This window comes from Pelodiscus sinensis, unplaced genomic scaffold, assembly GCF_049634645.1.
Source record: "Pelodiscus sinensis isolate JC-2024 unplaced genomic scaffold, ASM4963464v1 ctg49, whole genome shotgun sequence".
Lineage (NCBI taxonomy): Eukaryota > Metazoa > Chordata > Testudines > Trionychidae > Pelodiscus > Pelodiscus sinensis.
Genome location: NW_027465953.1, coordinates 432,864 through 577,042, shown reverse-complemented (window position 1 = coordinate 577,042; position 144,179 = coordinate 432,864). Strand labels below are relative to the sequence as shown.

The 144,179-nt window shown below is 46.5% G+C and overlaps 1 protein-coding gene across 1 annotated transcript; it reads right to left on the bottom strand.

Annotated features, from left to right (window-relative positions):
- Positions 1–56,410: 56,410 nt before the first annotated feature.
- LOC142825339 (maestro heat-like repeat-containing protein family member 2B) lies at positions 56,411–101,074 on the bottom strand. The gene is made up of 27 exons (XM_075917295.1): positions 100,949–101,074; positions 97,895–98,037; positions 94,443–94,565; positions 93,447–93,609; positions 92,848–92,946; positions 91,194–91,345; positions 90,117–90,260; positions 84,668–84,760; positions 83,907–83,976; positions 83,679–83,792; positions 82,360–82,433; positions 81,519–81,641; positions 79,938–80,061; positions 78,586–78,695; positions 76,338–76,490; positions 74,401–74,555; positions 72,720–72,882; positions 72,080–72,276; positions 70,650–70,787; positions 70,330–70,441; positions 65,707–65,853; positions 64,515–64,697; positions 63,476–63,631; positions 62,309–62,443; positions 59,991–60,093; positions 58,953–59,018; positions 56,411–57,032 (listed from the first exon to the last, which is right to left on the bottom strand). Exons 1-27 carry the CDS (start codon positions 100,986–100,988, stop codon positions 56,959–56,961), a joined length of 3,354 nt encoding a protein of 1,117 aa, XP_075773410.1. The 5' UTR covers positions 100,989–101,074; the 3' UTR covers positions 56,411–56,958.
- Between the last annotated feature and the right edge of the window lie 43,105 nt (positions 101,075–144,179).

Here is a 144,179-nt window from a genome sequence, read left to right as displayed (position 1 = left end):
TACAAAGTTCTTGGTTTTCAACACAAAACTGGTATCTGTACTGATACCAAGGAAGGGGGGAAGGGAAAGATTGTTGTGGGAAAGGCAGAGAGGGGCAAGGCACAGGCCTCTAGTGGGGGGGGGGGGTCATGGGGAGAGTTGGTGGGGTCTTTCAAAGAAACTCTCCCTCAGAGCTTCCCAGATGTGCACCCTCATTTGATGGGCCTGGTGGATGGCAGCTGTGCACGGCGCATTCCACGTGGATACAGGCCCTGTTTAGCTGGGTATTAAATTGGTCCCTGCTGAGGTCCAGGTGGCAGGTGTATAGCTTCATCAGCCATGGCATGAGGAGTAGGCCACATCCCCCATGATGCACAGTGGCATCTATGTTATACCAAATAAAAGCAAGCAGGATCTTATGAGGGGGATAAGGCAAAAAGCCACGTTTATTGTAAAGATAATAATAAAAAATAAAGATGTTGTTTAACTACTTAACCCTTATACATATAAACATTCATTCATCCATTTATTCAGGTTCTGTGTATTTGTTATAGTTACCAGCCTGGAAGTTGCTTGTGACAGAAAAATGGCCAGGTATTCTGTACACAAGTGATGGTAGTGGGGAGCGAAGTCCTGATCAGATGTGCATCTGAAGCTCCTGGTAGGCTGGCAGCAGAACCTTGGACTCTGATTCCATAGTTTTTTAGTCCAGTTCTTATAGGAATTTTTTCCTATGCCAGTCTATGGAAATTGCTGCATCATGCTGATGTCTTCAGGGTGACTGCCAGGTGCTTGACAGTGATCTCATCGGGTGGACCTTCAGTATTTGACACCTTTTGGTTGCACTGGCACCTGACGCCTTTTTCAGCCCTTTGTTGCTGTATTCTCAGGCTGGCACCTCTCAGAACCATTCACTCATCATCCAAGCACTCTCTCTCTTACATACATTCCTTAATTAATGTTTCCCATACAATATTTTTGTATAATAATAACTTTACATATCTCAGAGTTGTAGTTACAAAAAGTTTCTGGATGGTATTGCTTAAAACAGTCTCTGAGTGCTGAATAAAGTTACAATGTTTTAAAGAGAACAGGCGTTAAGTAAGTAATAATGCCCTTAGTCAATTACAGGGCTTGGCTCCCATAGCAGAGTTAGTGGATTGACAGTGCATTGTTACAATGTATCTCTGCAATGTCAATTTCAAGCAGCCCCTTGCACAAGCTTGAGCATGCCCTGGAGCACAGAGGGGGGGCTGTTTCTGGCTACATAGGATTATATTCTTAACAGTTCTAAATTACATAACCTAATACATTATATTCTAAAGGGGCAATAATAATGATAAATCTAAACATTTAACAATCTTAACAAATAATAATAATAATAATAAGAAGAAGAATTAATAATAAATCTAAACACTTTAAGTTGTGGGGAACAAATTATGGGGAGTCACTTTCATTTGGGGGAATCATTTTCAATATATTAATATGTTATCCCTACATCTGCACATCCCCAATCTGACAGTCACGCTGGGGGAAGAATGTGCCAACCTCCAGCTAGTTGTAGGGGCTGGAATTCCTGAAAATGTGTGCATCGTGAGCTCTGCCCAACCACCCAACAAAAATGTCCATGAACTGTCCATGGTGGTAGACCAGGGCCTGCAGCACCATGCAGAAATAGCCCTTGCAGTTGACGTATTGGGCGGCTCGATGCTGTGGTGCATGCATGGGAATATGGGTTCCATCTATGGCCCCACCGCAGGTGGGGAAGCCCAGGGTGGCAAATCTGGCCATGATGGGGTCCAGGTCTCCCAAGCAGATGACCCTGTATAGCAGGATGGAGTTAGGCCTTCACCACCTGCAGAAGGAGACAAAGAAATACAGAAAACAGAGAATGAGAGGGGGTGCCTGAGCCCTTGGGAGGTTCCGGAGTCCCTCTTCCTCCTTTCCCCCTCAAACACCGCAGGAGCCACCCCCTATGAGTCGTCCCCCACCCCCTGCAGGACTGTGTGAGGGCGGGATGGCACATCCCCCCCAGGGATGGGACTTTCCCTCCACTCCCAGCCCACCCCCCACAGCCTCGCACCCCTTTCCCTAGGGTCCCCCTTTTCCAAGACTTCCCCCCCCCCAGAGATTCTGAGAACACCTTACTTCCATGAGGAGGGCCCGGACAGTGGACTTTCCCATGCCAAACTACTTGCCCATAGACCACTAACTGTCTGGGTGGCGAGCTTCCAGACAGCGATGGTGACCCACTTGTCCAGGGGGATGGCGGGTCGTATCTGGGTATCCCGTCAATGGAGGACAGGGGCAAGCCAGGCACACAGCTCCATGAAGGTGGCCTTCTTCATACGAAAGTTATGGAGCCATTGCTGGTTGTCCCACCACTCCATGACCAGCTGGTCGCACCAGTCGGAACTGGTGTCCAGCCTCCAAAACCGTCTCTTCACTGTGGGATACAGTTGCCAGGGCCTTGCTCCGCACACAGGGAGAGGGTCTCAATGATGAGCTCGGTGTCGAGCTCGTGCAGGGCCAGGAAGCAGCCTGCACAAACAGAAGCTGCAGCAGTGTGGGGCCATCGCATGCCCACAGGCAGCTTCGGCTCCATGGCAAAGAGTATGCTGTGGTGTCCAAAAGCCGGGCAACCAGAGCACACACTGCAAAAGCTTTGCTGTCCCTCGGAGAGGTAGGCAAGCAAGCAGCGGGGTCCCTTTAAGCACATGTCTCAGCTAGCCTTAGGCAACAGCACCCAGAAGCAACTCCTGGTAAACCTCATTGCAGGAGGAATAACAGCTAATTCAATTTAGGGCTTTAATTTGGAATCCCGTTTCACTGCCACGTGTAGACGCGGGCAGTTACTTCGGCCTAGTCAATTTCTAAAATGGCGACTGGACGGGAACATGCTAATGAAACGCGGGATATTTAAATCCTGCGCTTCATTTGCAATTTCGGTCACCCTCATTAGCCTCCCTAGATCGAACTAGGGGGCTAGTGTAGACATACCCTTCCAGAAAAGCTTATTCCAAAAGAAGCTTGCAGTCTAGACGTAGCCCTAAAGTCCATTGCTTTCAATGGATGTTAGAAGGCTAAATACCTTTATGGATCTGGGCCCTACTCCTACAAAATGATCCACACAGATGGATCTGTGTGTCTGCATTCATGTCAATGGTACTCTACACAGACACAATGAAAGATTAAGGAGAAAAGGATATTTATTTGTGATATATCTCTTCAGACACGCACATACATGCCTGCATACACAGTAGCCCAACAGTTAGTTTGTTCTTTTAAAGAAATGATGTGACACACATAAGGCTGACTCAAAGGCAGGGACTCATAAAAACGTGTAGTGATATATGCCTGTCAACTTGTACAACTATAATCATTAGGAAATACAACTTAAACCCGTTTTATTTCCTAACATGCAGAGCACATGTAGGCAGGGAATAGCAAGCACTTTGAAATGTATCCACACACTTGCTGAGCTGTATATGGAGAGCGACAGTCTACATCCATAAACTCCAAGGCTGGCATGTCGGATCCAAAGCAATGAGCAAAAGTCTTAGTGTCATCAACTTCCACAGATGTCAGTGGGAGCTGCAGATACTGAGAGCTTCTCAGCACAATATGATTATCTATGTGTGTGGCCAACTTTAGCAGGATTTTGTTTTGTTTAGTTTTGTTTTTCCTCCAAGCCCTAGCTCTTGGATTCATGATTATGTACAACTCAGTTTTTGCCTTCAAAAAGTAAGTTTCTATCCGTCATGATTACAGAGAAGTTTAAAATATGACATGAATTCACCAAAATGACTCAGAATTCAGAAAACAGTCCAAAAATAATATTTTTTTAAATATCTCATGATTTTTAAGCCAAATGAATGACTTTTTTCAGGCCTGACCTGAGATATTTGTTATGCTTGGGTTTAGAAATATTAATAACATGTTAGAAGTAATTTATATGCTGGGCTCTTGCAGTGCATTAGAAAGCCTGATGAGTGCTATCCCACGAGAAGTACTGTTTTCCAACTGAACAGGGGAGAGGATCTGTGGGATCACGTGAGGATTACTTGTATTCCCTCCCTCTGGGGTATCTGGTGTTGGCCACTGTTGGCAGACAAGATACTGGGTTAGATGCACCTTTGCTCTGACCCAGTCTGGCCATTCTTATGTTCGTATCAAGCACCCATGCTGAGTGAGAATGTGAATGGAGCAGACAGGGTATGTCTACTAGGGATGTTAAAAGTTGATTAAATAGGTAACTATGTGATCACTGAAAATCTCATGGGCAACATGCTGCATGCTCTTAAATAAGCATTATATTGCTGAGCCCACAGCGATGCCTCCCTAAGAGCAGGCCTGTCAACCCCTGCTGGCCTGGCTCCCAGGGAAGTGGTTTCCCTGCCACAGTGAAGCTACATCCCTGGGAACTGCCTAAGTTTAACCGACAAGCATCAACTTATCCGTTAAACAGTTAGCTGGTTCCAATCTAACATCCCTAATGTCTTCACCAGTGGCCTCCAACCTTTTTATGCACAAGAACATTTTTTAAGTATTAGGGCAACTCAGGATTTACCCACCCTACCCCTGAGGCTTCACAGACTTCATTCCCTGCTCTCTCCATCACTTGCTCTCCCCACACACACACTTTCATTAGGCTGGGATAGGGGGTGCAGGCTCCAGGCTGGAACCAAGAGTTCTGGGGGCAGGAGGGGGTAAGAGATGCAAGCTCTGGGAGGGAAACTGGGTGCAGGAAAGGGGCGCTAGGCTGGAGTACAGTGTTAGGGTGCAGGTGAGGTATAGGGTACTGAGCAAACACCCAGGCCAAGGAGAAAGTCTCGGAGGGTATGTCTACACTACAATGTACAGTACGGACGTTAGTTCGAACTAACATTCATAGCCGCTACACTAGCGCTCCACTAGTTTGAATTTGAATCGAACTAGCGGAGCGCTTAGTTCGAACTAGGAAAACCTCATTTTACGAGGATTGAGCCTAGTTCGAACTTACTAGTTCGAATTAAGGGGTGTGTAGCCCCTTAATTCGAACTAGTGGGAGGCTAGCCCTCCCCAGCTTTCCCTGGTGGCCACTCTGGCCAACACCAGGGTAACTCTATGCCCCCCTCCCGGGCCCGGACCCCTTAAAGGGGCACGGGCTGGCTACGGTGCCCGTGCCAGGTGCAAGCCTGCCAGCACCCAGCCAGCAGACCCTGCACCTGGCACGGCACAGAACCACCCACCCAATGTCCCCCAGCCCACCCCCTCTTCCCGGGACCAGGCTGGCAGCTCCCGGGAGCTTGCCCTGGACCGCAAGAGGCGGGCACCTTCCTGGGTTAGTGCGGACATCATGGACCTCGTCCACGATCTCCTCGACCTCGTCCACGATCTCCGCACTAGACACAGGAAAGTGGCCGTCTAGGGCAGGAGAGCTTCCAGCCTGGCTACCCAGGAGCAGGTGTGCATGAAAATGAAGGTGGTCCACTGAGACCCCCGACCCTGAGCCCTGAGCTTACAATGGCCGTCCTGGGTCAGAGCAAAGGTCCATCTAGCCCAGTAGCCTGTCTGTCGACAGCGGCAAACCCTAGGGACCCTGGAGGGGATGGACCGAAGACAGTGACCAAGCCATTTGTCTCGTGCCATCCCTCTCCAGCCTGTCACAAACTTTGGGCAGGGACACCACTCCTACCCCCTAGCTAAGACTACTCCATGGACCCAACCTCCATGACTTGAACTCACTTCCCTTTAAACTCTGTTCTAGTTGTAGCCTTCACAGCCTCCTGCAGCAAGGAGTTCCATAGGTTAACTATTTGCTTTGTCAAGAACAACTTTCTCTTACTAGTTTCAAGCCTGCTACCCATTCCTTTCCTTTGGTGTCCTCTAGTCCTTCTTTTTGGGAACTCATGAAGAACTTTTCTGAATGCACCCTCTCCACCCAACCTCTGCTTTTAGAGACCTCTATCCTGTCCCCGCTCCATCTCCTCTTTTCTAAGCTGAACAGTCCCAGTCTCTGTAGCCTCTCTTCATCTGGGACCTGTTCCCAACCCCTGATCATGTTAGTTGCCCTCCTCTCTCCCAGCCTTTCTCTTCCCCTCTCCCACCTCCTTTTCCCAGTCTCCCCCAGTTTTGTTCAATAAAGATAGATTCCATTTTTGAACACAATTGTCCTTTATTTTGTACATCAAGAAAAGGGGCTAGGGAAGGGTAAGTGGAAGGAGTTGAGGGAGGAATGGGGTATGCGCCCCCGATGGGGAGGACTGGGCTGGCTCTGCGGGCTTCTGGGGGTGGAACCTCTCCTGCAGCCCCCCAATTGACACCTCTCCCCAGATGGCAGCCTGCGGCAAGTGCAGCCGGGCTGATGGCCGAGTGCTGTGATGTGCCGAGTGTGGGCACTCCAAGCCAGGACTGCTTTGCAAGCGGGGCACCCCTTAGAACTGTCTGTCCGGGGTGGGGGTCGGGACCCTTTAAGCGCAGCCCTCGGCTAGCCTGAGACAGCATCTCCACGCTCTAAGTCCTCCTCTGATGCCCTGCCGGCACTGCTTCCGGCCATCCTTAAGCCCTGTTCAGGGTCCACTCAATGTGGACTTGCTAGTTCGAATTAGCAAAACGCTAATTCGAACTAGTTTTTAGTTCTAGACGCGTTAGTTCGAATTAGCTTAGTTCAAATTAACTAATTCGAGGTAAGTTAGTTCGAATTAGCGCTGTAGTGTAGACATACCCTGAATGCTTATGGGAAGCAAGGCTTTGCATTTCCCCCCTCAGTGACCCCTAGCATGCAGGACAGCTGCCTCCCAGGCTGGAGGCCCAAGGAAAAAGCCTGTGTGGGTGGGCGCACAACAGGGCTTGGTGCAGTAATTTGCTTGACCACAAGCCCTCTAATGGGGTGGTCTCGGCTACTGCCTAACTCCATCTGCACTGCTAGCCAAGGCAGCACCTTCTCCTCAGTGCTCACAGGCTCCAGCCTCAACTCCCCTGGGCAGCTGGATAGCCAATCTGTTATAATCTCCACTCCCTCCCCATCCTATCATTCCAGACTCCCTGCTGAATGCACAGGGGCAATCCCATCCCCTGAGTCTGTGGGGGCCGTTCTCAGACAAACACCTTCCTGCTGGCCAGATCCACCATATGCCACAGCAGCTGGATCAGCTCTTATCAGATCCCAATCTAGACCCCCCAGCATCAGCAGTCTTCCTGGACAAGATCACAGAGTAGTTAGGAGGGGAGGAGGGAGAAGCCTGTGGTAATAGCAGCAGCAGAAGGCAGCAAATTGACGGTGGAGACAGCTAAAAGTGGGAGAAAGCACCAGCAAATGGGTGAAAGGGCAGGAGCAGAGGTGGCAGCAGCAGGAAGGATGAAAATTAGATGGGTCCCAAGAGAAGGGGGAGGAAAGAAATAGCAAAAGAGAGGGATAAATGGATGAGAGGCAGCAGGAGACAGAGGAGCCAATAGCATGGGCAAGGGCCAGCAGTACTGGGTAGGAGAAGGCACTTCTAGCAAATGGCAAAGTTGTTTATGAGATGAACATGTCCCAAAGGAGCTCAGCTGAGACCTGGCCATCCAGGCTCTCGCTCTGCATGGTCATTGCAAATGGCCCTTCTCCCTGCTGGAGAAATGTGAACAGCTCTGACACCGCTGTGTGATCATTAAATACTGCCAATGCTGTTCTCTCCTGGGACTCTAGGGGTATGTCTACACTAACCTCCTAGTTCGAACTAGGAGGGTAATGTAGGCATACCGCACTTGCAAATGAAGCCCGGGATTTGAATTTCCCGGGCTTCATTTGCATAAGCCGGGCGCCGCCATTTTAAAATCCCGGCTCGTTTGAACCCCGTGCCGCGCGGCACGGACTAGGTAGTTCGGACTAGGCTTTCTAGTCCGAATTACCGTTACTCCTCGTGGCCACAACTTCACAGAGTGAGGGAAAGTGAAGGGGGAAACTGAGGTTCCAGGCTTCCCATAGACCAGACTTATTTTTCTGGAGTTCTGGAGTTAGTGGATTAGACTCTGGCGTAGGGATAAAAATAAGGCTTCAGAGGTAGGTACCTTTTCCACTGTGACACTGAAGGAGCCCTCCAACCTCCCTACCTTCAGGGCCCCCTTTATCCTTCCTGTGTTCAAGGGTGCCAGGTTCGTTCTCTGTGACACTGGTGGTGGCTGTCCCCAAGGGGACAGTGTGTGAGACAAGACTCCCAGCAAGTAGGATAGGGACAGGGTGCAGGATCTGGGAAGCAGTTGGGGTGCAGAAGCAGGCTGGGAGTAGGGTTTCTGGCCAGTTGGAGGGAGCAAGAATGAGGGAGGGTGCAGTGTGTGGCCAGGAGAGAGGGTTAAAGAACAAAGGAGGGTGTCGGAGTAAGCTGGGGATGCTGGGTGTTGGTGGGGAGGTAAATGGGTGTAAGTGAGGGGGTCTGGACATGAGGGGGAACCTTACCTGGCTTCGTGCTCCCTTGCAGCAATGGCTGCAGCCACGCTGTCCTTGCTGCCCCAGAGGGAGGCCCTGCTTCTGCGGGCCACGTGGTTCCGAAGGCCAGAGACACTGCGGCTGTGGCCATGCGATCCAGGGCTGACCCCGAGGCACTGCAGCCACAGGCCACCCCAGAGGCTGGAGGTGCCACTGCCGCAGCCACGCGGCCGGACCCCAGGTACCACCTGCCACAGAGGCACCATGGCCTGGGGCTGGCCCAGGAGGTTCCACTGTCATGGCTACACAACAGGCCCTACAGGCTGCCCCAGAGGCACTGCAGTCACATGGCCCGGGGCCAGCCCCAGAGGTGCCACTACTGCGGATACATGGCCTGGGGCTCGCCCTGGAGTCACTGCTACCACAATTATGTGACCCAGGGCTGGCCCTGAAGGTGCTGCTACCGTGTCTTAGGGCTGGCCTGGAGGCACCACTACTGCAGCCAGGCCGTCCGGGTCCAGCCCTGGAGGTGCCGTGGTATCAGCGTCTCCATCCTCCGGAGCCAACCCCAGACTGTGTGGCCGCAGAAGCAGTGTCTCCTGGGCTGGCCCCTGGCTGCCTGGCTGTGGTAGCAATGCTTCCAGGCTGGCCCTATAGAGGTGCTTGAGTCCTGGCGCTGCCTCCTCTCCAGTGGCAGTGTGGGGCATGTAGGGGCTCAGCTGAGCTCCTCCCCATCATGAGTCCTCTAATTAGGAGGAGGGGTCTGTAATTGCCTCGCGGGCCGGATCAAAGCCCAAAGTGGGCTGGATCCAGCCCGCTGAGAGACTTTTGTCCACCCCCAATCTAAAGAATAGCCACATCTCCTGAATAGGAGTGAAACCCTTTTGAATTTGTAGACAAAAGACATTTTCTGTGAAAAATCACTTTTTGTGAAAAATGTGATGTAATTGAGAGTCCAGCTTTCCATTAATAATTAGATTAGAGAGAAGTTTTTGACCTGCCCTAGTGAAAATGAATAGCCATTCAACATTTGAGGGAACATGTAGGCTGTGTCTGCATTGGCACGATCTTGCGCCAAAGTGGCCGCTTTTGCGCAAAAACGTGCTGCCTGTCTACACTGGAGGGGAGTTCTTGCGCAAGAACACTGACGTTCTAATGTGTGAAATCAGTGCTTCTTGTGCAAGAACTGTGATGCTCCTGCTCAGGAATAAGCCCTCTTGCGCAACTGTTCTTGCGCAAGAGGCCAGTGTAGACAGGCAACATGAATTTCTTGCGCAAGAAAGCCTGATGGCTAAAATGGCCATCAGAGCTTTCTTGCACAATAGAACGTCTACACTGGCACGGATGCTCTTGTGCAAAGGCACATGCCAGTGTAGATGCTCTCTTGCGTAAATACTTTAACGCAAGAACTCTTGCGTTAAAGAGTATTTGCGTAAGATCATGCCAATGTAGACATAGCCGTACTTTTTTTGCAGTATTCCACCAACTCTGCTTATACACAGAAAACATGTAGGAATTACTGTGCTAAATCAATGTAGTGATTCATGGAATCTAGTACATGGTCTCGTTTAAGGAATAAGTTGCACATAAATGAATTTCTTCCTAACCTCAGGCAGTTAGGGCACATCTCTACGTACCAGAAGATCAAGGCTCCGGAGGTCAGTCTTCATAGAATCGTGGAATCCTAGAGTTGGAAAAGAGCTCAGGAGGTCATCAAGTCCAATCCCCTGCTAAAAGCAGGACCAATCTCAACTAAATCATCCAAATCAGGGCTTTACCAGAGCAGGACTAAAAAATCTCTAGGGAGGAAGTCTTCCACCACCTCCCTAGGTAACTGATTCCCATGCTTCACTGCCCTCCTAGGCCACGTGTAGACAGTGACATTATTTCGGGATACTGGAAGTATCCCAAAATAGTTATTCCGTGTCTTTAAATGTGCCTGTTATTTCAAAATGTATTTTGAAATAATGGGTGTGATTTCCCAGTGTCCCTGTAGCCCTCATTCCTCAAGAGTTAAGGTACTTGTCAGAATAGCACTTTATTTCAAAATTTGCTGGAGTGTAGACAGAGCCAAATTTGGAAATAAACTATTTCAGAATTGTCTCAAAATAAGCTCCGCAATTTGTACTACACAAATTGCACAGCTTATTTTGAGGGTAGGGTGCAGTGTAAATGCACCTCTAGTGAAATAGTATTTTCTAATATCCAACCTAGACAGTCCCCACTGCAACTTGAGACCATTGCTCCTCATTCTGTCATCTGTCACCATTGAGAACGGACACATTCCATCCTCTTTCGAATCCTCCTTCAGGTATTTGAAGGCTGCTATCAAATTCCTCCCTACCCCCCCATTCTTCTGTAGACTAAATAAAGCCAAATTCCTCAGCCTCTCCTCCTAAGTCATAAGTCATTTTGTTGCCATTTGATGGACTTTATCAATTGCATGTAAATCCTGTCTGTAATGGTGGGCCCAGAATTGGACACAATTCTCCAGATGTGGCCTCACCAGTGCTGAATAAAGGGGAAGAAACACTTCCCTAGATCTACTGGAAATGCTCCTCCTAATGCATCCCAATTATCCTGCTTGGCACCATGGGCACATTCTTGACTAGTATCAGTTTCTTATCTACTGTAATCCTAAGGTATTTCCCTGCATAACTTCTGCTTAGCCAGTTGGTTTCCAACTTAGGGAATGTCTACATTGCATTCCTCTTTCGAGAGAGGAATGCAAATGCAGACTAATGAAATTGCAAATGAAGCACGTATTTGAATTTCCTGCGCTTCATTTGCATAATCGCACCTGGCTGCTTTTTCAAAATACCCTATTTCGAAAAAAGAAATGCTGTCTAAACGTGGTTATTTTGAAAGAAAACCCTTCTTTCGAAATAATCCTTACGCCTAAAAAAATGAGGTTTAACAGTTATTTTGAAAGAAGGGTTTTCTTTTGAAATAACCGTTTCTAGACAGCGTTTCTTTTTTTGAAATAGGGTATTTCGAAAAAGTGGCCAGATGCAATTATGCAAATGAAATGAGGGAAATTCAAATCCACACTTCATTTGCAATTTTGTTCATCTGCAGTTGCATTCCTTTCTAGAAAGAGGAATGCAATGTAAACATACCCTTACAGAGTCTATGGGATTCTTACATCCCAAGTACAGAACTCTGCATTTGCCCTTATCAGATTTCTTCTGGACAATCATCCAATTCATCTGAATACAGTCGCCATTTTAACGTTTTTTGTTATAAATTCGTATCCATCAGTCTCACATTTGTTCAAACGCTGTTGGAACTGCTTTTTCTCCAGCTCCAGTTTCTGCCTTCTCTTTACCATTTCAGTCATGTCCAGACATTAATAAAATAATGCCCATTCAGTGACCACATCCTTTGCACTACCTCATGGCTTAATGGTTGTGCAATATTGTTCAAACCTCAGACTTGTTTCAAGCAGGCGATTCTCACCCTCAAAGCATCCTCTTTCCCAAGGGCATTTCCCCTTCTTCATTACCCATCTCTCTAATCTGTTGGTTTTCTTCTGTCTCAGGTGATCAAAGGGTTTTTCTCGGACATCTCTCCTTCCCTTATTTCATTTGTAATCTTTACTCACAGATACAATATAGCTTTAAAAAGTTTACTTTCAAGGAACAATATTTAACTTCTTATTGCACAGGTCAACAATAATTACAAGCAAACTTCTTAATGTAAACATTACAGAACTTTACCAAATATTCTGTGAGAAAGATAAAGGGACCTCACTAAAGGAGCTTGGACTACAAAAAAAAAAAAAAAAAAAAAGGACAATAGAAAATGTTCACAGGTTTGTGCCTCAATTTCCACACTCTGTGGCAACTACTCAACAAGTACCCCATAATAAGGATCATGTGTTGCCCACATTTTCCACCAATTTGTTAAAAGATTTGCCTATTACATTTGGGTATACTCATTTATTAGGGTTACTCTTATGGGGGAGGTTAATAATTCTATCAGGGTCCATCTACACTGCAGGCTAAAGTCAATTAAGATAAGCAACGTCAGCTACATTAATTACATAGCTGAAGTTGAGCTACCTTAACTCGACTTTTGGCTCCATCTATACAGCAGGAAGTTGAAGGAAGACTCTTGCTTCGACTTCCCTTACTCCTCATGAAATGAGGGTTACAGAAGTACAATCCTATATCTTGTTATTACACACAGTCATGCTTTACCAACATAGACAATAACAAAGTCATCTTCCTGGATAACACTGAAGGAATAAAAGCTTTCTTTGTGTGGGAGAATTAAATCAGGAGTTGAGAGATACAGAATGATTTAAACCCAGGCAGGACTACCATGCCTACAGGAAATTTGGGGCATGGAAGTGGCCTAAACCAAGAAAAGATTGGAAGTAAGAAAAGGGGAAAAAGTTAATCTAGTTGCGATCAGGGTATTTTCTTTATTTTGTGGTTTGATTTGAACTATTCTGTGTGGATCTATGCCTCCCCTCCCCATATACCATCTAAGCATTGTTTCCATAGATTTTCTCTGATTTTTTGTATTTGTTTTCCTTAGTTGCTCTGTAACATCTAGCAGCCAAGCATGCTTTATGAAGTATGTCTTTTGTTTTGTAATAAAAATCACTTTGTAAGGTGATTATTTGATTCGTGAGTCCTGGAAGGCAGAGGAGGTCTGTGTGTGTCTGTGTCTGTGTCTGTGTGTCCGCATGTCTCAGTCTGAGGGGTCATCTACTAGCCACTGCAGCTTGTTTTTCTCTTTCCTTTTTTTAAAGCTCTCTTGTGGCAAAAGAGCTTGGGGTACCCTGGGGGTGGGTTCAAGTGTTTGCCCCCAGTTTTGGAGATAAAAATCACTTGATGGAGGCAGTGACCCCTCCAAAATCTGTATATTGTGATTCTGGGGGAAGTTTTTGTAAACAGTGCTTGTAGTGGCAAGGTACATTTAAAGTCTTTGCGGGCGCCCTTCTTCTGCACTTGGAGTGCTGGAGTGTGGAACGGCCCTGAAAGGGACTCATTCCTCACTGAGGCAGTGGACCAAAGTGGGGTTTCCTTCATTAAGTGTGTTCTCTGCTGATCTGACAAAGTATTAATCAGCTGAGGGGCTGACGATCATATTTCCTCATACTATCCCCTAACCTCACCAGCTCCTTCCAAATCATGTTCCTAAGGCTGTCCTTGGATCGGCACTACCCATGGTTGTGAGACTTAGAGAGACTATAATTAGGAGAGTAACTGGCAGAATGAGAGCCATTATTTGCAAATGTAATCAACTATACTGGCTTTGCTGATTTGTCGGTTTCAGACACCCATCTTGTTTTACAAATCCCCTGCCTGTTTGATTTTTGCCACTAGTCCATTCCAGATGAGGTGCTTTATATCCACAGACCCTATGGTCATTTGTGTCTGAGAATTTAGCCCTGCATAAATGCCCCATACTAATGGGCCACTGACATGTCCCTGATACTGGAAAGTGATAATCCCATTCTCTTCTCTCTGGGGTAATGAATCAGCGAGAGCTGCAAGCATCTTTTTTCAAATTAGGTAAGCTTCATGGGTCTCTTCTGGTTTCTGTTCTTCCATGATATAGATATATATGAGTGAAGAAGCAGGGAGTAATGTTTTGAGAGCACTTATCATCCGTTCCTGGGGACCAGGGCAGTCCGCTCCCAAGAACTTATGCTTATGACCAGAGCACCTGCATCACAAAGAGAGGCACATAACTGAGCCAGTTGGGTTAGGTCCATGCCATCAGCAGAGTGCTACATTTGCCAACTGCAAGCCAGCCATATCACAACTCAGTGGACCCAATCTCTCAGCAATAGCCGTGGCCTGACTAGGAGACCATCTTATTACAGCTGTGATCAGCTCTGCTGAGAGAAGATTAGCTCCTGAAACTATGTGTTTAACCTCCCTTTTGGTAACAAGGGCAACATTATGCACGTGTGGCCAATTGGGGTTAATTGAGGCTTGGGGTTCAGCATCGAGGAATATTTCTATTTTTGCAGGGGGCTTGCAATCACAATTCTCTCTTAACCTTACAGTCACTACCATCTGCTTATGGGCACTAAGTTGGGCATGCAATTTACTGATCTCTGCCTCACACTTCTGAGGGTCAGCTGCTCTCTTGGCTGCCTTATTTGCATCTGCCAGGAAGCAAGTTGCTGCTGTGCTTCCTCTAACAAAATGTTTGTGAGAGATAACTCTTTCCTTCTTCTTTCCTTCTCCTTTCTACCAATTCCCTCCCAATGGAGCTCTCCTGTAGGAACTATGTTCCCCAGAAACGGGTTCTTTTCACACTAGAATCAGATGAACACAGACACTCACATCCACTAACAGAGTACGTCTGAGAGGACCAGTTAATCAACACTCACAAGAGGAACCCTCTTTGTCCCTAGAGTCAGTAGGATGGGTTGCATAGCAATGCCAAACTGTGGCCTTCATGTGATGCCACTTTAAGCTACCATCCTCATATGCCCCCAGGTTCGGTACCCTTCCCTTTCCCACTTTCACACAGCAACCTTTCTGCTAGTGTCCCACTTGATGAACAAACCCCACAAGATTTTTGGGTGCTCCAGGGATCGTTAGCTTAGGTACAAGGAGCTTTGCTGCAGAGTGAATGCGGAAGCCAACTCTCAAGGGGCAGAGAAAGACAGAGGAAAAGAGAAAAAAAGCAACCCTTTTAACCATGAAAGTTATTTATTTCTAGATAGTAACCATACAAAGGGGGCCAAACAAATACAAGAGTTACAATAGTAAATCTAACTAAAATCCGATTACAAATCCTGGGGAGGGGAGATCCACAAAATCCATAAATCCCAGAAGAATAAATCTGGCTTATGGGAAGCCCTGAACCTCAGGCCTCCCTGTCCCTGTCCCTGTCCCTCACCCCATGGGTCTGGCATGTCAGAGGAGTTGGGATTAGTCCTGCCTTGGGCAGGGAGCTGGATCTGATGACCTCCTGAAATCTCTTCCAGCTCTATGATTCTATGATTCTAGGAGTAAGGTGTCTCAGTTGGGAGCCACATAAGTGAGGGTTGGGAGTTTTGGAAGAGTTTTTTGCTTCTGACTTGTGTGGTCCCCAACTTATTTTTCTGTGGGTTTGTAGCCCACAACCCCAAAAAAGCTCCTTACCTCTGCCATAAATAAAGAAAACATTGAAACCTTTTGTGTTGCACATAAATTAATAGTTTACTTTATTTAAAATGCTGGTTGATAAACTAACATAAGAAAGTTAAAATGCTTAATTTGCTTAATAATTTAAATTAAACCTTTCTCCCTACCTGCAGCTCTAGCAAAATGGCTCAGGGATAATTATGTAATGAATGGTGACTGGTGATCCATGGAAAGTTTTGCATTGAGCCAGGTAGGCCACGGCCAAAAAGTTTGAGAACCACTGCTCTAGCTCAATAAGAAGTTATGTGATTGGTGCAGGAATCACTGGGGGAAACTCTATGGCCTGTGTTCTGCAGGAGGTTGGACTAGATGACCACAATGGTCCCCTCTGGCCTTAAAATGTATTAATCTGATAAACCCTATAATTTGTCAGTAGAAAGCACAGATGAAGAAACAGATCCTCGGTGAATAGTGAAAGACTTTTTCTTATGAACAAAGCTATCTTCAAGAGCAACTGTTCAGAGTTTCAAGACTCTCAGGTTGGAAGGTACTGACCTTATGCAGCGGACCCCCAAACTGAATGTGGGTCTGTACACCCAGTAATAATAATAGAGCAGGTTTTCACACTGTGACTGAGTAACAACATAAACTGGTCTGCAAACAATGTTGTACAATGAAACTGCCATTGTGGCCGTCATCAGCCGATTTCTCCGGATGCTGGCTAAAAAGGAAGCAACAAACATGAAAACAAGTGTTTCTTCAGAGTGACACAGTCAGACAGAGGATATTTGTCACAAGTCGTTTTGCAAATGATGAGCACTGTAATGTCCGTGGCTCTGCAGCTCCTGGGAAGTGCTGAACCTCTTCAACTCCCAGGGACACCAGTGGGACTGGGAGGAGGTTAGCCCCTTCCCAGTTCAAGGAATCTAATTTGTTACAGCGTGTGTGGTCCCTGAAGCTTCCCTTATTCTAATGACCCAAAGATTAATGTGGCCTGCGGTTAATGTGGTAAAAATAATGACATAAGCTGCAAAACCATTTTGATTAAAAAAGATAACCAGACAGACATACACACTGCTCAGATGAGACCCAGTCTATGGTGCTGAGCAATGTTTTTTCATTGTTTCCTTGCACTCTCTCATCTTTCTGTTTTATTAAACTGTTGTCTCTGGTCTTATACTTAGATTGTAAGCTTCTTGGGGCCAGGAGTATCTTTTTGTTGTGCATTTGTACAGCACCTAGCACAGCAGGTGTTGTACCAAATAAAAGCAAGCAGGATTTTATGAGGGGGATAAGGCAAAAAGCCACTTAACCCTTATACATATAAACATTCATTCATCCATTCATTCAGGTTCTGTGTATTTGTTATAGTTACCAGCCTGGAAGTTGCTTGTGACAGAATACTGGCCAGGTATTCTGTACACAAGTGATGGTAGTGGGGAGCGAAGTCCTGATCAGATGCGCATCTGAAGCTCCTGGTAGGCTGGCAGCAGAACCTTGGACTCTGATTCCATAATTTTTTAGTCCAGTTCTTATAGGAATTTCTTCCCATGCCAGTCTATGGAAATTGCTGCATCATGCTGATGTCTCCAGGGTGGCTGCCAGGTGCTCATCAGTGATCTCATCGGGTGGACCTCCAGTACTTGGTTTTCTCCTCTTGACACCTTTTGGTTGCACTGGCACCTGACGCCTTCTTCAGCTCTTTGTTGCTGTATTCTCAGGCTGGCACCTCTCAGAACCATTCATTCATCGTCCAAGCACTCTCTCATACATTCATACAGTATTTTGTATAATAATAAAAGTTGTAGTTACAAAAGTTTTTGGGTGGTATTGCTTAAAACATTCTTTGAGTGCTAAGTAAAGTTACAATGTTTTAAAGAGACCAGGCATCAATTATGTAACAATGCCCTTAGTCAATTACAGGGCTTGGCTCCCATAGCAGAGTTAGTGCCTTGACAATGCATTGTTACAATGTATCTCTGCAATGTCATTTTCAAGCAGCCCCTTGCACAAGCTTGAGCATGCCCTGGGGTAGGGCGGGGGGGGCTGTTTCTGGCTATGTAACCCTTCTGCCAGGCGGAGTAAATAGCAGCAAGGGCGGGTTCAGTATGTAGGGGTCTCCTCCCAACACCGGCTCGAGCCCCCACCCAGTGACCTGGGAAATCTTACATACACCTCTGGGTGCCTCAAAAGAGGCAATTCTTCCCCTCTCGCAAGCACAGAGCCTCAGTATAGTAGCAAACCTTTAATAACATGAGGTAACCGACATTTGCATTAAATTGGGGAAACACCACAGATTTACCGATCAAACAATGAGCAAAGGCCCTCCCCCCAGCCACAAATCTCCCCAACGTCCCAAAAGTCCAACACCCCAAAGTCTTGGCCCTGGGTCAGTGCCACCCCAGGGTTCAAAAGTCCAGTCCCCTGGAGGGGTGGGGGAATCTTACGTGGTCCGGTGGTGGCTCCGCCAATGGCCCCACCTCTCTGTGGGGTTCTGCCGCTGTCTACGCAAGTCACTCCGCCACTTGTCGTCAGGTGAGCCGCCTCCACTGTCCGGCTCCGCAAATCCGCCAACTGTCTTGGTCCACACTCCGGGCTGCCAGCTGGTGGCCCCCGTCAGCCGCTCCGCTGTCTGCCCTCTGGGCTGCCAGCTGGTGGCCCCCATCAGCCGCTCCGCTGTCTGCCCTCTGGGCTGCCAGCTGGTGGCCCCCGTCAGCCGCTCCGCTGTCTGCCCGCACTCAAAGGTCGCCCCGCCAGCTGCTTCTACTGTCCTGCTTCTACTGTCCGCTTATGCTTTTTGCTGGTTGTCCCTTGCAAACTGCTCTGCTAGTAGCCCAGCAGCACAGCGCCAGGCTCCCCTCAGCAACAGTGACTTCATCAGCAGCACAGCACACAGTGATTTCAGCTCTCATTCACAGCACAGCACACAGTGATTTCAGCTCATAACAGAGGAGCCTTAGTGCTAGTCCTACACTGGCCCACAGTGAAGTTAATGCTACAGCTCACAACTAGACTCCTAATGGAATCTAAATTAACGCTGATATTCCACAGTGGAGAGAAGAGGGAGTGCAACCAACGTTGTTTTGGCCCTCAAACAGGGCTGCCCCACCACCAGGTACAAAAACCTGCTCCCAACCTCTCTCAATTTGACTGGGTTTGGAACCCATGCCCCTTGTTTAGCGAGTGCTACTTAGTTTATGGCGAATCCCTCTGTCATAAACAGTTCCACCATTCCATTGTCCTTGATTCGCATAATCAGGGTAACAACACTTTTATCCCCCCTGCCTCAATAACAGAGAGACTGGGGCTCCCACAGTGGTCAAAGTGATGCTTTGGGCTGCTGTGAGCACATACTAGACAGGGTGGGTGTGTCTATGCAAATTGGGCTCAGCCCCTGAAGTCTCTTTGCACCACTTGCCACAGTTCGCCACTAGATGTCAGGATAGAGTTTACCCTGACCCTGCTTACAGCTACATAGGATTATAGTCTTAACAGTTCTAAGTTACATGACCTAATACATTATATTCTAAAGGGGCATTAATAATAATAAATCTAAACATTTAACAATCTTAACAAATAATAATAATAATAATAAGAAGAATTAATAATAAATCTAAACACTTTAAGTTGTGGGGAACAAATTATGGGGAGTCACTTCCATTTGGAGGAATCGTTTTCAATACATTAATATGTTATCCCTACACAGGCTCCCTGGCTAATGCTCCTAGACACTACAATAAGTGGGCAATGGAGGCTGATATAACTAGCCTATCAGAGGGTGGTCTATTGACTTGTGTAATAACAAAAGCAAGATGATAGCTAGAGAGACAAGGTGGGTGAGGCAATATCTTTTATTGGAGCAACCTCTGTTGGTGAGAGAAACAAGTTTTTGAGTTCCACAGAGCTCTTCTTCAGCTCAGATGATGGATAGGGTAAGGCTTGACTGTGGAGGACTTGAAAGCGAATGCAGGCTGCTTGTGTTTGATATGATAGAGAAGGGGGAGTCAGTGAAAGGATTCAAAGAGAGGGCTGATATGGCTATACCAGTGGGCTGGGAAAATCATTTTTGAGGCAGCATTCTAAGAACATAGGACATAAGAACATAAGAACGGCCGTACTGGGTCAGACCAAAGGTCCATCTAGCCCAGTATCCTGTCTGCCGACAGTGGCCAGCTAAAGGAAGGTGTAAATTTGACTCTGACCCATAGAAGAAAATGTGGTATTAATCAGTTCCTCCGGAGGAGGTCCTTTCACAGGCCTTCTCAGCCCCTTTTGGTCAAGTAGTTTCTTAGCCCCACTTATTATTTTTTCTAGTGTGCCTTTGTTCAAATGTTTCATATGTATAATTATTCTTCACAGTCCAGCTCACAGCACTATATGGAACGTTTTACTGCAATCTACATACTGTGATACATTAGCAGCATTCCAGTTCACCACTCAGGGCAAGATTGTACCTACTCCAACAGAGCTGCATAGGGGAAAGGTAAAGATTTCTGCACGCTCACTAAGGGTACGTCTAGACTACATGCCTCTGGCGACACTGGGGCTCCACCTCTGGCCCTGTGGACCCCCTGTATTTGTCCATCGCCCCCCCATGCACCTCTCTCAAACACTGGGGTACCAGAGCCCTATACTTACCTGCTCCTCACCATCTCTCCCAGCACTTTTGGCCTGTGTGTAGACTGGCATGATTTTGCGCAAAATCTTGCCGCCTCTCTACACTGGCCACGAGTATTTGCGCAAGAACACTGACTTTGTAATGTACAAAATCAGTGGTTCTTGTGCAAATACTCTGATGCTCCCACTCAGGAATAAGCCCTCTTGTGGAAGTATTCTTGCACAAGAGGGCCAGTGTAGACAGGTAACATCAATTTCTTGCATAAGACAGCCCGATGGCTAAAATGGCCATCTGAGCTTTCTTGTGCAAGAGAGCGTCTACACTGGCACGGATGCTTTTGCACAAAAGCAAATCTTTTGCGCAAAGGCACATGCCAGTATAGACGCTTTCTTGCACAAATATTTTTAATGGAAAAACTTTTCTGTTGAAAGTATTGTGCAAAATCATACCAGTCTAGACGCAGCCTTGGAGTATGCAAACTGCCTGATTCGTGCTTCATCCCCTCGCCTACTCCCCCCCATTATCCAGAACTAGAATGCTGTGAACAGCTGATTCGTGATATTCCATATCTGGGAGAGAGGGGTAGGAGCGGGGATGGAACATGAATCAGATGATTCACATGCTCCAAAAGTGCTGGGAAGGAAGTGCAGGGCTCTGGTGCCCTGGTGCATCAGAGGTATGTAGAGAAGGGCGGGGTGGGGGGAGGGGCAGCCAGGAGGTTTGTGGGCTGCATGTGGAGCCCAGTAGGTCCACTGTGTTAGAGTTACTAGAGTCTTAGTCCCAACTGCTGAGGGAAGCTCAAGAATTGCACTCCAGATGTTTTCCAATAGATACTTCAGTTAGAAAAAGGCAGGAACTGGGCAAAGTTTTAGCCCCAAATCTTCCCTTAAACTAGTCTCTGGAGTTGGCTAGCTATAGTGTGTGTGTGTTTGGAAGGGCAGTAAGTAACACCTTGAAAAGGGCTGTTAGCAAGCCCCTTTGTCCCCATGCACCTTAGATGCTCCCATACACTAGTTTTTGCATAAAATATACCAGCTAGTTTTCAATCAGTAACTACGCTGAAGAATGATTACTGTTCCAAGGATATTTTTATGTTACAAATAGAGACCTTGGCATTGGCCTATTCATGATAATGTCTTTATTAATTATACAATATTCCAAACTGATAGTCTCTTCTCCCAAAGCTATAGTGAGGAAAAAGAAAGATGGAAAAAGACTTTTCAAAGAGCGCTGGGTGAGGAGTCTGCAGGGATTAGAGGCAAAAGAGATGCAGCAACAGAAGTGAGTAGATAGTATTATACACACACATATGTAACAGTCCTAACACTCATGAACATTCGTGGGAGGAAGGCATGTAAGTAATAGACCCATTGTCATTCTCTATAAACAAATGGGTATTTTTTAAATAATACTGGATGATACCTTCAGCTGGTTTGAATTTACTTAGCTCTGTAGAGAGCTACTACAGTAGATGGGTTGCATGGGACTATTATATTGCCATACTAATTTCAACTCCCAATATTTGATATTAATTTTAACTAGCCTTTTTCATATTTACTTTTTAAATGTTCCGAAATCCTCCAATTTTCTGTTGAAAAAAACCTGCAAAATGCAAGAACTGAGTTCCCAGTTAAGAAAAATTCTTAATTTTCATCATTGTTTATGGTAAATGTTAATCCTCCTTGAACACACAGAGAAAAATAAACTATTCTTCTATCCATAAATGAATTGAAGACCTTCTACATATCACATATATAGTAGGGAAGCTCCAACGCCAAAATATCAATTAAGTTCAGCTTAATGTTAGAGTACACGTAATGCAAGCAAGTGACCGGTTCACATTGAGAATAGCCTGATACTGCTCTTAGCCAAAGTACTTGCTCCATCAGCTTAAGTGGTAACGGCCAACATTTTAGAGCAGAAGGTTTTGTGTTTAATAACCATTATAAAGGTCCAATGAATAAGCAACCACTTGTCAATAGAAGAAACCTAGCCATAAAGTAACTAAACATTTAAAATGTCTTATCTTCAGAATGTAATTTCCAAATATAAATTTGCTTATGTAAAAATTATGAAACCAACAGTGCAGAGTTAAAAACACGATAAACATTATTTATACTAAGACAGATAATAATAACAATGAAAGCGCATCCAATAGGTTTTTACACTTTCAAAATCGGGACTCTCTGGTCCGGCAACATCCATGGTCTGGCAGGGCCCCAGATGTTGCTGGACCAGAGAGTCCCAGAGGCAAAGAGCTGAAGCCAGCCAGGAGAATGCAGGGCTGGGAAGCTCTGGCTGGGCCAGCAGTGGCTGGGCCAGGTGGTGCCTGGGGAGCCCTGGTCCGGCCAGAGAACCTCCGGCCTCAGCAGGACCATGTGGTGAACAGGGAGCCCCCGCCCCGGTCAGGGAACCCCTGGTGTCAGCCAGGCCAAGCAGCAAATGGGGAGTCCCTGCCCCGCCTGGGGAACCCCTTGCAGCAGCAGGGCCAGGCGGCAGCACAGGCAGCCCCAGGGAAGCCAGGTCGGAGCAGGACTGGCCCCCGCAGTGGAGCTGGTGGCAGCCAGGCAGCACCAGCCAGGGAATCCCGGGAAACACCCAGTGGCAGCTGGATGGGCAGCTGGGTGGCCCCAGCCAGAGAACTCCCCGATGTTGTCAGGGGCAGGTGGCCAGGGAGCCCCAGCCAGGGAACCCCTGGAATTCCCAGTGCACTGAGGTTGGGGTGGCCAGGTAGCCCTGGCCAGAGAACCCCCAGCAGCAGCGAGGCAGGCAGCAGTAGGTGAGCCTTGGTCAGGGAGCCCTGGGGAATCCCAAACGGTAGCGAGGCTGTGGCATCTGAACAGGCTGGTGGCATCTAGGTGGCCCCGGCAGCAGAACCTGGGGAACTCCGGGTAGCAGCAAGAAGGAGCCCCAGCTTTGGAAGCCTGGGAGTGGGACAGCCAACAGGGGAACACTGACCTCCCCTGGTCTGGCAAGCCTCCTGGTTTGGGACCGCTCAGGTCCTGACAGTGCCGGACCAAGAAGGTCCAACCTGTAGTTGCATGTTACATTTTCAGGAGTTGTGTGTGTGTTTCAGTCAACACCAAACAAACAGACTGGCAGACCACCGTTTCCATTGGACCAGAACAAATTGTGGCAGTATCAAGAAAATGCATCTGGGAGTTATGTCTACTGACTACTGTGAAATCCTTCTTCACAACTCAATAAGAAAATGAGCTAGTGGTATTGCCGCTGGTCTTTTTAGCCTGCAGATACCAGGAGAGGCATTCTAGGGGCAGAATTGGCAGAGTTCTACTTCATCACAGCAACCCTCAACTGACCATTAAGGCCCTCGTATCAGAGGAATAAATTAAAGCTTCATGAGACGTTCTCTAAGGGTATGGCTACATTAGCAACCCTAGTTCGAACTAGGGTGGCTAGTGCAGCCATACCCTAAGTTACATCAAGGCCCATGCCTGCCCTTAGTAATTGGCTCCCTGGTGCTTCCCATCCTCACCCCTTTCTTACTCATTGGCAGAGGAGACAATCACACCCTCTATATTTATATAGCCCTTAGTGCAATGGGGACCAAATCCTAAGTAGGAACTCTGGCACTATTATAAAGACAAATGGAATACAGCTTGAACTTGACACTCTAAGCTTAGAGGCAGCAAAGGCCAAAGGAATCAGTAGCTGATGGATCATCATTTCATGCCTACTGCTATAATTCTTCACTAAAGAAAGAGAAATACTGAATTCAGCTCTAGGGAGATTAAGTCTGCGTAATTTCTTATGCCTATGCTAATATGTAGCTCCAAAATTCTAATGGGCAATAAGAAAGAAAGACACAGAATATCTATCTGTTTTCAGCAAGCCAAACATTCTGCAAGCTCTCTGCACATGTAAATACAAAATATTGTGATAGAGCCCTTACAAGAAGTTAGTTTCTGCAATCAGCCTTTCCTCTTTTTATTTTAGGAAGCATTTTTTTCTTTCCTGGCCCTAAAAGCCCATACATTTGATAGGGATGAAAGATGTGGTTAGTGCTGTGACATCCGGTCCTTAGGTTGATTGCTAAAATGAAACTTGTATTAGATCATCAAATGCATCTGGTGAGAACTGAAAACTGGAGCACAAGGCCCAGAATCCAGAATATCCCCTTTCTGTCATTTTCCCTTTCACTGGTCATTTTGCAAAGTCATTATTATCACTCAATTCAGAAAACACAAGACTGTTAAAACACAGTCTCTAATCTGTAGTCAGAAAGAGAGGAGGGGAGAGGACAAACCATGGGCCAGAGCAGACAAACAACCGCATACAAAGGAATCCAATGCATCAGGGAAGGGCAGACAAATAAGCAGTGGCAAATTTTTAAAGTGCTTGTACACAAATGCTAGGAGTCTGACTAATAAGATGGGTGAACTAGAGTATCTCGTATTAAATGAGGAGATTGACATAATAGGCATCACTGAAACCTGGTGGAATGAGGAAAATCTGTGGGACACAATCATACCGGGATATAAAATAGATAGAAAGGATAGAGCAGGCCGAGTGGGTGGCGGAGTGGCACTGTATGTGAAAGATAATGTAAAATCAAATGAAATAAAAATATTAAGTGAATCAACATGTTCAATAGAATCGCTATGGATAGTAATTCCATGCTCCAATAATAAGAAATTGGCAGTAGGGATATATTACTGACCACCTGACCTGGACAACGATACTGACATTGAAATGCTAAGGGAGATTAGAGAGGCTACCAAAATAAAGAACTCTATAATAATGGGGGATTTTAATTACCCCCATATTGACTGGATACATGTCACCTCAGGAAGAGAAGCAGAGATAAAATTTCTCAATGGCTTAAATGACTGCTTCTTGGAGCAGCTGGTGCAGGAACAAACAAGGGGAGAGGCAATTCTCGATTTAGTCCTGAGTGGAGTGCAGGATCAGGTCCAGGATATAACCGTTACCGGACCGCTTGGGAATAGTGACCATAATATAATAACCTTCAACATTCCTGTGGTGGGAAGAACACCTCAGCAGTCCAGCACTCTGGCATTTAATTTCAAAAAGGGGAATTACACAAAAATGAGGAGGTTAGTGAAACAGAAATTAAAAGGCACAGAGGCTAGAGCCAAATCCCTGAAAGCTGTATGGAAACTTTTTAAAGACACTATAATAGAGGCCCAACTTAAATGTATACCCCAAATTAAAAAACATAGCAAGAGACCTAAAAAAGAGTCACCGTGGCTTAACCACCATGTAAAAGAAGCAGTGAGGGACAAAAAGGTATCTTTTCAGAAGTGGAAGTCCAATCCTAGTGAGAGAAATAGAAAGGAACATAAACACTGTCAAATCAAGTGTAAAAATGTAATAAGAAAAGCAAAAAAAGATTTTGAGGAACAGCTAGCCAAAAACTCAAAAAGAAATAACAAAATGTTTTTTAAGTACATTAGAAGCAGGAAGCCTGCTTAAAAACCTGAGGGTCCCCTAGATGATCGAGCTATAAAAGGAGCAATCAAGGACGATAAAGTCATTGCGAAGAAACTAAATGATTTCTTTGCTTCAGTCTTCACAGCTGAGGACGTTGGGGAGATTCCTGAATCTGCACTGTCCTTTGTGGGTGATGAATCTGAGGAACTGTCCCGGATTGAAGTGTCTTTAGAGGAGGTTTTGGAACAGATAGAAAAACTTAATGTTAACAAATCTCCGGGACCGGATGCCATTCATCCAAGGGTTCCAAAAGAACTCAAATGGGAAATTGCTGAGCTATTATCTGTGGTTTGTAACCTATCCTTTAAATCGGCTTCCGTACCTAATGACTGGAAGGTAGCCAACATGACACCAATATTTAAAAAGGGCTCTAGAGGCGATCCTGACAATTACAGACCGGTAAGTCTAACTTCAGTACCGGGCAAATTAGTAGAAACAATAGTAAAGAATAGAATTGTGAAGCATGTAGAAGAACATAATTTGTTAGACAAAAGTCAACATGGCTTCTGTAAAGGGATATCCTGTCTTACTAATCTGTTAGGGTACGTCTACACTACAATGTTAATTCAAACTAAGCTAATTCGAACTAACGGATCCAGACTAAAAAACTAGTTCGAATTAGCATTTTGCTAATTTGAACTAGCATGTCCACATTAAGTGGACCCTGAACCGGGCTTAAGGATGGCCGGAAGCAGTGCTGGCAGGGCATCAGAGGAGGAATTAGAGTGTGGAGATGCTTTCTCAGGCTAGCCGAGGGCTGTGCTTAAAGGGTCCCTACCCCCATCCCGGACAGACAGTTCTCAGGGGTGCCCCGCTTGCAGAGCAGTCCTGGCTTGGATTGCGTGGACTACCCACACTGGGCACATCACAGCACTCGGCCATCAGACCAGCTGCACTTGCCGCAGGCTGCCATCTGGGGAGAGGGGGCAATTGGGGGGCTGCAGGAGAGCTTCCACCCCCAGAAGCCCTCAGAGCCAGCCCAGTCCTCCCCATCGGGGGCTCGTGCCCCATTCCTCCCTCACCTCCTTCCACTTACCCCTCCCTAGCCCCTCTTCTTGATGTACAAAATAAAGGACACGTGTCTTCCAAAATGGAATCGGTCTTTATTGAACAAAAGTGGGGGAGACCAGGAAAAGGAGGTGGGAGAGGGGAAGAGAGAGGGTGGGAGAGGGGAGAGCAACTACAATGATGAGGGGTTTGGAACAGGTCCCATATGAAGAGAGGCTAAAGAGACTTGGACTTTTCAGCTTAGAAAAGAGGAGACGGAGGGGGGACACGATAGAGGTCTCTAAAAGCAGGAGTGGGGTGGAGACGGTGCATACAGAAAAGTTCTTCATTAGTTCCCATACTAGAAGGACTAGAGGACACCAAAGGAAAGGAATGGGTAGCAGGCTTCAAACTAGTAACAGAAAGTTGTTCTTCACAAAGCAGAGTCAACCTGTGGAACTCCTTGCTCCAGGAGGCTGTGAAGGCTAGAACTAGAGCAGAGTTTAAAGAGAAGTGAGATAAAGTGATGGAGGTTGGGTCCATGGAGTGGTATTAGCCAGGGGGTAGGAGTGGTGTCCCTGCCCCAAGTTTGTGGAAGGCTGGAGATGGATGGCAGGAGAAAAATGGCTTGGTCATTGTTTCGGTCCATCCCCTCCAGGGTCCCTAGGGTTGGCCACTGTCGGCAGACAGGCTATTGGGCTAGATGGACCTTTGGTCTGACCCAGTACGGCCATTGTGGGCTCAGGGTCAGGGGTCTCAGTGGACCATCTTGATTTTCATGCATACCTGCTCCTGGGTGGCCAGGCTGGCAGCTCTCCTGCCCTAGACGGCCACTGTCCTGTGCCTAGTGCAGAGATCGTGGATGAGGTCCACGATGTCCGCACTAGCCCAGGCAGGTGCCCGCCTCTTGCCTTCCCGGGCAAGCTCCCGGGAGCCGCCAGCCTGGTCCCGGGAAGAGGGGGAGGGCTGGGGGGCTTGATCCGTGCCAGGTGCAGGGCCTGCTAGCTGGGTGCTGGCAGGCTTGCACCTGGCACGGGCACCGTAGCCAGCCCATACCCCTTTAAGGGGACCGGGGCCGGGAGGGGGGCAGACGAGTTTCCCTGGTGTTGGCCACAGTGGCCACCAGAGAAACCTGGGGAGGGCTAGCCTCCCACTAGTTCGAATTAAGGGGCTACACACCCCTTAATTTGAACTAGCTATTTCGAGCTAGGCTTAATCCTCGTAAAATGAGGGTTTCCTAGTTCGAACTAAGCGCTCCGCTAGTTCGATTTAAATTCGAACTAACGGAGCGCTAGTGTAGCACCTATGAAAGTTAGTTCAAACTAACGTCCGTTAGTTCGAACTAACTTTGTAGTGTAGACATACCCTTAGAGTTCTTTGAAGGGGTTAACAAACAGGCGGACAAGGGGGATCCAGTAGATATAGTATACTTGGATTTTCAGAAAGCCTTTGACAAGGTCCCTCACCAAAGGCTCTTGTGTAAATTACATGGCCATGGGATAAGAGGGAAGGTCCTTTCTTGGATTGCGAACTGGTTAAAAGACAGGAAACAAAGGGTAGGAATAAATGGTAAATTTTCAGATTGGAGAGGGGTAACTTGTGGTGTACCCCAAGGGTCAGTGCTGGGACCAATCCTTTTCAACTTATTCATAAATGATCTGGAGAAAGGGTAAGTAGTGAGGTAGTAAAGTTTGCAGATGATACAAAACTGTTTAGGATAGTCAAGACAGAAGCAGACTGTGAAGGACTCCAAGAAGATCTCACCAAACTGAGTGATTGGGCAACAAAATGGCAAATGAAATTTAATGTGGATAAGTGTAAAGTAATGCACATTGGGAAAAATAATCCCAACTATACGTACAGTATGATGGGGGCTAATTTGGCTACGAAAAATCAGGAAAGAGATCTTGGAGTTATCATGGACAGTTCTCTGAAAACTTCCTCACAGTGTGCAGCGGCGGTCAAAAAGGCAAATAGGATGCTAGGAATTATTAGGAAAGGGATAGAAACTAGGACCCAGAATATCTTACTGCCCCTGTATAAAACTATGGTACGCCCACATCTTGAATACTGTGTACAGATGTGGTCACCTCACCTCAAAAAAGACATTTTGGCCTTGGAAAGGGTTCAGAAAAGGGCAACTAAAATGATTAGGGGTTTGGAACGGGTCCCATATGAGGAGAGGTTAAAGCGACTGGGACTTTTCAGTTTAGAAAAGAGGAGACTGAGGGGGTATATGATAGAGGTCTATAAAATCATGAGTGGTGTGGAGAGGGCCGATAAAGAAAAGTTATTTATTAGTTCCCTAAATAGAAGAACTAGAGGACACCAAATGAAATTAATGGGTAGCAGGTTTAAAACTAATAAAAGAAAGTTCTTCTTCACACAGCGTGTAGTCCACCTGTGGAACTCCTTGCCAGAGGAGGCTGTGAAGGCTAGGACTATAATAGAGTTTAAAGAGAAGCTAGATAATTTCATGGAGGTTAGGTCCATAAAAGGCTATTAGCCAGGGGATAAAATGGTGTCCTTGGCCTCTGTCTGTCAGAAGCTGGAGAAGGATGGCAGGAGACAAATCGCTTGATCATTGTCTTCGGTCCACCCTCTCTGGGGCACCTGGTGCTGGCCACTGTTGGTAGACAGGATACTGGGCTAGATGGACCTTTGGTCTGACCCAGTACGGCCGTTCTTATGTTCTTATGTTCAGTATTTCAGCGAGCCCCAGACTCATCTCCGAAATTTCTGCTCCTGTGAATTTTGAGTCTAGCCTGAGCTAAAGTTATCAGGGGCTGTTTAGTGATCAAGGTTAAATGCAGAGATTAGAAAACTGTCCAGTTGACAAAAGGAAATTACAGTGATGCATTTCAGCAGTGTAAGCCAATCATGCATACATTCATTGGTAAGGTATTCTACCTAGAACTGATGAAAGGAAAGGGTTCTGAAAAATAAAAGGGAACACAGAAGATGAAGGTGTCATGCCTTTCATTAGAACACCTGAGTATGTTAAATCACAATTCTCTGTGGTTGAGAAAATGAGTGATTGTTACTAATACACACTCTAGGGCTACGTCTACACTGGCCCCTTCTTCGGAAGGGGCATGCTAATTTCCAACTTCAGAATAGGGAAATCTGCGGGGGATTCCTTGCAAGTAGGAATAAGAGATCCTCCGGAAAAGGGCTTTATTTCGGAGGATCGCGCCAGTCTAGACACTCTTTTCCGGCTTTTCCCCAAGCCGGAAAAAAAGCGGCGGCCATGTTTATTTAAATCCCGCGGGGGATATTTAAATCCCCCACGGATTTCCCTATTCTGAAGTTGGAAATTAGCATGCCCCTTCCGAAGAAGGGGCCAGTGTAGACGTAGCCATTGTGTAAATCTCTGGAGTTTGGAGACAAGCTCTTTGAGGTCTTAAACTCAATACCTCTACTAGATTGTCTGAGTCTTCTGACTTTCAGGACACAGTGTTTAAATCAGACTCTTGCCTGATTGGCTATGGAAAGGATGGAAAGAGAGTTATTACTTGAAGGAGATGGAAATATTTGACAAAGGGAACATCTATCCATTGAGTAGATCTTATACATCTTGGCTGCGTCTAGACTGGCAAGCTTTTCACAAAAGCATCCGCTTTTGCGCAAAAACTTACCAGCTGTCTACACTGGCCGCTTGATTTTCCACAAAAGCACTGACGTTCTACTGTCCAAAATCAGTGCTTCTTGCGCAAATGCTTTGGCGTTCCCATTCGGGAAAAAGCCCTTTTCCGGAAATGTTTTTGCACAAGAGGGCCAGTGTAGACAGCTAAAAACTGTTTTGCACAAAAAAGCCCCGATGGCATAAATGGCGATCGGGGCTTTCTTGCACAAAACGGCGTCTAGATTGGCACAGACGCTTTTCCGAAAAAAGTGCTTTTGCGGAAAAGTATCCGTGCCAATCTAGACACTCTTTTCTGCAAATGCTTTTAACGGAAAAGCTTTTCCGTTAAAAGCATTTGCGGAAAATCATGCCAGTCTAGACTTAGCCCGTAGGTTGTCAAATAGTTCATATTGGAATACACACTGACACAAGTTAATAATTATACAATACCAAAATATGGCTCTCATGCAACATCATAGTTCCACAGGGCAGTGATCTGTCTGCTAAACTGCAAGGTGGGTTTTTTTCAGTACATTCGTTCACATCTATAATTCCTATATTTAAACATATCATACAGAGCTGTAAATGCTCCAGGAATGTTAGGAGTGGACTACAGAGGGCACCCACATCCCCATCCAGGCCCTCGACCACCGGGCTTCTGTGTATATTAACCAGAAGGGGTACTTCTAGATGGTCCTGCAGGCTGTCATGGACCACTGAGGCTAGTTCACAGACATATATGTCGGGTGGTCGAGGAAGGCGCACAACTCTGGCATCTTCTGCAACTGGAGTGTCTTGAAGTAGCTGCCCACCAGAACTTTTTTCCCTGACTGCACCATCAGGGTTGGGGACATGGACATGCCCATGTTCATGGTGGGAGACATAGCCTGCTCTCTCTTGCCCTGGCTCATGAAGCCCTACACTGGCCAGCTTGGCCACTCTAGGGAACAGTACAACTACAGGATCAGCAGAGCTCACATGGTTGCTGAGGGTAACTTCAGGCATCTGAAGATGCAGTTCAGATGCCTCCTCATCCTGCTGAACATCAGGGAATGGAACATCCCACATGTGGCGGACGCATGTTGTGTCCTTCAAAATATTTGTGAACGGAAGGGGGAGGCATTCTTGCCAGAGTGAGGGGCAGAGCCTGACCCGATGAGCAGGCTTTCAAATAGCTGTACAAAGCTGCCATCCAGCAGGCCCATCAAAAGGTCATGCACATCCGGGAGGCCCTGAGGGAGAGTTTCTCACAAGAACCCCAGTGACATTCTCCCCTGGGCCTCCCTACCAGAGGCTTGTGCATCACTCCTCTCTGCCTTTCCTCCCACAGCCCTCCCTTCATCCCCTTCCTCCCTTCCCCTACAGAGACAATAAAAAAGACTGTTTTGGGGGAAAAAAACGTTGTGTATTTTTTATTTGGGGTAGAAGTAACTGGGAGGGACTGGGGAAAGTACACAGGGGTATGTCTACACTACCCCCCTAGTTCGAAGTGGGGGGGGGGGGTAATGTAGTCATACGGAGTTGCAAATGAAGCCTGGGATTTGAATTTCCCGGACTTCATTTGCATGAAGCCGACCGGCGCCATTTTTAAATGCCGGCTAGGTCAGACCCCGTGCAGCGCGGCTACACACGGCACGGACTAGCTAGTTCGGATTAGGCGTCATATCCGAACTAGCTGTACGCCTTATGGAACGAGGTGTACAGCTAGTTCAGATTAGGAAGCCTAATCTGAACTAGCTAGTCCATGCCGCATGTAGCCGCGCGGCACGGGGTCCGACCTAGCCGGCATTTAAAAATGGCGCGGCCGGCTTCATGCAAATGAAGCCCAGGAAATTCAAATCCCGGGCTTCATTTGCAACTCTGTATGACTACATTACCCCCCCTAGTTCGAACTAGGGGGGTAGTGTAGACATACCCTGGGTGAGAAGAGGAAGGAGAGGGAAGGGGAAGGTGGAGGATGAGAACCTTGGAGGAGGAGGAGGGAACTGGAAGGAGGAGGAAGGGGAGGAGAGGCTCAGATGTGGAGTTGGGAGTGGCGCTTGGCTCTGGTGATCCCGGGGTCAGGGAGCAGGGGTTAGGGGAGAAGAGGGAGGAGCAGGAGCAGGTGCAGGAGCAGGAGCAGGTGCAGGAAACATGCTGGTGACTAGGGACTGCACAGCTGTGCACATGGTGTGGCCCTGATCCAGCATCTCCCACCAGGTGTCTCACCACAGCTGGATATCTTTCTGCAGTCCAGGGTCAGCTCCGTGCATCAGAGTGCACAAGGTGTTCCCTCTGGAACTCATCCATGGGTCTCCGGTGTCTGCGGGTCCCTCAGGTTCAGGAAGTTGCCCCGGGTAGTGTTGACCGCCCCTCTCTCACAGCTGGTCTGTGGTGGAGAATAAAAAGAGACGGTCAGTCATCGGAGGAGACACTATGCCTGAAGCCTTCCCCACACCTCTGAGCCGAGAGCGACAGTTCTAAGCTCAGACGAAGGCGATGAGGTTGGAGCAAGACCATGTGCAGTCTAGCCAGTGGGCCCTTCTCTGTAGGTGCACAGATGTCCAAGGTGGTGGAGCCTCACTACCCCCACATCCTGGGGACAAGCAGGCATGTGAAGGTGCCGGCCAGACTGGGATCCTGTGGGCAGGCGGGGGGCTATGGAGTGGCTGGGCTTCCCTCCATGCCATGCACATGCCAGGTCCAGCAGTGGCAACATCCCACAGGGAGAGGACTTGTATCCCTGCCCAGTGAAGGAGGGGAGGACACGGTGTTGGGGGGAGGTGTGTGTGAGTGGCAAATGTTCCTGTGCCTCGCTGCACTGTCCTCAGGAGTGGATGCTGCCCCGTCAGTGTGGGCATGTCCGTGTGCAGGACTGCTGAGAGGGTGTAGGTGTGTGTGTGTGTCCATGTCCTCAGCCTCCTTCTAGTGGTGGCTGGTGGAGGGAGGGTGTCCCACCCCAGTGTCATGAGTATGGAACACCCTCCCCAGACATCCTGTGGCCAATAGCACAAGGGTCCTCTGGTGCAGCCTGCTGGGGCTGTGTGCCCTAGAGTGATGCTGCACCTGCTCCCACACACACAGGCTGCTGTGCGATCCTCTGGCCACAGAGGCCAAGCGACAAGTGCGCCCCAGCCCCTCCCTGCCCACCACCTCCATCCTGTGTGTGTGGGGAATGTGATGGTAGTCACCTGGTGTGGCTTCCCTGGCCTCAGACATGCCTGAGACACATCTGGGGTGTAAGGTAGTGGCTCCAGAGTCTGCATGGTCATGGTGCTGGACTCGTCCGGCTCCTCCTCTTCCTCCTCTTCACTGGCTCTGTCCCCAGGAGGATGATGATAGGCGTCTTGAGCCCCAAGTCCACTACCGGGGGAGAAGGGACTGCTCCACACCCCCAGGATGTGGTCCACGGCCTCATAGTAGGGGCAGGTATGGGGTTCTGCCCTGGAGTGGGAGCTGTCCTCTCAGGACCTAGCATATCCCTGGCAGAGTGCCTTTACTTTCATCCACACCTGCTCCTGAGTGTGGAGCGATCTCATTTGCATATTTTCTGCCGATCTGTTTTGCGCTAGGGGTTTTTGCGCAAAAACAAGCAGTGTGGATGTTTTCTTTTTGCGCAAAACCCGCATTTTCCACAAGATTGGTATACCTCCGCACATAAGGATCTTGTGGGGAAAGGGGGTTTTGCGCAAAAAGAAAATGTCCACACTGCTTGTTTTTTGCACAAAAACCCCTAGCGCAAAAACGGATTGGCAGAAAATATGTGAAGAGATCCATATTTAATATATATTTAAATATACTGTACATAGCAACTCACTTGCTCGTTAAAATTATAGAAATTCAGTGCACTTGTTATGATAACCATAACTGTTGTGCTTAAATGAAAATTGCACTTTGTTTCTTAGGTTATGAATCAGCAGGTTCTGAAGACTGAGATACAATTTGAGTTAATATGTGTAGTGTATGCAGTACAAACCAAAGATACAAATCCTTTGCTTCCTCGAATATTTCAATTCACATATTCAGTTAGCTGCTCTGTGGTATTGCAAAATATCCTCCATTACTTGAAAAACTTGGCTCTTCCTCACTTTTTTGTAATATTGGCTGGCTGATTGCTGGAAGAGCAACAAAGTGGTTGAAGGATCCCCTTAAAAAGTATCTGATACCTTTCTCAGCTTGCTGAGAAAGTTAGGCATTTTGCTGATCTCTGCCAGGACAGTTAAGCTACATGACAGCCAAGAGCAATAAAAAGGGTGATTAAACTTTGAAGTAGGAATAAGAGATCCTCCGGAAAAGGGTTTATTTTCTGGAGAATCACGTCTAGACTGGCTCTTTTCTCCGGCTTATCCCCAAGCCGGAAAAAAGCGGCAGCCATGTTAATGCAAATACCGCGGGAGATATTTAAATCCCCCGCGCATTTGCCTATTCCAAAGTGCAACATTAGCATCCCTTTTCCAGAAGGGATGCCAGTGTAGACACAGCCTATATGTTTATGGAGACAAGAAGGAAATATTGTAGGAAATCTCTGACAAATTTAAGGTCCAAATGCTGCAGTCATGTCAATAGTGGGTAAATTATACATTGGGACAAATCATTGCTCTTGATATGTAAAGCTGCCAACTTGTGCAGGCTGGAATTCTAAGACCAACTTCTGATTACTTGTTTTATACAGAATTTAAATATTTAACTCTGGATTGTATTTCCATATAATAACATCCAAAAATGTAGCTCAATCAGCTCTCTAACAGCAAATTCAGAGTGTGGCTATGGAGCTGCTTCTGAAGCTGTTCTCTGGCCAGCTTGATTCTGAAAAATCTTGTTATTGTTCACGAAAAATATCCTCAGTAGATCACCACTTCACCAACCAGATATGACAGAATTCTGGGTCAGTGTTTTACAAAATGTTTTCTCTTGGGGCTAAATTGTGGCTACATTATTCCTGCAATGATTGTCGCTGACATCCCTTGTGAAATCATCAGAGCCTCGATAAGGATACATTTAGTCTAATGGGGCTACTTTAGTGATTAAGACAAGGAGAGTTGGCACTTTGTTGATGACATTTGCTAATTCTTTGGAGTTCTAGGTGTAGTGATACATTTCACTCCTTTTAGGTCATGATACCATTGTCTGTGCTAGCTTATGGGAAGCACTGATCTTGCTTAAGGAAAATGTTTTATATTAGCAAGGTGTTTGTTCTTGCTTAGTCTAAGTAGTCACTATGACTAGACAGTGGAGTCCACTGGCCTCTATTGCACAAAATATTATGCACAATAAATGTATTGAATGTCATGGAGTTGCACCAAGGTGAATTTAGAACTATATTTTAACAACATATTTTGAACCTTGTGTGGTCATTTACACCTGTGCAAATTGAATGCACTACCAGATCAGATGTACACTCACATTTTGCACAGGTGTAAATGACCACATAAAATACAGGAAGTCTCCAACTTACAAACAGGGTGTGTTCCCAAAATTCCTTTGTAAGTCGGTTTGGAACTTGGAATGCATTCTCCCATAGGGTAGTTAGGTTCCCAGGCTAGCCCACAAAAGCCTATTTAACCCACACTGTAGCTGAAATACGATATATTTACAATGAAAAATAGTAGAAATAGTTTTTCATTTAAGCTTGAATGATGGAGCTTGAGGAAAGGCAAGTTTAATTAGAGGCAGTTAAGGAGGTAGGTGGAGATTCTGAAGGGGACTTCTGGGCATCCCTTGGCTGATATCCTCCTTCATGAGCTCTGTTCCATCTTCGGCCACCAGCCTTGCCAGACCTATCTCCCAGTCACCCTCCTTCCCCCATCCCCTGCAGGTTGCACCCAGCCTTTGTTCACCAGAAGCATAGGCCGGAGGACTCCGGAAGAGCAGGGGAGGAGGCGGCATGCAGCCATCAGCTGCAAAGAAGCACTGGTTTCACCTTCAATGCACCGTTCCTCTCCAGTCATTGGCTTCACAACCATCGTCTGCTCCTCTGGAGTCTTCTGCCCAGCGCTTGTCTGCCCACCACCACGTGTGTCTTTCTGCCTGTTCTCCAAGGCTACAAGTGAGCTCTTGTTTGTATGGATGGATGTTTTTAAGTCAGATGTTTATAACTCAGGGATTGCCTGAACACAGCCTGGTGACATCAGGTAACAGTCTGTCATAGATTACATCCATACACACAGTGATGAAAAATATATTCATTACAAATGTAAAGGAAAATTAATGTATAGGAAAACTTGAGTATTGAAATTTCTCTGGTATTTTGCCATTCATTGATCTTTCTAGTCAAACAGGGCTTGTTCCCTAATAGTTATGGAAGAATGCAAATAATGAAGTCACAGGGAAACAAAATGGGCCATGTTGCAAAGGCTGGGGAAAAGCTGGGGATGATCGGCGAATATCCTGCTTCCTGTATTAAACATTAATGCAGAGATCCAAACTAAAGTGCAGTTGTTCCTGGTTTGTGGTCAGGGAAAAATAATGGTGAATCATCTTCAGAACCAACAGATGACATAAAGATGGCCCATGGTGAGTAGATTACAAGCCAGCACAGCCGCGCAGCGCGGTCTGCACATGCGCAGTGTGCCGAACCGCACAGCTGGCGAGCGGGACTCGCTGCCACTTGGTGAGTCCCTGATTATGGGCCTCACTGTAACATTCATTTTCCTCACAGAGACAGTACAGGAGCAGAAGCTCAATAGAATGTGTGATATAGCAACATGCCTTACCTTACCTGGTGCCTTCTATGATATATGGTTTTGTCTGCCGGGTTGCTTTAGCCCACAGAAACAGAAGCCACAAAGGACATTAGAATGTATACCTCTTCCCAGCAACCCACATTCCACCCATGTTGAAGATAAAGAACCTTGCCCTATGAGACCCAAGATACCATCATTCATTTGCCTGAGGCAGAGATGAGGAAAGAAAAATCTCCCATAGCCATCAGCGTACTGTTGCATTTTGGGTGCACAGCTTAGTGACAATGGAGCTAAGCTGCAGCACAAGGAGTAGGAATAAGATCCTCCGGAAAAGGAAAAGGGCGCTTTTTCCGGAGGATCGGGGCCAGTGTAGACGCTCTTTTCCGGCTTTTCTAAAAGCCGGAAAAAAGCGGCGGACATTTTTATTTAAATGTCGTGGGGGATATTTAAATCCCCCGCGGATTTCCCTATTACGATCTCAAAAATTACCATGCCCCTTCCGGAAAAGGGGCCAATGTAGACGAGCCCCTAGTGTTCATTTATATTGGAAAAGTGGTCTCATATCTGTCTGAACTGTTTCCCTTTTATGACAGAGTACTGTGATTTTCTAGGGATCTAGTAATTGAAGTATAGTCAAGGATCTGGATCTTATACTTGCCGACAAATTGATTCTTTAAGGTATAAGAGAACACAACTGGAGATGAACCCTGAATCTAAAGTTTCTTTTTATTTTCAGGATTATCTGCACAGGTTCTTTCCATCTATTAATAAAGTAGGTGGTTGGGACTTAGAAGAGAAAATTAAAGAGATGCAGAAATTTTTCCACCTGACTGTAACAGGAAAATTAAATTCACAAACAGAAGAAATGATGGCACGGCCAAGGTGTGGAGTCCCTGATGTATTAGATTACAGCACATTTCCAGGAACTCCAAGATGGAGGAAGAATGTATTGACTTACAGCTTGGTTATATGCCACGTTTGTGCATTTTGTTTTGTTTTAATGCTGTCATATTATTCCATGCCTTAAATGACAATAATTTCTTTTCTTTTGCTGCTGAAAGGATTCTGAACTATACACCTGATCTGCCTCGTTCTATGGTGGTGAAAGCGATCAAAAAGGCATTTCAGGTGTGGAGTGATGTGACTCCACTGAGATTTCAAAACGTTGCCAGGGGAGAAGCGGATATCCTAATTCGTTTTGCACATGGTGGTGAGGCTACTGCTATGGTTTTAAGAATCCATGAATTACATTTATTTAAAGTTGAAGCTATACTTTAAAAGCTTACATGTTTTCATACCCAAAGGCTGAAGAGAGAACAATTATTTTCATTCTGAGTTCATCCGATCTTTATCATGTCCTGCAGTTTTATATTTGTGTATCAGTTTAACTAATCAACCATCACAAAATCCCTTGGAAGTTCAAACTGTAAAATGAGGAAAATAGTGTCAACGTATATGTGATTGTAAAAGTACTCCTCTGCTAAGATCATTATTCCTATATATGAGCAAACAAGGAGTCTTCACACTTGTGAACGGTTTAAACACCTTGGTCATATGCCTCAAAACATTTTTTTTGCCTCATTAGAGACAAACACAAATACAACAGAGCTTCTTTCCACTGTAGTCCAACGCAAGGGGGACTATTTTGGATTACAGTTTTATTTTAGGCTTCTAAGAAGTCTGAAAGGGGGAGAATGTGTGTGTATACGCACACGTGCACATACTTTAGTTCCTCTCTCACTACAACTACAGGGCACCCCTCTTTCACAAAAGCCTATGCAACTGAAGCACCGATTAGCATATTGTCATGCTTCATTTGCATAATTCATTAGTGGCCATTTTTGCGCAAGAGTCTTTGTGCAAAAAAGAGCCATCTACACAGCTCCTTTTTGCACAAAAACACCCTCTTGCGCAAGAGCTATTCTTTCTGAAAAAATTGAGAAGAATGGCTCTTGTGAAAGAGGGTGTTTTTGCCCAAAAAGGAGCTGTGTAGAGGGCTACTTTTTGTGCAAAAGCCTCTTGTGCAAAAATGTCCCCTGATTAATTATGCAAATGAAGCAGGGAAATATGCTAATCTGCACTTTGTTTGCATAGGCTTTTGTGCTAAAGAGATGCAGTGTAGACATACAAGTGTTAGTCCTCCTCTTAAGTGCTGTTTACACTAGATTTTTATTTTGATAAAGCTATGTCCCTCGGTCGGCCCTGTGAAAAATCCTGACCCTTGAGAGTCATCTATACTAGCCAGTGTAGACTAGTGCTAGGTCAAGAGGAGACTTCTCCCATTGACCTAGCTACCCCTTCTTGGGGAGGTGATGTACCTCCACCAAGGAGAGAACTCCTATTACTGTGGGTGCTACTTATGCTGAAGTGCTACAGTGGTGCAGCTGTAGCATTCTGAGTGTAGCCAAACCCTTAAAGATTCATTCCCAAACATCCAATAGTACAATAATGTTGTACTGTCTTCCTGGGTTATTAATTTTTGACAACTGTCCTGCAAATCCTTGAATTCCAGCAAGAAATTGTAGCCCTTCTTATAGGCAGAAGAGGAGAGTCAACCTTTTCCATCCAACCTCCACTCCAGCTGAAGATCCAGACACCTCAGCCACTCTTACGGGAGAGTCTAACAGAAGACACATTAAATTAGTTTTCCAAATGAGAGGCTCAGTTTTTCAAAGCAGTGGTTCCCTAAAATCATTCACTTGAAGTAGCACAGGTAGTGCAGGTAGCATAATCTATCCTTATTATTGCCCAATGCTCTCAATTCTAGGACCTTGCCTTCAGATGCTTATAACTTTGCAAAACTTAAGCCAGATATTTTCTCACTTGGTTTCAGCCTCAGGCTGAAATTTTGGAAAGTTTCAGAGAAGATGAGTTAGCCATTACTGAGAAAATGCCCTCCATAAGACAGAAGTCCATGGGAAAAAATAGTTTGCAATCATGGAATTAAAAACCGTACCATAATGTGCACACACATGGGAGCTGAGTTCATTGAACAGGCAATCTTAAGTGTGACATTTCCTACCTTTTGAATGTTTGACTTTGCAACCTTAACATTATTTTAGTCTCATTTTAATATATTATTATCTACAATGAATAAAAGCAAATTCTAAACTTCAAGATATGTAACTGTGTTTAAAATGAATCATTGTGTTAATTGATGACATATTAATTTCCTTTCCTATGCAGCACATGGCGACCAATCTCCCTTTGATGGAAGGGGAGGAGTACTGGCTCATGCCTTTGCACCAAGCCCAGGGATAGGAGGAGATGCTCATTTTGATGAAGCTGAGAAATGGTCACAAAATCATATAGGTAAAGTATTTCCTGTGCCCGTCGCAACAAATTCAGCTCCTTCTACACAAAGCCCTGGCATTTTCTTCCTATAACTGTTTGTCCCTCTCTCTTATATATAATGTAACATACTTACCTTTGCCTGCCAGAGCATATATATAAGGTCTGTATTCTGTGGAGCTCAAATCACTTTACAAAAGTGGGAGAGCAATATTATCCTGGTGTTTTTGTAAGTTAGACACAACTTTAAGTGATTGTCAAAAGTGATCTCCATTAACAAAAGGAGAGTCAGGAATAGATTGCAGGTTTCCTGACTTCCCATTCATGGCCTCTGAAAAATTCTTACTAAAACATGGGAGAGCAGATAAACTTAAATTAAACCTATAGGATTTCATCACAATGAAAAGATGTGAATTCTTCTGCTTGTGATTCTCCGTTCCATTGTATGTTAACAATTCTTTTCCTCTTTTTATTATATGAAAAATTTAGGCACAAATTTGTTCCTTGTTGCTGCTCATGAATTTGGCCATTCTTTGGGACTGGGTCATTCAAATGTTCAAGGTGCTCTGACGTACCCTATTTATCGCTACTGGGATCCAAACACCTTCGTCCTTCCAGATGACGACAGACAAGGAATTCAGCGATTATATGGTAATTTCAGCGTCAGATGTTAATTTTGATATAAAAAAATACCAAAAAGGGACAGATTTTGTCATACTTTAAGTACCTTACTCAGACAGCCAAACTGATTTGAATGGTCTACTCTCTGAGCAAGGTACTACTCAATGAGAGTACCTAAATTTAGATCAAGCCAACATGATATACTTTATCCCTTCCGCCTATTCTTTCTGGAGTCTAAGAGCAAGCTGTCCATATCGCAAAACCACCTAATGGAGTTATAGACCGGGACTGACAAAGGGTCCCCTACACACCAGTGCTTTGCAGAAATCAATGATGGCATGCTGCTAACCTAACTGCCAGTGAGTAGTACCTTGCTCTACCAAAGAGGATATTGAAAGCAGTATGGCTGCTTGCTGAATGTGAGATTGTGCAATGTGGCTGTGTCTAGACTGGCCAGTTTTTCTGCAAAAACAGCTGCTTTTGCGGAAAAACTTGCTAGCTGTCTACACTGGCTGCTTGAATTTCTGCAAGAACACTGACGATCTCATGTAAGATTGTCATTGTTCTTGCGGAAATACTATGCTGCTCCAGTTTGGGCAAAAGCCCTCTTGCGCAAATCATTTGCGCAAGAGGGCCAGTGTAGACAGCACAGTACTGTTTTGCACAAAAAAGCCCTGATGGCTAAAATGGCGATCGGGGCTTTTTTGCGCAAAAGCGCGTCTAGATTGGCACAGATGCTTTTCCGCAAAAAGTGCTTTTGCGGAAAAGCGTCCACGCCAATCTAGATGCTCTTTTCTGAAAATGCTTTTAACAGAAAACTTTTCCATTGACCTACGGGTGCAGTGGAGATGCACCTTTACTGAGATTTGAAAACCTCTTTAAATGTATTCAGTAGTTTCTATGAAAATAAAAATTCTCCCAGCACTATTCTGCCATCCTACATTCCTGTCTGGTGGTTTGCATTTCACTGGGGGGCTCGGTGACTACTATATGGTCAATGCATGCAGGACAAAAATTGTCAGGTGGGTGCTTGAAGTGCATCTAACATCACGACTTAGGCTCTCTGTTCCCAGCCCATTCCCTTCTCCTCCTTACTGCATATACATATCCAGACTCTGAGTACTCTCCACAAGGCCTAGAGAAAGCATGTAAGGCAGTGAGTGGTTCACAAAGTGTGGTCTGCAACCATCTTGCAGGTAAGCTGCAGGCTCTGGGTTCACACACCCCTATACTGGGGAGCCTACACTGGTGCTCCAGCTCTGCAGCTCCCCTCTTGGGGGAGGATCCACATGGGCCAGATCTAGCTCATGGGGACAGGAAGCAGCTCCATGCACTCCCACTCCTCCTCCTCTGAGCAGGGGGATTGGCAGTCCAAGAAACTGTTCACCTGAAAGCTTTCCCTGCTGCTTCCATTGGCCAGATTCATGGTGCCTGAGAGCGACAGGAGGTACAGAGCCAGGTAAGTGTCGTCCCCTCCGCCCCACCTTCATATCCAAACTTCACACTCCCATTCCCGTCAGGCACCATTACTTTTTACCCTGCAAGGTAAAGTAAGGGCTGGCAGAGCCTTGAGAAGATTGGATGGGTGGCTCACGGACTGGTGGTGTTATCGAGTTAACATCAAGTCAACTCAGGGATGGTCTAGACAGTATGTGGACTGAAAGTAGGAGAAGTAGCAATCAGCTTAATCTGCAGCAAGGGAGATTTAGGTTCAATATTAGGAGAAACTTTCTAAGTAACTATAAAAACAGTTAAGCTAGGGAGTAGGCTTCAAAGGGAGGTTCTGGAATCTCCATCACTGGAGGTTTTTAAGAACCAGTTAGACAAAAGTGTGTAGGAATACTTGGTCCTGCCTCAGCACAGGGAGCTGGACTAGGGGGTCTTTCTAGGTCACTTCCACCCTGCATTTCTATGATTCTCTGTAGAGCTTAACTGGTGATCATCACAGCAAAACTGACCCTCCAGCCTTCACCCAGCTCCCGTCCAACGTGAATTATTAACAAATGAGCTGGTCCCTGATATAGAGAAGTCATAAGACCAGTGAGCCTAGCAGCCCTGTCAGTGATATCTCAGGACAGCCATTCCCTCATAGAACAGTGGGGGAAGCTAGGGGATCCAATCGTTCCTCCCTGATAAAGGTCTGCAAAGCACAAACAGGGACTTAGCTTAAAAAAGCAGAGATGCCTTCCCTCAATCACTATTACAGGCACCTATCCTAAGTCTGTAAGTAAACACATGGGCGACGTCTACATTGGCCCCTTTTCTGGAAGGGGCATATTAATTTCAGAGGTCGTAATAGGGAAATCCGTGGGGGCCAATGTAGACGAGCCCATGCAGTTCTCAGATAGCCTTCTGACCCAGAAAGAGACTAGACAAGAGGGAGGGTAACTCACCTGAACAGTCAATGCCACTTACAGCCCAGAATTCATCAGCAACACTGAATTCCCAGAAAGACAAAGTGAAGATGATAAAAAAAACCAGACCCCATATCACTAGCTATAGGGTTTAGATCTAGCTTGGTGTGTATCACAGAAGAGTGGTTAGAGACCCCCAAGAGGCACTGGACTGAGGGTCTTCTACCATCTTAGTGGAGAAAGGGCAAGGGAGAAAACCCTGCATACTGGTTACTTACAGTGGATCTTCTGGAAACCTCAACTTCTCTGAGGGTATGTCTTTGCAGCAAAGTTATTTTGAAAAAACAGCCATTATTTCAAAATAACTTCACTAGCATCTACACAGCCAAACTGCTATTTCGAAATTCATTTGAAATAGCGGAGCACTTATTCCAAATTTGGTAAACCTCATTCCATGAGGAATAAAGCCAAATTCAAAATAGCTATTTTGAAATAAGTGCTGTGTAGACACATCGAAATAGGGGGCCTCCAGCCTTCCCAGGGTGCCCTGGTGGCCACTCCAGTCTCAACCAAGATCACTCCTCTCCTTCCTCCCTCCCCGGAGCCTTTAGGGGTTGACTCTGGCCACAGTGTCTGTGCCAGTTCCAAGCCTGCCAGGCCAGAGCCAGCAGTCACTACCCCTGACCCAGTGGCCCCAAAACATGAGCCAGCAAAGACTGGCAGCCAGCCCTCCACCACTCGCCAGGAGCAGTCTGCCAGCTCCCAGGAGCCTGACAGGGGCTGGAGAAGGCGGGCACCTTCCTGGTCCAGGGTGGAGATCATGGACCTTATTCAGGTTTGGGGGGATTGCCCCCAATGTCCATGATCTCTGCACTAGAGGCCTGGCACTAAAGGCCACATGTGAACCCAGGAGCAAGTTTGCATGAAAATCAAGTTGGTCTGGAGAGCACCCCAACCCTGAGCCTTGACCTTCCCCTCCCCTTTCTTCCCCTTGCTTCCTCCCCCCAAGTTTTCCCCCTTCCCTCTCCCCCCCTCTCTTCTCCCCTCTCCCGCCTCCTTTCCCCAGTCTCACCAGAGTTTCATTCTCCCCCCTCTCCCCCGGGGTTTTGTTAAATAAAGATAGTTTGTGTTCATGAAAATACGTGTATTTTATTTGACATCAGGAAGGGGGCAGAGGGAGAGGTAAGTGGAAGGACGTGAGGGAGGAATGAGGCACAAGCCCCCAGTGGGGCAGACCAGAGAGGCTCTGAGGGCTCCTCAGGATGGAAGCTCTCCTGCAGGGCCTCCTGGATACTGACAGCCCCCTGATGGACCTCTCAGATGGCAGCCTGCAGAAAGTTCAGACAGGTCCGCAGCAACGCGTCCACGAAAAGCACCAGAGTGCCCAGGGGCAGCTCTGGCTTCATGTCGCAGAGTGCTGTGATGTCCCGAGTGAAGGCAACCAGAGCACACAGAGACAAAATGGTTTCCTGTCCCTCATGGAGGTAGGCAAGCAAGCAGGGAAACCTGAGAACTGGCTGTCCAGGGGGGTGCCTTTAAGCACAGGCCTCAGACAGCCTCAGGCAGCAGCCACACAAAGTAACTCCTGACCTGATGCCCTGCCGGACCTGGTTCTGTCCGGCCTTAAATGCGATTCACCGTCCACTCAGTGTGGACGCGCTATTTCGAAATAGCAAAACGCTATTTCAAAATGCATTTTGTGTGTAGACGCACTATTTCGAAATAAGATAGTTTGAAATAATGCTGTAGTGTAGACATACTCTGAAAGAAGAAATCAGGCCCCTGAGTAATTGAAACAGATACTTCAAAGAGTTTAATTGGAAACGTGTGCACAGTAAATACAAACACTATATTATTTACAGGGGAGGGTTATTTACAGGTGACTGTTTGTGAGACACAGCATGGCCAGCACCTGAGAAATAAACTTAAAGAGTCATCAGCATTTGTACAATGCCCCTTAATAAATATAATAATATGGGTTGGGATTAAGCTGCTGGATATGGAATGGAAAACAATCTCCAAAACAGGAAACACCACAAGATTAGGGGAACTCCTATTACCTAATATGGTGAATTATCAGAAAGTGTCAATTCAACAGGGGGTCTCCACTGATCCCCTTCCCATATTCAGCCATCACAGGAAGATTCTCTCCCCATTGAGAACCACAGACAATGATATCCCAGACCCCCTCAGCCTTTTACCCTCCTTTGCTAACTGTTGTCTGGTGACTCCTCATAGGCCCAGAACCCAGGAGGGCAAGAGTAAAGTGCTGAGAGAGACTAGAAACCTAACTATTCAGGAAACTTTTTCTATAAGGTGGAGGATCATAGCCTCTAAATTTGGAGGACGAATGATATCTGCTGAGTACCTTCTTTGAAGGGCAGAGTGTTCTGAACTCCCAATAACATCAGAGGGAGTTTGAGGACACTCAGCAACTTATGGGACTGGACAATACAAGCACAGTTAAAGGCCCTGGATATCTAAAGGAAATCACCAAAATCCACAGTTAGATGCTTAAATGCCAATTAAAGCCACCCTTAGTGAATTCCCCCGGCATGTGTAATCCCCTAAGTAGTATAAGGGCCCTACCATCAATCAAACGTTAGCCCTGCCCCCTGACCCCGGAAGTCCCCCCCCCTGACCGCCAGAATTCCCTTCTCCCCTGTCACCAGAAGGCCGGCCACTGGATGGTAGTACATCCGGGTCAAGAGGGACAGCTGACCGGGTGTCATGTGACCCCCGTTAGGCCCGTCCCCTGTCACCGGAAATCCCGCCCTTTGGGGTAATTCATCCGGGGTCAAGAGGGGCAGGTGACCGGAAGTAAGGAGTGTCATGTGACCCCTCTAAGGACTCGCCCCGCCTCCCTCAACCAATCAGGAAGGCTTTTTCCCCTGTAGGACCGCCCCGCGAACCGCTTTGACCAAGCGGGGGGGCAGTTCTGGGACCCGATGACTCGCCCAGCAGTGGGTCGTGTGACCCCTCTAAGAACTTGTCCCGCCTCCCTCTACCAATCAGGAGGGGGTTTTTCCCTGTAGGACCGCCCCGCGAACCCCTTTGACCAAACGGGGGGCAGTTTTGGGACCGGATGACCCGCCCAGCAGTGGGTTGTGTGACCCCTCTAAGAACTCGCCCCACCTCCCTCTACCAATCAGGAGGGGTTTTTTCCCTGTAGGACCGCCCCACGAATCGCTTTGACCAATCCGGGGAGTGCAGTTCCGGGACCCGTTGACCAGACCTGAGGCGGGTCGTGTGACCCCTCTAAGAGCTTCCCGTGACACCCTTTGCCAATCAGAGCATAGCACTTCCCCGTAAGTTCTAGCGCCACACAAAAGAGGCCATCTTGTTCCAAGAGCGCATGTTTCAGAGAGCGTGCAAACGCTGAGCGGAAACATGGCTTCTTTCATCAACTTTGTTTTGGTGCTGAGAAGAAAGCGCTACATCAGCGACAGTTCTGAGGAGGAAGGAGAAGTTGAAGGGAGCCCTTTGGCCCAGCCGCTGATGGATACACCAATATCTGACGTCGAAACCCAACCGCTCACGATGCAGCCAGACAAGCTAGATGGCCTGGAGGAAGAAGGTGCCCATGGCTCTCAGGAGTCGGACAAGACGCATGGAAAGAAGCCAAATAGGTAAATGAAAGATCGAAGTTGGGGCATCATGGGGTTAGGAAACCGGATTTTGTAAACTTTAAAAAAAAAAAATGACCAGAGCGTCTTACATTATTTCTTTCTGGCAATCTTTTGACAGCTTGACGATGCCTTTCTAGCTGACCATCAGACCCGGGACAGCATTGCATCGGACGAGGAAGACGAACCGGGCCCACCTTGTTTTTGCTCAACACTGATACAAAGCATTGAAGAGAACGCCAAGGATGACGGCCATGAAGAATTCAGGAGGTGGCTGTGCATTGACCTAGTTGAGCCAGTGCCACATCATAAGCGTAAAAAAGTTATGCGCTTTATTGTACGCATTGGTGTTTATACCGTCCTTAGTCACTGTCTTAGGGAAAAGCTTTTTGAGGACTGTGAGGGTTGTGTCATAAATGCGCCAGCCCAGCGGTACCATGACTGTTTGACTTGGACTCCAGAGGGTATAAACTGCAAGCTCCGGGGCCTATGTGCTGAACTGTGTTTGGAAAGCTTATTAAATACTGTTATTGCCGTAGGTCCGTGGTCCCCAACACGGTGCCCGCGGGCGCCATGGCGCCCGCAGGGGCATTTGCATGCACCTGCCAGGTGCTCGGGGTTGACCTGGCCCTGGGTACATAGCGTGTGGCGCTTGCGCGGGGGGGGGGGGCGCGCTGGCCCCGGGCGCGCGGTGCTTGAGGGTGGGGGTGCCGGCCCCGGGCGCGCGGTGCTTGGCGGAGATGAGCATTATTATGGGGTTCTGGATGTGAAAAAGTTGTTCGGAGCGAAAAATTATTGTGAGTTTTGCCACACAGTGTACAGTCATGACCACTCTTGCAGGTATTGTTGCCGCCTCTGCTTGAGCGGAACGTGCTCAGACAGCGTGGGCGTGCCGCTGCGGTGTCCTAGCTATAGACTATTTTGTTGAGCCAAAGAGTGCTTAGTCAGACACATAGACTGCGCATCGAAAAAACAAGTTGAATGCCTGTCTAAAACTTTGTGTGATGTGTGTCAGTCTTACATGGACAAGCGGCACCGCTGTAAAGGGCGACGCTGTAAGCAGTGTAAGGGCTTGCTTGTTGGCAACATTGACAATCATTTCTGTTTTATGGACAGCCTTAGAAAGCCCGAAGCCTCAGAAAAGTATATTTTTTATGATTTCGAATGCACGCAGGAGACGGGGTTGCACACCCCCAATTACATTTTTGCTCTGGCCCTAAAGCCAGAAAAATCCTGGGAATTTAAGGGTAGCAAGTGTCTTTCTATGTTCGTTAAGACCTTTATTGGCAAAGAGTTCCGTGACTACACATTCATAGCGCACAATTCCAAAGGTTACGATGCGTACTTTGTCGTGAGACAGCTACTGAAGGAAAAGATGTGCCTAGAGCTGATCACTCAGGGTAGTAAACTAATGTGTGTGAAAGTTAAGGCCCTGGACATTCGTTTTATAGACTCTTTAAACTTCTTGCCCATGAAGCTTAGCAAGCTACTGCAGGCGATGGGGTTTGAAGGGTGCAAAGGGTATTTTCCACATTTTTTTCACACCAAAATTACGTGGGGCCTATGCCTGGTGTGGGACACTATGGTGTAGACAGTATGATGCCCAGGGAAAAAGCAGAGTTTCTCGACTGGTATCGGGACCACAGCTATGAGACGTTTGACTTGCAGAAAGAGCTCGCGTATTACTGTCAACAGGATGTTAACATTTTGAGACAGGCTTGTATTCTATATAGAAAAGAGATTATGAACATGACAGAGATGGGGGATGTAGCAGAGAGAGGCCCTGGTAAATTCACTGAGATAAACCTGTATATCGATCCTTTCCAGTACATCACGCTGGCCTCCATCTGCATGGCGATGTACAGGTTTATGCTTTTGGAGCCTAACACGGTAGCTCTTCTCCCTCCAGACAATTACCACCGGCAGAAAAAGAGATATTCGACCCCATCTATTCAGTGGCTGCTGTATACCTCTTACAAAGAAAATATACAAATACGGCATGCTTTACAGGGTGGGGCACTACAGGTAGGCCCCTACTTTTTAGACGGTTATGCCAATGTTGACGGGGTACGCACGGCCTTTGAGTTTAACGGGTGTTTTTTCCATGGCTGTGTCACCTGTTATTGTGAAAAAGCACAAAACCCTATGACAGGGACAACTTTTGGGTTTCTTTATTACAAGACGCAGCTTAAGACTGACTATCTAAAACGACTTGGTTTTGTAGTGAGGACTCTCTGGGAGCACGAGTGGGAGGTGATGAAAGAAACAGACAGGGAGCTTGCAGGCTTTTTAAACCGAGCCCAGTTACCCCAGCCTCTCAGGCCTAGGGATGCTCTTTTCGGGGGGAGGACAAACGCTATCCGCCTATATTACAAGCCTAACCCCGGGGAAGAAATCCACTATTATGATTTTACCCTTTCGTAAACAAAACCAAAGAATACCCTATTGGACACCCCGATATAGTTTATGACAACTTTGGACCCCTTGCAAATTATTTTGGAATTGCAAAAGTTAAGGTGTACCCCCCGCGAGGCCTCTTTTTCCCATTGTTACCTGTCAGAGTGGGTGGCAAGCTTATGTTCCCGCTATGCCAAACATGTGCGGAAACCGAGCAGCGGGAGACGTGCACCCATACTGATGAGGAGAGAGCTATCCTGGGGACATGGTGCACGGTGGAATTGACTGTGGCCATAGCAAAGGGGTATACAGTGGCTAAAATCTGTGAAATCTGGCATTTCAGTGACAAATCTGACAAACTCTTGTCAGAGTATATCAAATTACACCTCCGTCAGGAACAAGAGGCTTCAGGGTATCCCGGCTGGTGCACAGACGAACAAAAACAAAATAAGTACGTTAACGATTTTTACCAAAAAGAAGGCGTGCGTTTACGCCAACACGAGATCAGGTCGAACCCAGCTAAACGCCAAATTGCTAAACTGTTTTTAAATTCTCTGTGGGGTAAATTCGGCCAAAGAACAAACCTACCCAACACCAGCATCGTAAGAGACCCTGATGAACTCTTTCGGTACCTGTTTTCCCCCAATTACGAGGTTTCATCCTGCGAGTTTATCGACAATGAAACAGCATGCGTGTCTTGGAAGCACGCAAAAGACCGGTACTCTGTCTCTGGCAATACCAATGTTTTCATAGCCTGTTTCACCACCGCTTATGCCCGCTTAGAATTATACAGTCTCCTAGATGGGTTGCAAGAGCGGTGCCTATACCATGACACTGACTCAGTGATATTTGTGAAAAGGGAAGGTGACTGGAATCCCCCTCTGGGGGATTATTTAGGGGACCTCACGAGCGAGATCCCGTCAGATCAACACATCACTGAGTTTGTGTCGGCAGGCCCGAAAACCTACGGGTATAAGCTGTCGGGAGGAAAGGCCTGTATGAAAGTCAAAGGAATTACCCTAAACGTAGCAAACTGTGAAAAGATCAACTTTGACAGTTTGAAAGATCTAGTCCTGGACTATTGCACGGGTCTGCAAGAAAACACCTCAAAAAAGATAGAGGTGCAACAGCCCTCGATTGTAAGAAACAAAAATCAGTGGCAAATAGAGACAAAAACCCTTAAAAAACACAAAGGTGTTTATAACAAGAGGGTCCTAGGAGAAGGGTTTAAAACCCGGCCCTTCGGCTTTTGAAAAATGGATACGAGGTGGAAACACCCCTTTTCTGCAATTCTCGCAGGGCCTAGCAACTGTGGGAAAAGTTACTTTATAAAAAACGTATTGGATAATGCCAAACACACACTGTCTGTTATGCCTGAGAATATTTTGTGGTGTTACAGTTGTTGGCAACCTCTGTATAAAGAACTGCTCTGTAAATATCCCTTTACTAATTTTGTGGAGGGTCTGCCTAATGCTTTTGACGATGACCATTTGTTTCCTACTAATAAAGTGAATCTGATTATCGTGGATGATCTGATGAACTCTGCTTGTGAAAGCGATGAAATTGAGAAAGCCTTTACCAAGTACGTGCACCACAGGAAATTGAGCATTATGTATATCGTTCAGAACGTATTTTGTCAGGGGAAAAAGAGCCGTACGATTAACCTAAACACTAAGTACATGGTTCTGTTCAAAAACCCCAGGGATAAACTGCAAATCGCTACGCTTGCTCGGCAAATTTACCTCGGCAAGGCTCAATTCTTTCTAGAAGCTTTTGAGGATGCTACCAAAAGACCTTATGGCTACCTGGTGGTGGATTTAAATGCGTCCACGCCAGAAGCTTATAGACTAAGAACTGGTCTTTTCCCTCCAGACTGGCCGGTGGCTTCTACTTTGAAAAGAACAACCGCCGGGTATAAAAAGAGATGATTTATCGGCAGACCCTTTTTAACAGCTGGGGGTTGCCGACCGAAAACATGTCTAGCTGCGTGAAGAGAAACCTGGCTCTTTTAAAATTACTTAGCAAATCACCCCCGCAGCAAAGGAAGGCTATACTGTGTTTGGCCTCTGACGATTTAGTAGCGGCCATCTCAGAACTAGCACTCAATACCTTAAAAGGAAACGTGCCTTTGACGCAGAATCAAGTGAGCGTGCCGAAAAAGAAACGCACGCTTATAAAAACATTGTCTAATAAAAGGGTCTCGCTTAAAAGAAAGAAGCATCTGGTGAAGCAGTCTGGGGGGTTTATCGGCCCTTTGTTAAGTTTTGCTGTCCCTCTGATAACGGGGCTTTTGAATAACCGATAATGGAGTATGCAGAAAAAATGTACCTGGTGCCCAGTCATCAGCTGGAGCAATTAAGGGCTCCCCCTCCAGTGGAGGAAAATATCAGAACAACTGCAACTCGCTTACTGGATGCTGAAATGAAGTCTGTTCTTCAAAGGACTGACTTAGCCGAATACGAAAAGGCTAAACTCTACAGCGCTGTGCTTCAGAGATACCTAACGTACGTGAGGCAAAGTGATGCAGATAAAAGGAAAATAAGTCTGTTTCTACCAGAACAGAGTGACACCGCCAAACCTCCAGAAACAGAAAACACCTCAGACTCTGTGGTTCAGGAGCTGTTGGATAACGTGAATAAGCGTTATAAGAAAAACGCCTCAGTGTTGCTAAATAAGCTGGGCCAGGATAAAACTATCGCTTCCTGGAATGATAAAGGTGCATTTGTGTACAAAGGCTCGGTGGTGAATGGTTCTAACATGCTTGACTTAGTCAGAGCCGTCACCCAGACGCGTTCTGTCCCTAGCAGACATGTACCTAAAGGATGGGATGTGTTTATCAATGCCATGGCAGAACTAAACGTTCCATCTTCCATCATGGGCAGTGCAGACAACAGAGTTCTTTTGGAACGCCTGAAGGCCTCAGCCACTGACGCTGGGATGGATCGAGAAACACCAACTCCTTTTTTGCCTTCTAAAAAACAAAAATTGGCTAAACTGTCTGACTGGCTCAGTGTGTGAAGTTTGTCATGTTCTAAAAATAATTTTTGAACTTGATCACATTTTGCTTTAAATAAAACACTTCTCTATATATAGAATATCTATTTAATATATATATATATTATGTCTAGGTATTTTTTCTGAATTGTTCATTGTTTTTAAGAAGAAAAATTAAGAAAAACAACCATCAGTTGCCTTTAAACCCCTCACCTGGGGTGCTTTACTGCGTGTCAATTTAATTTTCACATCCACCCCGTTCAACAAAAGTTTTTCTTGAAAAAACAGGTCGCTGTGTAGATGACCCAACAACTCCATTGTCCTGCTCTGGGACGTCAGCCTTGCACACCTCACAAATCCTAGATTCTCACCATCCAGCTGTTTTTTCGTGTTGTCCAGGAGTGTCTTTGTAAAACAGTCAGGCGGAAAATTGCTTACTAGGCGGTCTCCCAATGTAACGTCCAATTGACTGAAAATAGAGGCCACTGGGTAATTCACCAGGCCTACCGCGGCATCCCTGGGGAGTGCAGTCCCATCGCCTTTTACTATCTTGCAACAAAGGTAGAGTAGGATGTTGTTTAAATCCATATAATCTATGCCATTCCCTGCTATAAAAAAGTCGATGGGGGCAGTTTCTGTCACGGCTGACAGAGGCGGCACCTCGATGTAGATGCTTTTCTCAATGCTGGTCTGAGTAGGGGCTATCTGAAACAAGTCTAGTTCAGATTTGGTGCACTCTTCCGACCCGCAGTGAACGAAAGCCATGTTGACTAAAATATATCTCTTTTACCAGGTACAGAGCGTGTCCTCTTTCTCCCTGGCTTCCTCTTGGACTTTTGCTGATGGCCTGTCCTGCGTGTCAAGGCTCTTCTTTTAAAGGGTTTCGGGGGTCCTGTGCGTCGCGGATATGACGCATTTCTCTTTCTCTTCCTCCTTTTAATATACATCAGCCCTGACCCTTCCTGTTTAGCCGGATTCCCCACCTTCTCCAAGACAGCCTGGGAAACGTGGCCTACCACATCTCTGGCTATGTTTTGAGCGGCTGTTTTTATGTGGGGTTTAATAATCTCTAGCCCTCTTCGCAAAAGCGGTACAGCTTTTCGAAAAAGGCTACGGAATATACCGCCCACGCCGGCCCCGTACATCACAGGGGCTCCATGATATCCAGGAAGGGCATATCCAGCCTGGGCTTTGTAATAGTTGCTGTAGACTTTGGAGTCACCGTAATTTTTTACGATCGCCATAATAGTGTTTTGCTTTTTAGAAACCTCGCTCTTTCCGGGAACGCAGGTGCAGCTTCACAATCACCTTGCCAAAGCAAAATGAAACGCATCTGTTTTGATCCGTCTTTATTTCAATGGTGATGGTGTCGATGTGGTGTTGACTGATGGGTACGTAATGAGGCTTATCGTAGGTGATGGTAACAAACTCATTGTTATTTCCTCTGACAGGGACGCAGCGTAACAGGGGGACAGAAAAGTCCCCCACAAACTGGTGTTCTACAATATCCGTGTATAGATACAAGGAGTTGAAACCCCCTGTGATGTCTGCTGAGAAGGGACTCTTCTGGACACTGTGCCCGGGGGCCAAACCCAGAATGTTAGCTAGCTCCCCGAGGGTAGAAAACGTAGCAGTAGCATCGGTGGATTTAAGTCTACATTTTCTACTCACGGGGTCATAATTCATGATAACATCAGGCGGTCCAGAATGACGTGCCACAATGCTATTCATATGTTCCAATAATTCGGGTATAGTTGAGTAATAACCTCGCCGTAGGATATAACTCCATGGTTTATCTCCAAAGGTGATTTGGAAAGGGGTGTCCTCAGTAATGTTGTTCCAGCTGTGTGGATATTGTATTTCCGCTAACCCCACTTCCCAGGCCCCCGGGAGATCCAACGACTTTATTAGCTGTATTGTAAAGGCCGAGCTGGTGTTTTGGGGAAAAACCCCAGAGCTGGCGTTGCTGGGCAGAGTGATGTAGAAGCCCCCGTCCCCCATTTCTCTCCTTGCAGGTGGGATTGTTTTTATTCTCGCTTAAACGTTACAGAGTTGAGAAGCTTCTACCCAACTGTTAAATTTGTTGGGCCACCCCAGCCATTTCACCAATAGCTGCTTTTTTCTTCCTTTCCCTTTCTCTGCTAGAACTTTTTCAATCCTGTAAATCCTGTCTTGTTTGGGGTTCACCTTTTGTAATTCTTCAGGGTAAAACGACCCCGTCACTGTCTCACCCTCGTAATCTTTTAATCGGTAGACAGGTCTCTCACCCCTGGTTAAGGCTTCATCCACTATGAATATCTCATCGGTAAATGTTTGTTCATAACCTTTTTTAAAGGCACCTTTGGTTTTAGAGAGTCTCACGTGGTCCCCTTTTCTAAAAGGAACAACAGCCTGTTTTATTTTAACATCATCTCCATAAACAGTTTTCCAGACCTTCAGAGAATTTGCGGGGTTCACATCAGCAGGTCTGGTCCGTATAGTTCTGTGAAAGCTCCAGCTGTAACTCTTTATAAACTCAGATAATATGTCAATGTAGCGAAAGGTATTGTGGGCTGTAAAATATCTCCACATCCTAGATTTTAAAGTTCTGTTAAATCGCTCCACAACCCCCGCTTTGACTTCATTGTTAGTAACAAAATGGTGGACACCATGCCGCTTTAACAATCCACTTAAAGGTTTGTTTAAAAATTCTTTTCCCCGATCCGTTTGTAATTTTTGAGGCACGCGACCTTCGCTGAAAATAGCTTTAAAGGCCTTGGCTACCTCCTTGCCCGTCTTGTCCTTTAGGCCTAAGGCCCAGGCATATTTTGATAAAATGTCTATCACTGTTAAAATATACTTAAAACCGCTGTTGCGTTTGGAGAACCGGTGCATATCCACCAAATCTGCTTGCCATTGTGCATCCACGTCTGAGACAATGGTCTTGTCTCTTTTAAAATGTATTCGAGCAGGCTTGTGCAAAGAGTAAGCGTCTTGGTCCGAAAGCCATGATGTTACCTGTCTTCTGTTCAAAGTTTTACTGTGCTTTTTGACTGCTTGAAACAGAGGGTTCACCCCACCAAAGCTGCCAGCTTCCCTGGGGGTGTAATGTATTTTCTCTAACAGAGCAATCTGCGTAGACATGACTGTTATTTGTGTTAGTAAAAGATGCTGTAAGTATGGAAGGAACACATTCACACCAACACATTTCATACAAGTTTTATTAAGCATCTGGATTAACACACCCTTTTACAGCCATCTGCAAATGGGCACCATGACACCCCCACCACTATCGCTATTAGGGAGTCCGAGTTAATTCATTCTTGCACGTTTGTTCTCGAGATCCATGTGTCAGATATGAGCAAAAAAAGCGGGCACAAGATAGATTTACTCCCACAGGATTACCGATGTGCAATTTCTCAAAGGTTTCTAGAAAGTCATCGTCGACCTGGCAAGAGATTGTCAAAAAAGAGAATAAGCTACAGCTGCTGGTTTTTAGATTCACAAAACACCCATGATGCCCCCCACCTCGATTTTTTCATTTACCTGTTTGACTTCTTTTCCGTTCACCTTGTCCGACTCCTGGGAGAGATGGGCAGCATCCTCCACAGGGACAGATAACGAGAGGCCGTCTAGCTCGTCAGGCTGCCGTGGGAGGAGTTGGGTTTCGGGATCAGATCCTGGTGTATCCAATAGCAGAGGGGGCAAAGGGCCCCTTTTTGCCTCTCCCTCGTCCTCGGAACTGTTGCTGATGTGGCACTTTCTTCTCATGTGGTGGAAGGCCCTCGTCACCAAAACAAACTCCAAACTTCTGGTGGGGGTGGTGAAAGAGTCCATGTTTCTGCTCAGCGTTTGCACGCTCTCTGAAACACGCGCTCTTGGAACAAGATGGCTTCTTTTGTGTGGCGCTAGAACTTATGGGGAAGTGCTATGCTCTGATTGACAGAGGGTGTCACGGGAAGCTCTTAGAGGGGTCACACGACCAGCTTCCGGTCTGGTCAACGGGTCCCAGAACTGCACCCCCCAAATGGTCAAAGCGATTTGTGGGGCGGTCCTACAGGGAAAAAAACCCTCCTGATTGGTAGAGGGAGGCAGGGTGAGTTCTTAGAGGGGTCACACAACCCACTACTGGGCGGGTCTTCCGGTCCCGGAACTGCCCCCTGATTGGTCAAAGCAGTTCACGAGGCAGTCCTACAGGGAAAAAACCCCTCCTGATTGGTGGAGGGAGGCGGGGCGAGTTCTTAGAGGGGTCACACGATCCACTTCTGGGCGGGTCATCCGGTCCCGGAACTGCCCCCCGATTGGTCAAAGCGGTTCGCGGGGCGGTCCTACGGGGAAAGCCCTTCCTGATTGGTAGAGGGAGGCGGGGCAAGTCCTTAGAGGGGTCACATGACACCCCTTACTTCCGGTCACCTGCCCCTCTTGACCCCGGATGTATTACCCCCAAGGGCGGGACTTCCGGTGACAGGGGACGGGCCTAACGGGGGTCACATGACATCCTTTTTTACTTCCGGTCACCTGTCCCTCTCGACCCGGATGTACTACCCTCCAGGGGCGGGACTGCCGGTGACAAGGGAGAAGGAACTTCCGGGGAGTCGGGGGGGGGGGACTTCCAGGGTCAGGTGGCAGGGCTAATGTTTGATTGATGGTAGGGCCCTTATACTACTCTCCTACCCCATAGCAGAGCTGGCCGCATACCACCAAGGTCTAGCTTCCCACCGAAGTATATGAGGTGCAAGCTGGAAACAAGCTGGCACAGACAGAGCACATTGTCCTCCAGCAATCCCTCTCTTGTTCCCATTCAAGGTAGCAGGAGCTCTTTGATCTATTTGTCTGTGCTTCATTCCCCGAGCACTCATCCAGGTCAGATGTCTCTTAGGACCTGAGTTGCCACCAGCTGGACAATGGGACTTGGGTCATTCTGTAGTACCTGGAGAGCTGGAATTACAGAGAATATGACTCACTTTTCATATAGTCACCTATGCCTGCAGTAGCTGGAGATTTAGTACCAGTGAGTACCAAGCTACAGAAGCTCTCTGTACAAACAAAGCTTTAGGTTCCTCCATTGGGATCCTTCCAAGCTCCAAACTGAGATGGAGGAGGGGGGAGAGGGGAGACCCTGACCCTACCAGAAACTCATCCAATTGGAAGGTGCTCCATTGACTCAATAGCTTCTGCTTTTAAGTTATTTTACATCTCCTGACAGAAATAAATCTGATGGTGTGGAGTTTGGGGTAGCAAAAAGTGGCTTCCAGGGAGCCGATGGAGCCCAAAGAGTGGATCACACAGGTTGGGAAGAGGCATTGCCAGGATAGCCAGGAGATGCACTGACTTATATCACACTGGCTGCAGTTTCCTCCAGGTACGTCTACACCGCAAAGTTAATTCAAAATAACAGCTGTTATTTTGAATTAACTTTAATAGCATCTATACATGCAAACCGCTATTTCGATATTAATTCGAAATAGCAGAGCGCTTAATTCAAATTTGGTAAACCCCAGAGCTATTAAAGGGATAGACCCTGGCCCGTGCCAGATCCAAGCCTACCAGCCAAGAGCCAGCAGTGGCCACTGGGGCCCCTGAGCCAGTAGCCACAAAACGTGAGCCAGCAAGGCACTGGCAGCCAACCCTCCACTGCTCCTCAGGAGCAGTCTGCCAGCACCCAGGAGCCTGACAGGGGCTGGAGAAGGCGGGTGCCTTCCTGGTCCAGGGTGGAGATCATGGACCTTATTCAGGTTTGGGAGGGATGCCCCAGCATCCATGATCTCCGCACTAGACAGAGGAACACGGCCGTCAATGGCAGGATAGCTGCCAGCCTGGCCACCAAAGGCCACATGCGAACCCAGGAGCAGGTTTGCATGACATTCAAGTTGGTGCGGTGAGACCCCCAACCTTGGGCCCTGATCTTCCCTTCTCCTTTCTTCCCTTTGCTTCTCCCTTCCAACTTCCTCCTCCCAGGTTTCACCCTCCCCTCTCCCACCCACTCTATTCCTCTCTCCCACCTCCTTTTCCCAGTCTCCCCAGAGGTTCACCCTGTTGTTCAATAAACCCAGTTTCTATTTTTGAACATACATGTCTTTTATTTGACATCAGGAAGGGAGGCTAGGGAGGAGTAAGTAGATGGACGTGAGGGAGGAATGGGGCACGAGCCCCCGGTGGGGAGGACCGGGGTGGTTCTGAGGGCTCCTCGGGGTGGACACTCTCCTGCAGGGCCTCCTGGATCCTTACAGCCCCCCAATGGACTCCCCGGACGGTAGCCTGCAGCAAGTGCAGCTGGGCTGATGGCAACAACCCTACGAGACGCACCGGTGTGCCCAGGGGCAGCTCTGGCTCCATGTGGCCGAGTGCTGTGGTGTCCCGAGTGCAGGCACTCAGGGCACTCCAAGACAGGACTGCTTTGTTGTCCCTCATCGGGGTAGACAAGCGAGCGGGGAACCCGGGGTGGGGGTAGGGTCCCGTGAAGCACGGAGCTCAGTTAGCCTGAGGCAGCAGCCCCACACACTATGTCCTAACCTGATGCCCTGCCAGCACTGGTTCCGGCCAGCCTGAACTTCGGTTCAGGGTCCACTCAGCGTGGACGCGCTATTTCAAAATAACAAAATGCTATTTTGAAATAGGTTTTGTGTATAGATGCATAATTCGAATTAGCTTAATTCAAATTAACTATTTCGAATTAAGTTAACTTGAATTAACGCTGTAGTGTAGACGTACCTCTTTCAGAGCAGACTAAAGCTGAATCTGTCCTTTGATGTGTGGCTGATGCACTTCACACCTGTGGTATCAGTTACTGCTTGCTTGTCAGCTAAATTTCTTTATAACTCACTAATGAATAGGATTTCACCTGTATTTGTTACTTACAGGTCAACAGATGTTCCATGTCCAGCCATTTCATATTTTTGGTGTCCGTATGTTCCAGGATGATGCCTAAATAAGCAGTGTAAAATAAACATCAATAAAAAACCTTCTCTTGTTAAGTGCAAGGTGATAACACTGGCCCTTTGGCTTCTATTGTGGGTCTAAGGTGAGCTGTAGGCAAGAAAATACTAGAAAAGTTTAGCGTCCACACTGAAGAGAATAAGAGAAAAAAATTAAGAATGTTTACATAAAACCTCATTTGCTTTAAACAATCTATGTTCCTCTTGCCACTGCTGTCAGTTATTGGAGATATACTAGGATAGTGTATTAATCTAGTGGTGTGAACAAAGGGCTGGGGCCAGGAATAAGTGCGTACTAAGCAAGGATCTCACATGGATAAATTAATTAGGCCACAGTGCTTGCCTGGCTTGCATGGGTGTGCTAAGGAAAGGATGGCACAGGGCCAAAGGGGAGGAATCTAGTGCTTCCTGGGCAAGGCAATCAGGAACCTGCAACAGCAGGCACTGTGTGGCGGTGGGCTGCCTACCTCCCAGTGATGAAGCACCAGTAAGGAACAGTGAACAACACTGAGCTTAGGTCTATAGTTTGAGTCCACACTAACTCTGACTACTAAAAATAGAGTGCAGGTAAGATGACAGAAGCAGTCGGAGGAGCTAGCCACCTTGAGAACAGACTTTTGGGTTTGGATGGGATCATCCTTGGAATAGTTAACCCCTCCTGCTACTCCTGCCACAGCTACTCTATTTTTAGCACACTAGTTTGATCGGAGAATAAACATACCCTACGTGACAGTGTGCCAGCCTCTGCTACTAAATGACTGCGCCATCTCAAAGCATTCTATTGCAACTTACAAATTCCTCCTAACACCACACTGGAGAAGTAGGAGAACATTAACATCTCCATTTATGCATGAGAAGTCACAGCACGGAGAGATTAATAGTAGCTCAGTGCTGCACACAGGGACTTTTTCTGTCTACCTCAAAGGGAATACCAAAAGGGACACGGCACACTTTCTCTCACCAGCTAACTTGGCTGCAACTGCCCGGATCTCTTCCCAGCTGCTGCAGAAGTATGTGATGGTAGTTTTGTAAAAGTTCTCCAGTAGCTCAGCCTTCTCTTTGGCCTAGAGAAAATCAGGGACACATGAGCTCTCTCTGGCTAGAAATGCCCTTTGACTGCCAACACATGCCTTTACAAACCACAAGTAAACAGTCTGTGTTCCTCTTGCCACTGCTGTCAGTTATTGGACTCACTCAGACTTTTTTTTTAATTTAAACAAGTAAATAAAAGAAAGGACAGGAGGCTGTGTAGAAGTGGGGAAAGTGGGAATCTATGGCAGATTTACATTCCTCTCACCCTCAGTCCTGTATCCCACTCTAATAGGGTACGTCTACACTACAACGTTAATTCGAACTCACTTAGTTCGAATTACTTAATTCGAACTAAGCTAATTAAAACTAACGGATCTAGACTAAAAAACTAGTTCGAATTAGCGTTTTACTAATTCGAACTAGCATGTCAACATTAAGTGGACCCTGAACCGGGCTTAAGGATTGCCGGAAGCAGTGCCGGCAGGTCATCAGAGGAGGACTTAGAGCGTGGAGATGCTGTCTCAGGCTAGCCGAGGGCTGTGCTTAAAGGGTCCCAACCCCCACCCCGGACAGACAGTTCTCAGGGGTGCCCCGCTTGCAAAGCAGTCTTGGCTTGGAGTGCCCGGAGTACCCACACTGGGCACATCACAGCACTTGGCCATCAGACCGGCTGCACTTGCCGCAGCCTGCCATCTGGGGAGATGGGGCAATTGGGGGGCTGCAGGAGAGCTTCCACCACAAAAGCCCGCAGAGCCAGCCCAGTCCTCCCCATCGGGGGCGCGTACCCCATTCCTCCCTCAACTCCTTCCACTTACCCTTCCTAGCCCCTCTTCTTGATGTACAAAATAAAGGACAATTGTGTTCAAAAATGGAATCTGTCTTTATTGAACAAAACTGGGGGAGACTGGGAAAAGGGGGTGGAAGAGGGGAAGAGAGAGGGTGGCAGAGGGGAGGGCAACTAAAATGATCAGGGGTTGGGAACAGGTCTCATATGAAGAGAGGCTAAAGAGACTGGGACTTTTCAGCTTAGAAAAGAGGAGACGGAGGGGGGACAGGATAGAGGTCTCTAAAAGCAGGAGTTGGGTGGAGAGTTGGGTACAGAAAAGTTCTTCATTAGTTCCCATAAAGAAGGACTAGAGGACACCAAAGGAAAGGAATGGGTAGCAGGCTTCAAACTAGTAACAGAAAGTTGTTCTTCGCAAAGCACAGAGTCAACCTGTGGAACTCCTTGCTGCTGGAGGCTGTGAAGGCTACAACTAGAACAGAGTTTAAAGGGAAGTGAGATCAAGCCATGGAGGTTGGGTCCATGGAGTGGTATTAGCCAGGGGGTAGGAGTGGTGTCCCTGCCCAAAGTTTGTGGAAGGCTGGAGAGGGATGGCACGAGACAAATGGCTTGGTCACTGTCTTCGGTCCATCCCCTCCAGGGTCCCTAGGGTTGGCCGCTGTCGGCAGACAGGCTACTGGGATAGATGAACCTTTGTTCTGACCCAGGATGGCCATTGTAAGCTCAGTGCTCAGGGTCGGGGGTCTCAGTGGACCCCCTTGATTTTCATGCACACCTGCTCCTGGGTGGCCAGGCTGGCAGCTCTCCTGCCCTAGCCGGCCACCTTCCTGTGCCTAGTGCGGAGATCGTGGATGAGGTCCACGATGTCCGCACTAGCCCAGGAGGGAGCCCGCCTTTTGCGGTCCCGGGCAAGCTCCCAGGACCTGCCAGCCTGGTCCCGGGAAGAGGGGGAGGGCTGGGGGGCATCGGGTGGGTGGCTCGATCCGCACCAGGTGCAGGGTCTGCTGGCTGGGTGCTGGCAGGCTTGCACCTGGCACGGGCACCGTAGCCAGACCGTGCCCCTTTAAGGGGTCCGGGGCCGGGAGGGGGGCATAGAGTTTCCCTGGTGTTGGCCGGAGTGGCCACCAGGGAAAGCTGGGGAGGGCTAGCCTCCCACTAGTTCGCATTAAGGGGCTACACAGCCCTTAATTCGAACTAGTAAATTTGAACTAGGCTTAATCCTCGTGGAATGAGGATTACCTAGTTCGAACTAAGCGCTCCGTTAGTTCGAATTAAATTCAAACTAACGGAGCGCTAGTGTAGCACCTATGAAAGTAAGTTCGAACTAACGTCCGTTAGTTCAAACTAACTTTGTAGCATAGACATACCCATAGATACTTACATTGCCCATCACACATTCCCCCTGCTTCTACACCACAAGCCTATGCTGTCAATAATCTCATATAATTCTGTAGGTCACTCACAAGGTGTCTGCAGATATCCATCTGGAGCTCCTCAGGGTTCAGCTTGGTTCTCCAACTAAGATGCTCATTAAGTATAGTTTGGAGCCTCTTCAGTCCCAAAAATGGGGCACAGAGATGAAATGTAGCTCTGCACTCCTGAAAAAGAGGGTTGCACCATTGAATTGTTCCATAACACGTATTGTGCTCATTCAAATGGAACTCATGTCCTTGACTGCTCATCTACCCCAAGAATAAAAGGGATTCCCCTGAAGTAATAGACAGAAAATATGCCAGCATGACTTTAATAGGGGGAAAGGGATTCTACTTCTGGAGTATTGCATCCAATTCTGGGCACCCCATTACTTAAAAAATGTTGATACATTGGAGAAAGTCCAATGGAGGGCAACAAAGATGATTAGGAGGCTGGAACACATGATTTACAAGGAGAGGCTGAGGGATTTGGGATTATTTAGTCTTCAGAAGAGAAGAGTGAGGGGAGCTTTGATAGAAGGCTTTAACTACCTGAAGGGGGATTTCAAAGAGGATGGAGAGAGGCTGTTCTCAGTGGTACTAGATGACTGAATGAGGAGCAATGGTCTCAAGTTACAGTGGGGGAGGTCTAGGTTGGAGATTCGGAAAAACTATTTTCCTAGGAAGGTGGTGAAGCACTGGAATGGGTTACCTAGGGAGGCAACGGAACCTCTAAATCTAGAGTTTTCAAATCCTAGCTTGACAAAGCCCTGGCTGGGATTGTTTAGTTGAGGCTGGTCCTGTTTTGGGCAGGAGGTTGGACTCAGTGACCTCCTGAGGTCTCCTCCAAACCTATGGTTCTATGATTTTATAATACTGAAAACTGGAGATAGCAGCAATGTTTTTTCAGAACAGATGTAGCTATGAAAGCTGCTTCACTAGGCATAGCTGTGGTCTTTCCTCTGTTGTGGGGAGGCAGGAACGTGGGGTGCAGAGATAGGCAGGAATGAACTCTTGGGATCAGACCCATGACCTATCCTGAACTCCAGTGAGACAACCCTGGCTGCTAAGGACCAGCCTGTCTGGGATTGACTCAAAAGGAGGGCAATGAACTGAGGGAAGAATTTAGGTCTCCACTGCTGGAAGGAATAGCAGAGCTCCCCTGGCATCAGGAGGAAGATTCTTTTTGCTTAGTAATTAAGTCACTGTCATTCTTACCATTGAAACCTCAGGGCTTGGATCTTGCAGGTGCAGCAGAAGCGTGACCCAGCTCTGTCTAACCTGCTTGGCAAAATAGTCCTTCCATTTTCTCTTTGCAGAGCCGGCCAGGATACCAAACAGGACAAAGGCCAATGCACGAAGAGTGTTGTCCTCCTATAGCCAAGAAAGCCACACAGGTTGGTAACGAAGAAATAACCACATCATGTAGCTAGCACAGCTGTCTCTTCTACATTAGGGTAGAGTGATTCCAACTACAGAAGTTTAAAAGAACTGGAATTAATCAAGTTTGGGCCAAATGTGTTGATTCATCAAAATACTTTGAAGACAGTTCAATTTTGACAACATTCTTCCAGAAGCCAAGTAGGGGTACTTGGTCAGCTTCTTGGTGACCCATCTAGCAGGCTAACTGGGATCTTGGGCTTCCTGGCCCTCACCTTCAGAACAGCCTGTCTGGCAGGCTGACAAGGAGCCAGGAAATGTGCACCCTGGCACCTCTAATTCCCAGTGTTTCCAGGTTCCCTGTCTCCAGCATAGTCTGCCAGTAGACTGCCCTCAGGCAAGGCTCCCAGTAGAGCTGGGTTGAGAATAGTATTACGGTTTCACAAAGAGTTTTGAAATTTGGGCTGGGGAGTGTGTCCCCCAAATAGGAACAAAACCAAAATTTGAAATCTCAAACTTCTCTGCAAAATGGAATAATTTCAACCATCTGACATAAAAATCGTATGGAGCAGGCCCAAAACAGTCTATTACACCCTGTATGCCCATTTTCCTTGTATGCAGCTACCTAATCTAGTATTCATACTTCCTTTGCCATTCTCATTGGAAATAAAGATGAACAGAAGGGTGAGACTGAAGGAGCAGGGATGGCATCCTCATTTTCTTAATTCTCTGCTCCTCCATAAAACACATCTCTTCCCTAAGGCCTAAAATCACTTCATTCTGACATGAACAATGCCCAGTGAGGACACATCATGCATTGTAAATGGAGCCTCATCAATGTCAGCTGAACTGGGGTTGAAGGCTTCTGTTCACGTACATTATGGAAGTACTTCCGGATCTGTGTGGTGAGGTCTCTGAAGGAAGAACCTATGTCCTTCCCTTTCAGCTCGTTCAGAACGTTGGCCAGTGCCTTCAGGCTTTCGGCAATGACTTCAGAACTGAAAGTGTCTTCTAAAGTCCTGATCAGTGCCTCCAGAAGAAACTTCTTGTACTTTTTCACCTGTTCAGACGTATGACATTAAAAAACACTTTCCACTAACCACATTTCTAATATGTTTTTTTAGCAATTATGAAGCAGTGGGAATTTCATCTGCCCCCCTAGTGACCTATAGCTATATTTTACATCAGGTACTAGCTACAATAAGCCAAACTCTGTGCCATATTACACCTATGTAATCCTATTAGATTTCTAATTACTTAGATTTGAAGGCCAAAAGGGACCATTGTGATCATTCAGTCTGACCTCCTTCACAACACAGAACCTCCCCAAAATAATGTCTGTTTGACTAGAGCACCTCTTTTAGAAAAACAGCCCATCTTGTTTTTAAAGTTGCTACTGATAGAGACCCCACCACAACCCTTGGTAAATGGTTCCAATGATTAAAATTACCATTAAAATGTATGCCTTACTAGCAGTCTGAATTAGTTTAGCTTCATTCCCCCTCCCTCCCCCATTGAATCTAAAGGCACATTTTCTAGCCCTTTGAAAATTCTTGTGACTCTTCTCCAATTTATCAACATCCTTCTTGAATTGCAGGCATGATCCTGACATAGTATTCTAGCAGTTCTCACACCAGTGCCATAAGCAGAGGTAAAATAACTTCTTTATTCTTATTCAGAATCCCTCTGTCTATGCCTCCGAGGATCACCTCAGCTCTTTTGGTCACAGCTTTGTACTGGGTGCTTACGTTCAGCTGATTATCTATCATGATTTGAGTTTTTTAGTGTCTCTGTTTCCTGGAATAGAATCTCTCATCGTGGAAATAAAGCCTACACTCTTCATTCCTAGGAGTATACATTTACATATGATCATATTAAGTACATATTGTTTCCTTATGCCCAGCTTACCAAGAGAACAAACCTGCTGTGTATTGACTGCAAAGAGGTTACAGGGGTATGAGAGAGCAGACATTGGCCTAGTGCATTGTGCATGGCCTCTGTAAATCCTGAGCAATTGTTTCCTTTAGTTTCTCTAGTTATGCTGCATTGTATTCAGTATTCTATCTTACCTTCTCAGGTGCCCCATAGACTAAATTGCCTAGGCCTCTTACAGCCATTTGACGGACAATGCTGTTATTGTCCCGTGACCTTTCTTCTAAGCTATGTAAGATAGACTTAAGGATCTTCTTCTCCCTGAGTATGGGATCAGTCATTAGCTGAAATAAAATCAACATGTCCATTAGCTCTAATATGTTCATTAAGATAGCGAATATAATTTGAGGAGACACGTAATACACTGTAATTTATTATTCTATATGAATGAGTACTGTGTTAAAAACATGGATTTTTCCTTTTAGGCACTATAATGGGTGATTGCTCATCCCTTGAAAGCCTCTCAGTGACTGCATTTGATACCACAATCCTTTTCTCGCCCAGGTGCATCCTGCCAGTCGATCTTAGTGAGTCTTCCATGGCTCAGCCCTCTGGCCAAGTCCCAAAGTCCAAACAAATGCCTTTTAGGTCCTGTTGCCCTCACTAGGGTCTTCAGCCCCAACTCTGGACCCTTTATAGTCTGTTCTTTGTTCAACCTCTCCATAAGCCTTGTCCCCTTCATCGGGTTTATGCCACTGGGGAACCTGAGCCTGCCCACTACTCTTGGTTCCAACCTAGAAATAGCAGCGAGTCATTGCTTCATTTCAGTTTATTGCTACTTTTTCCTTGGGTTCTTCCTATGGGGCCACTTTCAGTTTCTCCCTCTAATTATATGTTTAAGGCTCGTAAGGACTCTCTCTCTGCAAATTCAGCTTCAGAAAATGCTGCCTGAAATAAACCCCTGTGAATTGGTTTGGCCAGAGAATAGCATCTTTTCTTGGCCCTCCACTTCCTGAAAGGAACTGACCTAATAAAGCCCTGTAGCTCCATATATCTGAGCCAGCTGGGCTCTGATTGGCAGCTTTCATGAGGCCTCTCTAGGCAGACCTTGAAAACCCACGTTTGTGACTCCTTTCCTAGGTGGGGTGTAGAAAGATTTTGGGGCACAAACAGATTCCTAGAACCACCAGATGAGCCTCTAAAATAGCGACTTAGCGTAAATGTGAAATATGACACAGACGTTATAGCAAGGCTGTGGAGAGGGAGGATGCTCCAGTAGTTAGCAGCCTAGGACTTAGGAGGTTCCAGTTCAATTTCCTGCACCCTCAAAGACTTCCTAGATGATGTTGGGCAAGTCACTTGGGCCTTCTGTGCATCAGTTTCCTGTTTGCAAAATGGGACTAATAGTGTTTCCCTGCCTCACAGGGGTATTGTAGGGATACATACTTTTAAAGAGTTTTGAGGCACTCAGATACTACATTATCATTTTGAAGTACTCAGATAATACAAGTTTCTAAAAGGATGTTTTAAGGAAGATGGAGAAAAATTGTTCTCCTTGGCCTCTAAGGATAGGATAAGAAGCAATGAGCTTAAATTACATCAAGGGAAGTTTAGGTTGGACAGCAGGAAAAACGTCCTGCCTGTCAGGGTGGTTAAACCCTGCAATAAATTGCCTCAGGAGATTGTGGAATCTGCATCACTAGAAATATTTAAGAGCAGGTTAGACAAACACCTGTCAGGGATGATCTAGACTGTGCTTGGTCCTGCCGTGATGGCTGGGGATTGGACTCGAAGACCTCTCAAGATCCCTTCCAGTTCGAATGTTCTATGAATCTATTATTCTAGATTAATGAGAATCTAAGATAGATGTTAATGTATTTGTATGTTGCTTATTTTATAGTATTAGGACACTAGATTCATTTAGAAGATTTGCTGAGCTAGACCAAAATCAGGAGCTGTTGGTCAGTATTAGCCCTAGGAATTGTCAGAAAAGGTCTAGTAATGCAAATTCTATGGCTACATCTACATTGGCATGATTTTGCGCAAAAGCAGCTGCCAGTCTACACTGGCGGGGAGTTCTTGCACAAGAACACTGACATTCTAATGTCTAAAATCAGTGCTTCTTGCGCAAAAACTATGATGCTCCCGCTCAGGAAAAAGCCCTCCTGTGCAACTGTTCTTGCGCAAGAGGCCAGTGTAGACAGGCCACATTAATTTCTTGTGCAAGAAAGCCCAATGGCTAAAATGGCCATCGGAGCTTTCTTGCGCAAGAGAGCGTCTACACTGGCACGGATGATTTTGCAGAAAAGCGCCTCTTAGCACAACAGCACATGCCAGTCTAGACGCTCTCTTGCGCAAATATTCTAATGCGAAAACTCTTGCGTTAAAAGTATGGGTATGTCTACACTACAAAGTTAATTCGAACTAACAGCCATTAGTTCGAATTAACTTTAATAGCGGCTATACATACAAACTGCTAGTTCGAATTTAAATCGAACTAGCGGAGCGCTTAATTCGAACTAGGTAAACCTCATTCTACGAGGAGTAACGCCTCGTTCGAATTAAGTAGTTCAAATTAAGGGCTGTGTAGCCACTTAATTCGAACTAGTTGGAGGCTAACCCTAATCAGGTTGCCCTGATGGCCACTCTGGGCCAAACCAGGGAAACTTTTCTGCCCCTCTCCCAGCCCCAGAGCCCTTAAAGGGGCATGGTCTGGCTACAGTGCCTGTGCCAGTGGCAAGCCTGCCAGCACCCAGCCAGCAGACCCTGCACCTGGCATGGCATGAGCCAGCCACCCGCTGCCACCCAGCCCTCCGCCTCTCCCCAGGACCAGGCTGGCGGCTCCTAGGAGCCTGCCCAGGGCCACAAGAGGCAGGCGCCCGCCTGGTCTAGTGCAGAGATCGTGGACATTATCGAGGTTTGGGGGGAGGCCTCCAGCGTCCACGACCTCCACACTAGGCACAGGAATGCAGCCGTCTAGGGCAGGATAGCTGCCAGCCTGGCCACCAAAGGCCACATCCAAACCCAGGAGCAGGTTTGCATGAAAATCAAGTTGTTCCAGTGAGACCCCCGACCCTGAGCCCTGCGCTTAGTACATAAGAACATAAGAATGGCCGTACTGGGTCAGACCAAAGGTCCATCTAGTCCAGTAGCCTGTCTGCCAACAGCGGCCAACACCAGGTACCCCAGAGGGGATGGACCGAAGACAATGACCAAGCAATTTGTCTCGTGCCATCCATCTTCAGCCTTCCACAAACAGAGGCCAGGGACACCATTCCTACCCCCTGGCTAATAGCACTCCACGGACCCAACCTCCATGAATTTATCTAACTTCTCTTTAAACTCTGTTATAGTTCTAGGCTTCAAAGCCTCCTGTGGCAAGGAGTTCCACAGGTTGACTATAAGAAGAACTTTGTGTGAAGAAGAACTTTCTTTTATTAGTTTTAAACCTGATGTCCATTCATTTCATTTGGTGACCTCTAGTCCTTATATTATGGGAACTAATGAAGAACTTTTCTTTATGCACCCTCTCCACACCACTCATGATTTTATAGACCTCTATCATATCCCCCCTCAGTCTCCTCTTTTCTAAGCTGAAAAGTCCCAGTCTCTTTAGCCTCTCTTCATATGGGACCTGTTCCAAACCCCTAATCATTGTACTTGCCCTTTTCTGAACCCTTTCTAAGGCCATATCTTTTTTGAGGTGAGAAGACCACATCTGTAGACAGTTCAGAAGATATGGCGTACCATAGTTTTATACTTCCCCTCCTCCTTCTTCCCCTGGCTTCCCCCTTCCAGCTCCCTCCTCCCAGGTTTCTACCTCCCCTCTCCCACCCTCTTTCTTCCCCTCTCCCACCTCCTTTTCCCAGTCCCCCAGAGGTTAATCCCCCCCGCCCCCAGTTTTGTTAAATAAAGAGAGTTTCTTTTTTTGAACACGTGTCCTTTATTTTTTACATCAGGAAGAGGGGGCTTGGGAAGGGTAAGTGGAAGGAGGTGAGGGAGGAATGGGGCACGAGCCCCCGATGGGGAGGACTGGGGTGGCTCTGCGGGCTCCTCGGGGTGGAAGCTTTCCTGTAGGGCCTCCTGGATCCTGATAGCCCCCTGATTGACCTCCCCCGGATGGCAGCCTGCGGCAAGTGCAGCCGGGCTGATGGTCGAGTGCTGAAATGTGCCGAGTGTGGGCATTCAGGGCACTCCAAGACAGGACTGCTTTGATGTCCCCATCGAGTTAGACATGCAAGCGGGGAATCCTGAGAACTGTCTGTCCGGGATGGGGGTCAGGTCTTTTTAAGCACAGCCCTCGGCTAGCCTGAGGAAGCAGCTCCACACCTTAAGTCCTAACCTGATGCCCTGACGGCACTGGTTCTGGCCAGCCTTAACTTCGGTTCAGGGTCCACTCAATGTGGACATGCTATTTCGAATTAGCAAAATGCTAATTTGAATTAGTTTTTAGGTCTAAATGCACTCATTCGAATTAGCTTATTTCAAATTAACTAATTTGAATTAAGTTAATTCGAATTAGTGCTGTAGTGTAGACATACCCTATTTGCGCAAAATCTTGCCAATGTAGACGTAGCCTATCTATATCTTGCTCACTCTCTCTTAACCAGCAACTAGAATAGGCAGCTAGGCTAGGCTAGTTTAGGCCCCAAAAATAACAAAGAGAAAATGATTAAGAAAGGTGTAATGAAGTTCCTTATGAGATTTCCTTATAAAGGACACATTCTACTATCTAAAATGAATTCCTGTGAACTGAACTGTACAATTCCCCAGAGAAAGGTAAACAACAGATAACAGCCTAATGGTGGAACTGCTCATACCTGAGCAAAGAAAGCTGTGCTGGTGACTCGCTGGTTTTCTGATGGGGAATTTACCCAGGGAAGGAGGCTCTGTATGATCTCCACTGTTATTACTCCAGATCTTTGCAGAACCCTGGAAGACAAAAGGAACCACTTATGGGGCAGACTGTGCACTTCAAAAGCTTAGCTGCTATGACCATACAACTCTAAAACCTACGCATGGAAGCTCTGTGTTTCTCACCCAGGGCACCCCGCACAAAGCTATACCTGAAAGTTCCCTGTCAGTCACTCTATTTGTTGCCGATCCCTGAGGATGAAGTGCTGTCTCCTAGATCTCTTACCTCACCAGCAAACACACCCCCTCGTGGTGAGTCTGCGGATTTTCAAGAAGCATCCAAGTTTTCTGCATCCAGAGAGTTCTTATCAGTTTCCCATTCGTAGCCTTGAGAAGCACAGCCTCTAATGCTTCAATAGAAAGCCTGGGGGAAAAGAGGCACAGAACTGTAGTAACCAATAGAAAGGCACAGCCTAAGCAGTCAGGAAACCCCAGTTACTTGTCAGGTCTGTTGTTCATTGACAGTTCATCCATTGACAGTATCCTGAGGACCACTCTTTTTGGAAGGACTTAATTCCAGGAGGTATTTCAGTCTCATACCTCTCATATTACTAGTGTTGCTATGGACAACATTTTGCAGTCACTTTCTCCTATCTGCAAGGTGTATGGGCACTAGCACAGTACAGTAATATGGAAAAAATACACAACCAGACCCCAAAAGCTGGGACACAGAGAGATTAGTGATCACTAATGGTTATTTTGGGGCCCTATGTCCAGCGAGATGTGACAGGGTGCTGAGAGCTTGCACTTGGGGTCAGCACTCTGGTAACTACTAGTACTAATTAGCTTCCCCAGAGAAAGCCTAATTGGATAGAAATGTACCTGATTGCCTGGCTAGAGTGGGGCTATAGAATCAACAAACCTATTATCCCATTAATAAGGAATCTGCCTAAAGGGACACCCACAGGAGTGTTTGAGGGAAACAGAGAGCAAAAGAGACAAAATGCTAGAGGCATCTAGATAGACTTATGTGTAGTGCTGGGGAGGAGCCGGTGGTCGTGGTACATGTAGGTCTCAATGACATAGGGAAGGGTAGGAGAGATGTCCTGGAGGCCAAATTTAGGTTGCTAGGAAAGAGACTGAAATCCAGGACCTCTATGGTGGCATTCTTGGAAATGCTTCCAGTTCCACGCGCAGGACCAGGTAGGCAGGCAAAGCTTCAGAGTCTCAATGTGTGGATGAGACAATGGTGTAGGGAAGAGGGGTTTGGATTTATCAAGAACTGGGGACACTTTTGGGAGAGGGGGAGCCTATACAGGAAGGATGGGCTCCACCTAAACCAGGGTGGAACCAGACTACTGGCACTAAACATTTAAAAGGCTGTAGAGCAGTTTTTAAACTAAGAGATGGGGGAAAGCCGATTGGTGGGGAGATGCAGGGAGACTTCTCTTAGAGGAGAATCCGTTGATAGAGATTCTCTAAGCTGTAGTCAGAAAGAGAGGACAAAGAGACTGAGGCCTGAGGAGGCCTAGATAGTAGTGTTTGTGTTGCCAGAGGTTGGTGGTTTCAGGGAACTGACCTATAGCAAGCACAAACAAGACTTTCTCATATTAAAAGCAGGTGATGGTAAGGTGCCTCATAACCCTGAGAACTCCTGGGGAGTGTCACACAAATGTACTGGGATTCTCTTTGTTTTGCTCCCTTTCTTCTAATTACCTGCAAGGGTTGCCCTCACATAGTTGTTGTCCTTTTCTAAATAACCTCCTTCGGCTGCTCATCCTGGGCAAAGGCATCTTTTGTCCTAGGGTTTGGCTGATCTGCTGCAGAAGAACAGTGAACAACTCCGGGAACAGCTCCTGCACAGTTTTGCTCAACTGCAATGCTGACACCACTTCAAAGATGGCACATGTTGCCTGAAAGGAGAGCATGGTAAAAGAAGAGGTCTCTTCCTAACACTATCACACTCTCTCCCCTTCTGATACCTGCTGGACTAAATTCCCACTCCTGTCACTAACTTGATGAATGACCGAGAGCAATTCACTCCATGTGTGCCTTAGCGTCCCATATCTGTAAAAATGTGTACGACCTATCAAGGCATGTTATGAGTTGCACAAAACATTTGCAAAGCACTGTAAGAAATCTGATTCAAAGACTTTCTAATTGCCAGATATTATTAAGTGAATCAGCCACATACTCTAAATCTGCCATCTGTTGTTCCACAGAAAGCACAGCTGGAATCCAGGAAACAGTACTTCAGAAAAGAAGTGCCCATATGACAATATTATACCACTCATCTAGCTTTCCATCAGCATGTGTGTCACAAGGCAGAGAAATACATGTCTGCCGTCTAACTTACTGTGAGAGGTTCAGCAGCTGCTAAATGCAGGTCAGTTTCTGTCTCTGAGGTCGTGCTTCCTTCTTGGCTTGTTGGAGTCTTTATTCTTTCTATTAGGACCTTCAGGACTTGAGGGGCGAGCAAGGGATCTGTCCCCAGAGATCTCCACAGCTCAGTGGTGTCACTGCAATTTAACATAAGTTATATGTGACCCCTGGAGACTTTTGTGGCTCTGACTATATGCATCATATTCAAGTAAAGAACAAATTTTCTCCTTGACTATGATCAGGGCTCACCAACCGCGCTGTCCGGCGATCTGCGCATGCACAGATCGCCCGAACCTGGCTCTTCCAGGTTACAATCTACACGCCATGGGTGAGTAGATTGTATTATTTGTCAAGCCCTGCCTATGATGAGCAAGTTCAGAGTGCTGTCCTCCTTATATGGTCCTCATGTTTTACATATTGAGTTTCTAGTTACAGAACTAAGTTAAATTACATTTCAGGTTACATTTCTACAGTGCATGACTATTTGGGGATCCTGGAGGTATCCTGAAATAGCTACCCCACATTTACACAAGCAGCCCGTTATTTTGAAATATTTTTCAAAATAATGGGCACACTATTTTGCCATCCCAATAAACTTTGTTGCATGAGGGATAAGGGATGGCTTGAAATAGCACATTATTTCGACATTTGGTGCTGTGTAGAAGCGCCACATTTCAAAATAGGCTATGCAAAATATGATACGCAATTTGCAGAGTGCATATTGTGCATCTTATTTCAAGTTTAGGGTGCTGTATAGACACAACCCTAGTCTTACTGCACCATAACCATTAATGCTAGACTTCAGAAGGAAAGGACACAGAGCTCTAATCACAGTTCCTGTTTTCCTACTTCTCAGTAGATATGGAATCATGAGCATGTGATGCCCAAAGATCTACGGCCTGGGAGACAAGTTGAAGAAAGAAAAATGATCTTCCTACTAACTGGATGTACAACTATGAGAACAAATATTTGTGGCTAGCCCATGACCTCTTCACAAATGGCATTCCCTGGCCTCTATTTGCCAGAATGGGCATGTTCTGTTCACTCCCTATGGGGCACCTGGCATTGGCCACTGTCTGAAGACAGGATCCTGGGCTAGATGGACGTTTGGTCTGACCCACTACAGCCGTTCTCATGTTCTTAGATTCCTGCACTGATGACTGATAATTCAGCTAGGGATGTTTGAATGAAATGATAGATATGCTTACCACCCTGTCTTTAAGTACCAAGAATGACAATTCCATTCCAGCAGCCATACCCTTGCTGATACCAAAAGCCTGGTGCCCTATCCTTGCTAATCAGCCAGGAATTTGGATTTGAAGCTTTCATGCTACCAGAAAACGAACAGTCACTGGCAATTTCCAGGGTGATGTTAGTTCAGGGGTCTGGAGAGGCAAAAGTCCACTCCAGTGATGCCAGTAAAGGGAAGTCTTTAGGATGCCAAAGCAACTATTAATTAATGGAAACAGAATGACACTTAATTTCTCCCTGCACCCACCTTGACATGGTCTTGGACCTTTCTGCAGAAAGACCCAAGCTATTAACCTTTAGGAATTATCTCAAACTGTCTGTGGCTTAAATGAAGCCTTACATCTTCCAGTGAAGCCGTGGGATCCATGGTTACCAAAATGAACACTGTAAGGAGCACTATATACCTGTCCATCGGCAGACGTTTGAGGAGGAGGCTGAAGATCACTGCCTCTAGGTGATGGTGACCTAGAATGGACACTGCCTCCACCAGGAACTGCCTCAAGCTACCCTGCTTGATGGTAGGCATGTGAATGTATATTCTACTCAGGATAGCTGGCACCTGGACAGAATAAAACCAGAAAAAATGTCCCTTTTCCATTCTCTCCATTCATTCTGCAGAACCAAAACGTTTATTTAGTCGTTTAGCAATTTGCTGTTCTTGTAGAAAATCCTTCCTTCAAAAAACAAGTATTTAGACATGGCTGCATAGATTTAACCCACAAAAATTATACATATCTCTGCCCATACCTGGCTGCAACACCGGGTTAAGACATGCTGAGGCCCTAAGCTATGTCAAGTTAAAGAGGCCTCATTGCATTTCCAAAAAAACATGTATTATTCTAACAGAAAGGACAATGAAAATAGAAATAATCTATCTATCTATCTATCTATCTATCTATCTATCTATCTATCTATCTATCTATCTATCTATCTATCTATCTATCTATCTATCTGTACATAGGCAAAGAGGCAAGTAAAAACTAGTAATTTGGGGGTATTTTTAGAGACCCCTCATTATCTGAGGCCCTAAGACGTAGTTCACTTAGCTTGTCTCTTGGGGCCGGATATTCTCTTTTTGCATTTTACTCGGAGTCTAATTTTTCCAAGCCTTTCATGGCTGGAAACTGTGACAATAAGATAGACAACTAATCAAGCATCTTCCTTTTCCCTTGGGGTACGGCTACACTAGCTCGTTAGTTCGAGCTAGGTAGGGTAATGAGGGCAAGCAGAGTTGCAAATGAAGCCCAGGATTTAAATATCCCAGGCTTCATTTGCATGTTCCCGGGTGCTGCCATTTTAAAATCCTCCTTAATCCGAACTCCGTGCCCGCGGCTACACGCGGCACGGAGTAGGTAGTTCTAATTAAAGATCCTAATTCCATGAGGAGTAACGGTAGTTCGAATTAGGATCTTTAATTTGAACTACCTAGTCCAGGGGTGTCCAAACTTTTTTCAAAGAGGGCCAGATTTGATGAAGTGAACATGCGTGAGGGCCGACCATTTTGCCTGACATTCTTTGAACCATTAAAATTAAATGCAAATTAACTATTTTATGCAAAGTTTATTGCAAACGGCATACTTTTCATTTCGTCACATGGATGACAAATCTAAACAGGTGTTAAATCACTCTGCCTTTCATATCTGAAGGCCAGATGAAAAAAAAATCCAGGAAGCTGAAATATATGTCAGGAACATTGTAAATACATTACATATTATTGGTAATAAAGGTTGTCTGTCAACTTTTAAGTTCAAAAAATATGAACAGGAACATAACACCAAGTATACATGTTGTGTCCAAATATATTTATAACTGATTTAGACCAACTGACATTAACTGAGATTTTACAATGTATTCATCTCAATACATATGGATTCGTTGGGGGCCATAAAAGATAGATATTGCCAAATTACCTGTGGGGCCGTATTAAACTGGAACACGGGCCACAATTGGCCCGCGGACCGGACTTTGGACACGCCTGACCTAGTCCATGCCGCATGTAGCCGCGGGCACGGAGTTTGGAGTAAGGGGGATTTAAAAATGGTGGCGCCAGGGAACATGCAAATGAAGCCCGGGATATTTAAATCTCGGGCTTCATTTGCAACTCCGCTTGCCCTCATTACCCTACCGAGCTCGAACTAACGAGCTAGTGCAGATGTACCGTTAGATTATCTCTGTCTTCTGCTGTTGATTCCCCCATTGCCTGACTCAGGATAGGAACACAGATGGAATTAACTTCCAATCCCAGGGGGAGAAACAGCAAGACTTGTGTTCACTGCAAATGATGGCAAAGACCTGAAAGCCTGCAGGTTAGCCAGAAAAACCTCTCCAGCTTCTATTTTACCTCATCCAGCATGGCACCTCCACACTCCTTCAGGATGATCTTCATCCACAGACCGGCTGCTGTGGCACAGGAGGGGCTAGCAGACAGCATACGATCCAGTATGGCCTCAATAAAATCTGTGGCTTGTTCAGAGGGAAAGTACTTACTAACCACCTGTGGACAGATCAAAAACAGGAAAGATTGCAATGATAGTCGGCTCCAGTACTTTTAAGAAAGGAGGCCTAAGAGCTGTATAGGAAAATAATGTATTCATCAGCAAATTGCTAATTGGGCTCATATCTGGCAAGGCAGTTGCAATTAAAATTTTCTCTGTAATCTTTCTAGCTACCACATCTCTATTCTACACTAATAATATCAGGTTAGATCTTAGGTTGTACAGTTAGCACAACATTGTATGGGACAAACAGGATGTAAATTTCCAGTTTATATTCTATTATGTACATGACATCTTTTCACAAAATATAAAAATATGCAAAGAGATGCATGCACACAAATATAGGTTCAGGTAAACACACAAGGTGCCAAGACTGGTTTCTCAGCTTGATGTCCCGCTCACATATTTTCCCCCTGGATGGATGGATGGATGGATGGATGTGCGCGCGCACATGCATGGGCATGTTCATGCAACTGTCTGGAATCTGTTTGTTTTTTACATGGCATTCATAGCATATACCTATGAAAAGCATGTTACTGATTACCCATGAATGCCTCACTCCCATAGCTCGCTCCAAGTGTGGAAAGACATCACAAAAGCATAAAACAATCATAGAATCATAGAATACTAGGACTGGAAGGGACCTTGAGAGTTCATCGAGTCCAATCCCCTGCCCTCATGGCAGGATCAAATACTGTCTAAACCATCCCTGATAGACATTTATCTAACCTACTCTTAAATATCTCCAGAAATGGAGATTCCACAACCTCCCTGGGCAATTTATTCCAGTGTTTGACTACCCTGACAATTAGGAACTTTTTCCTAATGTCCAATCTAAATCTCCCTTGCTGCAGTTTAAGCCCATTGCTTCTTGTTCTATCCCCATAGGCCAAGATGAACAAGTTTTCTCCCTCCTCCTTATGGCACCCTTTTAGATATCTGAAAACTGCTATCATGTTCCCCCTCGATCTTCTCTTTTCTAAACTAAACAAACCTAATTCCTTCAGCCTTCCCTCATAGGTCATGTTCTCTAGACCTTTCATCATTCTCGTTGCTCTTCTCTGGACCCTCTCCAATTTCTCCACATCTTTCTTGAAATGCGGTGCTCAGAACTGAACACAATACTCCAATTGAGGCCTAACCAGCGCAAAGTAGAGCGGAAGAATGACTTCTCATGTCTTGCTCACAACACCCCTGTTAATGCATCTCAGAATTATGTTTGCTTTCTTTGCAACGGCATCACACTGCTGACTCATATTCAACTTGTGGTCCACTATAACCCCTAGATCCCTTTCTGCCGTACTCCTTCCCAGACAGTCGCTTCCCATTCTGTATGTATGAAACTGATTGTTCCTTCCTAAGTGGAGAACTTGGCATTTGTCTTAAACTTCATCCTATTTACCTCAGACCATTTCTCCAATTTGTCCAAGTCATTTTGAATTAGTGACCCTATCCTGCAGATTAGTCGCAACCCCTCCCAGCTTGGTATCATCTGCAAACTTAATAAGCGTACTTTCTATATCAATATCTAAATCGTTGATGAAGATATTGAACAAAGCCGGTCCCAAAACAGACCTCTGTGGAACCCCACTTGTTATGCCTTTCCAGCAGGATTGTGAACCATTAATAACTACTCTCTGAGTATGGTTATCCAGCCAGTTATGCACCCACCTTATAGTAGCCCCATCTAAGTTGTATTTACCTAGTTTATTGATAAGAATATCATGCGAGACTGTATCAAATGCCTTACTAAAGTCTAGGTATACCACATCCACCACTTCTCCCTTATCCACAAGACTCGTTATCCTATCAAAGAAAACTATCAGATTGGTTTGACATGATTTGTTCTTTACAAATCCAGGCTGGCTGTTCCCTATCACCTTGCCACTTTCCAAGTGTTTACAGACGATTTCCTTAATTACTTGCTCCATTATCTTCCCAGGCACAGAAGTTAAACTAACTGGTCTGTAGTTTCCTGGGTTGTTCTTATTTCCCTTTTTATAGATGGGCACTATATTTGCCCTTTTCCAGTCCTCTGGACAAGGGAAAATGAATGGTGCACAGCCACTAGGACAGTCACCTAGTGTTTGTTACCTTAGCCATTTTGGAAGATGCTTGAAACAGAGCCTCAGGGTCTGGAGTTGTTAGTGCCTCACGGAGACAACTCAGCTCCTCCTCTGCTGACCCCAGGTTAGTGCACTGACCTAGGATAGAGAAAAGGAGAAAAAGTATGGCAACATTTAATAAAACTGAACCTCTGATCCATAGATAATCATACAGGAGGATCTATGGGGTATGTTATTACCAGCTGTGTGTGAAATTTTGGCCCCACTAAAGCCAATGACGAAATTCTTGTTGACTTTAACGGAGTCAGAATTTTACCGTCAGGCTATGTCTAGACTACATCCCTTTTTCGGAAAAGGGATGTAAATTAGACGTATCGCAATTGCTAATGAAGCGGGGATTTAAATCTCCCCTGCTTCATTAGCATAAAAATGGCTGCAGCTTTTTTCGGCACGGAGCTTTGCCGGAGAAAAGCGCCAGTCTAGATGCTGATCTTGCGGAAAATTAAGCCTTTTCCGAAAGATCCCTTATCCCTCCGAAAAAGGGATGTAGTCTAGACGTAGCCCCTATGTCTGAAAGTTAACAGTAATGGCATGTGATTCATTGTGATTCGTACAGGATTAAACAGGCACTGTATTCTGTGTGGAGCATCTTTCTCTGTATATCTGGTTTCAGTAGCCACTCTGCTCTCAGTCTCTTTAAGGGAAAGCTGTCCTGCTCTGTCATCTCCCTCTCCCCACCCCACTCTGCAGAGCGGGGGCATATGGGCATATGGCGGGGGAGAGAGTGTGTGTGAGACAATGTGTGTGTGTGTGTGTGTGTGTGAGAGAGAGAGAGAGAGAGAGAGAGAGGGACATGCTGGCTGCCAGAGAAATCTTAGAAACAGTGCACTGCCTCTTTAGATAGGCACTCCGTTACTCACCATACTTCAGACTGGAGCAGCACTATTGTATGTGTCCCTCTCCCCAAACTCTGCTCTGCAGAGATGATGACAAGGGCAAAGGGGTCACCCTGACTTCTGCACGTCTCCCTGCTCACCTCCCCTCCACACACCACTAGCAGCAGATAGGATGGAGCAAGGTCGGAGAGGGGCAGCTGAACACATGCTGCTGGCATGCTTGCTAATCAGCTGAGCGCTCCAGACAGAAATTCTGGGGAGAAGGGCAGATCTGGCCTGTGTGCTATATTTTGTCCACCCTCTAATATTTGCAGATTATTTATTATTTGTGCAGTTCTCTTCCAGCAATGTACTTACAAGGCCCCAATCGTTCTGTTATATAAGTGTTGCTAACAAGACAGAAAGAATTACAGATGGAAAAAATGGTCATTACAACAATGAAAGAAAGTGAAGAGTTACTTACACCTGCTCATGGTCTCCTCACCTTGTATATTGAGAAGACAGTTGATACAGTCAACCACCCTCTGACGCGATGTCGTAACTGAATCACAGGTGTATGGTGCTAACAGCCCAATCAGAGATCCAATCTGATGAAAAGTTTCCTGAGGCTAATTTTAAAAGAATGAAGAATGAAAGTTCTCCGGCTATACTGGACATTATTTGCCTTCTTTATTGTGAACTCCATTACTGTACCTGGGTACGGCACATTGGAAAACATAATCCTTGTTGTACATGCAAATTGATGGGGTCTAAATTAGCTGTAGCACTCAAGAAAAATCTCAGAGTCATTGTGGATAGTCCTCTAAAAACATCTGTTCAACATGCAGCTGCAGTTAAAAATGCTAATGGTATGTTAGGAACCACTAGGAAAAGGGATGAATAATAATATGATAAATATCATCATGCCACTGTTTCAAATCCATGGTACACTCACACCTTGAATATTGCAAGCAATTGTAGTCCTCCAACTTAAATAAAGTTAGGTTATAATTGGAAAAAGTTCAGAGAAAAGCAACAAAAATGATATGGGATATGGGACAACTCATACAAGGAGAAGTTAAAAGGACTGGGACCATTCATCTTAGAAAAGAGATGCTTACAGGGGGGTATGATAGAGCCATATAAGATGATCAGAGATGCATGATATGGGTGTCCCTATATCTCTGACTGCCTGGGGCTGGGACTGGACAACAAGGGAGAGATCACTCAACAATTGCCTTGTTCTGTTTGTTCCCTCTGATGCACATAACACCCACCACTGTCAGAAGACAGGCTACATGAACCATTTGTCTGGGGGATCCAGAATGGCCATTCATGTTTTATGTTCTTATCTGATTAAATAGAAATAGAAATTCAACTTTAACAGCGATAGAAATGTAGCTGTGTTAGTCTGGGGTAGCTGAAGCAAATGCAGGACAATGTAGCACTTTAAAGACTAACAAGATTTATTTATTTTTATTTTTTTTTAAGATGGTTTATTAGATGATGAGATTTCGTGGGCCAGACCCACTTCCTCAGATCAGGAAGTGGGTCTGGCCCACGAAAGCTCATCATCTAATAAACCATCTTGTTAGTCTTTAAAGTGCTACATTGTCCTGCATTTTGCTTCAACTTTAACAGCCTGAGAGTATAGGAATGCATCTATGACACTGACACAGCCAGCCTATGTGTGACCACAATAACTTAACAAGCGGCACTGCAATTGTATCAAGAGTCTATTTATAAAAAAGATGTGCTTCCTTATACAAGAGCATTTCACTGAAAGATTGTGTTGTCAGAATTTTCACTGACTTGCCCGAGGTCTAAGGAATGTAGGTCGCACTGTCAGATGTAAATATCCAGAATCAGATTCTGGTCTCTGTTACACTTGTGTAAATCCAAAATAATGCCACTGAAGTCAGGGGCATTACCCTGGCTTTACACGAATATCACTGATCAGATTCTAGCTCTAATCCTTCAGTCCAGCTGCATCCTTGAGCATCCAAAGCTCCCACTGAAGTCAAGGGGAACAATCAGCATGCCAGAATGGCAGAACTGAGTCCTAAGTGTTAAGAACTCTCCTTACCAGATTTCTGGTGGACACATCGAACTCTCTGAATACATAGGCGACCATATCCCCTGCTGCACAATTCTCCACACTTCCTGAACTGAGCAGCTTCAGGACAAAATGGAGAGCTGCCATCCTCACCTGCAAGGGTAGAGATTATGCACGAGTTATTATTATCTCTTCTGCATGCAATATGAGACAGGATATGAGAGTCCTTTTGCTTTTGCTTTTATCTCTTTGGAATAGTGGCTGAAGTACAAATGATTAACACATCTGTTATGTAAATTCCTTGCAACACTGGCTACAGAAGTACCATGCAAATGCCAGTTTTCACTTTCAGGTGACACTGTAATTAGGAAAAAGGCAGCATTTTCTCCTATAAATGTAAACAAACTTGTTTGTCTTAGTGTCTGGCTGAACAAGAAGTAGGTCTGAATGGACTTGTAGACTCTAAAGTTTTACATTGTTTCGTTACAGTTAACAAAAAATATCTACATTTGTAAGTTGCATTTTCACGCTAAAGAGATTGCTCTACATCACTTCTATGAGATGAATTGAAAAATATTATTTCTTTTGTCATTTTTACAATGCAAATGTTTGTTATAAAAATAATATAAAGTGCATAGTACACACTTGTCATTGTGTTGTAATTGAAATCAATATATTTGAAAATGTAAAAAACCACAAAAATATTTAATAAATTTCAATTTTTAATCGCATTAATTTTTAGTTAACTGTGATTAATTGAAACCCTATTAATAATCTCACCCTAAAAATGTGTCTCATTGCCAGACTCTCCACTGAGTGAAATACTTCCCAGATATTAACAGCAATACCACTATTCCACACACAATCTTACCTTAGCACTCTGATCACTGAGAGCAGATTGCACTGCCTTCACAATCAGAAACTTTCTAACTCTTGTCTCAGGCACTGAAAGATAAGGAGAAGTGTGCAATATAGTATATCTTTGTTCCAAACACTCATGCTCCACATTAGAATGTGTCCTGTGCCCTATTTAAGAGTACTACCAAGCTTCACTCATATACAGAATCAGCGGGGAAAATATAGGACCAGACTCTGATCTCAGTTACACCAGTCTAAGTCTGAAGTATTTCCACTTCTGTAAATAGCACCATCATACTATCCTGATGGAAATATTGTAAGAGAGTTAGACAAATGGAGGTTAGTGAAGTTAGTCTGTGTTTACCACCAGTATAGCAGAATTCGGAATCTATTCTAGAGTGTCTAATACTTATTCAGTCAGGAGTACTATTTTGTTTTTATCTCATTATTATTAACATGCATCCGCCACAAGATTACATTTGTATTTGTACCTTGAAAATATTTTAGGCTACATTCAGCACTTAATTAACCCTGTTGATTTCTGTGTGACCACATGGGAGTTACTTAGCGCAGCACTGGGTCCCTTTAGTGAATTTCCAACCCTCTGGTGAGCATGCATCTAAAAGGGTGTCGCAAGGAGAAGGGAGAAAAATTGTTCTCTTTGGCCTCTGATGATAGGACAAGAAGCAATGGGCTTAAATTGCAGCAAGGGAGGTTTAGGTTGGACATTAGGAAACACGTCCCAACTGTTAGGTTGGTTAAACACTGTGAAAAATTGCCCAGGGAAGTTGTGGAATCTCCACCACTGGAGATATTTAAGAGCAGATTGGATAGACACCTATCAGGGGTGATCTAGACAGTGCTTGGTCCTGCCATGAGGGCAGGGGACTGGACTTGATGACCTCTCAAGGTCCCTTCCAGTTCTAATAATCTATGACTATATGACTCTATGTGTTGCAGCAGGGGCAGATGACCGTTTTGCGGGGCCCCGGGCAGCATAATTCCGCGGGGCCCCCCCTTTGCCACGGCGCATGCACAGTGATGCCATGCTCATGCGCGGTGGCACCACGGCGCGTGCGCGGGGCTTTTTGAAGCGCGGGACCCGGGGCGGCCACCCCACTCGCCCTGCCCTATATCCGCCCCTGTGTTACAGATCCTCTGTGCCCCATTTGCAGAGATCATGAGTATGTTATAGCCCTACCATGCCTGCAAAGCCTTGGTTCTTTAGATCAACCTATAGCAGCTCATGCTTTTAGCTCTGGATGTCCCCAACTCAACCCCCAGCACGATGGCGATGATCGCAGCAGTCACAGTTACTCCTGTGTTACTTACAGTCAGCACCAATAATAGCTGTGAGCAGATTCAGGGATGCCACACGAACAGTCTCATTCTCAATCTTCAGCTGCGAGTGCAGAAATGCTATGAGGTCATCAGGAGAAGAACGGGCTGCAAAGGAAGAAATCACATCCTCACTAACAACTGAAAGCTCATTCTTACCACACCTACAAAAGAAGGAAGTTACAAGGAAACTACTGTGTAATTTGGAGTCTCTTCCCCTACCTAGCAGTAGGATACAATAGCACAGCTCCATTTGATTTTCCATGATGAGCTGCTGAGTTGGAGAACAGATCTGTGGGAAGAAGAGAAGTGATCAAAGGAAAACTAATCAGAACAAGCAACTGAAAAGAAGATGCTCAATTAATTTCTAAGCACTCACTTCCTACCTTTCCAAATAGAGCTCTGAACCCAAAATAAATGGTACTGACTGCACAACAAGAATCAGAAACAATGACCGATACACTGGATAACAGAAGTTCATGCTTTCAAAGTGTTTTTAGCAGCAGAGCTAATTGAATCAAGACTTGACCCTTGGTAACTGGTTCAAATGGTTAATTATTCCACCATAAAAATGTAGGCCTTATTTGCAGTCTGAATTTGTCCAGCTTCATTTTCTAGTTATTGGCTCACGTTCTGCCTTTCTCTGCTAGATTATTACATATGTTTCCCCACATAGATATTATAGACTGCAATTAAGTCACCCTGTCACAGGATAGGTCCTCCCCATTTGGATGGGATCAGTTTTTACTATATAACTCTAACTCCCTCTAAGAACTGGCTTATGCTAAAATTGCTTTACAAACTGAGCTGGATTTTAGCTAATAAAATGAGACCACTATCTGCTTATTCTTAAGCCAGCAGAAACCAATAAGGCATGAGAAGGTCTCCGGGCTCTTCACTAGCATTCAAAAGATGTTTATTCTTAATATGCTTCAGATCTGCTGTGCTTAAGCTCAAGTGATACAAGAACAAGTTCCCCTCACCTGGTCGTGCAGAGCACTGCAGATGGCTTGAAATTTCCCTTCAGGTAGAAGGATCTTATATTCACCGGAGACTTCCAAGAGCTGCCTCAGACTCTACAACAGAGGGTGAAAGTTAGAAGGTGGGCATACAAAGGAGCAATATGCAATGACTGAAGCAGGTTCATGGAATTCATAGATTCCAAGGCCAAAAGGGATGATTGTCATCAACTAGTCAGGCCTTCTGTATGACACAGGCCTTAGAAATTGCCAAAATAATTCCTAAAGCAGAACTTTCAGAAAAAAATCCAATCTTGATTTTAAAATGATCACCTTGACTCTTGGTAAATGGTTTGAATGGCTAATATCCCACCACTGAAAAGGTAGACCTTATTTCCCATCTGAATGGATCCTGTTTCAGCTTGTAGCCACTGGATCATATCATGCCTTTCTCTGCTAGGTCATTACATATATTTCCCCATGAAGATATTATAGACTGTAAGTAAGTCACCTGTCACAGGGTAGGTCCACCCTGTTTGGATGGTATCAGGTTGTGGAGGAGTTAAAGAACTAAGGCAGCCCAAGTGACCTAGTCTCCCCAACCACCATAGCAGGCCTGGTTCTTAGAGCAGCATTGCCTAATAGTCAGGGTCAGTGCAGCAGCCCTTTAATGAGGCTCTTCAGCTCAATGACCCAAGCCCTTCTAGGTACGACCGTGCAACCTAGTGCTCAACCACCCTTTGGGGCAAACCAGTGTTGCCTAGTGGCCAGCCCTTCTCCACCAGGCTCTACCTACTCCACAGGGTCCCAGCCCAGGGCCTTGTCTTGCAGCTCAATGGGGTTTCTTCCAAAACATGCAGAGTCAAAGCCTAATACCTCAACTCAATAATGCTTAGTTCACATAGATTACTTCCCACCATTCTTCTGCAGCAGGTCATCTCAGTAACTCCGTGGTCTCTCCTCCATCTGTGGCATTGGATGGTTGTGGGGGGGTCAACTGGAACCACAGGCTGGCTGGTTTCTGCATCCTAGGGCACTGGCAGTCCCTCCACAAAAGCCTGCAAAGCACCTCTGCTCCCTTCAGCTGTCAGCCTAGACAGAACTGAGCTGCTCCCTTTTATATCCTGATTCCAGTTGGAGCATTCCCAGCAAGTATGAAGGGGCATAGCCCACAGATCATGATTAGCCCCCGCTGAACCATGCATGGTGGGTATCCTCTGTCACAAACACTCCCCCTTAAGAGGGTGTCCATTGGTGGACCTTCCTCTTCATCGTCTCCTTCCACTTGGGAGAAGTCTGTGTTTGCATGAGCCTTCCCTGCCCCAGTGTAACATACAGAAGTCATAGGGTTGGAGCGGGAAGTACTACCTCATGATTCAGGCACTGGTGTCCTTCATGTTATTAATCCATCTGAGGGGTGCATGGTTGGTGACCAGTTGAAAGGGCTTCCCCAGTACAGAATATCCCAGGGTATGTCTACACTACAGCGCTAATTCGAACTAACTTAGTTCGAATTAGTTAATTCGAACTAAGCTAATTCGAACTAATGCATCCAGACTAAAAAAACTAGTTCGAATTAGCGTTTTGCTAATTCGAACTAGCATGTCCACATTAAGTGGACCCTGAACCGGGGTTAAGGATGGCCGGAAGCAGTGCCGGCAGGGCATCAGATGAGGACTTAGAGCATGGAGCTGCTGCCTCAGGCTAGCCGAGGGCTGTGCTTAAAGGGACCCGACCCCCACCCCGGACAGACAGTTCTCAGGGGTGCCCCTCTTGCAAAGCAGTCCTGGCTTGGAGTGCTCTGAGTGCCCACACTGGGCACATCACAGCACTCGGCCATCAGACCGGCTGTACTTGCCGCAGGCTGCCATCTGGGGAGAGGGAGCAATTGGGGGGCTGCAGGAGAGCTTCCACCCCCAGAAGCCCGCAGAGCCAGCCCAGTCCTCCCCGTCGGGGGCTCGTACCCCATTCCTCCCTCACCTCCTTCCACTTACCCTTCCCTAGCCCCCCTTCCTGATGTACAAAATAAAGAAAACGTGTGGTCAAAAATAGAATCTGTCTTTATTGAACAAAACTGGGGGAGACTGGGAAAAGGAGGTGGGAGAGGGGAAGAGAGAGGGTGGGAGAGGGGAGGGCAACTACAATGATCAGAGGTTTGGAACAGGTCCCATATAAAGAGAGGCTAAAGAGACTGGGACTTCTCAGCTTAGAAAAGAGGAGACTGAGGGGGGATAGGATAGAAGTCCATAAAAGCATGAGTGGGGTGGAGAGGGTGCATTAAGAAAAGTTCTCCATTAGTCCCCATAATAGAAGGACTAGAGGACACCAAAGGAAAAGAATGGGTAGCAGGCTTCAAACTACTAACAGAAAGTTGCTCTTCACAAAGCAAAGATTCAACCTGTGGAGCTCCTTGCTGCAGGAGGTTGTGACGGCTAGAACTAGAACAGAGTTTAAAGAGAAGTGAGATAAAGTGATGGAGGTTGGGTCCATGGAGTGCTATTAGCCAGGGGGTAGGAGTGGTGTCCCTGCCCAAAGTTTGTGGAAGGCTGGAGAGGGATGGCACGAGACAAATGGCTTGATCACTGTCTTCGGTCCATCCCCTCCAGGGTCCCAAGGGTTGGCCACTGTCGGCAGACAGGCTACTGGGCTAGATGGACCTTTGGTCTGACCCAGGACGGCCATTGTAAGCTCAGGGCTCAGGGTCGGGGGTCTCAGTGGACCACCTTCATTTTCATGCACACCTGCTCCTAGGTGGCCAGGCTGGCAGCTCTCCTGCCCTAGACGGCCACTTTTCTGTGCCTAGTGCGGAGGTCGTGGACGAGGTCCATGATGTCCGCACTAAACCAGGCGGGTGCGGTCCTGGGCAGGCTCCCGAGAGCCGCCAGCCTGGTCCCGGGAAGAGGGGGATGGCTGGGTGGCAGCGGGTGGCTGGCTCGAGCCGTGCCAGGTGCAGGGTCTGCTAGCTGGGTGCTGGCCAGCCTGTGCCCCTTTAAGAGGTCCGGGGCCGGAAGGGGGGCAGACGAGTTTCCCTGGTGTTGGCCAGAGTGGCCACCAGGGAAAGCTGGGGAGGGCTAGCCTCCCACTAATTTGAATTAAGGGGCTACACACCCCTTAATTCGAACTAGTAAGTTCGAACTAGGCTTAGTCCTCGTTCAATGAGGTTTACCTAGTTCGAACTAAGCACACCGCTAGTTCGAATTAAGTTCGAACTAGCGGAGCGCTAGTGTAGCACCTATCAAAGTTAATTCGAACTAACATCCGTTAGTTCGAATTAACTTTGTAGTGTAGACATACCCCCAGGGTGTAGATCACCCACTTGATGGCCAGGGCCTCCCTTGCTATAGTAGGGCGGCAGGTCTCTCAGGAGAACAGCTTGCAGCTGAGATAAAGGATCTGGTGCTCCTTCCCACCTATTTCTTGAGATAGTACCACTCCTGGTCCTACCTCCGAGACCTCCATTTGAAGGATAGAAGGCTTTGTGAAGTTGGATGGGATAGGACCAGCTCTTGGTTCAGCTGTTTTCACAGGGCCTGGAAGGCTTCCTCACAGTCTTCTGATTACTGGACTTTCTGTGATTGGGTGTTCTTCATCAGGTCCAATAATAGGGTGCCCAGTGTGATGAAGTTGAGTACTAAGCAGCCACTGTGTCTGAAGTATTGTGGCACCTGTTTCTTTGTCATGGAGGTGGGGCAGTCACACAAGCCTTAGACCTTATTTATCAAGGAGCTATAGTTTTCCCCTTCCTACTGTGTTCACTAAGATGGCACTTGGCTGGATTCACAGTGAGTCCTGCATCTATTGGGGCTTACAATACCTTGCTAAGATGTCAGAGGTGTTTCCCCCAGCTGGTGCTGTGGATGACAATATTCTTAATGCACACGGCTGTATATTGCATATATGTTTGCAATATTTGGTTCATGAGCTGCTGAAAAGTGGCTGAGGCTCTGTGCAGCCCAAATGGCATCCTGCTGAATTGCTATAAGCCAAGCAGGGTGTGGAAGGCACTCTTCTCACAGGAAGCCGGTATCAGGGGTATCTACTAATAACTGTTGGTCAGTTCTAGTGTGGAAATGAACTTTGCATTTCCCACTATATTCCTCCTTGAGATTTCCCCATGTATGCATCCCAGTATCACTTCAGCTTTTTTGGCCACAGCATCACATTTGTAGGTCATGTTCAGCTGAGTATTCACCAAGTTTCCCAAAATATTTTTCAGAGTTACTGTTTCTCAGGAAGCATCCCTCAACATGTATGTATCACCTACATTGTTTTGTTCCTAGATGCATCTATTTACATTCAGCCATATTTAAATGCACATTTATTGTTAGCACCCAGTTTACCAAATGATCTATATCACTCTGAATCAGTGAGTTGTCCTTTCCATTATTTACCACTCCCCAATTTTTATTTCATCTGCCAATTTTATCAATGATGATTTTATGTTCTCTTCCAGGCTATTGATAATGAGATGACAGTCTAACTCCTTCCGGTACCTACACACTTTTCTTCTTTGCTGCTTGAAGCTTCCAGGATATCTCTGATGAAATCTACATATTTTACTACATTTAGGCTCTTGTGTAGTCCTCTGATACTTTTAGTCAAGTCCATGAGACATTGATTCCCTCAAAATCATGGGCATTCCAATCCCAAAAGCAACCACATATTCTGGACCAGAAAGCCAACATAGATTGGGAGTAAACCATGGAGGAAGTGGGGAGGGGGGAAGGGCAGCAGGGTTGTGGCCCTGGATTTGCTGCTTGGCTTGTACTGAGCCAGCTCACATAGACTGAGCATGCTCAATCATACTACTGAAGCCAACTGCCCTCAATCCATCCTCTCACTATCAGCAGACAAGAGTTACCTTGGTCATGTGATACTGAGGGTAGATGAAATAAGAGAGACAAGGTGGGTGAAATAATATCTTTAATTATATTATCTCACCCACCTTGTCCCTCTAATATCCTTGAACCAACACAGCTACAACAGCCCTGTACACAACGGTAGATGAACTAGACGGTGATTTTATATCTATCTAGTTATATAATCTAAAGCAATGCACTTCAGGCCTTCTTAGTATTAATTTTCAGCTACTGGCAGTTTATTTAATACTGCCCAGAGACAACACACAGCAGCCCCTGCTCTGAGGAGTTTATTTATAATCTAAAAGAGAGACACAGAGTTGATAGGATGTACCAGTAAATCACAAGGAGGGAGTATCTTATGGGGGGGCGGGGGGAGGGAACAGGTGTTTTGTTTCTTACCTCCTTATCATCTCCAGAAACAGAAGATACTTTTCATGAGAGGCTTTTACCTACAAAACTTGTCACCTGGGTCACCATGTCTATAAAATCAAGACTTGCGTGTTTATCTATTATCTAACAAGTCACTATGTAGACCAGGAAACGCCACTGGTAGCAGCTAGTGCAGTTCACCTATGCGCACACATTGATAGTTATTTTAATAAGTATCTCACCTTGGTGACATGAAAAACATTAACATCCTCTTTATATTGCTCAAGGAGCCATGGGATCTGTTCGAACACCTTATCTTGATGATCTTCTTTATGCAGGAGGAGGCTCATCATAGTACCAAGGGCTTTGATAATGGCCTGCTTGACCTACATAGAGACACAGAATTTATGTTCCTACAAATTCATTCAATATCATGCAATGGGCCCATCTTTTCTACTTCTGACGAGTGCAATTTCCCTTTTCCACTGTTGAAACAGCCCTATCTCAATATTTCCTGGTAAAGAGTTAAGACTCATGGGCTTCGTCTACACTGGCATGATTTTCCGAAAATGCTTTTAACGGAAAAGTTTTCCGTTAAAAGCATTTTCGGAAAAGCACGTCTAGATTGGCAGGATGCTTTTCCACAAAAGCACTTTTTGCGGAAAAGCGTCCGTGGCCAATCTAGACACGCTTTTCCGCAAAAAAGTCCCAATTGCCATTTTCGCGATCGGGGCTTTTTTGCAGAAAACACTACTGTGCTGTCTACACTGGCCCTTTTGCGCAAAAGTCTTTCGGAAAAGGACTTTTGCCTGAACGGGAGCAGCATAGTATTTCCGGAAAAGCATTGACGATCTTACATGAGATCGTCAGTGCTTTTCCGGAAATTCAAGCAGCCAGTGTAGACAGCTGGCAAGTTTTTCCAGTCTAGAGACAGCTATGGTGTTGGTTTCAGAATTATATTCTACTGCACCTCACAACTTTCCCAAGTGGGATATTTCCCCAGATTAGTATGCACACTAAACCAACTCATTCCTGCTGTAACTCTACTGGAACTGAATAGACATCTGCCAGGAATGAATTTAGCCCATTCTCCTATATTCATCTGCATGTCAGGTGACAAAACTGGAATCTATGTACACTATGTACAGACAGAATTTCCATGAGATTGTGACATTATAATCTTTTTTAAATGTTTTACATCATACTCCGTTCTATCCCAAAGAACCTGCCATTGAACTCCATCATCACAAAGAGTGCCATACACAGAGAATTTAACAATATAATTTCTCATAAAGGTTTAGAAAGCCTACAATTCTCACCTCCAAATCTTCACATGTGGTCCATTTGCTTGTCACATGACGATAGAGGGGAAGAATTTCATCACAGAATTGAGATTTACCCATTTTGGGAAATGGCCACCTTTCCCAGTTCCTAAAATATAGATTTACTGCCCTTGACCATTTTTCCAGAACTGCATGGAAGGAAAAAAGACAGGCAATATGAAAAGGATGCAATAGTAATAAGGATACGTTGTTTTATCAGTGAAGACACCCAGGCTTGTAGTTTATTACAATTCCATGCCCAATTCAGGAACAGCTGATGAAATCCAATAACAGTTTTGAATTATTTCTCTTCCCTCCTTTCCGTTTCTTGTTTCTCAAAAGGCTTTCTTCTCTTTTGTCTCTCTCCATCTCTTTTTAATTCCCATCATTTGAAAACATATTTTTTTCTCCCTTGTTACCTCTTAATTAGAGCTGATTGTAAAGGTAGTTTAAATTAAATTAAAAGTGTTTACTCTTGTTTTTTTCAAAATTTCAAATTACAAAGATCATTCACATGTTTCAAAAATCAACAAATTTCAGCCACCTTTTTAGCTGTACAAAAACACTGAACACATCCTGATTAAAACTGTCATTGACATTTTTTCAGTTTAATATTCCATCAACTTGGAAAAAAATATGAAAAATGTAATAAAAAAACAAAATATTTTGACCAGCTGTTTTCTGAATGATTCATGTCCTCTGCAGTTATTGCTTATTTAGCCCTAAAACTGTATGATTTCCTATTGGGTTACAGTTTGTCTGAAAGATGTTCAGTGCCCCTAACTCCTATTAGCTATACTGAGATTTGACAGCATTTTGCCCTAAAATTAGATGCACCCGCTGCCCTTGAAAGGAAAATTAAGGCTCAATCCTATGTTCTATGAAGCTGATGGCAAAATTCCCATTTATCTCAAAGGTGCAGGATTAATCCCTTAGGCCTGATCTACACTAAAGGGGAAAGTTGACTTAAGGTACGCAACTCCAGCTATGTTAATTATGCAGCTGGAGTTGACGTATCTTAAATCGTGTTTTCAGACTGTCCACACAGTGGAAGGTTGACAGGAGTGTTATTCCTCATGAGAAGCAGGACTACCGGTGCCAACGGGAGCACCCACTCAGTTCGAATTAGTGGGTCTTCACTAGACCTGCTAATTTGGACCCTGGTGATCAACTGCAGCAGCATTGATCTTCTGCATAGTGTAGACGTGGCCTTACTTGAGCATCAACTAAAAAGCAAAGGAAGAGAGAAGTGGAGAAGACCAGAGGACAGAGAAAGAGGGTGAAAGGAGATGATAATTAAGAAACTAAAGAGGAGGAATGGGTGGAGGGGTGGAAAACGGGACATTTTTAAATGTAATTCAGTCTGTTGCCTGCACATTCTCCCCCAGGAATTTCCTGGCACATGGGCAGCATCAGCTTTTGTTTATTTTTAAAATATCCACAAGTCATAAAGGGCCTGAACTTACAAATGCTCAGCACCTCCAGCAAAGTAAGGAGCACTCTCAACTCCACTGAGTGCCACAGGAGCATGAGGACTCAGCCCCTGGTACAATCCAGTTCAGAGCCTGTTTGTAAACGATCAGTCACTTAACTCTGTACCAAGGCCCCTAAATATCCATTTTGGACATCTACAATAAGTGCTGGCACTTACCACCACAAAATGGTTGCCTCAGCCTGCTCTCGCCGACTAACATCCGCATGGAGCTCATGCTGTACAGGGTCATTCCCTCAAAAGGAATGCACTTGAGTGCTGAAAAGAAGGACCAGAAGAAAAGGAAGACAGTCAATTGACTGTTATCTGCCTTCTTACTATCGCATTTAGAAACACCGCTGGGTCGGATGCTATGGGCTCCTAGGTCATTTTGTGCTGCGTACACAAATGATAAGGCAGAAGTAAAAAATCAGTGGGGGATTTACCCTGAGGAGGAGCATTCTCCACCAATGTGCAGCTGTGCCAGATGCCCAATCCTCTCCCAGAGTAGGAGAGAGAGCACTGGGGAGGGATGAGAAATGGAATGGAGAATAGCTCCACTAGACCTGATTTTCCTCAATCCTGTCCTTTAAGAACTTCAAATGGGGCATAAGAGCTTGCACCTTGGTGTGGATAGCTCATGGTCTAGCAACTGGAACCAGCCACAGCAGTTCATCTCATGCCCCCCAAATAGCACTCTGTGTAGCTGTACAGAGCGTGAACCTCTCTCCTTAAATGGAAGACAATAACTTTGAAACAAAAGATGGAAGTTGACATACGATAGGCTGATGATAGGTTGTCCAGCGTAATCAAAGTGAACACGTCAGACAGCTTCAGTGGTTTCAGATGACATTGAAGCTCATACATCACCTCATTGAAATAGCAGCGTGCCAGAGCCACTAATGTGTTGCTCGCTGCCACTTTTAGTTCATTTGTTGCTTCCTTAAAAAATACAAAAAGAGAGAGACTGAAGTGATTAAAGCCAACTACACCAGCCAATGCTGCTCAAATGAATCAAGTTCTTATTTCTGTTTTCCACCCAACTTTCTGAGAACAGAATCATGAGTCATAAATAATCATTGAATCGTTTGGCTAAACACTTGTCAGCCTTTCAGTTGTTTGCAAGCTGCTTAGACTATTCGCTATTAGCTATTTGTGGTGGATGATTGGCTATCATAGTGACATGATATTTTTCCCTCAGAGGAGGTGGGCAGCTTCAAGATATTCAGAGAATTTTCCTGAATAAACTATCCCCTAAATCCAAATACTGCTTCTTTTGGAAACAGCTCAGATTCTGTTTAAAGGTTTCATCCTGCTGCTTAACACCATAGTATCAGAGCACCTTCCACACAAAATCAGTATCAATAATGAAATCCCTAGTAGACTTCACAAAATACTTGCTTGTTAAGAAACGGTAGGCCTCTCTGCATCTGATATATGTCACAATATCCTGACCTTACAAAGCACTTAAGCACATGTGTAACTTGAACAAGATGAAACTAGTCACATGCTGCTTAGGACCTGGGATTTCTGGAGGACGGTGTGGGGATCTGTGGGCCCCTAGCAGTCATTAATCCTGGAGTTTCAGTATATAGTTTACAAAAAATGTTTTAATTAGTGTTTTAATGCTTTCATTCCTGTCATTAGCATATAGGGAAAACTAACTTACCTGAGTATCAGAGGGGTAGCCGTGTTAGTCTGAATCTGCAAAAGCAGTGAAGTGGGTCTTTGACCACAAAAGCTTATGCTCCAACACTTCCGTTAATCTAACTTACCTGAGTCTCTCTCATGTGGTTTGAGGCAAGTGTTATTATTTTGCTCAGTAGCCTTCTCTCTAGGACCTGGGCATCCTGCTGTAATACTTTCTCCAGGATACAGTAAATGTCTACTCTGTTTTTCTGGGGACAAAACATAAAAGAACAATTGGGGAAAATGTTTCCTTGATGACAATATAGTAATGCTATAAGCTAATATAGTAACGCAATATAGTAACACTTACGCTAATAAGCTTCTGCCCAAAAGAGTTTACAATCTAAACATGAAACAACTAGCCCAGGCTAAAAGAGCAGATCAATAGCCAGGAAAATAATTCAGGTCTTCTGATTCACTATCTGGAGTCCTCTCCACTAGACCACACTGATTCCACAGCCTGCATACTCACTCAAGTAACCCCTAGTCTTCATTTGTATAAAACTTGCTATGCCCTCCACAATCACCCCAGCTAGCAGCATTTCAGAAGAAGCTGAGCAATTTACAAATTTTTTAATCAGAAGAAGGGCCCTGCACTGCCCCCTTATCTAATTTCGTTTATTATTATTATTATTGTTGTTGTTGTTATTATTATTGTTGTTGTTATTGTTGTTCTTGTTATTATTAGCATCATGCCTTTTTTTATCCACTCCAGACAGAATTTGTAAATACAATTATAAAATACCCAACTCCTGCAGTAAATCTTCTGCAGCTTTTAGGGAAAATTAGCTCAGGAGTTACCTCTACATTGACAGTAGCACACTTGAAGGTCTCTTTTATGGGGTCCATCAAAGTTCAAATTCACAGATGATACTAAATATGGAGGAGTTGAAGGTATGAGTTGTGACAGAGAAATAATCAAGAGGGGCACAGAGAAATTAGAAACCTGAGCAGAACAAGACTGATTTCAGAGAACTGCAAACTAGCGCACCTAGAGAGGGGGTCAATATAACTGACATAATGAGAGGGAGAAAAGTGGGAAACAACAAGTGACCTGGAGTGACAGTGAAAAAAAAAGTCAGCCATCTGGGTTGGGTTTGTTACATACAGGAATCTTGTCATAAAGCAGGAAGACAACAGTTTCTCATTGTTCATCTGAGGTGTGACTGCTTCTGGCTTATTTCACTTTTTTGGCACCACATTCCCCAGAAAAGATCAACAGCTTGGAAGTAATTCAGGAGAAAATTTTAAAAAGTGCAGGGAGGCCAGCAGAACTGACTTTTAAATAGAGACCTGCAACCTCTATGGGATCTGACCTCATGCATCAGGGTGAGGTTGGGTGGGTGTAGGGGAGCCTGCCTTGACAATAAATGGCCACGTCTCCCTTTGACACGTGCGGATCTCTAACAAGCAAAACCCAGGCCTGTCTCAAGTCTGGTGCACATAAGCATGCAGGCAAGGTCATGGGAGAAGCTGTGAGAGGAAGGAATGTTTTGCATAACAATGCAGATGAAGCATGGTACGTGAGACTATGTCAAGAACACATGGCAAGCAATCTTGTACAGGTACTTCTGTTTCTGATAACCACAAATTACAGATGCAGCCATACAACTGTCAACTATGCACATAGCAGCAACATCCTGAGTGACAGGATGTACTCCAGATAGGGTATTGGGCATGTTACATATCCTACACAATATGTAATCAATTGGTAAATATTATTAGAACAACCAAGTCTCGCTTTGCTATAAAATGGGCTTAGTAAGAACAATCAGTGGGAGGGAATGAGCAGGATTGACCCACAGGTACTGCTCGATGTAACTAGAAGTAAATAGGCCCTACACACCGGTGATCCAGTGCATGGTGTTCCAATGCATGGGAAGAAAATGAACCCTGACCTCCTGCCTGCTACTGTAGGTAGCATACGGGTGAAGTGTAAGTGAACTAGTCTTTATTATTGTATTATAGTAGCTCTTTTATTAATTGCTTTTGCATTGCTTTGCACTATATTATTGCTTTAGAATGTATGGCATTTAAGGTTTAAATTGTGTAGTAATTGTTTTTAAGGCTTGTAAAACTTAAACAACTGTAATAACTGCTTAAAGCTTGCAATAAATAAGAAAGTGGTTAAGTATCCCTGGAGTGTCCTGGTTTCTCTTGGATCTAAAATAAATCGTATCACATCACAGTGGGAAAACAACTGGACTCCCCTGGGCTCAGATCAGGTCAGCTCTCCTCCACAGAGTCAGCACAACCGTGACTGCCTACTCCAGCCAGCCACCACCTCCTTGCTGCATAGCATGCACTGTGGAGTGAGGATGCTTAGGAGTCAGTGTTTCTTACCCTGCAGCACGTACATTGCACAGCAGGGGGCAGTATCAGAGACATAAAATTTAGACTTTAACATCAGGAAAAATGCCCCAGCTATAAGACATCTATCAGGTTATTACATAGTCTTCATTGGAAAGTGGTGGAAACCCAGTCACTAGGAGCTGTTAAAATTGGTTTGGCCCAAAAAAATGAAAAAGGCACTGCTGGGAAATTGGATGATCCAACAAGCCTTTCACATCTGTCTCCTGTGAGTCTATAACTCTGAATTCAGGCAGCTGAAGGTGTGAACTGCCTGCTAAGGTCATAAAGCACTTTGGAATGTTCAAAGCCAATGGTTGGCTACACATTCCAGTGGTTGTGCTTTTAAAGGATGCTGCTGCAAACTGCTATCACTGCTCTAGTGGGGAGAGGCTCTGCCTCTTTCCATTCATTTTTAAATGTAAGGAGGATTTTTAATTGAAAATCATAATTGATAACTTATGAATACAAGAACCCCACACTATTCAAGCGAGCCAGAAATGAACTGCTTGTCTTGGCTTCCTGGTACTTGAAACTAAAATGCCTTCTGTGTTGACCCTTAATAGAGAAATGGACTTTGCTGGATGCGAGTATTAATAAAGGAAAAAGGGGTTTGGATTATTTAAGAACCCTTCAAAGCTATATCCCAATCATATGTCATTATAATTAAGAAGTGTTGTCTTGGGTTTAGAGCAGAGAGTCAGTTCACATGGGTTTTATTCACCATTCTTCTACTAACTCACTATGTGGTGTTGAGCAAGTTATTTAATTCCCCATGACACAGCCCATCAGTAAATGGGGATGTTTATCACTCTCCCAAAGGTGCTGTAAAACCTAATTCATGAGTAAGTAGGTAAGTGCTTTGAGGTTTTTGGATGAAGATGCTAAAGGAGGACAAAATACTGCTATAAGAGATTATAGATACCCCTACAGTGCACTTTTATAATATACAGCCCATGTACTCCAGTGTGTACAAAAGGACAGTGCTCCTCTGAGTGTCTCTTTATTATATCATCCTGATCTGTAACAGAATTTTGCAGGATGAGTTTTGCATGAAGACAGAAGGGTAAATACTGATTACACTGAAGGTGGGCTGAGCCAAGTTCTGTATTGAATTACTTCCATGAAGTCAAACAGAATTTGGAGTGGAAACATGGAAAACAGATGTGATTTGATGAAACTGCCTTACCTCATCCTGCTGAAGTTTTTCTAGCAGAACAGTCACAACGACAGCCAGTTTGGTCTCAGCTATCTTGACAATCTCAAGGGCAATAGAGGCCTTATCTTGATCGTCCATATGGTCCAGGAGGAGAACAACCTTGCTGTAAACAGCTGAAATTAAAGGAAAGGATTCTGCTGGTTATCATTGATGTTGGGATTCAGTGCTTGTGTCTTTAATTCACTATCTAGTAAAGACTCTGTAGGAGACCAGACATGGTGATAAGTGGACCTGGGAATCATGCAAATCCTTTTCTTCCCTCATGGTGACCATGTCTGTTTGCAGAGCTATTGTGGGGGGACGGATTATAATAAGGAAAAGCTGCTCCTTTTAAATAAGATCCCCACATAAACTAATCTTTTCCACCTTTACTATTAATTTAGGCATTTTGATAGCACACAGAATAATTTATAGCCAAGATTTTTAAAACTGGGTGCCTAAACTAAAACTCCTAAATCCATATTAACACGCCTACATCCTGATTCAGCAACTTAATCACATGCCTAACTCTATGCCAACAAATAAATCTAAAGTTAAACACATGCATGCTGAAGTGTTTTGCTTAGTCAGGGTGTCATTTCCAAAAGTGCTGAGCACCCAGAATTACCTATGGATGGTGCAAAAATCTTCTAGGGGTTCAGTATCTCTAGAAAATCAAGCCACTTTTCAAAGACCCCACTGTATGAATTTAGAAGTCAAACTTTATGCACTCTGTTTTGAAAAAAGGCTTCAGTTTTATTTTATGATAATTTAAATACTTGCAGAGAAGACACACGGACTAGGTATTTGTCCAGTTGCCTCTAGAGACCCTACAAGATTTTCCCCCAATGCACAACATAAGAACATAAGAACGGCCGTACTGGGTCAGACCAAAGGTCCATCTAGCCCAGTATCCTGTCTGCCGACAGTGGCCAGCACCAGGTGCCCCAGAGAGGGTGGACCGAAGACAATGATCAAGCGATTTATCTCCTGCCATCCCTCTCCAGCCTCTGACAAACAGAGGCCAGGGACACCATTTTATCCCCTGGCCAATAGCCTTTTATGGACCTAACCTCCATGAAATTATCTAGCTAGGTGTTTTCCATGGGTAGGGTGATTGCCCCATACCTTTATGTGAAGCCTCAGAGATTAAGTCTTGGTAAGTCTTGCTCACATAGTCAGGATCAGTGTTACCTGTAAACTGAGCACTTGGGTGGCAGACATGTGTTTCTAATGGTTGTACACATCCGTACATGCCTCAATGCACCTAAAATGTATTCTACACGTAGAATTGGAGAGAACATTGGTCAGGATGCAATTGATCTCCAGATTTGAGGGTGGGGAGGAATTTTCCCTGGGTCAGACTAGCAGGGATTATTGTTTGGGAGGTTGGGAATTTGTCTTCTTCAGGAGTATGGGGCACTGATCAACCACCAGGATCATCAGGGCTTTTCTGACCTAATCATTTCTCTACCATTGCAAAGGCCTCAGGCATTGGTAGCATTTCAGTTTCTCCTATCCTCTGTCTGCAGCACACAGCATCTTAGTCTCCTAGGCCTTGGGCACATCTACACAGCAGGGCTAAAGCAGAAATAAGCTACACAACTTGAGCTATCAGTTGTGCAGTTTAAGTTGAAATAGTTTATTTCGGCTTTTGGCGCTGTCTACACAGCAGGAAGTCGGGGAAAGAGCACTCTTCCTCCTACTTCCCTTACTCCCCATAAAATGCGGGTTATAGGAGTCGGAGAAAGAAGTTCTCCAGCTTGACATTATTTGACATTATGTTGAAATAATGGCTTGCTGTGTAGATGCGGACTATGTTATTTTGCAATAACATCAGTTATTCCAAATTAACACTGCTGTGTTGACATACCCTTCAAGAGTGACAATTTTTAGTCCAAGACAAGTTTTGGTTTCAGCATAGGGTTGCTAGGTGAAACGTAATGGTTTGTGACATACAGAAGATTAAAGTACATGATCTAATGACCTACCAGCCTTAAACTCTATGAAACTGTGAAATAGTTGATGTATTAATAAAATCAGGATTTTATCTCCCATGTGTCTCTCAGCAAAAATTCTCCTGGAGACTTAATATTTAACAAGAAATCTGAAATGCCATATTTATCTGTCTCCATTGTAACAGCATTCCAAGGCATGGAGGAGGAATTGATCAGAATTTACCCTTCCCATGAAAGATTGCTCAAGATTAGGCGATTACCCATCCTTACCCTTCGATTCCAACACCCAGATGCAGATGGAATCAGAACTGTAACTTACATTGCCCATACAGTTGCAATAGTAATGGTGTAGGATTAAGAGCTAAGAAACGCTTTGTTATCCTCCATTTAATATGCTAGCTATCCACTTAATATCTTAAGTAGACAGCAGGTACATCTAGACTGCAGAGTTTTTCCAGGATACCAGAGATATCCCAGAAAAGCTCTGCCACGTCCAAGGAATGCGTCTGCTTTTCCAAAAAAATATTGGAAAAGCAGACATGTTTTTTCAGCATCTCTGTAAACCTTGTTCTACGAGGAAGAAGGGATGTTCTGAAAGAGGCTTTTTTTCTGACATTTGGCCCACTGTAGACGGGCCAACTGTCAGAAAAGCCTCTTTCAGAAGAAAAGTGATAGAACTTTGTAGTCTAGACACAGTCAGCTAGAAGAGAAGTCCTTCTGTGTTTTCTCTTCTAATTTCTCCCATCTCTGATGCTTTGCACCTCTAGATTTTGGCTCCAAGGATGCAGAAGTCATAAAATAAGGACCCATATTAAACATAAAACAACTGGAGAAAGGAAAGAAGACCTTCCCCATAACATCCAATAGTGACTCAGGTTGTCAGGAAAGTTTCCAGGTTCAGAGGCTGTAGGCCAGTCCTTCAACTCAAGTCAATTAAAAGGGAAGTCAGTAGAGGCTCACTGGATTTACAGCAGCTAATGATCTGGTCATATAAATGGAGAATATTACACGTTTCTATGCACCCATGCTCTTGAATGTGTATGTGTGGATACAGGTTGGATATAAAAAATACAATAGTGACCCTTACCTCTATCAATTACCTCCTGTTCACTCACAAATGTATTCATGGTTTAGTCTTTCCTCAACACCTTCTCTCAATCCTTTCTCCCTCCAACTAGCTCCAGTACTGAGAGATAGATGGCCTCTCAGTCTGTCAACCAGAACTTCCAGTTAAACTTACACAAGCACTATTGTGACATCCTTGTGACCAAAGCAAATTCCATAAACTGTTGATGACCAGGTAGGCACACAGGGACTCTGTCACTGTGCTGGAGAGAACTATGGTTAAGATGACCTGTCACCTGTCTATGACTTTTACTAAAAATTGCCCTAAATAAATTTTAGGTGCTGGGGAAAAGCAGCACTCCAGCAGACTCCACTGCTCTGAGAGCAGGCTAGGGTGCCACTACTACTTCCACTCCAGGTGGGTGAACAGCCCAGGGTACCCTGACTGCTCTCCAACCATTGCTCCAGCACAGCATCTGGCCCCAGGGATGCCCTGAGATGTACCACACCAACTACTGTGGAAGTCACAAAGGTCCCAGAAAGTCACAGAATCCATGATTTCTGTGATAGAAATGTAGCCGTGTTAGTCTCGTGTAGCTGAAACAAAAAAAGGACTATGTAGAACTTTAAAGACTAACAAGATGGTTTATTAGGTGATGAGCTTTCGTGGGCCAGACCCACTTCCACAGATCAAATAGTGGAAGAAAATTGGCACAACCATATATACCAAAGGATACAATAAAAAAAATGAACACATAAAATTTGATTTGTCCTTTTCATATGTGTACATTTTTTTGATTGTATCCTTTGGTATATATGGTTGTGTCAATTTTCTTCCACTATTTGATCTGAGGAAGTGGGTCTGGCCCACGGAAGCTCATCACCTAATAAACCATCTTGTTAGTCTTTAAAGTGCTACATAGTCCTGGTTTTGTTTCATGATTTCTGTGACCTCCATGAATGATTCACAGCCTTATTCATAATCACTTTCTCCCAAATAGGCCTCTACCTACAGGTTCACAACCATCTCCTCCCTGTTGGTCAGACTCAATTCTTAAATGCCTATGCCCTGGGTTACTTCCTTCAGTTTCTGAAACAAAGCATTGTCCCCATGACATTCCAAGAACTTATTGGATATTTTGTGTTTTATCATATTACTTTTCCCACTGATGTCTAGGTAGGTAAAGTTCCTCATTACTATAAGGGCCTGTGTTCTGGATATTTGTTTTATTTGTTCTAGAAATGCCTCATCTCCCTCCTCCTCCTGGTTTGGATGTGTTTTCCCCACTTCGTCTTTACCCAGAGACTTTCAACCGGTCTGCCTCTTGCCTCTTTCTGGAACTCAGAACAAGTGTACAATACAACACCACCTCCCTTTTATTCCTACATGCTCTTCCTGAACAAGATGTACCCCTCTATGCCAATACTGCAGTTATGAGATTTATCCCATCAAGTATCTGAGATGCCACTTAAGCTCAGTTATGACTTGTCTATTAGTACTCCCAATTCTAACTGCTTAGTCCTGTTATTCCTTGAATTTGTGAGTAGACGTCTAAAGCAGTGATACTCAAAATGGTCCATGAAACCACTTTGAGAAAACTGCTAACTGGCTACACTGGTGTGTTTATTTACTGGTGCCGCAGCCACAAAGCCTCGTGGCTCCCATTGGATCCGATTTGCTGTTTGCAGCCAAAGGGAGCCATGGGAAACAGCAGCCACAGTTCCTTTTGCTATGACTGGCTAACCAGAGCCAAAGGGACCTGCAAGGCTCCGTGGCCTCAGTGCTGGTAAATAAACACACCGGCGCAGCCAGTTAGCAACTTTCTCAAAGTGGTTTCACGGAGCACTTTGAGAAACACTGATCTAAGGTATTGATCAAATTCCCCCCAGGGATTTCCCTCTTGTTGCTCCTGTAATTCTACTCTAATTTTCCATATCTGATTCTCCCCAAAGAACTAGTCCTCTATTAAAGATACCTTTTGAACCTAGTTGCCTTTTGTCACCTGCCCCTACTCAACTTAGTTTAAAGCCCTTCTAATAAGATTGGTGAGTCACTGCATTAAGATGTCCTTCCCTTTTGTGGTCAGATCCACCCCATCTCTTCCCAGCAAACCACCTTCCTGCAACAGTATGCCATGACTGAGGAAGTCAAAACCTCCCATCCATCCATCTTCATCACACTATTATGTGGACATGCTTACCATTTAGTGTAAAGAGCAGAAAAAACACTCAGTGCAGGAAACAAGGGGACTGAAACTGAAGCTGTCAAGTTCACCTGCTTCCATTTTCAGTAACTGATCCATCTGGATCTCTCAAGCTAGTGGGGATGTCCAAGGCAGAAAAATATTTCTGTAGATCAGCATGTGATTATTTGTATTGCGGTACTGCCTCATAGTCCCAGTCATAGGCCAGAATCTCATTGCCTTAGAACCTGTACAAACTCAGAATAAGATGGTCCTTAACTGTCATTAAGTAATATTTATTCACAGCACAACAGAGAAGATAATTAAGCAAGAAGATAAGCCTACTTTGACCAGGTACCAACATGAAACTAGTGTAATAATACTACATATTTAGGAAACTTTATCCCTGATTCAGGGTCTGTCGTGGCTAAGCTTCAGTTCCATACCATTGTGCAAACTGGGGTCTTATACAACTGCGCTAGATAGAAAGTGTACAGCAGTACAGTTCAAGAGTACTCCATATTTAATACATGCACAGGAGGCCACTTCCACAAGAAGCTAAGGGCATGGTCAGCACAGAGAGACTTCCTGTCTCTGCTAGTTTTTCGCATCCCTCACTGTCTACACCTGCTCCATAAGTTCAGGCCTTTCAAAAACACAGCATCATGTACAGGTAACTGTAACAATGCTTGTTCGTTGTATCTGTTTACATGAGGGCAAGGCATCCAATATCAGTCCACTATGGGTGGATCAGCAATAGGAATAATGTTTGTGCATGTGACAAATAACCCCAGGACCACAGAACAGATTAAGGACACCAATGTGTGTAGCAAAGTCATCACAAACACCGTGCAGACGTCAGGGAACTCATAAGTTAGCATATAACCTTAATTCAGATCTTGGTGCAATAGTATATCCTCAAAAGGAAACTTTACTTATTAATTGGTTGTATTTTACTTATCAGTTGGTTGTATTTTACAAGATAAAAAGCTGAATCGTTGGTTGAATGTTAGTTTATTTGCCCCAGGGCCAGATTTTTACAAAAACAAGTCATGTGCACATACACAACTAAGAGTTCTGCAGCAACGCACACTGTCCTGCAGCAATTAGTAGTGGGATCCTGCCCTTAGCAAGTCCTGGGCTTACAATTCACATGCTTATCTCACTAATAGGTATCAATTGATCAGCCTGTACTGCATATGGCTTGACAATTTACCATCACTCAAAACACATTACAGTCAGAGAGGATGATAAATATACCATTTATTCACCATTATGTACAAAGTCCAACATGTCCAAGGAGGCAAGAAAACAAAACTGGTGAATACAGAAAAAACATTACAGCCTCTCTCCGAGTTACAGACCAAACACTTGGCTGTAACTCGATCAGTTCGTAACTTGGACCCCATTGAGTTACACGTGACCGCGCTGTTTGTAAGCATGGGTCAAGTTCGTAACTCGGGGACCGCCTTTACGACTGCTCCATGGGAGCTTTGATCGTAAGTGCGAACAGTCGTAACTCGACCATTTGCAACTCGGGGAGCAGCTGTACTGCAAAAAATAGACTGATAGCAAGAAGCTTTTGTACAATGTGCAGTAAGATGCACACCTTAATCCCGCTCAGTGTTTGACTGACTCTAATTCAACCTAAGTTTTGTCAGAGTAGGGTATGAGGCCCAGATCTTCAAAGGTATTTAGACTAATTTCCATTGAAACCAATGGGAGCCAGGAATCTCAATACCTGGGAGGATCTGAGCAAGGACGGCAGAATTTGATGCAACAACAATATGCATTTCTAGAGAGATTTTCTTTTTTAAATCATTTTACTAACTCTCTGATTCAAATATAAGCCATTATTAGCAAATAATTATATTTTTTCTATCCCTATTAGAGCACAGACAAATAGGAGAGTGGAAATAACATGATTTATTTAAAAGATTTTAACCAGGTTCTTTCATGGAAAAAAATTAAAGATCCAGCATTGTACAGATCACTCTGCTGAGATGTGAGCCAAATGACTTAAAGCAGAATTCCAATATTACTTCTCTTTTTTGAAAGTTTTCTCATAAACTCCTCAAAATATCTGCCTCCACCTAGTGGTGTGGGTTTGCATAACTTTTGTTATTTATATTCCCTGTTGTAGAAATACATCAAATTATACTCCGCATGATTCTATGATTCTATCTGTAGGGACAGGGATAATCCTGGGAAGAGGCTCTTTTTTCCTTCACTACTCTATAGAGGTTCTTATACTGCTTGTTGTCAGCAAGACATGAGAAGTCATTCTTCCGCTCTACTCTGCGCTGGTTAGGCCTCAGTTGGAGTATTGTGTCCAGTTCTGGGCACCACATTTCAAGAAAGATGTGGAGAAACTGGAGAGGGTCCAGAGAAGAGCAACAAGAATGATTAAAGGTCTAGAGAACATGACCTATGAAGGAAAGCTGAAAGAATTGGGTTTGTTTAGTTTAGAAAAGAGAAGACTGAGGGGGAACATGATAGCCATTTTCAGGTATCTAAAAGGGTGTCATAAGGAGGAGGGAGAAAACTTGTTCATCTTGGCCTCTGAGGATAGAACAAGAAGCAATGGGCTTAAACTGCAGCAAGGGAGATTTAGGTTGGACATTAGGAAAAAGTTCCTAACTATCAGGGTAGTCAAACACTAGGGCTGTGTCTAGAATGCATCCTTTTTCCGTAGAAGGGATGCAAATTAGACACATCACAATTGCAAATGAAGTGGGGATTTAAATCCCCCCCACTTCATTTGCATAAACATGGCTGCCGCTTTTTTCCGGCTCGGAGCTTTGCCGGAAAAAAGCGCCAGTCTAGACGGGGATCTTTCGGAAAATAAAGCCTTTTCCAAAAGATCCCTTATACCTCTTTAAAAAAGGAATAAGGGATCTTTCGGAAAAGGCTTTATTTTCCGAAAGATCCCCGTCTAGACTGGCGCTTTTTCCAGCAAAGCTCCGAGCCAGAAAAAAGCGGCAGCCATGTTTATGCAAATGAAGAGGTGGGGCTTTAAATCCCCGCTTCATTTGCAATTGTGATGTGTCTAATTTGCATTCCTTTTACGGAAAAAGGATGCAGTCTAGACACAGCCTGGAAGAAACTGCCCAGGGAGGTTGTGGAATCCCCATCTCTGGAGATATTTAAGAGTAGGTTAAATGAATGTCTATCAGGGATGGTCTAGACAGTATTTGGTCTTTCCATGAGGGTAGGGGCCTGGATTCGATGACCTCTCGAGGTCCCTTCCAGTCCTAGTATTCTACGATTCTATGATTCTTTTCATCCATAAACATTTTTACAGACAAAGGGAACGTGATGCAATTGACATGGCCTTGGGATCCCCTCCTGGAGGCCCTATGGTCCAACCATACCCTGCCTAGAGAGACAATAGAAAAGTCCTCCAGGCAGACTGGAGTGGCTGTGGGAGAAGCAACCAATCAGGGCCAGGAAAGTCCTATAAAAGCAGCTGAAAGACCAGATATCAGTCAGTGTCTCTGGAGGCCACAAGGTATGCAGAACCAGGAGACAGGCTGCCTGAGAGAGTGGCAGCACTGCAGACAGCTCCTTGTGAAGAGCTATTGGCGAGTGCTGGACTGTGATGGGACTTTGAAATAAAGCCCTGAGGTAAGGGCAAAAATGCTGTATTTTGGTGGGGTAGCTCTGGGGACACCACTCTCTTTGAGTGGGGAACAAACTTGAAAGGACATAAGAGAGCTAACCAAGATAGGCGCCGATTAGATGTGTACCCTGGAAGGGGTTTTGATGAGCACACACAATGAGTGAGACTCGGCCAGAGACTGTGTCACCGAAGTCAGACGAGAGAGTGCAGGCACATGGTTTCTTAGTATACCTGCAGTGCAGGAAACCCTATTCAGACCTAAAGGGCAGACACCAAGTCTAAGGGTACGTCTACACTACAACGTTAATTCGAACTAACTTAGTTCGAATTAGTTAATTCGAACTAAGCTAATTCGAACGAACGCGTCTAGAACTAAAAACTAGTTCGAATTAGCGTTTTGCTAATTCGAACTAGCGCGTCCACACTGATTGGACGCAGGGGGGCATTTAAGGGCAGCTGAAACCGGTTCTGGCAGGGCATCAGGTCAGTAGTTGCTTTGTGTGGCTGCTGTCTGAGGCTCGTGCTTAAAGGGAACCCCCTGGACAACCGGTTCTCAGCTTTTCCTGCTTGCTTGCCAACCTCGCCGAGGGACAGCAAAGCGTCGGTCTCTGTGCCCGTCTGTGTCGGTGCTTCCCTTCAGGGGGGGCCGCCGCAGGTGGCAACATGGAGCCACGGCTCGCCCTGCACCTTCTGGTGCACGTTCTGGACTTGCTGCTGCAAGCCTGCCACCAATGGCTCAAGGCTGCCTGGCACCACCTGGGGAACGTCAGCCCCCTGCCTCTCCGCCTGGCTGCCCTGGGGGCCGTGGAGGAGCCGCCGCGGCGCCCCGGCACCGGCGTGCCCCGCCGCGTCTGGCGTCTGGACACCAGCAGCGACTGGTGGGACCGCATCGTCCTGGAGCGCTGGGAGGACCGACAGTGGACCCAGAACTTTAGGATGAGGAGGGACACCTTCCTGGAGCTCTGCGAGTGGCTCGCCCCTGCCCTGCAAAGAAGGGACACTCGCATGAGACCCGCCGTCCCCCTCCAGAAGCGGGTGGCCATCGCCCTCTGGAAGCTCTCCGCGCCGGACAGCTACCGATCCGTCGGGAACCAGTTCGGCGTGGGGAGATCCACCATCGGAGCGGTGCTCATGCAGGTAAGGCGCTCGTCGGCCACCGAGCCGGGGGGGGAGGGTAGCTGCGAGGAGGGGATGGACCGCCCCAGGGACAAAGGGGGGGCGGGAGGAGGCGAAAGCGCCCCACACCGGAGGGGTCGGGCTGTCCCGGCCGTACTACACGCCGCCAGGGGGGTTGCTTCCGGGAGTGGGGCGTGGGGCACTGCAAGGACACGCACGCTCCCAGCTACCCGGGCGCCCCACTGATTGGCGCTTTGCTGTGTCTCTCTCCGCAGGTGGTCAAGGCCATCAACCGGGTGCTGCTCCGCAGGGTGGTCCGCCTCGCCGACCCGGACGCCGTCATCCGGGGATTCGGCGCCCTCGGCTTCCCCAACTGCGGGGGGGCCATCGACGGGACGCACATCCCCATCCGTGCCCCGGAACACCAGGCGTCCCGGTACGTCAACAGAAAGGGGTACTTCTCTGTGATCCTGCAGGCCGTGTGTGACCACCGGGGACAGTTCACGGACATTAATGTGGGCTGGTCTGGCAAAGCACACGACGCACGGGTGTACCGCGACTCCTCCGTGTGCCAGCGGCTGCAGGACGGGACCTTCTTCCCCGACCGCCACATCAGGGTCGGGGACGTGGACATGCCCGTGTGCCTGGTGGGGGATGCCGCCTACCCACTGCAGCCCTGGCTCATGAAGCCCTACACGGGGCACCTCAATCCCTCCCGCCAGGTCTTCAATGCCAGGCTGACCAGGGCCCGCATCGTGGTGGAGGGGGCCTTCGGACGACTGAAAGCCCGCTTTCGATGCCTCCTCACCCGTCTGGACCTGGCCGAGCACAACATCCCTCCCGTGGTGGCGGCATGTTGTGTGCTCCACAATTTGTGTGAGCGGAAGGGGGAGGCTTTCCTGCCAGCCTGGATGGCTGAGGCTGACCGCATGGCTGGACACTACGGTTAGCCCCGCACCGCCGCCGTCCGGGAAGCCCAGCGGGGGGCCGTCCGGATCCGGGAAGCCCTGCGGGAGAGCTTCCAGGTGGAGGAGGAGGAGGACGGACCTCTCCCTTGCATGCCCCACTGGGGCCTTCTTCCACCCTACCCCCCCTCCTTCCCCTTTCCCCTCCCTACCTACTGTCAAATAAAGACACCTGTTTTTCAAACAAAACCGTCTGTTTATTTCACAGAACTGGGGTGGGGGGAGGGAAGAATGAAGGTGGGAGAAGGGAGGGGGAAACCTGGGACGAGGGAGCTGGAAGGGGAGGGGAAGGGAAGGGAGGAAGGGAAAGGAAAGCTCAGGGGTGGGAGTCCGGCTGCCTCTCCCGTCTCACCACACTGCGGGTCCGGGGGCGTTGGTGGGGAATGGTTGTGGAGGGTGGGGCAGGAGGGACGGGGGGGGTGTGGAGGAAGCAGGAGCGGAAGCAGGAGTGGGAGCAGGGGGAGCAAGAGGGGGAGCAGGGGGAGGAGGAAATGGGAAGCGGTCCAGCAGGCTCTGGAGGTGGCCTCGCAGGGCACGGCCCTGCTCCTCCAGAGCCTCCAGACTCCTCCGGCGCAGCCTGAGGTCCTCCTGGACCCAGTGGTCCTGGACACGGAGCTGTCGATCCAGGAACCGGAGGTGCCGCCTCTGGTAGTCCTCCTGGTCCCTGGCTGTCCTGCTTGCCTGGGCGCGGGCGGCTGCTGCAGGCGGGGTGGTGCGCCCTGCAGGCCCAGGTGCTGCAGCTGTGGTGCAAGAAGACCAGCGGTCAATATCCCCAGGGGCCCAGGTGTGTGAAACCCAGCTCCCCTCTGCAAGGCCAGGGCCCCTGCAGGATCCCCAGCTGCTGCTCCGTGGTGGGCAAGGCCCAGGCGCACGGTCCCGGCGCTTCCTCTCGCCCCAGCCCCCCGTACACATAAGGGGAACACGAGGGTACTCACAGGTGGACGCCTCCCCGGCCTCTGACGATGCAGGCGAGCGGCTCTGTGGCGTGCCTCGGGGGTCCTGGGTCCTGGGCAGGCTGGCGGCAGGCTCCTGGCTCTCAGAGCCCTCTTCCTCCTCCTCTGTGTCCAGGAGCGGTCCCTCTGCCCCGGGGTCAATCACGTCCCGGGGGGCAGGGACGGCATGAGGCCCCAGGATGCGGTCCAGGGCATGGAATTGGGGGCAGGCCTCCGGGTCGGCCCCTGGCAGGCAAGCCCGGGAGTAGGACTGCCGCAAGTCCTTAATTTTGCAGCGCACCTGCTCCCGGCTGCGCTGGTGGCCCCTGGCGGCCAGGCTGGCAGCCATGCGTCCGTAGACGGCCACGTTCCGGTGGCTAGTGCGGAGATCGTGGACATTGGAGGCTTCCCCCCAAACCTCGATGAGGTCCACGATCTCCGCACTTGACCAGGCGGGCGCCCGCCTTTTGCGCCCCCGGGCAGGCTCCTGGGAGCCACCAGGCTGGTCCTGGGGAGCAGTGGAGGGCTGGGAGCCCTCGGATGGCTGGCTCATCCTGTGGCAGGTGCAGGCTGTGCAGGCACGGGTGCTTGCAGCCTTGCAACTGGCACAAAGTGAGTAGCCAGCCCGTGGCCCTTTAAGGGCTCCGGGGCCGGGAGGGGGGCAATAGAGTTTCCCTGGTGTTGGCCAGAGTGGCCACCAGGGAAACCTGGGAAGCCTTAGCCTCCCACTAGTTCGAATTAAGGGTCTACACAGCCCTTAATTCGAACTAGCTAGTTCGAACTAGGCGTTAGTCCTCGTAAAATGAGGTTTATCTAGTTCGAACTAAGCGCTCCGTTAGTTTGAATTAAGTTTGAACTAACGGAGCGCTAGTGTAGCGCCTAGGAAAGTTAGTTCGAACTAACGTCCGTTTGTTCGAACTAACTTTTCAGTGTAGACATACCCTAAGTGCCTTAGGCCCAGAACCTCAGAGGTATTTAGGCTCTTAGGGTATGTTTACACTGCAGTGTTTTTCCAGAATAACTGCCGTTAGTCCAGAAAAAAATACTTGCGTCCATACTGCTATTGCATTCTTCTGACAAAAAGTTGAAAGAACGGAGGGGTTCTTTCACGAGGAAGACGTCTTTGTCTGAAAGAGCAGAAGAGGGAGTTCTTTTGAAAGAAGAGGCCTCCAGGAAATAGCACAGGTGCCCTGGTGGCCACTCCGTCCAAACTAATCAGAACTCTATAGTCCCTGTCTCCAGCCAGCTCTTAAAGCTGCAGGCACCTGGGACAACACTTGTGGCAGGGGGCTGGCCCAGAGAGCTGCACCTCACTGCGTGGCTGTGACTGCCACACTAATTGGGACCCATGGCCCAGCCACAAGCCTCCTGAGACCTCTCTGGCCCTCACAGGGAGCATGACCAGGGCTCCCAGGACTCAGCCAGAGGCCCGAAGAGGTTTGTGCCATAGTGGTCCAGGGCAGAGATCCTGGCCTTCCTGTAGGTTTTGGATGAGCAGGAGACCCTGCAGGATCTCGGCTCCCAGTGGCACAATGCCGACATATACGGTCGGATGGCCGAGGCTCTGGCCACAAGAGGCCACCACTTCCAGAACCTCATACAAGTATGGAGCAAAGTGAAGGAGCTCTGCCAGGGCTATGCGAGGGCAAGGGAGCACAGCTCTCTCTCTGGGGCAGGACCCCACTCCTAGCCCTACTACGCTGAGCTCCACCACATCCTGGGGGGTGGTTCAGCCCCTTCCTCACCCCTGGTGGTGGACTTGGGGCTGGAGACGCTCATCTTTGCCAACCCAGGGCTCCCAGGCCAGGAGGAGGAAGAATCCGACGACGAGCTGGAGGAGGAGGAGGAGATGGCCAGCACAGTCACCCTCACCCTCAAGCCCGTACCCCAGGGCCTGGATGTCTTACACGCATTCTCTGAGGACGGGGAGGAATCATCAGGTGAGTGCTCTGTTTCTCACACACACAGGGCAGGGAAGGCGGGCGCAGAGAGGATGGGATGCAATCGTCGCTTGGTCATCTTGGCCTGGATATTGTGCTACACTCCGTGCACGTGGAACTACATGCAGTGCCAGTCTGCAACATGCAGCCCCAGGAGGCAGCCCCAAAGCACCTCCAGGCAGGGCCAGCCCGAGCCCTTTGGCACCCTGGGTCCAGGCATGCGGCGCCACCCCCAGGCGCAGGGTGCATGCGTGGGCCTGACCCCCAGGGCGCTCGGCGCATGCGCGAGCTGGTCACGGCCACTGGCGCGCAGCCCGGGGCCGCCCCCAGGATGCACAGCACATGCGCTGCCCAGCCTGGTCCGGCCAGCGCTGCTGGCACGCACGCTGGGCCGTGCAGGGCCCCGCAGCCATGGGTGGAAGGGTGCTGTTGGCCAGCGCCGCGGGGCCGGCGCTGCGGGATCCGGGCACGTGGCTCCTGATGGCAGCTGTAAGGGACGCCATGCACCCCTTACAGCTGCCATTAGGCGCCCCTCATCGGCTGGCGCCTTGGGCAGCTGCCCGGCTCACCCATGCCTCCATCCGGCCCTGTCCCCAGGGTCCTGTTCACGGGCTCTGGGGAGGCCACACACACATCTGACCCCTGGGGGAGATACCCTCCCACCACTAACCACTGCTGGAAGCAGGCTGGGGACAAGGGCACACACATGGCTGCACACAGACTTAGGAGTGCCGCACACGGGAATGCCTGCACACTTGAGGCACCACCCACTTCCACGGACAGCGCTGGCAGGTGTGCGTGCAGCCCCCATGGAAGAGCAGACTGCTCCAGGCCCCTCTCCTGCCCATGGCATCCCACTGTGGCCGACCACTTCCCTTGCCCTGCCTGTCTGTGGGATGAGGATGGGGGGGAGCAAGAAGCATGGTCCCCTGGGCACCTCAGGGCCTCTGTGAGGCAGGGCCGATGTCCAGGCCACACATAGCCTTGCTCCTGGAACATCCCTGCCCTCTAGCCTGAGGACTCTTGTTCTCAGCTCACAGAGGAGGGCACGGACTCAGGGACAGTGTCTGCATGGATGACTGACCGCCTCTTCCTCTTTATTCTCCACAGCCGGACTAGCATCACTAATGGGCGATCACCGCCAGCTGAGGCAGCCGCCTGATCCTGGGGGAGCTACAAGTGCAGGAGGGTCCAGGGGGACCTGATGAGACAGCACGTGGTCATCCTCCAAGGCATGCAACGGATCCTGGCCCAGAAGGACCAGGAGGACGCTCAGGGGCCGTGTCTACATTTGCGAGATTTTGCGCAAAAACTTGCCGCCTGTCTACACTGGCCACGAGTTCTTGCGCAAGAACTATGATGCGCCCGCTCAGGAATAAGCCCTCTTGAAGAAGTGTTCTTGCGCAAGAGGCCAGTGTAGACAGGCAACATGAATTTCTTGTGCAAGAAATCTCGATGGCTAAAATGGCCATCGGAGCTTTCTTGCGCAAGAGAGCGTCTACACCGGCACGGATGCTTTTGCGCAAAAGCACATCTCTTGCACAAAAGTACATGCCAGTGTAGACGCTCTCTTGCACAAATACTTTAATGCAAAAACTCTTGCGTTAAAAGTATTTGTGCAAAATCTTGCCAATGTAGATGTAGCCAGGGTGTGTCTAGACTACAGGGTTTTTTCCAAAAATGTGGCCTTTTTTTGAAAAAACTTCCCCTGCATCTAAACTGCTGCCATGTTCTTTTGAAAGTAAATCGAAAGACCATGGCTGGTTTTTTAACTATGGAAAACCTCGTTTTACGAGGAATAACGCCTTTTTTCAAAAGTGCTCTTTCAAAAAAAGGCACTATGTATTGCAAACTGTGCTTTTTCGAAAGCGAGCATCCCGACTGTCTCGGTGCTCTCTTTTGAAAATGTGGCTTGCTTTTTCAAAAGTACCGGTTGTAGTCTAGATGCTCTTTCGAAAGAGGCTTGCAGTCTAGATGGGACCCAAATATGGGCTCAGATGGTGCAGCAGAGCCAAAACATGTGTGCTACCATATATGAAATGATGGCACACCCAGCTCCTGTCCCTGTCCCTGTCCCTGTCCCCGCTGCTCCCACTGCCCTCCCTGCTCCTGCTTCTCCTGTTGTCCCAGACCCCACCCACCTCCCGAGGTTGCCGAGGTCCTGAGACCTGAGGTGGCACTTCCAGCTGCACCACGCACCACTCCCAGCCCTGAGTCCCCCTCCTCCTTGGCCCTATCCAGGGAAGAAAAGGAGGAGTTGCACTATATGTAAGAGAGCACTATGACTGCTCTGAACTCCAGTATAAAGAGGGAGAAAAACCTGTTGAGAGTCTATGGGTTAAGTTTAGAGGAGCAAACAACAGCAGTGATGTTGTGGTTGGTGTCTGCTACAAGCCACCGAATCAGGTGGATGAGGTAGATGAGGCTTTCTTCGGACACCTGAGAGAAGCTTCCAGATCTCAGGCCCTGGTTCTTGTGGGGGACTTTAATCACCCTGACATCTGTTGGGAAACCAATATGGCAGTACACAGGCAATTTAGGAAGTTTTTGGACAATATTGGGGATAACTTCTTGACACAAGTGCTAAAGGATCCAACCAGGGGCCATGCGCAGCTTGACCGTCTGCTCACAAACAGGGAGGAACTAATAGGGGAAGTAGAGGTGGGTGACAACCTTGGAGGCAGTGATAATGAGATGGTAGATTTCAGGATCCTGATCAAAGGAAGAAAAGAGAGTAGTAAAATACACACCTTGGACTTCAAAAAAGCAGATTTTGACTCCCTCAGAGACCAGATGGGCAGAATCCCCTGGGATGCTAACATGAAGGGGAAAGGAGTCCAGGACAGCTGGCAGTATTTTAAAGAAGCCTTATTGAAGGCACAGAAAGTAACCATCCCGACACGTAGCAAGAGAGGCAAACATGGTAGGAGACCGGATTGGCTTACAGGGGAAATCCTTGGTAAACTTAAGCACAAAAAGGAAGCTTACAAAAAGTGGAAACTTGGACAAATGACCAGGGAGAGCTATAAATGTATAGCTCAAGAATGCCGGGGGGTTATCAGGAAGGCGAAAGCGGAAATGGAATTGCGATTGGCTACGGATGTGAAGGATAACAAGAAAGGTTTGGTTCTAGGACCGGTTTTGTTCAATATCTTTATTAATGACCTGGATGAGGGGATGGATTGCACCCTCAGCAAGTTTGCAGATGATACTAAGCTAGGGGGAGAAGTAGATATGCTTGAGGGCAGAGATAGCGTCCAGAGTGACTTAGACAAATTGGAGGATTGGGCCACAAGAAATCTGATGAGGTTCAACAAGACGGAAGAATCCAAAGCATAGTTACAAGCTGGGGACCAACCAGCTAAGTAGTAGTTCTGCAGAAAAGGACCTGGGGGTTACAGTGGATAAGAAGCTGGATATGAGTCAACAGTGTTCCCTTGTAGCCAAAAAGGCTAATGGCATATTAGGTTGCATTAAGAGGAGCATTGCCAGCAGATCCAGAGATGTCATTATTCCCCTTTATTCGGCTTTGGTGAGGCCACATCTGGAGTATTGTGTCCAATTCTGGGCCCCCCACTACAAAAGGATGTGGACGCATTGGAGAGAGTCCAGCAGAGGGCAACCAAAATGATTAGGGGGCTGGAGCATATGACTTATGAGGAGAGGCTGAGGGAGTTGGGTCTGTTTAGTCTGCAGAAGATAGGAGTGAGGGGGGATTTGATAGCAGCCTTCAACTTCCTGAAGGGAGGTTCCAAAGAGGCTGGAGAGAGGCTGTTCTCAGTAGTGACAGATGGCAGAACAAGGAGCAATGGTCTCAAGTTGTGGTGGGAGAGGTCCAGGTTGGATATTAGGAAAAACTATTTCACTAGGAGGGCAGTGAAGCACTGGAATGGGTTATCTAGGGAAGTAGTGGAGTCTCCATCCCTAGAGGTGTTTAAGTCTTGGCTTGACAAAGCCCTGGTCGGGTTGATTTAGTTGGGATTGGTCCTGCCTAGAGCAGGGGGCTGGACTTGATGACCTCCTGAGGTCTTTTCCAGCTCTATGGTTCTATGATTCTATGATTCTAGGTTCTGAATCCTGCTCCTCCGTAGTTACTTTTATTATGGACAAAATACAAAGTTCTTGGTTTTCAACACAAAACTGGTATCTGTACTGATACCAAGGAAGGGGGGAAGGGAAAGATTGTTGTGGGAAAGGCAGAGAGGGGCAAGGCACAGGCCTCTAGTGGGGGGGGGGGTCATGGGGAGAGTTGGTGGGGTCTTTCAAAGAAACTCTCCCTCAGAGCTTCCCAGATGTGCACCCTCATTTGATGGGCCTGGTGGATGGCAGCTGTGCACGGCGCATTCCACGTGGATACAGGCCCTGTTTAGTTGGGTATTAAATTGGTCCCTGCTGAGGTCCAGGTGGCAGGTGTATAGCTTCATCAGCCATGGCATGAGGAGTAGGCCACATCCCCCATGATGCACAGTGGCATCTATGTTATACCAAATAAAAGCAAGCAGGATCTTATGAGGGGGATAAGGCAAAAAGCCACATTTATTGTAAAGATAATAATAAAAAATAAAGATGTTGTTCAACTACTTAACCCTTATACATATAAACATTCATTCATCCATTTATTCAGGTTCTGTGTATTTGTTATAGTTACCAGCCTGGAAGTTGCTTGTGACAGAAAAATGGCCAGGTATTCTGTACGCAAGTGATGGTAGTGGGGAGCGAAGTCCTGATCAGATGTGCATCTGAAGCTCCTGGTAGGCTGGCAGCAGAACCTTGGACTCTGATTCCATAGTTTTTTAGTCCAGTTCTTATAGGAATTTTTTCCTATGCCAGTCTATGGAAATTGCTGCATCATGCTGATGTCTTCAGGGTGGCTGCCAGGTGCTTGACAGTGATCTCATCGGGTGGACCTTCAGTATTTGACACCTTTTGGTTGCACTGGCACCTGACGCCTTTTTCAGCCCTTTGTTGCTGTATTCTCAGGCTGGCACCTCTCAGAACCATTCACTCATCATCCAAGCACTCTCTCTCTTACATACATTCCTTAATTAATGTTTCCCATACAATATTTTTGTATAATAATAACTTTACATATCTCAGAGTTGTAGTTACAAAAAGTTTCTGGATGGTATTGCTTAAAACAGTCTCTGAGTGCTGAATAAAGTTACAATGTTTTAAAGAGAACAGGCGTTAAGTAAGTAATAATGCCCTTAGTCAATTACAGGGCTTGGCTCCCATAGCAGAGTTAGTGGATTGACAGTGCATTGTTACAATGTATCTCTGCAATGTCAATTTCAAGCAGCCCCTTGCACAAGCTTGAGCATGCCCTGGAGCACAGAGAGGGGGCTGTTTCTGGCTACATAGGATTATATTCTTAACAGTTCTAAATTACATAACCTAATACATTATATTCTAAAGGGGCAATAATAATGATAAATCTAAACATTTAACAATCTTAACAAATAATAAGAATAAGAATAAGAATTAATAATAAATCTAAACACTTTAAGTTGTGGGGAACAAATTATGGGGAGTCACTTTCATTTGGGGGAATCATTTTCAATATATGAATATGTTATCCCTACATCTGCACATCCCCAACCTGACAGTCATGCTGGGGGAAGAATGTGCCAACCTCCAGCTAGTGGTAGAGGCTGGAATTCCTGAAAATGTGTGCATCGTGAGCTCTGCCCAACCACCCAACAAAAATGTCCATGAACTGTCCATGGTGGTAGACCAAGGCCTGCAGCACCATGCAGAAATAGCCCTTGCAGTTGATGTATTGGGCGGCTCGATGCTGTGGTGCATGCATGGGAATATGGGTTCCATTTATGGCCCCACCGCAGGTGGGGAAGCCCAGGGTGGCAAATCTGGCCATGATGGGGTCCAGGTCTCCCAAGCAGATGACCCTGTATAGCAGGATGGAGTTAGGCCTTCACCACCTGCAGAAGGAGACAAAGAAATACAGAAAACAGAGAATGAGAGGGGGTGCCTGAGCCCTTGGGAGGTTCCGGAGTCCCTCTTCCTCCTTTCCCCCTCAAACACCGCAGGAGCCACCCCCTATGAGTCGTCCCCCACCCCCTGCAGGACTGTGTGAGGGCGGGATGGCACATCCCCCCCAGGGATGGGACTTTCCCTCCACTCCCAGCCCACCCCCCACAGCCTCGCACCCCTTTCCCTAGGGTCCCCCTTTTCCAAGACTTCCCCCCCCCCCAGAGATTCTGAGAACACCTTACTTCCATGAGGAGGGCCCGGACAGTGGACTTTCCCATGCCAAACTACTTGCCCATAGACCACTAACTGTCTGGGGTGGCGAGCTTCCAGACAGCGACGGTGACCCACTTGTCCAGGGGGATGGCGGGTCGTATCTGGGTATCCCGTCAATGGAGGACAGGGGCAAGCCAGGCACACAGCTCCATGAAGGTGGCCTTCTTCATACGAAAGTTATGGAGCCATTGCTGGTTGTCCCACCACTCCATGACCAGCTGGTCGCACCAGTCGGAACTGGTGTCCAGCCTCCAAAACCGTCTCTTCACTGTGGGATACAGTTGCCAGGGCCTTGCTCCGCACACAGGGAGAGGGTCTCAATGATGAGCTCGGTGTCGAGCTCGTGCAGGGCCAGGAAGCAGCCTGCACAAACAGAAGCTGCAGCAGTGTGGGGCCATCGCATGCCCACAGGCAGCTTCGGCTCCATGGCAAAGAGTATGCCGTGGTGTCCAAAAGCCGGGCAACCAGAGCACACACTGCAAAAGCTTTGCTGTCCCTCGGAGAGGTAGGCAAGCAAGCAGCGGGGTCCCTTTAAGCACATGTCTCAGCTAGCCTTAGGCAACAGCACCCAGAAGCAACTCCTGGTAAACCTCATTGCAGGAGGAATAACAGCTAATTCAATTTAGGGCTTTAATTTGGAATCCCGTTTCACTGCCGCGTGTAGACGCGGGCAGTTACTTCGGCCTAGTCAATTTCTAAAATGGCGACTGGACGGGAACATGCTAATGAAACGCGGGATATTTAAATCCTGCGCTTCATTTGCAATTTCGGTCACCCTCATTCGCCTCCCTAGATCGAACTAGGGGGCTACTGTAGACATACACTTCCAGAAAAGCTTATTCCAAAAGAAGCTTGCAGTCTAGACGTAGCCCTAAAGTCCATTGCTTTCAATGGATGTTAGAAGGCTAAATACCTTTATGGATCTGGGCCCTACTCCTACAAAATGATCCACACAGATGGATCTGTGTGTCTGCATTCATGTCAATGGTACTCTACACAGACACAATGAAAGATTAAGGAGTAAAGGATATTTATTTGTGATATATCTCTTCAGACACGCACATACATGCCTGCATACACAGTAGCCCAACAGTTAGTTTGTTCTTTTAAAGAAATGATGTGACACACATAAGGCTGACTCAAAGGCAGGGACTCATAAAAACGTGTAGTGATATATGCCTGTCAACTTGTACAACTATAATCATTAGGAAATACAACTTAAACCCGTTTTATTTCCTAACATGCAGAGCACATGTAGGCAGGGAATAGCAAGCACTTTGAAATGTATCCACACACTTGCTGAGCTGTATATGGAGAGCGACAGTCTACATCCATAAACTCCAAGGCTGGCATGTCGGATCCAAAGCAATGAGCAAAAGTCTTAGTGTCATCAACTTCCACAGATGTCAGTGGGAGCTGCAGATACTGAGAGCTCCTCAGCACAATATGATTATCTATGTGTGTGGCCAACTTTAGCAGGATTTTGTTTTGTTTAGTTTTGTTTTTCCTCCAAGCCCTAGCTCTTGGATTCATGATTATGTACAACTCAGTTTTTGCCTTCAAAAAGTAAGTTTCTATCCGTCATGATTACAGAGAAGTTTAAAATATGACATGAGTTCACCAAAATGACTCAGAATTCAGAAAACAGTCCAAAAATAATATTTTTTTAAAAAACCTCATGATTTTTAAGCCAAATGAATTACTTTTTTCAGGCCTGACCTGAGATATTTGTTATGCTTGGGTTTAGAAATATTAATAACATGTTAGAAGTAATTTATATGCTGGGCTCTTGCAGTGCATTAGAAAGCCTGATGAGTGCTATCCCACGAGAAGTACTGTTTTCCAACTGAACAGGGGAGAGGATCTGTGGGATCACGTGAGGATTACTTGTATTCCCTCCCTCTGGGGTATCTGGTGTTGGCCACTGTTGGCAGACAAGATACTGGGTTAGATGCACCTTTGCTCTGACCCAGTCTGGCCATTCTTATGTTCGTATCAAGCACCCATGCTGAGTGAGAATGTGAATGGAGCAGACAGGGTATGTCTACTAGGGATGTTAAAAGTTGATTAAATAGGTAACTATGTGATCACTGAAAATCTCATGGGCAACATGCTGCATGCTCTTAAATAAGCATTATATTGCTGAGCCCACAGCGATGCCTCCCTAAGAGCAGGCCTGTCAACCCCTGCTGGCCTGGCTCCCAGGGAAGTGGTTTCCCTGCCACAGTGAAGCTACATCCCTGGGAACTGCCTAAGTTTAACCGACAAGCATCAACTTATCCGTTAAACAGTTAGCTGGTTCCAATCTAACATCCCTAATGTCTTCACCAGTGGTCTCCAACCTTTTTATGCACAAGAACATTTTTTAAGTATTAGGGCAACTCAGGATTTACCCACCCTACCCCTGAGGCTTCACAGACTTCATTCCCTGCTCTCTCCATCACTTGCTCTCCCCACACACACACTTTCATTAGGCTGGGACAGGGGGTGCAGGCTCCAGGCTGGAACCAAGAGTTCTGGGAGCAGGAGGGGGTAAGAGATGCAAGCTCTGGGAGGGAAACTGGGTGCAGGAAAGGGGCGCTAGGCTGGAGCACAGTGTTAGGGTGCAGGTGAGGTATAGGGTACTGAGCAAACACCCAGGCCAAGGAGAAAGTCTCGGAGGGAATGTCTACACTACAATGTTAGTTCGAACTAACGGACGTTAGTTCGAACTAACATTCATAGGCGCTACACTAGCGCTCCACTAGTTTGAATTTGAATCGAACTAGCGAAGCGCTTAGTTCGAACTAGGAAAACCTCATTTTACGAGGATTAAGCCTAGTTCGAACTTACTAGTTCGAATTAAGGGGTGTGTAGCCCCTTAATTCGAACTAGTGGGAGGCTAGCCCTCCCCAGCTTTCCCTGGTGGCCACTCTGGCCAACACCAGGGTAACTCTATGCCCCCCTCCCGGGCCCGGACCCCTTAAAGGGGCATGGGCTGGCTACGGTGCCCGTGCCAGGTGCAAGCCTGCCAGCACCCATCCAGCAGACCCTGCACCTGGCACGGCACAGAACCACCCACCCGATGTCCCCCAGCCCACCCCCTCTTCCCGGGACCAGGCTGGCAGCTCCCGGGAGCTTGCCCTGGACCGCAAGAGGCGGGCACCTTCCTGGGTTAGTGCGGACATCATGGACCTCGTCCACGATCTCCGCACTAGGCACAGGAAAGTGGCCGTCTAGGGCAGGAGAGCTTCCAGCCTGGCTACCCAGGAGCAGGTGTGCATGAAAATGAAGGTGGTCCACTGAGACCCCCGACCCTGAGCCCTGAGCTTACAATGGCCGTCCTGGGTCAGACCAAAGGTCCATCTAGCCCAGTAGCCTGTCTGTCGACAGCGGCAAACCCTAGGGACCCTGGAGGGGATGGACCGAGGACAGTCACCAAGCCATTTGTCTCGTGCCATAGATCTCCAGCCTGCCACAAACTTTGGGCAGGGACACCACTCCTACCCCCTAGCTAAGACTACTCCATGGACCCAACCTCCATGACTTGAACTCACTTCCCTTTAAACTCTGTTCTAGTTGTAGCCTTCACAGCCTCCTGCAGCAAGGAGTTCCATAGGTTAACTATTTGCTTTGTCAAGAACAACTTTCTCTTACTAGTTTCAAGCCTGCTACCCATTCCTTTCCTTTGGTGTCCTCTAGTCCTTCTTTTTGGGAACTCATGAAGAACTTTTCTGAATGCACCCTCTCCACCCAACCTCTGCTTTTAGAGACCTCTATCCTGTCCCCGCTCCATCTCCTCTTTTCTAAGCTGAACAGTCCCAGTCTCTGTAGCCTCTCTTCATCTGGGACCTGTTCCCAACCCCTGATCATGTTAGTTGCCCTCCTCTCTCCCAGCCTTTCTCTTCCCCTCTCCCACCTCCTTTTCCCAGTCTCCCCCAGTTTTGTTCAATAAAGACAGATTCCATTTTTGAACACAATTGTCCTTTATTTTGTACATCAAGAAAAGGGGCTAGGGAAGGGTAAGTGGAAGGAGTTGAGGGAGGAATGGGGTATGCGCCCCCGATGGGGAGGACTGGGCTGGCTCTGCGGGCTTCTGGGGGTGGAACCTCTCCTGCAGCCCCCCAATTGACCCCTCTCCCCAGATGGCAGCCTGCGGCAAGTGCAGCCGGGCTGATGGCCGAGTGCTGTGATGTGCCCAGTGTGGGCACTCCAAGCCAGGACTGCTTTGCAAGCGGGGCACCCGTGAGAACTGTCTGTCCGGGGTGGGGGTCGGGACCCTTTAAGCGCAGCCCTCGGCTAGCCTGAGACAGCATCTGCACGCTCTAAGTCCTCCTCTGATGCCCTGCCGGCACTGCTTCCGGCCATCCTTAAGCCCTGTTCAGGGTCCACTCAATGTGGACTTGCTAGTTCGAATTAGCAAAACGCTAATTCGAACTAGTTTTTAGTTCTAGATGCGTTAGTTCGAATTAGCTTAGTTCGAATTAACTAATTCGAGGTAAGTTAGTTCGAATTAGCGCTGTAGTGTAGACATACCCTGAATGCTTATGGGAAGCAAGGCTTTGCATTTCCCCCCTCAGTGACCCCTAGCATGCAGGACAGCTGCCTCCCAGGCTGGAGGCCCAAGGAAAAAGCCTGTGTGGGTGGGCGCACAACAGGGCTTGGTGCAGTAATTTGCTTGACCGCAAGCCCTCTAATGGGGTGGTCTCGGCTACTGCCTAACTCCATCTGCACTGCTAGCCAAGGCAGCACCTTCTCCTCAGTGCTCACAGGCTCCAGCCTCAACTCCCCTGGGCAGCTGGATAGCCAATCTGTTATAATCTCCACTCCCTCCCCATCCTATCATTCCAGACTCCCTGCTGAATGCACAGGGGCAATCCCATCCCCTGAGTCTGTGGGGGCCGTTCTCAGACAAACACCTTCCTGCTGGCCAGATCCACCATATGCCACAGCAGCTGGATCAGCTCTTATCAGATCCCAATCTAGACCCCCCAGCATCAGCAGTCTTCCTGGACAAGATCACAGAGTAGTTAGGAGGGGAGGAGGGAGAAGCCTGTGGTAATAGCAGCAGCAGAAGGCAGCAAATTGACGGTGGAGACAGCTAAAAGTGGGAGAAAGCACCAGCAAATGGGTGAAAGGGCAGGAGCAGAGGTGGCAGCAGCAGGAAGGATGAAAATTAGATGGGTCCCAAGAGAAGGGGGAGGAAAGAAATAGCAAAAGAGAGGGATAAATGGATGAGAGGCAGCAGGAGACAGAGGAGCCAATAGCATGGGCAAGGGCCAGCAGTACTGGGTAGGAGAAGGCACTTCTAGCAAATGGCAAAGTTGTTTATGAGATGAACATGTCCCAAAGGAGCTCAGCTGAGACCTGGCCATCCAGGCTCTCGCTCTGCCTGGTCATTGCAAATGGCCCTTCTCCCTGCTGGAGAAATGTGAACAGCTCTGACACCGCTGTGTGATCATTAAATACTGCCAATGCTGTTCTCTCCTGGGACTCTAGGGGTATGTCTACACTAACCTCCTAGTTCGAACTAGGAGGGTAATGTAGGCATACCACACTTGCAAATGAAGCCCGGGATTTGAATTTCCCGGGCTTCATTTGCATAAGCCGGGCGCCGCCATTTTAAAATCCCGGCTCGTTTGAACCCCGTGCCGCGCAGCACGGACTAGGTAGTTCGGACTAGGCTTTCTAGTCCGAATTACCATTACTCCTCGTGGCCACAACTTCACAGAGTGAGGGAAAGTGAAGGGGGAAACTGAGGTTACAGGCTTCCCATAGACCAGACTTATTTTTCTGGAGTTCTGGAGTTAGTGGATTAGACTCTGGCGTAGGGATAAAAATAAGGCTTCAGAGGTAGGTACCTTTTCCACTGTGACACTGAAGGAGCCCTCCAACCTCCCTACCTTCAGGGCCCCCTTTATCCTTCCTGTGTTCAAGGGTGCCAGGTTCGTTCTCTGTGACACTGGTGGTGGCTGTCCCCAAGGGGACAGTGTGTGAGACAAGACTCCCAGCAAGTAGGATAGGGACAGGGTGCAGGATCTGGGAGGCAGTTGGGGTGCAGAAGCAGGCTGGGAGTAGGGTTTCTGGCCAGTTGGAGGGAGCAAGAATGAGGGAGGGTGCAGTGTGTGGCCAGGAGAGAGGGTTAAAGAACAAAGGAGGGTGTCGGAGTAAGCTGGGGATGCTGGGTGTTGGTGGGGAGGTAAATGGGTGTAAGTGAGGGGGTCTGGACATGAGGGGGAACCTTACCTGGCTTCGTGCTCCCTTGCAGCAATGGCTGCAGCCACGCTGTCCTTGCTGCCCCAGAGGGAGGCCCTGCTTCTGCGGGCCACGTGGTTCCGAAGGCCAGAGACACTGCGGCTGTGGCCATGCGATCCAGGGCTGACCCCGAGGCACTGCAGCCACAGGCCACCCCAGAGGCTGGAGGTGCCACTGCCACAGCCACGTGGCCGGACCCCAGGTACCACCTGCCACAGAGGCACCATGGCCTGGGGCTGGCCCAGGAGGTTCCACTGTCATGGCTACACAACAGGCCCTACAGGCTGCCCCAGAGGCACTGCAGTCACATGGCCCGGGGCCAGCCCCAGAGGTGCCACTACTGCGGATACATGGCCTGGGGCTCGCCCTGGAGTCACTGCTACCACAATTATGTGACCCAGGGCTGGCCCTGAAGGTGCTGCTACCATGTCTTAGGGCTGGCCTGGAGGCACCACTACTGCAGCCAGGCCGTCCGGGTCCAGCCCTGGAGGTGCCGTGGTATCAGCGTCTCCATCCTCCGGAGCCAACCCCAGACTGTGTGGCCGCAGAAGCAGTGTCTCCTGGGCTGGCCCCTGGCTGCCTGGCTGTGGTAGCAATGCTTCCAGGCTGGCCCTATAGAGGTGCTTGAGTCCTGGCACTGCCTCCTCTCCAGTGGCAGTGTGGGGCATGTAGGGGCTCAGCTGAGCTCCTCCCCATCATGAGTTCTCTAATTAGGAGGAGGGGTCTGTAATTGCCTCGCGGGCCGGATCAAAGCCCAAAGCGGGCTGGATCCAGCCCGCTGAGAGACTTTTGTCCACCCCTGATCTAAAGAATAGCCACATCTCCTGAATAGAAGTGAAACCCTTATGAATTTGTAGACAAAAGACATTTTCTGTGAAAAATCGCTTTTTGTGAAAAATGTGATGTAATTGAGAGTCCAGCTTTCCATTAATAATTAGATTAGAGAGAAGTTTTTGACCTGCCCTAGTGAAAATGAATAGCCATTCAACATTTGAGGGAACATGTAGGCTGTGTCTACATTGGCACGATCTTGCGCCAAAGTGGCCGCTTTTGCGCAAAAACGTGCTGCCTGTCTACACTGGAGGGGAGTTTTTGCGCAAGAACACTGACGTTCTAATGTGTGAAATCAGTGCTTCTTGTGCAAGAACTGTGATGCTCTTGCTCAGGAATAAGCCCTCTTGCGCAACTGTTCTTGCACAAGAGGCCAGTGTAGACAGGCAACATGAATTTCTTGCGCAAGAAAGCCTGATGGCTAAAATGGCCATCAGAGCTTTCTTGCACAATAGAACGTCTACACTGGCACGGATGCTCTTGTGCAAAGGCACATGCCAGTGTAGACGCTCTCTTGCATAAATACTTTAACACAAGAACTCTTGCGTTAAAGAGTATTTGCGTAAGATCATGCCAATGTAGACATAGCCGTACTTTTTTTGCAGTATTCCACCAACTCTGCTTATACACAGAAAACATGTAGGAATTACTGTGGTAAATCAAAGTAGTGATTCATGGAATCTAGTACATGGTCTTGTTTAAGGAATAAGTTGCACATAAATTAATTTCTTCCTAACCTCAGGCAGTTAGGGCACATCTCTACTTACCAGAAGATCAAGGCTCCGGAGGTCAGTCTTCATAGAATCATGGAATCCTAGAGTTGGAAGAGAGCTCAGGAGGTCATCAAGTCCAATCCCCTGATAAAAGCAGGACCAATCCCAACTAAATCATCCAAATCAGGGCTTTACCAGAGCAGGACTAAAAAATGCTCCTCATTCTGTCATCTGTTACCATTGAGAACGGACACACTCCATCCTCTTTCGAATCCTCCTGCAGGTATTTGAAGGCTGCTATCAAATTCCTCCCTACCCCCCCATTCTTCTGTAGACTAAATAAAGCCAGATTCCTCAGCCTCTCCTCCTAAGTCATAAGTCATTTTGTTGCCATTTGATGGACTTTATCAATTGCATGTAAATCCTGTCTGTAATGGTGGGCCCAGAATTGGACACAATACTCCAGATGTGGCCTCACCAGTGCTGAATAAAGGGGAAGAAACACTTCCCTAGATCTACTGGAAATGCTCCTCCTAATGCATCCCAATTATCCTGCTTGGCACCATGGGCACATTCTTGACTAGTATCAGCTTCTTATCCACTGTAATCCTAAGGTATTTCCCTGCATAACTTCTGCTTAGCCAGTTGGTTTCCAACTTAGGGAATGTCTACATTGCATTCCTCTTTCGAGAGAGGAATGCAAATGCAGACTAATGAAATTGCAAATGAAGCACGTATTTGAATTTCCTGCGCTTCATTTGCATAATCGCACCTGGCTGCTTTTTCAAAATACCCTATTTCGAAAAAAGAAATGCTGTCTAAACGTGGTTATTTTGAAAGAAAACCCTTCTTTCGAAATAATCCTTACTCCTAAAAAAGTGAGGTTTAACAGTTATTTTGAAAGAAGGGTTTTCGTTTGAAATAACCGTTTCTAGACAGCGTTTCTTTTTTTGAAATAGGGTATTTCGAAAAAGTGGCCAGATGCAATTATGCAAATGAAATGAGGGAAATTCAAATCCACGCTTCATTTGCAATTTTGTTCATCTGCAGTTGCATTCCTTTCTAGAAAGAGGAATGCAATGTAAACATACCCTTACAGAGTCTATGGGATTCTTACATCCCAAGTACAGAACTCTGCATTTGCCCTTATCAGATTTCTTCTGGCCAATCATCCAATTCATCTGAGTACAGTCGCCATTTTAACTTTTTTTGTTATAAATTCGTATCCATCAGTCTCACATTTGTTCAAACGCTGTTGGAACTGCTTTTTCTCCAGCTCCAGTTTCTGCCTTCTCTTTACCATTTCAGTCATGTCCAGACATTAATAAAATAATGCCCATTCAGTGACCACATCCTTTGCACTACCTCATGGCTTAATGGTTGTGCAATATTGTTCAAACCTCAGACTTGTTTCAAGCAGGCGATTCTCACCTTCAAAGCATCCTCTTTCCCAAGGGCATTTCCCCTTCTTCATTACCCATCTCTCTAATCTGTTGGTTTTCTTCTGTCTCAAGTGATCAAAGGGGTTTTCTCGGACATCTCTCCTTCCCTTATTTCATTTGTAATCTTTACTCACAGATACAATATAGCTTTAAAAAGTTTACTTTCAAGGAACAATATTTAACTTCTTATTGCACAGGTCAACAATAATTACAAGCAAACTTCTTAATGTAAACATTACAGAACTTTACCAAATATTCTGTGAGAAAGATAAAGGGACCTCACTAAAGGAGCTTGGACTACAAAAAAAAAAAAAAAAAAAAAAAAAAAAGGACAATAGAAAATGTTCACAGGTTTGTGCCTCAATTTCCACACTCTGTGGCAACTACTCAACAAGTACCCCATAATAAGGATCATGTGTTGCCCACATTTTCCACCAATTTGTTAAAAGAATTGCCTATTACACTTGGGTATACTCATTTATTAGGGTTACTCTTATGGGGGAGGTTAATAATTCTATCAGGGTCCATCTACACTGCAGGCTAAAGTCAATTAAGATAAGCAACGTCAGCTACATTAATTACATAGCTGAAGTTGAGCTACCTTAACTCGACTTTTGGCTCCATCTATACAGCAGGAAGTTGAAGGAAGACTCTTGCTTCGACTTCCCTTACTCCTCATGAAATGAGGGTTACAGAAGTACAATCCTATATCTTGTTATTACACACAGTCATGCTTTACCAACATAGACAATAACAAACTCATCTTCCTGGATAACACTGAAGGAATAAAAGCTTTCTTTGTGTGGGAGAATTAAATTAGGAGTTGAGAGATACAGAATGATTTAAACCCAGGCAGGACTACCATGCCTACAGGAAATTTGGGGCATGGAAGTGGCCTAAACCAAGAAAAGATTGGAAGTAAGAAAAGGGGAAAAAGTTAATCTAGTTGTGATCAGGGTATTTTCTTTATTTTGTGGTTTAATTTGAACTATTCTGTGTGGATCTATGCCTCCCCTCCCCATATACCATCTAAGCATTGTTTCCATAGATTTTCTCTGATTTTTTGTATTTGTTTTCCTTAGTTGCTCTGTAACATCTAGCAGCCAAGCATGCTTTATGAAGTATGTCTTTTGTTTTGTAATAAAAATCACTTTGTAAGGTGATTATTTGATTCGTGAGTCCTGGAAGGCAGAGGAGGTCTGTGTGTGTCTGTGTCTGTGTCTGTGTGTCCGCATGTCTCAGTCTGAGGGGTCATCTACTAGCCACTGCAGCTTGTTTTTCTCTTTCCTTTTTTTAAAGCTCTCTTGTGGCAAAAGAGCTTGGGGTACCCTGGGGGTGGGTTCAAGTGTTTGCCCCCAGTTTTGGAGATAAAAATCACTTGATGGAGGCAGTGACCCCTCCAAAATCTGTATATTGTGATTCTGGGGGAAGTTTTTGTAAACAGTGCTTGTAGTGGCAAGGTACATTTAAAGTCTTTGCGGGCGCCCTTCTTCTGCACTTGGAGTGCTGGAGTGTGGAACGGCCCTGAAAGGGACTCATTCCTCACTGAGGCAGTGGACCAAAGTGGGGTTTCCTTCATTAAGTGTGTTCTCTGCTGATCTGACAAAGTATTAATCAGCTGAGGGGCTGACGATCATATTTCCTCATACTATCCCCTAACCTCACCAGCTCCTTCCAAATCATGTTCCTAAGGCTGTCCTTGGATCGGCACTACCCATGGTTGTGAGACTTAGAGAGACTATAATTAGGAGAGTAACTGGCAGAATGAGAGCCATTATTTGCAAATGTAATCAACTATACTGGCTTTGCTGATTTGTCGGTTTCAGACACCCATCTTGTTTTACAAATCCCCTGCCTGTTTGATTTTTGCCACTAGTCCATTCCAGATGAGGTGCTTTATATCCACAGACCCTATGGTCATTTGTGTCTGAGAATTTAGCCCTGCATAAATGCCCCATACTAATGGGCCACTGACATGTCCCTGATACTGGAAAGTGATAATCCCATTCTCTTCTCTCTGGGGTAATGAATCAGCGAGAGCTGCAAGCATCTTTTTTCAAATTAGGTAAGCTTCATGGGTCTCTTCTGGTTTCTGTTCTTCCATGATATAGATATATATGAGTGAAGAAGCAGGGAGTAATGTTTTGAGAGCACTTATCATCCGTTCCTGGGGACCAGGGCAGTCCGCTCCCAAGAACTTATGCTTATGACCAGAGCACCTGCATCACAAAGAGAGGCACATAACTGAGCCAGTTGGGTTAGGTCCATGCCATCAGCAGAGTGCTACATTTGCCAACTGCAAGCCAGCCATATCACAACTCAGTGGACCCAATCTCTCAGCAATAGCCGTGGCCTGACTAGGAGACCATCTTATTACAGCTGTGATCAGCTCTGCTGAGAGAAGATTAGCTCCTGAAACTATGTGTTTAACCTCCCTTTTGGTAACAAGGGCAACATTATGCACGTGTGGCCAATTGGGGTTAATTGAGGCTTGGGGTTCAGCATCGAGGAATATTTCTATTTTTGCAGGGGGCTTGCAATCACAATTCTCTCTTAACCTTACAGTCACTACCATCTGCTTATGGGCACTAAGTTGGGTGTGCAATTTACTGATCTCTGCCTCACACTTCTGAGGGTCAGCTGCTCTCTTGGCTGCCTTATTTGCATCTGCCAGGAAGCAAGTTGCTGCTGTGCTTCCTCTAACAAAATGTTTGTGAGAGATAACTCTTTCCTTCTTCTTTCCTTCTCCTTTCTACCAATTCCCTCCCAATGGAGCTCTCCTGTAGGAACTATGTTCCCCAGAAACGGGTTCTTTTCACACTAGAATCAGATGAACACAGACACTCACATCCACTAACAGAGTACGTCTGAGAGGACCAGTTAATCAACACTCACAAGAGGAACCCTCTTTGTCCCTAGAGTCAGTAGGATGGGTTGCATAGCAATGCCAAACTGTGGCCTTCATGTGATGCCACTTTAAGCTACCATCCTCATATGCCCCCAGGTTCGGTACCCTTCCCTTTCCCACTTTCACACAGCAACCTTTCTGCTAGTGTCCCACTTGATGAACAAACCCCACAAAATTTTTGGGTGCTCCAGGGATCGTTAGCTTAGGTACAAGGAGCTTTGCTGCAGAGTGAATGCGGAAGCCAACTCTCAAGGGGCAGAGAAAGACAGAGGAAAAGAGAAAAAAAGCAACCCTTTTAACCATGAAAGTTATTTATTTCTAGATAGTAACCATACAAAGGGGGCCAAACAAATACAAGAGTTACAATAGTAAATCTAACTAAAATCCGATTACAAATCCTGGGGAGGGGAGATCCACAAAATCCATAAATCCCAGAAGAATAAATCTGGCTTATGGGAAGCCCTGAACCTCAGGCCTCCCTGTCCCTGTCCCTCTCCCTCACCCCATGGGTCTGGCATGTCAGAGGAGTTGGGATTAGTCCTGCCTTGGGCAGGGAGCTGGATCTGATGACCTCCTGAGATCTCTTCCAGCTCTATGATTATATGATTCTAGGAGTAAGGTGTCTCAGTTGGGAGCCACATAAGTGAGGGTTGGGAGTTTTGGAAGAGTTTTTTGCTTCTGACTTGTGTGGTCCCCAACTTATTTTTCTGTGGGTTTGTAGCCCACAACCCCAAAAAAGCTCCTTACCTCTGCCATAAATAAAGAAAACATTGAAACCTTTTGTGTTGCACATAAATTAATAGTTTACTTTATTTAAAATGCTGGTTGATAAACTAACATAAGAAAGTTAAAATGCTTAATTTGCTTAATAATTTAAATTAAACCTTTCTCCCTACCTGCAGCTCTAGCAAAATGGCTCAGGGATAATTATGTAATGAATGGTGACTGGTGATCCATGGAAAGTTTTGCATTGAGCCAGGTAGGCCACGGCCAAAAAGTTTGAGAACCACTGCTCTAGCTCAATAAGAAGTTATGTGATTGGTGCAGGAATCACTGGGGGAAACTCTATGGCCTGTGTTCTGCAGGAGGTTGGACTAGATGACCACAATGGTCCCCTCTGGCCTTAAAATGTATTAATCTGATAAACCCTATAATTTGTCAGTAGAAAGCACAGATGAAGAAACAGATCCTCGGTGAATAGTGAAAGACTTTTTCTTATGAACAAAGCTATCTTCAAGAGCAACTGTTCAGAGTTTCAAGACTCTCAGGTTGGAAGGTACTGACCTTATGCAGCGGACCCCCAAACTGAATGTGGGTCTGTACACCCAGTAATAATAATAGAGCAGGTTTTCACACTGTGACTGAGTAACAATATAAACTGGTCTGCAAACAATGTTATACAATGAAACTGCCATTGTGGCCGTCATCAGCCGATTTCTCCGGATGCTGGCTAAAAAGGAAGCAACAAACATGAAAACAAGTGTTTCTTCAGAGTGACACAGTCAGACAGAGGATATTTGTCACAAGTCGTTTTGCAAATGATGAGCACTGTAATGTCCGTGGCTCTGCAGCTCCTGGGAAGTGCTGAACCTCTTCAACTCCCAGGGACACCAGTGGGACTGGGAGGAGATTAGCCCCTTCCCAGTTCAAGGAATCTAATTTGTTACAGCGTGTGTGGTCCCTGAAGCTTCCCTTATTCTAATGACCCAAAGATTAATGTGGCCTGTGGTTAATGTGGTAAAAATAATGACATAAGCTGCAAAACCATTTTGATTAAAAAAGATAACCAGACAGACATACACACTGCTCAGATGAGACCCAGTCTATGGTGCTGAGCAATGTTTTTTCATTGTTTCCTTGCACTCTCTCATCTTTCTGTTTTATTAAACTGTTGTCTCTGGTCTTATACTTAGATTGTAAGCTTCTTGGGGCCAGGAGTATCTTTTTGTTGTGCATTTGTACAGCACCTAGCACAGCAGGTGTTGTACCAAATAAAAGCAAGCAGGATTTTATGAGGGGGATAAGGCAAAAAGCCACTTAACCCTTATACATATAAACATTCATTCATCCATTCATTCAGGTTCTGTGTATTTGTTATAGTTACCAGCCTGGAAGTTGCTTGTGACAGAATACTGGCCAGGTATTCTGTACACAAGTGATGGTAGTGGGGAGCGAAGTCCTGATCAGATGCGCATCTGAAGCTCCTGGTAGGCTGGCAGCAGAACCTTGGACTCTGATTCCATAGTTTTTTAGTCCAGTTCTTATAGGAATTTCTTCCCATGCCAGTCTATGGAAATTGCTGCATCATGCTGATGTCTCCAGGGTGGCTGCCAGGTGCTCATCAGTGATCTCATCGGGTGGACCTCCAGTACTTGGTTTTCTCCTCTTGACACCTTTTGGTTGCACTGGCACCTGATGCCTTCTTCAGCTCTTTGTTGCTGTATTCTCAGGCTGGCACCTCTCAGAACCATTCATTCATCGTCCAAGCACTCTCTCATACATTCATACAGTATTTTGTATAATAATAAAAGTTGTAGTTACAAAAGTTTCTGGGTGGTATTGCTTAAAACATTCTCTGAGTGCTAAGTAAAGTTACAATGTTTTAAAGAGACCAGGCGTCAATTATGTAACAATGCCCTTAGTCAATTACAGGGCTTGGCTCCCATAGCAGAGTTAGTGCCTTGACAATGCATTGTTACAATGTATCTCTGCAATGTCATTTTCAAGCAGCCCCTTGCACAAGCTTGAGCATGCCCTGGGGTAGAGGGGGGGCTGTTTCTGGCTATGTAACCCTTCTGCCAGGCGGAGTAAATAGCAGCAAGGGCGGGTTCAGTATGTAGGGGTCTCCTCCCAACACCGGCTCGAGCCCCCACCCAGTGACCTGGGAAATCTTACATACACCTCTGGGTGCCTCAAAAGAGGCAATTCTTCCCCTCTCGCAAGCACAGAGCCTCAGTATAGTAGCAAACCTTTAATAACGTGAGGTAACCGACATTTGCATTAAATTGGGGAAACACCACAGATTTACGGTGGTGGCTCTGCCAATGGCCCCACCTCTCTGTGGGGTTCTGCCGCTGTCAATGCAAGTCACTCCGCCACTTGCCGTCAGGTGAGCCGCCTCCACTGTCCGGCTCCGCAAATCCGCCAACTGTCTCGGTCCACGCTCCGGGCTGCCAGCTGGTGGCCCCCGTCAGCCGCTCTGCTGTCTGCCCGCACTCAAAGGTCACCCCGCCAGCTGCTTCTACTGTCCACCTGTGCTTTTTGCTGGTTGCCCCTTGCAAACTGCTCTGCTAGTAGCCCAGCAGCACAGCGCCAGGCTCCCCTCAGCAACAGTGATTTCAGCTCTGTCCAAAGCACAGCGCCAGGCTCCCCTCAGCAACAGTGACTTCAGCTCTCATCAGCAGCACAGCACACAGTGATTTCAGCTCTCGTTCACAGCACAGCACACAGTGATTTCAGCTCATAACAGAGGAGCCTTAGTGCTAGTCCTACACTGGCCCACAGTGAAGTTAATGCCACAGCTCACAATTAGACTCCTAATGGAATCTAAATTAACGCTGATATTCCACAGTGGAGAGAAAAGTGCAACCAGTGTTGTTTAGGCCCTCAAACAGGGCTGCCCCACCACCAGGTACAAAGACCTGTTCCCAACCTCTCTCAATTTGACTGGGTTTGGAACCCATGCCCCTTGTCTAGCGAGTGCTACTTAGTTTATGGCAAATCCCTCTGTCATAAACAGTTCCACCATTCCATTGTCCTTGATTCGCATAATCAGGGTAACAACACTTTTATCCCCCCTGCCTCAATAACAGAGAGACTGGGGCTCCCACAGTGGTCAAAGTGATGATTTGGGCTGCTGTGAGCACATACTAGACAGGGTGGGTGTGTCTATGCAAATTGGGCTCAGCCCCTGAAGTCTCTTTGCACCACTTGCCACAGTTCGCCACTAGATGTCAGGATAGAGTTTACCCTGACCCTGCTTACAGCTACATAGGATTATATTCTTAACAGTTCTAAGTTACATGACCTAATACATTATATTCTAAAGGGGCATTAATAATAATAAATCTAAACATTTAACAATCTTAACAAATAATAATAATAAGAAGAAGAATTAATAATAAATCTAAACACTTTAAGTTGTGGGGAACAAATTATGGGGAGTCACTTCCATTTGGAGGAATCGTTTTCAATACATTAATATGTTATCCCTACACAGGCTCCATGGCTAATGCTCCTAGACACTACAATAAGTGGGTAATGGAGGCTGATATAACTAGCCTATCAGAGGGTGGTCTATTGACTTGTGTAATAACAAAAGCAAGATGATAGCTAGAGAGACAAGGTGGGTGAGGCAATATCTTTTATTGGAGCAACCTCTGTTGGTGAGAGAAACAAGTTTTTGAGTTCCACAGAGCTCTTCTTCAGCTCAGATGATGGATAGCGTAAGGCTTGACTGTGGAGGACTTGAAAGCGAATGCAGGCTGCTTGTGTTTGATATGATAGAGAAGGGGGAGTCAGTGAAAGGATTCAAAGAGAGGGCTGATATGGCTATACCAGTGGACTGGGAAAATCATTTTTGAGGCAGCATTCTAAGAACATAGGACATAAGAACATAAGAACGGCCGTACTGGGTCAGACCAAAGGTCCATCTAGCCCAGTATCCTGTCTGCCGACAGTGGCCAGCTAAAGGAAGGTGTAAATTTGACTCTGACCCATAGAAGAAAATGTGGTATTAATCAGTTCCTCCGGAGGAGGTCCTTTCACAGGCCTTCTCAGCCCCTTTTGGTCAAGTAGTTTCTTAGCCCTACTTATTATTTTTTCTAGTGTGCCTTTGTTCAAATGTTTCATATGTATAATTATTCTTCACAGTCCAGCTCACAGCACTATATGGAACGTTTTACTGCAATCTACAAACTGTGATACATTAGCAGCATTCCAGTTCACCACTCAGGGCAAGATTGTACCTACTCCAACACAGCTGCATAGGGGAAAGGTAAAGATTTCTGCATGCTCACTAAGGGTACGTCTAGACTACATGCCTCTGGCGACAGAGGCATGTAGATTAGGCTATCCGACAGAGTAAAATAAAGCGGCGATTTAAATAATCGCCGCTTCATTTAAATTTACATGGCTGCCGCGTTGAGCCGACAAACAGCTGATCAGCTGTTTGTCCGCTCAGCGCGATAGTCTGGACGCTCCCCTGCCGACATCAAAGGGATTTGTCGACAACCCAGGTATGCCTCCTGGGATGAGGCATACCTGGGTTGTCGACAAATCCCTTTGATGTCGGCAGGGGAGCGTCCAGACTATCGCGCTGAGCGGACAAACAGCTGATCAGCTGTTTGTCCGCTCAACGCGGCAGCCATGTAAATTTAAATGAAGCGGCGATTATTTAAATTGCCGCTTCATTTTACTCTGTCGGGTAGCCTAATCTACATGCCTCTGTCGCCAGAGGCATGTAGTCTAGACGTATCCTATGTGTTAGAACAGGAAAGGGCAACCAGGAATGAGGGATGGGTCACATGAGTGGCCCTCCTTCACCTCAGTGGTCTGCAGCAGCCTATGGCCCACTGGGGCTCCACCTCTGGCCCTGTGGACCCCCTGTATTTGTCCATCCCCCCCCCCATGCACCTCTCTCAAACACTGGGGTACCAGAGCCCTACACTTACCTGCTCCTCACCATCCCTCCCAGCACTTTTGGCCTGTGTGTAGACTGGCATGATTTTGCGCAAAATCTTGCCGCCTCTCTACACTGGCCACGAGTATTTGCGCAAGAACACTAACTTTGTAATGTACAAAATCAGTGGTTCTTGTGCAAATACTCTGATGCTCCCACTCAGGGATAAGCCCTCTTGTGGAAGTATTCTTGCACAAGAGGGCCAGTGTAGAAAGGTAACATCCATTTCTTGCATAAGAAAGCCCGATGGCTAAAATGGCCATCTGAGCTTTCTTGTGCAAGAGAGCGTCTACACTCGCACGGATGCTTTTGCACAAAAGCAAATCTTTTGCGCAAAGGCACATGCCAGTATAGACGCTTTCTTGCACAAATACTTTTAATGGAAAAACTTTTCTGTTGAAAGTATTGCGCAAAATCATACCAGTCTAGACGCAGCCTTGGAGTATGCAAACTGCCTGATTCGTGCTTCATCCCCTCGCCTACTCCCCCCCATTATCCAGAACTAGAATGCTGTGAACAGCTGATTCGTGATATTCCAGATCTGGGAGAGAGGGGTAGGAGCGGGGATGGAACATGAATCAGATGATTCACATGCTCCAAAAGTGCTGGGAAGGAAGTGCAGGGCTCTGGTGCCCTGGTGCATCAGAGGTATGTAGAGAAGGGCGGGGGGGAGGGGCAGCCAGGAGGTTTGTGGGCTGCATGTGGAGCCCAGTAGGTCCACTGCGTTAGAGTTACTAGGGTCTTAGTCCCAACTGCTGAGGGAAGCTCAAGAATTGCACTCCAGATGTTTTCCAATAGATACTTCAGTTAGAAAAAGGCAGGAACTGGGCAAAGTTTTAGCCCCAAATCTTCCCTTAAACTAGTCTCTGGAGTTGGCTAGCTATAGTGTGTGTGTGTTTGGAAGGGCAGTAAGTAACACCTTGAAAAGGGCTGTTAGCAAGCCCGTTTGTCCCCGTGCACCTTAGATGCTCCCATACTCTAGTTTTTGCATAAAATATACCAGCTAGTTTTCAATCAGTAACTACGCTGAAGAATGATTACTGTTCCAAGGATATTTTTATGTTACAAATAGAGACCTTGGCATTGGCCTATTCATGATAATGTCTTTATTAATTATACGATATTCCAAACTGATAGTCTCTTCTCCCAAAGCTATAGTGAGGAAAAAGAAAGATGGAAAAAGACTTTTCAAAGAGCGCTGGGTGAGGAGTCTGCAGGGATTAGAGGCAAAAGAGATGCAGCAACAGAAGGGAGTAGATAGTATTATACACACACATATGTAACAGTCCTAACACTCATGAACATTAGTGGGAGGAAGGCATGTAAGTAATAGACCCATTGTCATTCTCTATAAACAAATGGGTATTTTTTAAATAATACTGGATGATACCTTCAGCTGGTTTGAATTTACTTAGCTCTGTAGAGAGCTACTACAGTAGATGGGTTGCATGGGACTATTATATTGCCATACTAATTTCAACCCCCAATATTTGATATTAATTTTAACTAGCCTTTTTCATATTTACTTTTTAAATGTTCTGAAATCCTCCAAATTTCTGTTGAAAAAACCTGCAAAATGCAAGAACTGAGTTCCCAGTTAAGAAAAATTCTTAATTTTCATCATTGTTTATGGTAAATGTTAATCCTCCTTGAACACACAGAGAAAAATAAACTATTCTTCTATCCATAAATGAATTGAAGACCTTCTACATATCACATATATAGTAGGGAAGCTCCAACGCCAAAATATCAATTAAGTTCAGCTTAATGTTAGAGTACATGTAATGCAAGCAAGTGACCGGTTCACATTGAGAATAGCCTGATACTGCTCTTAGCCAAAGTACTTGCTCCATCAGCTTAAGTGGTAATGGCCAACATTTTAGAGCAGAAGGTTTTGTGTTTAATAACCATTATAAAGGTCCAATGAATAAGCAACCCCTTGTGAATAGAAGAAACCTAGCCATAAAGTAACTAAACATTTAAAATGTCTTATCTTCAGAATGTAATTTCCAAATATAAATTTGCTTATGTAAAAATTATGAAACCAACAGTGCAGAGTTAAAAACACGATAAACAGTATTTATACTAAGACAGATAACAATAACAATGAAAGCGCATCCAATAGGTTTTTACACTTTCAAAATCGGGACTCTCTGGTCCGGCAACATCCATGGTCTGGCAGGGCCCCAGATGTTGCTGGACAAGAGAGTCCCAGAGGCAAAGAGCTGAAGCCAGCCAGGAGACTGCAGGGCTGGGAAGCTCTGGCTGGGCCAGCAGTGCCTGGGCCAGGTGGTGCCTGGGGAGCCCTGGTCCGGCCTGAGAACCTCCGGCCTCAGCAGGACCATGTGGTGAACAGGGAGCCCCCACCCTGGACAGGGAACCCCTGGTGTCAGCCAGGCCAAGCAGCAAATGGGGAGTCCCTGCCCCGCCTGGGGAACCCCTTGCAGCAGCAGGGCCAGGCGGCAGCACAGGCAGCCCCAGGGAAGCCAGGTCGGAGCAGGACTGGCCCCCGCAGTGGAGCTGGTGGCAGCCAGGCAGCACCAGCCAGGGAATCCCGGGAAACACCCAGTGGCAGCTGGATGGGCAGCTGGGTGGCCCCAGCCAGAGAACTCCCCGATGTTGTCAGGGGCAGGTGGCCAGGGAGCCCCAGCCAGGGAACCCCTGGAATTCCCAGTGCAGTGAGGTTGGGGTGGCCAGGTAGCCCTGGCCAGAGAACCCCCAGCAGCAGCGAGGCAGGCAGCAGTAGGTGAGCCTTGGTCAGGGAGCCCTGGGGAATCCCAAACGGTAGCGAGGCTGTGGCATCTGAACAGGCTGGTGGCATCTAGGTGGCCCCGGCAGCAGAACCTGGGGAACTCCGGGTAGCAGCAAGAAGCAGCCCCAGCTTTGGAAGCCTGGGAGTGGGACAGCCAACAGGGGAACACTGACCTCCCCTGGTCTGGCAAGCCTCCTGGTTTGGGACTGCTCAGGTCCTGACAGTGCCGGACCAAGAAGGTCCAACCTGTAGTTGCATGTTACATTTTCAGGAGTTGTGTGTGTGTTTCAGTCAACACCAAACAAACAGACTGGCAGACCACCGTTTCCATTGGACCAGAACAAATTGTGGCAGTATCAAGAAAATGCATCTGGGAGTTATGTCTACTGACTACTGTGAAATCCTTCTTCACAACTCAATAAGAAAATGAGCTAGTGGTATTGCCGCTGGTCTTTTTAGCCTGCAGATACCAGGAGAGGCATTCTAGGGGCAGAATTGGCAGAGTTCTACTTCATCACAGCAACCCTCAACTGACCATTAAGGCCCTCGTATCAGAGGAATAAATTAAAGCTTCATGAGACGTTCTCTAAGGGTATGGCTACATTAGCAACCCTAGTTCGAACTAGGGTGGCTAGTGCAGCCATACCCTAAGTTACATCAAGGCCCATGCCTGCCCTTAGTAATTGGCTCCCTGGTGCTTCCCATCCTCACCCCTTTCTTACTCATTGGCAGAGGAGACAATCACACCCTCTATATTTATATAGCCCTTAGTGCAATGGGGACCAAATCCTAAGTAGGAACTCTGGCACTATTATAAAGACAAATGGAATACAGCTTGAACTTGACACTCTAAGCTTAGAGGCAGCAAAGGCCAAAGGAATCAGTAGCTGATGTATCATCATTTCATGCCTACTGCTATAATTCTTCACTAAAGAAAGAGAAATACTGAATTCAGCTCTAGGGAGATTAAGTCTGCGTAATTTCTTATGCCTATGCTAATATGTAGCTCCAAAATTCTAATGGGCAATAAGAAAGAAAGACATAGAATATCTATCTGTTTTCAGCAAGCCAAACATTCTGCAAGCTCTCTGCACATGTAAATACAAAATATTGTGATAGAGCCCTTACAAGAAGTTAGTTTCTGCAATCAGCCTTTCCTCTTTTTATTTTAGGAAGCATTTTTTTCTTTCCTGGCCCTAAAAGCCCATACATTTGATAGGGATGAAAGATGTGGTTAGTGCTGTGACATCCGGTCCTTAGGTTGATTGCTAAAATGAAACTTGTATTAGATCATCAAATGCATCTGGTGAGAACTGAAAACTGGAGCACAAGGCCCAGAATCCAGAATATCCCCTTTCTGTCATTTTCCCTTTCACTGGTCATTTTGCAAAGTCATTATTATCACTCAATTCAGAAAACACAAGACTGTTAAAACACAGTCTCTAATCTGTAGTCAGAAAGAGAGGAGGGGAGAGGACAAACCATGGGCCAGAGCAGACAAACAACCGCATACAAAGGAATCCAATGCATCAGGGAAGGGCAGACAAATAAGCAGTGGCAAATTTTTAAAGTGCTTGTACACAAATGCTAGGAGTCTGACTAATAAGATGGGTGAACTAGAGTATCTCATATTAAATGAGGAGATTGACATAATAGGCATCACTGAAACCTGGTGGAATGAGGAAAATCTGTGGGACACAATCATACCGGGATATAAAATAGATAGAAAGGATAGAGCAGGCCGAGTGGGTGGCGGAGTGGCACTGTATGTGAAAGATAATGTAAAATCAAATGAAATAAAAATATTAAGTGAATCAACATGTTCAATAGAATCGCTATGGATAGTAATTCCATGCTCCAATAATAAGAAATTGGCAGTAGGGATATATTACCGACCACCTGACCTGGACAACGATACTGACATTGAAATGCTAAGGGAGATTAGAGAGGCTACCAAAATAAAGAACTCTATAATAATGGGGGATTTTAATTACCCCCATATTGACTGGATACATGTCACCTCAGGAAGAGAAGCAGAGATAAAATTTCTCAATGGCTTAAATGACTGCTTCTTGGAGCAGCTGGTGCAGGAACAAACAAGGGGAGAGGCAATTCTCGATTTAGTCCTGAGTGGAGTGCAGGATCAGGTCCAGGATATAACCGTTACCGGACCGCTTGGGAATAGTGACCATAATATAATAACCTTCAACATTCCTGTGGTGGGAAGAACACCTCAGCAGTCCAGCACTCTGGCATTTAATTTCAAAAAGGGGAATTACACAAAAATGAGGAGGTTAGTGAAACAGAAATTAAAAGGCACAGAGGCTAGAGCCAAATCCCTGAAAGCTGTATGGAAACTTTTTAAAGACACTATAATAGAGGCCCAACTTAAATGTATACCCCAAATTAAAAAACATAGCAAGAGACCTAAAAAAGAGTCACCGTGGCTTAACCACCATGTAAAAGAAGCAGTGAGGGACAAAAAGGTATCTTTTCAGAAGTGGAAGTCCAATCCTAGTGAGAGAAATAGAAAGGAACATAAACACTGTCAAATCAAGTGTAAACATGTAATAAGAAAAGCAAAAAAAGATTTTGAGGAACAGCTAGCCAAAAACTCAAAAAGAAATAACAAAATGTTTTTTAAGTACATTAGAAGCAGGAAGCCTGCTTAAAAACCTGAGGGTCCCCTAGATGATCGAGCTATAAAAGGAGCAATCAAGGACGATAAAGTCATTGCGAAGAAACTAAATGATTTCTTTGCTTCAGTCTTCACAGCTGAGGACGTTGGGGAGATTCCTGAATCTGCACTGTCCTTTGTGGGTGATGAATCTGAGGAACTGTCCCGGATTGAAGTGTCTTTAGAGGAGGTTTTGGAACAGATAGAAAAACTTAATGTTAACAAATCTCCGGGACCGGATGCCATTCATCCAAGGGTTCCAAAAGAACTCAAATGGGAAATTGCTGAGCTATTATCTGTGGTTTGTAACCTATCCTTTAAATCGGCTTCCGTACCTAATGACTGGAAGGTAGCCAACATGACACCAATATTTAAAAAGGGCTCTAGAGGCGATCCTGACAATTACAGACCGGTAAGTCTAACTTCAGTACCGGGCAAATTAGTAGAAACAATAGTAAAGAATAGAATTGTGAAGCATGTAGAAGAACATAATTTGTTAGACAAAAGTCAACATGGCTTCTGTAAAGGGATATCCTGTCTTACTAATCTGTTAGGGTACGTCTACACTACAATGTTAATTCAAACTAAGCTAATTCGAACTAACGGATCCAGACTAAAAAACTAGTTCGAATTAGCATTTTGCTAATTTGAACTAGCATGTCCACATTAAGTGGACCCTGAACCGGGCTTAAGGATGGCCGGAAGCAGTGCTGGCAGGGCATCAGAGGAGGAATTAGAGTGTGGAGATGCTTTCTCAGGCTAGCCGAGGGCTGTGCTTAAAGGGTCCCTACCCCCATCCCGGACAGACAGTTCTCAGGGGTGCCCCGCTTGCAGAGCAGTCCTGGCTTGGATTGTGTGGACTACCCACACTGGGCACATCACAGCACTCGGCCATCAGACCAGCTGCACTTGCCGCAGGCTGCCATCTGGGGAGAGGGGGCAATTGGGGGGCTGCAGGAGAGCTTCCACCCCCAGAAGCCCTCAGAGCCAGCCCAGTCCTCCCCATCGGGGGTCGTGCCCCATTCCTCCCTCACCTCCTTCCACTTACCCCTCCCTAGCCCCTCTTCTTGATGTACAAAATAAAGGACACGTGTCTTCCAAAATGGAATCGGTCTTTATTGAACAAAAGTGGGGGAGACCAGGAAAAGGAGGTGGGAGAGGGGAAGAGAGAGGGTGGGAGAGGGGAGAGCAACTACAATGATGAGGGGTTTGGAACAGGTCCCATATGAAGAGAGGCTAAAGAGACTTGGACTTTTCAGCTTAGAAAAGAGGAGACGGAGGGGGGACACGATAGAGGTCTCTAAAAGCAGGAGTGGGGTGGAGACGGTGCATACAGAAAAGTTCTTCATTAGTTCCCCTACTAGAAGGACTAGAGGACACCAAAGGAAAGGAATGGGTAGCAGGCTTCAAACTAGTAACAGAAAGTTGTTCTTCACAAAGCAGAGTCAACCTGTGGAACTCCTTGCTCCAGGAGGCTGTGAAGGCTAGAACTAGAGCAGAGTTTAAAGAGAAGTGAGATAAAGTGATGGAGGTTGGGTCCATGGAGTGGTATTAGCCAGGGGGTAGGAGTGGTGTCCCTGCCCCAAGTTTGTGGAAGGCTGGAGATGGATGGCAGGAGAAAAATGGCTTGGTCATTGTTTCGGTCCATCCCCTCCAGGGTCCCTAGGGTTGGCCACTGTCGGCAGACAGGCTATTGGGCTAGATGGACCTTTGGTCTGACCCAGTACGGCCATTGTGGGCTCAGGGTCAGGGGTCTCAGTGGACCATCTTGATTTTCATGCATACCTGCTCCTGGGTGGCCAGGCTGGCAGCTCTCCTGCCCTAGACGGCCACTGTCCTGTGCCTAGTGCAGAGATCGTGGATGAGGTCCACGATGTCCGCACTAGCCTAGGCAGGTGCCCGCCTCTTGCCTTCCCGGGCAAGCTCCCGGGAGCCGCCAGCCTGGTCCCGGGAAGAGGGGGAGGGCTGGGGGGCTTGATCCGTGCCAGGTGCAGGGCCTGCTAGCTGGGTGCTGGCAGGCTTGCACCTGGCACGGGCACCGTAGCCAGCCCATACCCCTTTAAGGGGACCGGGGCCGGGAGGGGGGCAGACGAGTTTCCCTGGTGTTGGCCACAGTGGCCACCAGAGAAACCTGGGGAGGGCTAGCCTCCCACTAGTTCGAATTAAGGGGCTACACACCCCTTAATTTGAACTAGCTATTTCGAGCTAGGCTTAATCCTCGTAAAATGAGGGTTTCCTAGTTCGAACTAAGCGCTCCGCTAGTTCGATTTAAATTCGAACTAACGGAGCGCTAGTGTAGCACCTATGAAAGTTAGTTCAAACTAACGTCCGTTAGTTCGAACTAACTTTGTAGTGTAGACATACCCTTAGAGTTCTTTGAAGGGGTTAACAAACAGGCGGACAAGGGGGATCCAGTAGATATAGTATACTTGGATTTTCAGAAAGCCTTTGACAAGGTCCCTCACCAAAGGCTCTTGTGTAAATTACATGGCCATGGGATAAGAGGGAAGGTCCTTTCTTGGATTGCGAACTGGTTAAAAGACAGGAAACAAAGGGTAGGAATAAATGGTAAATTTTCAGATTGGAGAGGGGTAACTTGTGGTGTACCCCAAGGGTCAGTGCTGGGACCAATCCTTTTCAACTTATTCATAAATGATCTGGAGAAAGGGTAAGTAGTGAGGTAGTAAAGTTTGCAGATGATACAAAACTGTTTAGGATAGTCAAGACAGAAGCAGACTGTGAAGGACTCCAAGAAGATCTCACCAAACTGAGTGATTGGGCAACAAAATGGCAAATGAAATTTAATGTGGATAAGTGTAAAGTAATGCACATTGGGAAAAATAATCCCAACTATACGTACAGTATGATGGGGGCTAATTTGGCTACGAAAAATCAGGAAAGAGATCTTGGAGTTATCATGGACAGTTCTCTGAAAACTTCCTCACAGTGTGCAGCGGCGGTCAAAAAGGCAAATAGGATTCTAGGAATTATTAG

Bases quoted from the DNA above. Each gene is read 5' to 3' on its own strand.
- LOC142825339 (XM_075917295.1), bottom strand. From the start codon at position 100,988: ATGAATACATTTGTGAGTGAACAGGAGGTAATTGATAGAG. The intron at 78,696-79,937 runs GTGAGGAGACCA...TCTCTATCCTAG, and splicing joins CTGTCTTCTCAATATACAAG to GTCAGTGCACTAACCTGGGG. The intron at 74,556-76,337 runs GTAAAATAGAAG...TATTCTGTCCAG, and splicing joins GAGGTGCCATGCTGGATGAG to GTGCCAGCTATCCTGAGTAG.